Consider the following 144179-nt stretch of genomic DNA (forward strand, 5'->3'; position numbering starts at 1 on the left):
TATTTTTATTACCAAGAAAATTGCCTTTATTTGGGAGTGTTTGCCTCCATTTTGCATCTTGGAATTAGAGGGAGGAAATTGAAATCCTCATGTGAAGTAAATACATTCCTTTTTTCTTTCTTGAAATCTTTTATTTGTTTTTTTGCTTGAAATTAAACATGGATAACATGTAGAAAATTACTTCTAAAAGGAAAATGGCCACTATGAACTTACATGGGTTATTTTATATGCAAATATTAGGCAAAAAAAGATTCACAATATTCTTCTCAAAATATGTGTATACTGAACACTCCACTTACTAGTCCCTCTGGACATAAAGATAAAAGATATGTAAGCTCTAAATTAAAGACCAAAATGAAACCCTCTCTAAATAAAATGCTAATTTCAACCAGAAAATAAAGCATTCACTGCTCTACGGTTGCCTATGTGTGTATTGGTGTCCACATAAATGGGAGCCGGAGGCACATAGAGGAGAGAGAGCGAGAGTTTGAATGCTCAACGGATATCAGATGCTTTGCCCCATTATCTCAAGATCGTAATTGCAGTTTTCAGTCGGCTAGACGCTTTTCTTCATCTTCCTCTCTCTCTCCCTCAATCACTCTCTGGATTTCTTGTAAGTCATAAACAGCCCCAGGGCCTTTAGACTTACAGAGTCACACTTGAATCCTCAAACAGTCACTAGGTATTTATGCTTCAACTACAACAATCCTTGCATTTAAAATAACAAAGAGCTGGAGGTTGAAAACATTTGCATATTGTGAACAACGTTGGCCATTTTCAAGAGCATTTAAAGGACGGAAAACCAAATTATGTGTTTCATAGCAGTCATTTAAGGTCAATATCAAAAGACAGCTCTAATGGTCTTCAGAATTAGTCTCTTATATTTGTGTGGTTATCTCCTGTTTGTACAGTTATCTCTTTTCCTGGTATAAACTGTGAGGAGCAGAAGCAATAGGTTTAATCTATCGTCTCCAAGGTGATGAGTGACTAAGTGCCTTTCAGAGCTGCACCGCATCCTTCACTCTCTCTTTCTTTCTTTCTCTCTCATATATAAAAAAGTCTAGTAAACACAAGCGCTCACACAGAGAATAAAGCTCACAGAACAGCCAAACAAGGAACAATGCTGCTGGCACATATTAATACTGTAGGTCATTACTAAGAGTCTGTCACAGAATGAGTTGTCAAAGCCGTGGGTCTTACACAAACACCAAGTCTCTTTTTCCGCAATCCCATGATGCACTACAGTGCACTAGCTCTAAAGTCTGTTTTGTGTTTTTATCCTTCACGTTATCGCATTACAATTTCACAGCTGTTTATCACGCTAAAGATCTGTGAAGGGAAATTATGCACAATTTATGTACACATCACTTCCTCACTGAAGATGAGAGCGTTTGGTGGACGTTACATCATAATCGCTCCACTACGAGTGAGGGAGCTACAGTAAAGCATCACATGTGAGATAACAAGTTTTCATGTCATCGTGATGCAACAAAAGGATCGTTAATATATAAAAAATGCTCTGTCACACACTGATAGTTCAGCAAAAATGCTGTTTTGAGATGTATGGCAAACGATGGCAAAAGTACACACATCCTTTACTCAAGTAGAAGTATACGTACTCATGTTTAAAGGGATTCTGGTAAAAGTACTGACTACACTTTTGTACTCAAGGAAAAGTACGGCCTGAAATATGTACTTAAGTAAAAAGTATTTATTACTACACTATACCTGTTTTAGTTTCACAGTAACTACACTGCACATCATGTATACAAAATAACTTTCTCATTTGTTTGTAAAATTTTGTGTTTTGAATTTTTAGCAGCAAAGTAGCTAAGCAACATTACTGCAATATTGTACAACAACACTGCTCAAAAAGTTGTTATGTGTATCATACCTGGACACAACACTTTAATAACTGGCTTTAAGCTTTAAGAACTTTAGGAAAGCTGTTAAGAACAAGAGCTGTCATTTTCATGCATATATTTTAAAAGAGTGGTTCTCAACTGGTTTGGGCATGGGACCCACATTTTTACATGGTCATCAAGCCGTGACCCAAAATTTTTGGAACTATAATATAGTTTTAGGAATTATAATTCATTTGTATTTATTTGTTAACATTCAAAAGTACTGAGATAAATCCTAAGAAAATCACCAAGACTTACAAATAAACAATATTTTATTGCTGTCATTTAAAGAAATATATGAAATTAAAGAAATATTACAAAGTAAAAGCGACAAATACTTTAAACAGTGGTTAAGGTTAAAAAAAAAAAGTTCAGTTACATTAACTAAACTAAACTGTTAATAAAACATTAACACTGATCCTGGTTAACAGAACAAACAAGCAAATTAAAGCTCTTCTGCTATTGTGTGGGCTTTCTTGGGCTTTGCTACACGGTGAGCACAGTAAGATGCGCAGAATGCCTGTACTTGTTTTGAAAATGAAGATGTTAGCCACTCTTGTGATGCCCTCAGCTATTGGAGTCGTCTTTGAAAACAGTCTGCAGGTTTGTCCTTGCAAATGGGATGTTTGGTTTCTAAATGTCATTTTAATTTAGAAGGTTTCATGCTCTCTTGTGAGAGCACCTCACTACATATGACAATATTTTTTTTTGCATTGTGCTAAAGCTGCTTCGTTTTCTTCAAACAGCAACAATCATGCAGCTGATATCATTTGTTTATTTGTTTTTAGTGTATATTTTAGATAAAAGCTATTAATGCTGTAACACATTTTTGCGTCATCATTTTTCTCATGATAAATTCCTAATCCTTTGCATTATATTTTTATTCATAAATGACCTAGTATAGTTTTGATGTTCTAAAATAATTCTCTAACAACAATCTATCTAACACATTTAAATGAAGACTAAAGTGTATATAATACACAGTTGAAGACAGAATTACTAGCCCCCCTGAATTATTCACCCCTCGTTTATTTTATCACCGATTCCAAGACAGGACTGTTTGTTAAATGTTTGCAGCATATTTTTTTAAGTGAAGTTTATTTATAAACTAATTTCGAGAGGATCACGTGCTTATGATTGCTTGCAGCCAGCCCTGCATTCTTCAATTTATGATTCGCCAATCAGACGATTTCTAAGCCACTATACATACAGTACCCTCAGTTCCATATAACAGCCATCTTCGTTTTGAAGAATCCTGGTTTGATGATCTTATGAGCTAAGCGCTCTCTCCCGGGACAAGGGAGAGGGATATGAGGGATATGAAAAATTCCCAGACTACACCAGCTACAACAGCAGCATGGCTTCACACATAAGTATATGCACAAATTTGTATTTTTTGTCATATTACGATTTTTTACAACAAACAAGCACATTTTAATAAACTCATAACGGCGTTCATGTTTTGTCGTCATGCTTAAAAAAAAATGCCAAATAACACCCCTTAAATTTCTATACTCCATAATAATAACTCCTGTATAGTAGCCCCACAACATTCTGTCACTCAATGACACTGGAATCCCCTGTCAGAAATGTCTAGTGGCTGCGAATGACCTTTTTACAGAGTCTGGTATGATGTTAACGTTGTTTTCGTGTGTTCACATAGATGAATTTTGCCACATTATATCGTTATGATAACATGATATATGCCTTCAGTGATTTCCTGAAGACAAATGCCAAAAAATAATGCAACTGGAATGTCTACAGCAGTCGTGATCAATGCCATATGCTGTGCAACGTGTGCAGGTGTTGTAGTGCTGTTCTATTTCTTAGAGGTAAATTTTAAAGCCCTTCACCTTCACACTCTGTTTCAGCAGCCAAGGGGAAAGGGTAGGGGTACAAAAATAAAATTGGGATTTGGCCTTACAGTCTTCTGGGGAACTGTGAGCGATGTATTTTCCATGAAATTATGAAAATTGATGATCTTGTCAAGTTTTAAAATGGTTGCAAAAGCAGTTTCTAAATTAATTTAAGTCCCATATTACATTTTTAGTACTCTGGAGGCAAACAATAATGATTGCGCGAGGAACAAAAAGCTAAATCTGGAATTCAGCCCAATATGTGAACAATTTATTTTGATCGGCTCTTGTTATGATATCAAGTTCTAATTCATAAAACTCAGATGGTTGCATTTTCCAAAAAGTGTTGTACGTTGAGAGTAATGATTTTTAAGATATGCACAAAAAACAATGATAATTTTGGAAAGTGCAGCCATGAATGATTTGATTACCAATCAAAATGAGTCAGCTTAGATATTTCGAATTTTAAAAGGGCTAGTTACTCATATGAAAATGTTCTATTTGCTATTAAATTATTCATCTCCAAGCCTTCCGAGATATAAGACTTTTTTATTTTGTTTGTTTTGTTTTGTTTTGTTTTGTTTTTTGGCTGTGGTCCTTGTTGTTTCATGAAATGCAAGTCAACGGCTACTGACACTTTTATGAAATGAATCAAATAACTGGTTTAAGAAACTGAACAATATTAGGGCAAAAAATCATACAGATATGAAAAGACATATTCATTCCATCATTTATTCATTAATTTTACTTCAGCTTAGTCCCCTTATTCAACTGGGGTCACCACAGCGGAATGACCCGCCAACTGTTCCAGCATATGTTTTATGCAAAGGATGCCCTTCCAGCCTCAATCCAGTACTGGGAAACACCCATACATTCTAACATTTTCACACACACACACTCATACACTACGGCCAATTTAATTTATCTAATTCATCTACACCGCATGTCTTTGGACTATAAGGGAAACCGGAGCACCCGGAGGAAACCCACGCAAACACGTGATAACATGTAAATATTAACATGATAACATGCTAAACGCAAACTGCCCCAGCTGGGACTCGACCCAGAGACCTTGCTGCGAGGAGACAGTGCCACATCTGACATATCATACAGTACAGGCCAACTTCATAATAGCAACAGGACACATTCAAATGAGACATATGCTAAAAATCTCTGCCAACCTGAGCTTGTCAATTCAAAGGTGTGGTGCAGTTTTATCCAAGTGGTCCATTTCTGTTCCTTTCTAATCATGATTTCTGCCTCTATGTAAGTTTCCCTGCTGTGTGACAAATTAAATGTACATACAGTTCTTTACTTATTATGAGGTATATGAGGTGAAGGAATGTCACACTGCAAAACCTTAGACACAATCACTCACAAAAAGAAAAAAACATGTCAACTGCCCAGTTGATGAATTAAACACTCATTTTAGAGCACCATACGCAATCTTATGAATTATGCAGCAAATATAATTCTCCATGATACATTAAATAAAGCTGCACAACTGATAAAAGACAGATATTCTGCAACTATAGAATGAAAATAATTAAAAAAGAAATAAATCACATTGCTGTGATTACAATGAATTATGTTTGTGTAAATGTAGTCTGTGTATTTAAAAGTACCACAATCATTATTTATAATACAGTGTAAAGAAACAAAGGGGAGGGATCGTGGAAACATAGTTTTATCGTAATAGAGAACAGCTGGCAATGCATCTGTTGTGGAGTGGTACCAGTTCGGTACAAGCGCCCTGCTGTGCTCACATGGAACCACACCAGTAACAAACACACTTCCATACCTGCACGAGCTGGAGTCAGACTCCACGTTATTATTGTTCTCCTCGTCTCCAGGGCCAGAGGCGTCTGGTGCCCGCGTGTACTGCTGCTTTTGCGGCTGCTGCTGCTGCTGCGGTTGCTGCGGCTGCTGCTGGAGCGGCTCCAGGCTCTCACTGGAGCGCGAGTGAACCGGGAATACCCAAGGCGCCGGCGGGGAGCTCCTGCACTCCTGCTGGCTCATAGACCGAGGACACGCGGTGCCACTGATCACCACCGCCGCCGCTGAGTGTCCGCTGTTTGGACCCGAATCTCCAAACTTTCGACTGTTGTTAATGTTGGAGGATAAGTTGCCGTTACTCGAGCTGGCACCGGCGGCGGCGTTGGAGCTACTGCAGCCGCCGAGGGAGGGCTGATCACCGCCGGATGAGGCGCCTCCGTTCCCCCGGCTGCTGTTGCCGCTACCACCGCTGTTGCTGAAGAGATCTCCCGAAGGCTGGTTACCGGGGGAAGGTGGGGATGTTGGGTGGCCGAACCATCGCCAGCGGATGCGCAGGATCTGTTTCACGTCAAAGTCTTTCCTGGAATTCGACATTCCCGAGACTCCAGTAACGGGAGACGCGGGGATGGAACGACGAGCCTCGTGATCCGTGATTGTCTTGGTAACGGAGCACGCGAGCACTGCTGGAGAAGATCACGGAGGCGACGAGTAGAGTGAGAATGAGTGCGGATGGGAAGAGGGAATCACACCTCTCTCTCTCTCTCTCTCTCTCTCTCTCTCTCTCTCTCTCTCTCTCTCTCTCGCACACAAGTCAAACGTAGCCTAATAGCCTATGTGCGGTACTAATGACCCAATATGTACAAGAAAGAAAAAAAATATTCAAATTAACATCCGCCAGCCAAATGTCAAACCAGTAAGGCGTTATTTCGTTGATAGGATCATTACACGGTGATGAAAAATTCTTGTAAATTGTGAGTGCCTCTAAGATGTTAATATAAATATAATGACATTTTAACTAACTTAGATTATTACAAAACACATTTCTGTTTAAGAAAGGAAAGGAATGTAAACAATAAACAAGGTCCTAATGTATTTCCTGTTTTACATTTTTAAATATTGATAGCTTCCAAAAATCCAAAAAGGTCCACATATTGATAAATAATGTTATGATAACTGTTTTAACATGTAGATATTATTAAATTTCCTTTTGTTACAGTTATGAAATAGTACGGTAAGAAGCAGGAAATGTTCATGGGCCAATGATATTACCACATTGAAATGGTCTATAAGCAAGTGTTTTATTTTTATTAAGTCACAGGGTCTTTCCAAACTTGCAGTCTTTGCACTTGACCACTTACTGTAAAGTAGCCTACATGATATCTAGATGACGTTTTTGCACTGTTTGGTCCAAGTAGGTGTAAAGAGTAGGTGTGAAGAATCCAAAATAGCATTCCTACATATTTATGTAAAAAAAATAAGCAATAAGCAAAAAATGCAAAAGTACTATTTTAAAAGGTATCACCAGAGACGGCGCAAACTTGATTTGGGGGCCCTAAGCAATTCCAGGTATGGGGCCCCAGCATTTTTGTTTTTCTTTTTATATATTTAAAGGTTTTTTTATTTATTTATTTTTTTATATATTTAAAGGAAACTTGTTCTTGCAAATTTAAAACTAAAAGCAACAAATTCACAAATAAAAAAACAAGTTCACAAACTATGTTCAGCAGGGGTGTCCAAACTCTGTCCTGGAGGGCCAGTGTCCTGCAGATTTTAGCTCCAACTTTTAGTCTCAACACACCTGCACAGATGTTACTAGAAAGTCTTATTAAAAGCTTGATTAGCTAGCACAGGTGTGTCTGATAGGGGTTGGAACTAAACTTTGCAGGACCCCAGCCCTCCAGGACAGAGTTTGGGTACCCCAATGTACAGTTAATTGGCCATTTTTTGAGATTAGATTTTAATAGTAATAATAATAATAACAACACTTAAACAAATTTAATTCAATTTTGATTCAATCCATCAAACTAATCTTTTCACAATTTTTCATATGAATTGGCTAATTGCTGTTTGTGAATCAATTGCTGTTTGAGTCTCTAGAAATCTCCAGTAACACCTTAAAACATTTGCTGGTCGCTTTTTTTTAATTTTTAGGGGGTCTGAAAAGTCGCTAAGTTGGTTACACTGAATGAAAGTGTGTTGATTGAAGAGCTCACACCATTAACGAGGGATGTTACATTATTCATGGGGGCCCCCAGTTTTGAAAAGAAGCAATAACATTAAAATCTTAACAGTTATAGACAGATTTTACAAAATATGATAGAAAATGTATAAAAGAGCGCACTTTAGGTTACTATAGGTTTCTTGGCATTGGTGGGGCCCCCCTAATACCTTAGGGCCCTAAGCGGCTGCTTACCTCCCTTTTTGGTAAAGTTCGCCCCTGACCAGAGTGACAGCTTTTGTACATTTGTTTCAGCCATGCTCTTTATAGAATGTAATTTAATAAAAACATCAACAGCGCTTCAGTGGAGATCGTGGAGAGTAACAAATCCCACCTGGTGGAGAACCTCATCTAGTCCCTCAACACCGGCTCCATGCCAAAAAAGGCCCAGAAAGCATCTCTACTTTCTGAGAAAGGCACAGCTTCAACCACACATCCTTACAACCTTCTACAGAGGAACCATCAAGAGCATCCTGAGCAGCTGCATCACTGCCTGGTTTGGGAACTGCACCGTATCAGATCGCAAGACACTACAGCGGATAGTGAGGACGGCTAAGAAGATTGTCGGAGTCACTTTCCTGTCTGATGGACATTTACAGCACACATTGCATCAGAAAAAGCCATCAGCATTGTGGCTGACCACACACACCCCTCACACACTCTCTTCACTCTGCTGTAATCTGGAAAGAGATACAGAAGCATTCAGGCTCTCACAGTTTCTTTTCACAAGCTATCAGACTTCTAAACATGAAGAAACTGGACTGATACACACACACACACACACAATTTACTGACAAGAACAATATTTGCACAACTGCTATTTTTACATTACATCTCAAATGACAAATGTTTACATGTGGAGTACTTATATCTAATCCAATATTTGCACAACATCTGTAGTTTACTGGTGGGCGTTACTGTTTCTTGTCCTGTCTTATTTGCACTAATTTCTTATTCTTATTTTTATTTTTGGGTCATTATCACCAGAGGTGTAAAGTAACTAATTACAAATACTCAAATTACAGGAATTGTAATTTACTAAGCACTTTTAAAAATGTTCACTTTTACTCTCACTTGATTACATTTTTAGTGCTGTATCTGTACTTTTACTCCACTACTTTCCTTCAATCTGCAGTCACTACTTTATTATTTCTTGTCTATTAGAAAAATCAGTCCTGTAATTCCTGTCTAATTAAATCACACATAGAAGGTAAATCACATCATAATGAACAGACTCAAGACATGGGAGATTTATAAATGCAGCAAACTGTTTGGAAGTATCAAAAGTGTCCAAAAAGATGCCCTAAATCTTTACACGCATTGACCCCGAGATCGTTTAGATGCATGTCACTGATGAGAAGATGACAGATGTTTGCTGTAAAATTATTTTATTTTATTCTTCTACATTTTTATAGTTGTGCACAGTCCTGTGTTATATTGTCAATTCATGTTGTTTGATGTAGCACCTTGGTCCTGGAGGAACATTGTTTCGTTTCACTGTCTAAATCATATATTGTTGAAATGACAATAAAGCCAACTTGACTTGACTTATAAAATTAAACAATGTCTGCATCGTGTATATATTTATAAAAAGACATCAGAGGAAATTAATATTTATATCTACATTAACCATTACGTATAGTCACCGCTCACACCCACACAGTACTTCTAAGGTAATCCAATGAAACACTCCAGCATTGCACATCCGCAAAGATTCCAGCAACACTGCTCCACCAGCATCGCCCCTAGAGTCTCAAGGTAACCTTTATTTTCAACCCACTTAAAAAATTAAAACCATGACAAATACACCACCTTGCCATTACAGCCCACACACACACCTCTCACATTTAGCCTGTTGATTTCTTGACCTTTTCCACTTAGTACTCACTTAGTCAATGGAAATACAAACCAGACAACTGCTCTACAAAATCAATACAGCACATTAAAGCTCAATACCCTTTGCACACACATTTGTCAATACCACAACTGCACACTTTCACAGGAAATGGGCAAGCTAAGCAAAAAGATGTTGACGAGGAGGGTGGGGGGTAATGGCAGAAAAATGTGACAGAAATTAATGTGAGTAAAGGAATTAATGAAGTATGAAAGAGATAAAGAGAAGATTAAAAGATCTTCATTGCGTTTCATTTATACACAGTTATGCAAAACTATGTCCATCTGCCATGCAAAAACAAACATCTGTACTACTCGCCTTGCTGTCTGAAAAGAAAAAGAAAGTAAACAGAAGAGGGAAGGAGGAGTTTTGATTCTATAGCTTTAGTATTTCCCTGTTTTAATTTCATTTCTGTATAAGAGTGAATGTGATGCCAACCATCCATGGCGATGTGCAGACTGAGACAGAAAGGGCAAATCGTTCACAGAAACATCAGCAGAGAGTTTGGTCTCGATTCTGCCCATGCAAACCACAACAGAGAGCTGGAATTTCTGCCGGCTTTTGTAACATTATTCACAGATGTTGGCTCTAAAGGCACATCAAATAAACACAGCCAGACCCACGTGCCTTGAGTGCCCCAGACAAGCAGCACAACGTCAGTATGCCAGCCGAGTGGAGACCGGGATTCTTTCTTTTTATCATTATGTCCCAGAAAATCACTGGTTTAGAGCTGAATCATGTTCATCAAGTCAACCAAATACAAACCACATAATGCAAAAGAGGCTGATTTTAGAGCATCTTACCCATAATGTTTCCCAAATATAGCTTAAGCCTGAAATAAGCGCTTTCCCTGAAAGATCTGCATGATAGAAAAACATCCTTTAAAAATAAAAAGAATGAGTCTTGTCCTCATGCTGTTCTAAATGTGTGTGGAATTCTTTCGAAGGAATATTTCTGCTGCCCTCATCTTCATAAAGCATGGCCACACAAGTTCCTAAAAGAACAAAACAGCTCTACTGACCTTATTTTTCATTTAAGAGTGGGAGCAACCATTGCAACCTAATTGTGTCGAGACATCCAGTCTCATTCTATTCCATTCGTTATTAGCTGTACAAAAAACATGGTATGCCGCTTAGTTACAAACATTTATTCCTTATCATATTGTTTTAATTTTCATTTTAACTTCATGACGGTGGATCATTCCGACCCCTGATATAAAAGGGAATAAGATGATGGTGTGAGGAAAGGAGTGAGTAGTCATGAAAACGCTGGTTTGCTGAGCAAGTAGTTTGTCGAGCTTACTTCAGCATTGCAACATAAGGTGAATAAATATGATTTAATGTCATACCAAATGGTGTGTGACAAGGTGGGGTGCGTTTCATGCAGTTTGTGACCCCCTCCAAGTCTTTAAAAACTCCAAAAAAACTTTGCATTTGACCATACAGGTGCGGATACATCTGTACCAGCTTTGCTCCTTAACTCTTCAGTGTATTGATGTGGATAGTGTTGTTGATTTGGATGTTCTCCTGTCTGTTTTTTTTTTTTTTTTTTTTTTTTTTTACAAATTATGGTCTGACCCCCTGTGAATGAGAAACAAATCAGGGGGAAAATTGCATGTCAAAGGAGAAAAGGTATAAACGGAGGTTGGAACCAGTTGCAAATAATGATTAAATAATTCTTAGTGTTTAAAGCTTTATGGGTAAGAAGTAATATTTTAAAATCAATATGGAACTTAACAGACAGACAGTGTAAGGAGGATAAAATTGGGGTGATTTGACCGTATTTTCTAGACCTGGTAAGAACTCTGGCAGCTGCATATTGCAGTAGCTGAAGTTTATTAATAGAGGAGACTGGGCAGCCAGCAAACAGAGCATTACAGTAATCCAGTCTAGAAGTCATAAAAGCATGGACTAGCTTTTCTGCATCTGAGGTGGATGGCAAACTTTGTAACTTAGCAATATTTCTGAGATGTAAGAAAGGCAGTTTTTGTGATTGATCTATTATTTTGGGTGTTTTTTAATTTGTTTGGGTGGGTTTTGGATGGCTTATAGGCTTAAAAAGTTGGCTGTATCTGGCAACACCAGTTGAATTATTACATCTCTGTTGCAAATTATATATAAAGCAACATTACAAACACAATTCACACCATGCGACTTTTAGTCAGAGGTGACTTGTTTTCCAAAAAGTATGATATACAGAACACTTTTGTGTGGGAAACAAAAAGCATTCTGAATATTATTCAAACGACTTCAGTTGTGTTTCATAAAAGAAAGTCAAAGGTGTTTACAGTAACATGATAGCACGAAAAATAATGTCAGGATTTTGAGTTTTGGGTGAACTGTCACTTTAAAGAAACACATTTGTGGCAGTTGTGTACGTGGGAGGAGATTAATACAAGGAGGAATTTAATGCTGTCCCAGAGTGCTTTGTTCCCTGACAGCACCGCTGCGCTTCTGTCAGCTGGAACGGAGACTGCGGTGAATAAAAACACAGGTCTCAGGTCAGTAGTCATACTAGCTTCAAAGGAAGAGTCAATGGCGACCCTGTGATGGTCAAAGCTTTATTTCATACTGATTCAGGTCTGGAAAAAGCAAGCCTGACAGGAGTGTTAACCTCTGTATGCGTGATCATAAATACACACACACATACACACACACTCACGTATACAGACATACTGTTGTCAGTGAGTTTTATGGCTAGTGCTGCTGCATGAAACATTATTGAATGATGGGAAGGATGATTAAGCAATTTATTCTTTTATGGCCACTACTTATTTTCTCAAGGTTAATCCAATCCCTCTCTCCTTCTTTCCCTCTCCTTCTTTCCACCCCTTAATTTCATCTTTCATCTTTCCTGCATGTAAATCAAAACTGGGCAGCAAATATATCACAGGAACGGATGCTTGGAGGAGATTCTGGGCAGACTAATTCAGCTATCGCATGACTCAGCATTTCTTGGGGTATAAAAGGAGGTACACATGCAATACCCACAGGTGAGATGTGTGGAGTAAACAAAACAAACAAATGTTTAAGAAAAAGCATTTAAATGTCAAATAAATTGTCATGAAAATTGGCATATAAATGTCCAGTAGTGGATGTGTATCGATGTTATACTGTACATAGTTTTTAACATTTTAGTAAATATCCAATAATAATAATGGATTTTGCAGATCATATCTACTAAGAATGATGCTACCACATGAAAATGCATTTCATGTTGCAGATATAGACAGGGGTTCAGTATCAGCCAATCAGCTTGTGCCATATAATGATATGGTTGCTTCCATATTGCATGCAAAATCAGCTAGAGAGTTTCATAAAAGAATTGCATACATATACAGTATACAGAGCCCAAAATATAGCTTTTTTTATACATATGTCTGTCGAAAGCACTGCCTATCAAAGTATCTTTCTATTGATGTACGTAACGTATGCATGGCGCAAAAACTTTTAATACCTCTTCTGGCCTATAAGGGTTTGACTATGCACAGTCTCTCAAGTCTCCCTGGTACTTAATCTATTTGCAATCATATAAATAGGCATCCACTGTCACTATATCTTGTCACAAATCTGCTCTTCTCATGGCATGGTTGTTATAAATTATTTGATGCAACAAAATGCAGATGCTTTTTTTTTTTAGTGTGGGGCAATGTTTTTATTATTGTGATTAATCACATTATTTTTCTGCAATTAATTCATATACACAAAATTCAACATTCAATTTAATAATAATAAATTAATTTTAAATAAATTTTAAAAAATAATTAAATTTAAAATAATTTATTGCATCATTTGTTCCTTCATTCATTTTCCTTCAGCTTAGCCTCTGATTTACCACAGCGGAATGAACCACCAACTATTCCAGAATATGTTTTATGCAGCGAATGCCCTTCCAGTAGCAACCCAGTGCTGGAAAACACCCATATACTCTCATATTTACACTCACACACACTCATACATTACTGTCAATTTAGTTCATTCAATTCATCAAGCGTATGTCTTTGGTCTTTGGGGAGGTAACCCATGAGAACATGGGGAGAACATGCAAACTCCACATAGAAATGTCATTTGGCCCAGCCGTGACTCGACTAGAGACCTTCTTGCTGTAAGGCGACAGCACTAACCACTGAGCTACCATGCCGCGCTAATTTATTGCATATTTTTATGTATTTAAAAAGTTTGACACTTTTAATTAAGCTGTTTTATATAGCATTATCCCCTTTGCTAAAGAAAAATAAAATACTTATGACTGCAACTGATAATTATTGCGATAATGAATTATCTTTACAAAGTGTGTATGGTTACAAAAATCGTATGGGGTAATTTTCATGCTCATGATAATGCTGCACATGGAATTACCTTATATAACAACATGGTTTTACTCCAAACTCACTTCATAACTTCAGTCAAGTGTTTGAATGAAATCCTTCTCTGAGATGATTCAATGGTTTTGTGTGTATTAGTCACTCCGAATCAACAAAAATAGCTAAAACTGCAGTTGGTGATTGTCTTTAGAAACTATTTATGTTATTCTGGTTGAAAGTCTGGCGGTTCATTCCGCTGTGGGGAACCCTGATTAATAAAGTGTCTAAGCCGAAGAGAAAATGAATGAATGGATGGTTAAAAGTCTCTTCACATCCTGATAGCAATTATTAAATGAATTGATCCAAATGTATTTATACATATTAGCTGCGTCCGAAATTCCATACTTGCTAAAAACAGTATGTAAGCCGAGTAACAGTATGGTAGAAATACCTGAACCACCTACAGTACTACTTCCAGCGATATTCTGAAGAGTACATCTGATGCACGCAACACTATCCCATGATGCAACACGATAGAACTCATGAATGTGAGTAAGCAACACAACTAATGCGGGTAGGTCAAGTGATCATGACAAAATGGCAGATGTAATTAGTTCCATTCTACTCACATTCATACTGTATAGAGCGTACTTTTCTAATGGTTGAAAAGTAAATTCAAATGTAGTGCCTACTAAGTAGTAGGCAATTTCAGACACTTGTAATGTTCTGTGGAAGGTGTAGGTCAAAGTAAAGTTCATCCAATCAAAACGTTCAGACCAAAAAATGATGGGCTGTCCTGATGTCCCTGCCTATCGAAATATGTAAATGCATACGTCTAAGTGTCCTGTTTGGGTAGAAAGGATTATGTCATAAGCACGTTCGCGGACGCAGTTCAGTTCAGCAAACATCAACATCCTGCCTTCTTTTTTAATTTAGGTTAGGTTTTGTATTTTAATTACTAATTGTACTATAGAGTTTTCTCTCTGGTGAATATTACATGATGTATTGTAGTGATGTTGTTAGGAGATGTGTCTTTGGATGGCGATTTGCAGGGTGGGTGTTATTATCACCAGGGGTCTGTTCTTCGTACATAGATTACTCAATTAGCTAGATTTGGTTATTGACGATTTGACACGATCCAGGATTGTTTTGTTCTCCAAAACTCATCGGAGAGTTGTTGTCATAGCAACAGTTATGGTAGCTGGGAGCAGGTTTATTTCATATAAACAGGATTAGATCAGGGGCCTCATGTATCAACGCTGCGTACGCACAAAAACTTTGCGTACGCCAAGTTTCACGCTCAGAATCGCTCACGTTTGGATTTACTAACAATAAACTGAACGTGGGAATGTGCGCAGGTTCACGGCAGCTTTCTGGCAGGCGTACGCACATTTTTTGTGCGTGTCTGTTTTATTTCCATTGGCGACTCCTAGAGGCAGTTGTGTTAAATTCTTCTCTACAAAGTGTCTGAGCCTTGCAATGGCAGCTGTATGAGACGGGTTCATATAGTAGGTATGTAAGATTTCCATACCATACAGTTGACCAGCTAAACATTAAAGCACAATTTGCAGCGGTCGCCTGTTTTCCCAATGTAATCTGAGCAATCTACTGCACACACATTGCTATAAAGACACTATCTAAAGATGAATTTGCATGCGTGAATCAGAAACATTTCCATTCAATAAATGTGCAAATAAAATATGATGCACAAACTTATTGATGATTCCTACTTGTCTTTCTCGTGATAAATAGTGGGCAAAATCTGATATGTAGCGGGGAAAAAAAGAAGAAAGAATTCATTAGACGCTGGATTCGAGCCGAGTTTATGCTAGAACGTGTCAGTACATGATCACATGCTTCTTATGAGGTGCGCCACTGAGACTGCTAAGGGTACTGCAACATTTTACAGATATAAACCACACTATTTCTTTTTTAAATGCACTCAGTGCGATGTTCAGACCCAACTGTGTTAACCGTACCAGCTAAACTCTCCCACTCTATTTTTTTCTTTTGTTGTTAATTCCGGAGAACAAACTTGCAAATAACACTGCTTTTCTCCGGTCTACCTCCGAAAGCAGCACCTCCAATTCACATTCTGTTCAAAGTTTCTCTTTTTGTTTGATTTTGCCATTGCTTTTTCGTTGGGTTTCATAGTCATTAGCATATTCATACTGGGGAGGAGGCAGGGAGGGGTTTTGCGCTCGTGCATGTTGCGCTCAGTTTCACGTTCATTCGGATGCACAAAAGAATATGCGTGAGATTCGGCGTACGCAGTGTTTCATACATCTGAATTTTTTTCTGCGTACGCACATTTACAGCTTTGTGCGTACGCAACAAGTGTGCCGCAAGCCTGCGTTTGAGTGAAGGTCTCGGCCGTTAGATCGCCCCCTGGGGGCTGGCTGCAGTACAAGTCATAAAGCCCACCTCCTCCGTGTTAATGAAGGAGACTTGAGCCCAAACAAAAAAAATTATTACACTTGCAATAAAATGTCCCGAAAGATGGTTCTGGTGGATTAAGGCACTGGTTATTGTGCTGAAATAGGTGCAGATCTTCATTTTTGTAAACAGTTTGTTTTTAGCAGTAATTTAATGCTGGGCGTGTCATCGTGATTGACAGCTGTGATTGACAGTTTCTCAAAGGAGACCGTCTGAGCTTCGGCAGGAGACTGAAGTGTTATTATTCAATTTCTGTGTTATTTTATCATGACAAAATGAGTTCAGCAGTAAACTACAGTTCCCCTTCGGTTGGGGAACTTCAGTGCCATAAGTGGATGAAATCCACGATGGGAGGATTCGGATCAGAAGCCGCTTGTCTGAAAGAGTATTGAACGGGCCAATGAATGAAATTAATTGGCAGCGTAAGCCTGCGCAGGTGCGCTGCATATGCAATTATCTCAGCATATAAGCACACCTGATGCCAGCAGACGCTATCCTTTTCGCTTCAGAGACTTTCTGATCGAGTCGATGAGGGTTCCTCCTGCTGTGACCAGCGATTCTGAGCGAACGAGAGCATTCTCCCGGTCCAGAGTGTGTACACGCAGCGGCAGACGGTCGAGCTGGGTTTCTCCCTTGCCTGGCGTTCTTTGGGTCCGGTCCTCCAGAGCGGTGCGTATAAAGTTGCAAACTTCACAGAAAGAGCAACACAGTCGTGCAGCACGTCCTTTTCAGGACGGCGCTCCGACTGTGCGTTTCTGGATGCGGTGGTTTCCTGTCCTCGGATGATGGGCGCGGGCACTGCGTTACATGTCTGGGGGTCCAGCATGTTAATGCGCTGCTCGCGGGCAGTTCATGTCGTCATTGCGATGCCATGACTGTTGCGCAAGATCGCGGTTAGCCTTTGCAAAAGGGCGAACCACCCCAGTTGTCCCCTGCTCTGCAGCGGGCACTCGGGCAGATCTGAGGGTTTCAGCGAGAGATAATCCGTCGCCCACGTGCCCGCGGACCTCCCGCTCCTCTAAGCGCTCCATCCAAGCTTCGGGCGGGGGAAGCGATCCGTCTAACAGATGGTAGCCCTTACGCCCGATGACACCGGAGACGAGACGTCCACCGCGGCATCGGAGGGTGGGCTTTCATTGTCCGATGATGATCCAGACCCGCTCGCCCCCTTCGGGCTGGTGAGCGCTGTCACTACGGATCCTGAAACGGACATGTTAGCCGTGCTTTCCCGGGCTGCTTCGGCCGTGGGTTGGAGATGGTTTATCCCCCAGCTCCGCGGCCGGACCGACTAGAGGGGCGTTCCCTTCTTCCCGGAGGTGCACAGTAGGCTCACGCGGTCTTGAAAAGCACTTTTTTCTGCTCGTGCTGCGTGTCCCTCCACCCTCACCACTCTTGACGGTGGAACAGCCAGGGGGTATGTGGCGATTCCTCAGGTTGAGTGCGCGATGGCGGTCAATCCGCGCGGCGCCTCTTCTTGGCGGGGTCCGCCTCGTCTCCCATCCAAAGCATGTAAGTTATCTGCCTCCCTCAGAGCTAGAGCTTACATAGCTGCGGGCCAGGCTGCTTCCGCCTTGCATGCGATAGCCACCTACCAGCGCTACCAAGCGCAGGCTCTGGCCGAGCTGCACGAGGGTGGGTCCAACCCAGGCTTACGAGCTTCGCACCGCCGCCGACTTAGCTCTTCGGACTACTGAGTCCGCTGCGTGTGCGTTGGGGAGGACGATGTCCACATTAGTGGTCCAGGAGCGCCACCCCTGGCTGATATGCAAAGTACGCTTTCTTGACTTCCCCATATCCCCAGCCAGGTTCGGCGACACTGTCTGTGAATTCATCCAGGAATTCAAGGCGGTGAGAGAGCAGTTGGTGGGTGATGTCTTATCGGCGGTCCGTAGCCCGCTCCGCCCGCCGTGCCATTCATACCCGCTCCTCGCCGAAGGCGCCCGCCTACGAGAGCTGCTCCGCCCCCGCACACGCCTCCGGCGAAGCGAGCGCGTCGGGCACCTCGGAAGCAGGCAGCCCCCCTGCCCAGAACGGTCTCCTTTCTCCCACCCCTCGAGCCCCCCCTCCGGAGCTCGGGTACGGAGTGAGAGCAAATATCTCACCTCTGCACATGTACCCCACTGCTGGTACGTCAGCGATTGTAGCGATGAGTCCATTAGCGAGAGCTCTGCCTGCCTGGTTAGCGTGGGCCAGCTCTTCGCGGTGGCTCATACGCACAATCAGACTCGGCTATGCGATTCAGTTCGTGAAACGGCCCCCCAAGTCTCGGGTGTGTATTCACCAGGGTCAGCCCCCTGTCCGCCCCTGTCTTGCGAGAGATTGCTGTCCTCGTGGCGAAGGATGCAATCGAGCCGATCCCTCCAGCCGAGATGGAGAGCGGGTTTTTACAGCCCTCACTTCATCGTGCCAAAAAGAGTGGTGGGTCACGGCCAATCCTAGATCTGCGCGTTTTGAACCGCTGTCTGCACAAACTGCCGTTCAGAACGCTCACGCAGAAGCGCATCCTCCGGTGCGTTCGTCCTCTGGGTTGGTCTGCAGCATTAGACCTGATGGACGCGTATTTTCATGTCTCCACTCTTCCTTGCCACCGTCAGTTCTGCGGTTTGCGTTTGAAGGTCGAGCTTGGCAATACAAAGCCCTACCCTTCGCGCTCTCTCTGTCTCCGCGGGTCCTCACCAAGCCCACCTGTTGGGGTTTCAGGTCAACCGAGAAAAGAGCAAACTCGCCCCCGTGCAGAGGATCTCTTCTCTCGGGCTGGAGCTGGACTCAGTCACCATGGCAGCGCCCCTCTCCGGAGAGCGCGCTCAGCTGATGCTGTACTGTCTGAGAGAGCTCGACAGTAAAATAGTGGTCCCACTGAAATTATTTCAGAGGCTCCTGGGGCATATGGCATCTGCAGCCGCTTCATGCCGCTCGGATTACTCTATATGAGACCACATCAGCACTGGCTTCATGATCGAGTCCCCAGATGCGCATGGCACGCGCGCGCGCGCGCACACCGAGTCTCTGTTACTGCGCTGTGTCGCCGCGCCCTCAGCCCCGGGAGCGACCCCTCGTTTCTACAGGCCTGGGTGTCTCTGTCTCCGCGGTGTGTGTGTTTTCCCCAGTGAGCCTGCTCGCGCAGTTACTGTGCAAGGTCAGGGAGGACGAGGAACAGGTTCTGCTAGTTGCGCCCCTTGGCCCAACCGGACCTGGATATCAGAGCTCTCACTCCTCGCGACGGCCCTCCCCTGGCGGATCCCTTTGAGAGAGGACCTACCCTCTCAGGGACAGGGCCTCCACGTGTGGTCCTTAGACGCGAGGAAGACTTAGGTAACCTACCGACTGCGGTGGTTAATACCATCACTCAGGCTAGAGCCCCCTCCACGAGGCGCGCCTACGCCCTGAAGTGGAGTCTATTCACTGAATGGTGCGTCTCTCGCAGAGAAGACCCCCGAAACTGCCAGATTAGTGTTGTGCTCTCTTTCCTTCAAGAGAAGTTGGACAGCAGGCTGTCGCCCTCCACTCTCAAGGTTTACGTGGCCGCCATCTCCGCTTATCATAGCGCGGTAGCTGGCGGCACCGTGGGAAAGCATAACCTCGTCATCCAGTTCCTTAGGGGTGCTAGGCGAATTATCCATCTCGCCCCCCTCTCTTGCCCTCTTGGGATCTCGCCCTCGTTCTCACGAGTTTGCGATCCGATCCCTTTGAGCCACTCGAATCAGTATCTCTAAGATTTCTGTCCTTGAAGACAGCTCTGCTGGTTGCGTTGGCCTCCATCAAGAGGGTCGGGGACCTGGAGGCATTTTCGGTCAGTGACTTGTGCCTGGAATTCGGGCCGGATTACTCTCACGTCATCCTGAGACCCCGCCCCGGTTATGTGCCCAAGGTTCCTACCACCCCCTTTAGAGATCAGGTAGTGAACCTGCAAGCGCTGCCCCCGGAGGAGGCAGACCCAGCCCTTTATTTACTTTGTCCAGTTCATGCTCTGCGCATTTATGTGGACCGTACTCAGAATTTTAGATCATCTGAGCAGCTCTTTGTCTGTTATGGCGGTCGGCAGCAGGGAAGTGCCGTATCGAAACAAAGATTATCCCACTGGATTGTGGATGCCATTTCACTCGCTTTTCGAGTCGAGGTCAGCCGCAGAGCGTTGCATCCTCTTGGGTGCGTGCACGCGGCGCCTCTCTAACAGACATCTGTAGAGCTGTGGGCTGGGCGACACCCAACACATTTGCAAGGTTTTACAATCTGCGAGTGGAGCCGGTTTTCTCAAGGGTATTAGGTAACCCTTGGTGATTGAGGAAACAACTCGGTAGGGTGTTGAAACACGCTTGCTGCGCCATTCTCCCTAACACGGAGGTACGTGCGCCTTTTTATCTGTCAGTAAAGTTCCCCGTCAGGTGAGCCCTGCAGATTCCTCCGTGGCCCCCAGCACTGACTCAGCGGAGGAGTCACTTGCTGGCCCACTACGTTGTAGGTCTGCCCGCTGGTCAGCCCGCGTTTTGGGTATAGGTGCCTGCTATGTGTGATCCCCACTAGGCGATCCAATATGCTTATTCCGCCACGGTTAAGTCCCCCCCCCTGGGTGGACCCGTGTCTTCCCTATCCGCTAACCACTCTTTGCTATGCGTACTCCCCCTTTTTAGGGCTAGTCCATATGTAATTTCCACCATCTATCCCCCCCTTGGGTAACGGATGGCCTCCGCAGCGTCCTCCCTATCGGGACTGCACGCTTCCCAACGTACTGTCGTATTTCCTAGAATTATCTAGATGCTCACGACTCCCAAAAAATATATCTAAATCTGTAAAACTTCTGTTGAAGTAGGATAAATTAGGGCCAGGGACACGTTGGAGGACCGCGCCTCCCATGATGTGGGTGCGTCACGCTTGCTTGACTATCTCCTCATCGGGGGCGTTGGTAAGGTGCAGTCATTATGGCGCTTTCCATACTTCTCTCATCGTGGATTTCATCCACTTATGGCACTGAAGTTCCCCAACCGAAGGGGAACGTTCGAGGTTACAGAAGTAACCCTTCGTTCCCCGAGGAGGGGAACGGAAGTGCCATACTCCGTCGCCATAATGACTGTCCCTTAGCTGTTTGAAAGTCTCTTCAGCTTAAAAAGGATAGCGTCTGCTGGCATCAGGTGTGCTTATATGCTGAGATAATTGCATATGCAGCGCACCTGCGCAGGCTTACGCTGCCAATTTATTTCATTCATTGGCCCGTTCAATACTCTTTCAGACAAGCGGCTTCTGATCGGAATCCTCCCATCGTGGATTTCATCCACTTATGGCACTGAAGTTCCCCTCCTCGGGGAACGAAGGGTTACTTCTGTAACCTCGAACGTTTCTGACATACATGATCCTGGTGGAACACTGTTTATTCGCTAAGGTTAGGGCTTTTTTCGGGCTTATTAGTTTGCTGATACACGCCTAGCCACCCAGATGGCAAAATACACTCGGACCAGTTCGGCTAGATTCTCGCCTGCCGGAGACTTACCCCTCAGAGCTCAGACTGACCTCAGACTGACTACCTCAGCTGGACCTTCTCCGGATGCCTGGACTCACTGCCCAATTCCAGCCCGAGTCAATCGAGCCAGATGCGGCGGCCGAGCGAGCCGGCGCTGCCGCATGCGAGCCGGAATCAGCCCGCAACGCCGCGAGTAGGTTATGCGCTGCAGCCCGGAGCTGGCGCAATTGAATATAAAAAACCCTCATATTTGTTAACGTTATTACATCCATTTGTGTTGATATGACAGCAAACGCATGCTGAGCAGTTGGGGGGGCGTAGTTGATTTTACATAAAGCGTTTGGTTGGAAGCTCGACTCCGCTCATTTTCGCGGCTCCTCCTCTGGCTCCATCAGACAGTCCTTCTGCGCATGTCAAGGCTCCAATTTCAGCAGTCTTTTGTGACAGTTTGTGCCCGTCAAGCAGGCGTTTTGCCCTCAAGGCGTTCAATGGGAAAAGGGGCTGTCGCGTCGTCCATATTTTTTACAGTCATTGGTACGCAATGTTTTAGTAAGATTTCCACGCAAGTCTTCGTACATGAGGCCCCTGGTCAGTTCAAGCAAAGATAATACTGAAAGTATGTACCAAATTCTGCTATTGTCTTACAGTAGTAGTTGGAAAATAAATGTATTATATATATATATATATATATATATATATATATATATATATATATATATAATGTTTGTGTGTGTGTGTGTGTGTGTGCGTGTGTGTGTGTGTGTGTGTGTGTGTGTGTGTAAAGTTAAAAAAATATAAAATATATATTAATAAAACTTTTGCAACCATAAAAGTACAAAGACTGCCACTTGGTGGTTCAAATAAAAAGTTTATTGATATGAACGCGTACAATTGCTTTAATACAACTTGTGTATGATAATAGACATGCACAATATGCAACTTTTTAAAAAGTAATACATTTAGGCCTATGCAGTCATGAACATGTTTTGACAGCAAATGTGATGGTGATTTAATGCTTTACAAAAGTTGCAAACGCCTTTACCAATAACAAAATGCTTTTGTGATGCAAAATGAATTTAAACATGCAGTTATTCCTTACGCTGATTAAAAAACCAGCTACTAGGCTATACTAGCCTACTATGGCTACTATAATAAATAAATCCTGCTGTAGCTGTAAAACTAAATAAAATGCTAAATACTCTTAATACATGAAAGAGTAAAGCCTGCAGCCCACAACAAAGGTGGAATGTTCTTGCGTATCATGATTAACAAACTGTTTTCAAAAAATGTTATAGAATTTTGCTCACTTGGATAATTGAATATTAATCAGATGATGTCATTACGCTGCTTTGCCGTCAGCCAATTGTTGCATTGCTGATCATGATTTCGAGGATTGATAGATCTGTCCTTCACAACACATGCAGCAATCTCAGATCAGTTCATCCAGACATTTTAATCTGACTCACGAACTTGTTTGAAAAACCAAATTAGCCAGAGATCAGTTATCAAGATTAAAAGATCCAGGATCTGCCAAATAATCTTAGATAATAAGCGAGGTACAAAGAACAGACCCCAGCAATCGAGCGGCTGCAGATCGCTGGAAAACACGCAGATCGTAACGTACTATAAATCTGCCATTACATGGACTACAAAGTCCAGTCATGCACCGCTCACATGCACCTGTTCTGAGTTCAAGTGATTATACACACAAACACACAGTTGAAGCTCATTCATTCATTCATTACCCTGACTATAAAGAAAGCACTCACACATACGTCTATGCTGAGTCTTATAATACTAAATTATGAACATCACAATGTGTTTTCCTTGCCTTGCCGGTTTTGACCCTTGCTTTGTTTTGTTTGTTTTACTGTTTATTCTTATATGCTGTCTGCCTTCTGACCAATTGCCTGTTATTTGACTACACTTCTCTGTATGTACCTGATTGCCCCTGTGTTGACCATTGCTTGCCCGACCATCTCTGTTTACAGTTTTTTAGGATTGCTTACACACTAAAATTAAAAGTAGTACACTATTAGCAAAACCTTAAACACAAGTATCAAAACATCAGCCCATATTTTGATACATTACACACTAAAATCTATCATGAAGTCACTTCATTGCAATACCAAAGCACGGACTGTCAAATTACTGCACCGTCCAACCAATTGGTTCAACACAGTCATCAGGTGTGCAAACACTTGTTTGATTTGTTGTAGACACAACAATCAGGTGTTTAAGCACTATAAAATGCCCGTTTCAATAAAAACCATCAGGTCTCAATTTTAACATTGTCACACACCATAAAAAAATAAATAAAACATTTACATGAAGCAAATTTATGGAGTGCCTTTAGAGCACAATTTCTAAAGGGTGAAAATACTGTGGCATGATTTTGCAGAGGTATGTATTCACTTTAGCAGTGTGATCTTGCATACGGTCTCATAATCTTTTACTGTACTGTAATACTAGATCTACACTGAACTACACAATTTTGCCTGACACTGTTCTTCAGGTAGTTTTACGAATGGATGGAGAGGAGATCCAGCATGAGTTCATTTACGTAGATGATGGTGTGTTCAACCTGACGAGAACACAGAGTAGAAGAAATCATTGGCCACAGTGCTATAGTCAATGTCCCAGGGCAACGTGGGGGAAATATACAGTAACACGTGCAGACAAATGTCATTACAAAGAATGGGGTCCTCCACTGCCATGCCCATATGGGCCCTTACTGTATAACACAGCACATATACTTACATTCTTGGACCAATTGCACAACATAACTGCAGCAAATCAAATTGGTCATACCCAGTACATTGTTGTCTGGGACAATGTGTCTTTCCACCGTTCTGCTCTGGTTCAGAACTGGTTTTAGCAACATCCACATTTTACCGTCCTATATCTTCCACCATACTCTCCATTCCTCAACCCTATAGAAGAGTTTTTCTCGGCATAGTGGTGGAAAGTATATGATCTTCATCTCCGAGCTGAGGTACCCCTCATCCAAGCCATGAAGGAGGCCTGTGACCAAATGGAGGTAGCAGCAATACATGATTCTACATTCAAGACACTTCTTTCCAAGGTGTCTTGCTAAGGACAACATTGCAATTGATAATTCTCATGCCAGATCCAGCTAGGCGAAGAGACAATGTCTAACTTACAATTCAATACGTAAAGTGACATGTTACAGTACTTTGAATCTTCATGCCAACATGTTGAACATCTTGAGGAATAAATGAGTTTCTTCAGTGCTCAGCATTGTTCTTGAGTAGTGTTTGGTGAATTTACTTTATATTTGTACTTTGTTGATGGTAGCCTACTCTAATCATAGGGAAGTAGAAGTGCTAAAAGAGTTTTAGGTTTATCACAGCAGTGTGTAACTCGTGCAAACAGTGTATAGTAAATGTGAAAATGTGTTTTTCTTATGGTAAAAAAAGTGTGGTTTTTAAATAGAAGTCTATAGTTTTTATAAGAGTGTTTAATTATGCAAAGGATCTGTAGTGTTTTGCTAATTGGGTGTGTGGTTGTGCAAATTGTGTGTACTGTTTTGAAAACACGGGCCCTGTTTTGAAAATCGTGCTTAAGCAATCCAAAAAAAACTGTAATAAACCTGCGTATGGATCCGCACTTCCTTTGTCAGCCTCCACTTCACATTACAGAGGGACATATACAGCGATATCAGGCCAACGTTAGCATTTTCCAAGATCTCCTATTGCACCTTTAAATCTGCTTTATTCAGCAAATGCTATGAGTATTTAGCCTGATCTCGAGGAAGCGAGGAAACGACGAGGAAACGACGAGGAAACGTATTTTACGTTTTGTCAGTTTAGTAGCTTTTTCATATGAATTCATACAAGTTCAGTCATTCGAAAACGTACGATTTTTAAAAGAAGGCACCTTAAATTTCATCGCCATTGGGGGTTAAGTAAATCATACTAAATTGTTCGAATTTGATTGTAAAAATTCATATGAATTAGCCACTAAATCAAAAAGTTACGAATTGACAAGAGTAGCTTTTTCTCAGTCATGCTTACAATCAATCGCTAGTGCATTTACTATTTTGATGATGAAATTCATGTTATGCTGACCCTCGTGAAGGCATTAAAAGTTAAACAAACTGTACTTTGGACATTAGACTACAAACTTGAGTGTGTAGAACAGACAGCAGGATTGGGTTGTGCTGCAGAGACCTCATTTACTTTCTTTCATCACACACAGAGTAAAACCACTGTAATGGCATCTCTTTCATCAGGTCGTGCTATCATACACATTTCCACACTTCATTTCGGCTACATCCATCATTGAAAACACACACACAAACAACATCTACTTACACTCACATACCATGTAATCTCATCCCTGAAACCCAAAGCTGAACCGGGCTCAGAGGTTAGATGTCTCATTGCTTTGATTCATGTCTGCAATAGTTGTGGGAGGAAATATGCTTCATTCCTTAAGAGAAAAAAAACATGATGCACATTTCCCTGAAACTATGGATATTTATAGTCAACTGTATACACACATACAGTATATAGTGTCATTTCAATATGTGCTCATTTCTGCTTTTCAGAGAGCCGCATATACACATGCAAACATCTTACTATTCAGAGTGTGTTTCTTTCCAAATAGCATTCTTCCTGCTCTGGTGCATTCATATTTCCTCTACTGCCATTGGATGAAATTATAGGACAGATCCAGACGCACACACATGCGCACGCAGGCACACTATTCACTCCAAACTCATCAGCCAAAATATCACAGAGCCCATTTTCCACACAGCAATGACATTTTCATCCTCTGCTCATCCGTCCTTTTACTGATTCTCATATCGCTCTCCCTTAAGCTGAACAGGACGCAGGGCAGAAACTGAATGCAGATAGAGGTGATACAGGGGCGAGCCAGCAGGGTGTAGATGTCAGAGGAGATGGACGGAGGAATGGATTTAAAAAGAGAGGAAAAATTTCCTCCTGAAATATAGCGTTGCAGGCTTGTGGTTAGGAGAATGAACACATCTGGGCGGCAGACCACCTCCAGAAACAATCCCTCCTTTTTTTAATATCCTGTACTGAGGAAAACCCTCAGGATGTCTGTTAGAGCTCAGGCAGGGATGTACATTTATAAAGACCCAAAGATTCAGCTTTACAATTCACTAACAAACTGTGAATTAACAATTGCAACTGTGCTTGTCGTTTTTAATAATACTGTAAATTTTACAGTGGTTTGTACTGTCTGGTATGTTTTATGTGAAAAAAAAAACATGAAATTGCGGTGTTTTTAAATTTGTGCTATTGAAATCCCTTGTTTTATTGGGGGCGGGGGTTAAGTGTACATGGAAAGGTTATTCAGATATGCTTTAACATGGTAATGTCATTGTTTTTTGCAAATATATCATGAAATTAATATGGAATTCTACATCAGTGCCTTATATGAACATAATATAAAACCTTGTTTTTTGGGCAAGTACAAGAGTAATACCATGTCTTAATAAATTTGGGTGTACTAGTATTAAATAATTATTGTTAGTTATTTTGTTATGTAAGCTCCAGATTTGGCTTAAGTATTGACTAATCTAATGTATATGCACAAATATAATATTGTATAGCTTCCTATTAAAATATGAATTTAAAAGATAGATTTGTGAGGGCTGTACTTATATATGCTGAGCACTGTACATGTTTTATCATAAAATCATAATACACTATTAAAAGATAGCTGTAAGTTAACATTATTCATGTTTTTTTTTATGCTTTTGAATTGCACTGTGAGAACCTGATCTATTCTTCAACAACTTTTGATGACAAAAAGTCTAAAAAAGTTATTTTAACTGACGTTTGTAATAGTCAATTTTATTAGTGGTATTGGAAATGACAGTATAAAAAGCTGATGATAGCAGCAAGTACCTTTTCTGTTATTTTACAGACTTATTTCTATATTTATTGTTTATTAATGACTTTTATTAAGTATAAAAGTAGACAAAAGGAGAGATCAAGGTGCCTAATAACCATAAATAAAAAGAAAACACCCATGAATTACACAAAAAAACTGTTAAATAACAGATATTATTTTGTATTATTTAAATTCTAAAAATAAATAATACTATGACATCACAATGTATACATGAGAATATCATATTTTGGAAAGATTTTTGAAAGTGGTCTAGAACAAAGATGGTTCATGATACTGTAGGTTCTTTACATGTATCATTTTATTTAGAATAACTGTATCATCCTGAATATCTTTTTTTTTTTTGCTAAAATGATTTGTGTTGAAGTATAAGTTTTTAATATTTATAAGCATACTCACAAAAACACATCAAATTTAATTAACGTTCTCTGACTTTTTTTCTTCTAACACTATAAAGGGCTCACTTACTGTCTCTTTCCCCCCTACTTTACTGTACTGTAAGCCGTAACTTTAAACTCAATTGCACATTTCAGATCCAGTTATATCTTACAACCTCATCATCCACAGAGAGAAAATGACACTTAATTACACCACATTACACACGTACTGTAAAAATGAACCTACATCGTAGAGAACTGTGATGGTGATTTTTCACTGGAACTTGTTCTTCATTGCATTTATCTGTTCCTGTTTCTGTTTACTTGTTAGAGTACTGTCATTTTCACATTTTACTGTTACAAACATAAAAATGTAGGTATCTGATTTGTACTGTCTAGTATGTTTCATGTTCAATATCATATTAATTAGGGGCGATGCAGTGGCGCAATAGGTAGTGCTGTCGCCTCACAGCAAGAAGGTCATTGGTTCAAGCCTCTGCTGGGTCAGTTGGCGTTTCTGCGTGGAGTTTGCATGTTCTCCCTGCGTTCGCGTGGGTTTCCTCCGGGTGCTCCGGTTTCCCCCACAGTCCAAAGACATACGGTCCAGGTGAATTGGGCAAGCTAAATTGTCCATAGTGTATGAGTGTGTATGGATGTTTCCCAGAGATGGATTGCAGCTGGAAGGGCATGCACTGGGTAAAAAATGTGCTGGATAAGTTGGCGGTTCATTCCGCTGTGGCGACCCCGGATTAAGAGACTAAGCTGAAAAGAAAATGAATGAATGAATTATATTAATTATATAAATCACCAACACAAATATTATCTATGGAAGGGTATAATTATTCTATTTACCACAGTAAATAAATAAATAAATGGTTATTTATTCATTAATTTTGGCTTAGTCCCTTTATTAATCAGGAATCGCCACAGCGGAATGAACTGCCAGCATATGTTTAACATAGCAGATGACCTTCCAGCCGCAACCCATCACTGTGAAACACCCATACACACTCGCATTCACACACATACACTACAGCCAATTTAGCTTTTTCAATTCACCTATACCACATGTCTGGACTGTGGGGGAAACCAGACTAAATAAATAAATAAATACATACATAAAAAGATACATAAATAAATAAACAAATAAAAGAGTTATAAAACAAATAAATAAATAAAAGGCTTATAAAATAAATAAATAAACAAATAAAGAGTTAGATAAACAATAAATAAATAAAAGGTTTATATAAATAAATAAATACATACATAAATAAATAAAGAGTTAAACAATAAATACATAAATAAAAGGGTTATATAAATAAATAAATAAAGAGTTAGATAGACAATAAATAAATAAAAAGGTTGGGAAATTAAATAAAAGATTAATATAAATAGATAAACACATCAATAAATAAATAAGGAGTAAGACAATAAATAAATAAATAAATAAATAAATAAATAAATAAATAAATAAATAAATAAATAAATAAATAAAAGGGTTATATATATAAATAAATAAATAAATCAGGGCTTGGCAGTGGTTACAAACTGAGATTTATTTGAAATACATAAAACATTTTATGTTTAAAATGTCATTTATAATCATTTGCATGAATTGTAGCTGAATACAATTCAAAAAGTTCAGTTTGAAACACGGGAAAATAATAATCCCTCTAAAAAATTGACTTCTATACTATCATTTGTAACACCTTGCTGTTATTCGTATTAGTATTCTACCTCAAAATGAATACAATGTGCAGTATATACGATAATGCACAAATGTTACCATAGTAACATGATGATATGTGGGCATATATACAAACCAAGATATTGCTGCATTACATGTATCACAGAAATTGCATGCTGTTTTTACCATTTAGTATGGTATTTTATCTTGTAATAAATCTTGATATACTGTATAGAAATAAAGAAATATATATCAAAGTTAAAATAAATATCAAAGTAATTTCATATGTAATCAATTGGTTTAGTCAGAATTGCCACAGCCCGCTCTGTGAACTGTTTAAAAGTACAAGTGTGTGTGTTTGCTAAAGGCATATGTTTCCTAGGACACCAATTTGTCCTCGATGAGCCTCGTAATATTTCATAGCTCAAGTTTTATGATATTGAAAAACGATACACACAGCAGCAGAGGCGAACAGACACAAACACTGACACCCTAGAGATAAGTCCAGGAGATCAGGAGATCTCGACACCGTTTGCTTTCCATCAAAGAGGGGATAAACTGAAATGTCCTAAAATGAAATGAATCCACAAGCTTGAAGCCTCTAGACCTAAAGACCCCAGGGTATCTTCAAGAGATCGTAAAACGCATCCTGGATGGCTGAATCCAGGCCTTTGTTTCTCTTAAACATAAACAAATATAATAAATATTCCATGGTCAGTCTTGAGTCGAGCTCTTCTCACACACACTTGTCGTTTACGAGCCTCTCGCAAGCTTGTCGTATAAGAATCCTAAATAGTGCTGCAGAAGTAAAAAACAGATCATTCAGGTTTTCACGAGGGAAAAACACGTGAACATACAGGAGAGAGAGGAGTGTGTGTGTACACCTGGGGTCTGACCTGCATACACACACATGAGGCGCTATAATGCTGAACACAACTGATGGGTGAGAGAGAAAGAAAGTGCATGTGTGTGTGTGTGTCATATACCTGCTGATTTGGAGGTTCAATTCCTCTAGCTCTTTCAACTCACTGTGTTTTCTTCTATTAATCTTTATTATTTGCATCTGTTTACTTAAACAATGCTCTTTTATTCGCACTCGTCATGGCTGAAAAACATTTAATTCCATTATTTTCCCTCCTTTAGGCACTGTATGTCTGCACTATCATTGAAAACATTGGGATGTCTCTTCTGCATGCAGTTTTTTAATCAAAATCATATAAAAAATTATATTGGGAAACAGTGCTTAATTTGAAAAAATATGAGGTCCCGGAACAGATCTGGGTTACGGATCCGGCATGTTACCAGAGGAAGGAGAGGTGTCATAGACGAAATTGTAGAATGGCCGGGAGGGGGTTGGGGGCTGTATGGGTTGTGTTGGAGGGGGGCAGGTTGAATCAGTAAAATGAGGTTCCATCACAAATTAAGCCCTGTTGTGAAATATTATTTCAATTGAAAATAACTGTGTACATCTAATTTATGATTGAATTCTTTGTTCAGCATTCAGCATATTGTATATTATTACTGGTGTTTAGTGATCTATAATACTTATTATTATTAATGCAATAATACATTTTTTTTATCAAAATTGTGATACATTTTGCTTGAAAATTCTTTAATGAATAAAATGTTCGAAATAACAACATTTAATTTGACTTCCTTATTAATATGTCACTTTTAATCACTTTAATAGGACAATCATTTCGTATTATTATTAACTCAGGCAGCACGGTGGCTCAGTGGTTAGCAGTGTCGCCTCACAGCAAGAAGGTCACTAGTTCGAGTCCCTAGGCCAGTTACCATTTCTGTGTGGAGTTTGCATGTTCTCCCTGTGTTAATGTGGGTTTCCCTCAGGTGCTTCGGTTTCCCCCACAGTCCAAAGAGATGCAGTATAGGTGAATTGGATGAACTCAGTTGATTGTAGTGTATGAGTGTGTGTGAATGAGAGTGAATGGGTGTTTCTCAGTGCTGGGTTGTGGCTGGAAGAGCATCCGTTGCATAAAACATATGTTGGAACAGTTGGCGGTTCATTTTGCTGTGGCGACCCCTGATAATCAGGAACTAAGCCAAAGGAACAGGAATGAATGAATATTAACAACTAAAATATATTTATTACTAGTATTAATAATACTGTTTCTAAACTGAAACTAATATCCTGAAATTGTTAAACATTAAGTCTAGTCTAGACTCCTGAATTATAGAGACTGATCACCAGCTCTGTTCACACTCTACTGTATGATGACTGAAGAGGTGCTTTTTCACAAAGATTACTGACCATAGTTGTGCTCTTTCATCCTTGACTGCTCTGGAAGGAAAATAAATTGTACAATGTTGGCCTATCCGTCACACTGGATTTTGTTTCTTGCAAGTGAGTTGTAATTATTTTCAATATAAATATTTATATAGCGCTGTTTTCTCAAAATATTGAATTTAAACAGTAACTTGCCGTTTTAAATTTAAATACACTCTTTTTGTGCTGCACGGTGGCACAGTGGGGAGGACGTTTGCCTCACAGCAAAAAGGTCGGTGTGGAGTTTGCAAAAAACTGTGTGGAGTTTGCATGTTCTCCCTGTGTTCGTGTGGGTTTCCTCCAGGTGTTCAACTCTTTTTATATAGTAGTTATATATTAATCTTAATCTTAAAACGTTGTTTTATACACATTTATTTAGATTTTACTGTTCAATTTTGTTTAACTTGTTTAAAACTATTCAATTTTGACAAAAAAAATCAGAATTCTGATAACAAAACATGCAATTGAACTAACTTTCATCATCCCTAAAATTTGATTATGTTTATCTTATAATGTCCATAAAAATACTGAAGCAAAGGAATGAAGAACTTTCAGTGCTACTGCATATTTTAACCATCTAGGTGCAAAGTCTAAAGCACAAGGCGCAAAGTATTAAGGGTGTGTCTGAATCCACTTTTGCTATTTAAAGGACGGAAAAATAAAGTTTGCGCCCCGGTAGATGGTCTAACAGGGTTGTGCTTTTCTTCATAAGTAATGGGTGTGTTTTGAGTATAACGCGATTAAACCAATCAAAGTCTCATCTCTTATTCCCTTTAAAAGTCAGTTGCATCGTGCCATAGCACACTAGCTATTTACATGGCAGACTGAATGCTTCATTAGCAAGAAAACAGTTAAACAGACCATCTGCAGCAAGGATAAATAATAAGCCTCCTCCATTCAGCCTCTTTACTTTCTCTTTCTCTTCACTTTTACTCTTTACGTTGTTTGCACTCCACTGAAGACATCCATCGGCCTACATACTTAACTTTGTTTGTTAAGCCCAAATATTTGTTTCAAAACTATTTCTAAATTCAGTTCTAATTTCCACAAACGAATAAATGAACCATAATAACGACGTATGGTTAAAAAACTAAGATATATCCAAACACATCCTGTTCTTACCCCCCATTTGATGATGCATACAACTCCAAAACATGACAGGTGGACAAATCTAAAAAAATTTTAATAAAACAAATATAAATATGCATATAATAAATAATACTGCAGATAATAATAATAACATTATACAAAAGAAAATTGTCATGAACAAACAGAAAAAAGCCGCTTGGAAGTAGGGGTTTTATATTATGTAGAAAATATTAATTTTTTGGTAACATTTTAATCCTTAGATTTCATATGTAAAGATATTTGTGTATTGCTGTAGATCCTGTGTGTATTAAGCAATGTGTAAGCGTTCAGACCTGCATAGGTGCACAACTTTCGTGCTCTGCGGTGCACTTTAGATTAGCTTTTAGTTGGTCAATGGCGCAGTCTATTTCAGTTCATTAAAATATCAACATGCCAACAATGCACCTTAACACACCTACTTTATAGCCCATTGTAACCCATGAGTCCGCGGAGTGGCACAAATTAATTAGCTATTTAAACTACATGGCACAAAACATGAATATTAGGGTTGCACTAGTCTGAAAATAGCAACAAATTGTGCCAAACACATCTTGCGCCTTATTGCGCCGGGTGTAAAGGCATAAAGTAGGACTGCACATGCCTCTCTCTTTAGAGAAAAAATAAATTAATGAATCAATTTGTGTAAAAGTGTGCAGAAAAAGGCTGCCTGGCAACATAGTGTCACAGTGTCATCTAAAACATGAGACAAGGTCTTCATATGCTCACCGTGTGCGTGTATGCGCATATATTCATTTTCTGTTCCCTCTCCATATGTTCACATGCAAAATACAGTGACAGCGTCAAACGCAAACACTCAGAGGTCAGAATTATTTGGTATAAGGTCAACTAACCTGACAGTACAAGCATAACCTGACAGACAAACTTGTGTAATTCCTACTCAATTACATGATTAGCTGACAAACATTTACTGGCAAACTAGGGAGGAAGCAGAAAGGAGTGGCAAACATCAACTGTAAACCAAAAACTCTAAGTTTTCGAGAGTGTGTGTGTGTGCGCGTGGATGAGCAGACCGAGCCTTAGACCATCTGTGAGTCGGAGAAGCCAATTTTCCGCCCCTGGACCTTCAAAACCAGCGCTGAGCGAAAGCGCTGCCAAGAAGCCAAAGATTTTAATGCCAAGAAAATCCCTTTCCTCTTTCAGTCTGCCGTTCAGCCTCCATCTGCGCTGACAGGGGCTTGTGTGTTTAGACAGCTCCCTGCCATCTTTCATCATCTGTCCCTTGTCTGCGTTTCAGTCTACAATCCGCTGAGAAGTGGCGATTAACAAATTAACACACAAACCACAATATGATGACTCACAATGCCGTAATTACTGGATTTAGTATATGTAAGCATAACAGGGTTGAATAGGAGACAAGGAGCTCATAGCGTTTTTGGATGTGGTGCTGGAAAACGTCATTATATGTATGAATATAGTGACATCCATGACATCCATTTTGACTGAACATATGCTTTCGGTTTATTTGCGTTTTTTTTGTTCCTTATTTATTTGGACAACGGTGGAGGATTTGAAATAAGAGCACCGCAGCATAATGTGTCAAAACTCATACATCAACCATTAATCTTTTTGTTGATCCGCCATCTGTTTTATGATGATTTGCCATGCGTTATGTTAATTTATAGAGAAGTTGAAGGTGAATGATGTTGGGTGTTAAACAAGCAACGCTCAGTTTTTTATTAATTTATTTATTTTTTATAATGATTTTATAATAAATTTTAATTTTATAATAAATAAAAAAAAATTAAGTTTTTAATTTTTGTCAACTCTCGTTATTTCCTATATATGGCTTTTGTGCTTTTATAGAGTGGGAGTTAGTAAACATATTCAAGAGCGTGCACAGATGGGGAGCATTTTGATCGATGTAGTGGGCCGCTCTGGCCCAAAATGCCAGGGCCGATTTTTTTTGTCCCAGTCCAGCCCTGCAATGAGTACAGTTGTTTGTATTTAATGAATACTTTATTATTATTATTATTATTATTATTATTTTTCATATCTGTAACACTTGAATTTTGGCATTTTTTTGCAGTCCACTTAGAATCCAACATGGAAATCAATGTTTTCTTATTGGCATTGATTGTTTTGAAATTCGAATGGCTTTAACATGCCTATGTTTTACTTTCTGTAATAAATATGTCTGTTGAACCAGGATCTTGATGGTTTATTGTGGGTTTGTTGTTTACATGAAGAAATCTGTGTCACAAGTTAAACAAAAATTCTAATAATGAATTATATTTTGCATTTAAATAGTATTTGTCGAATAGCTAAAATTACAAGTTTCAGTCTTTTAAATGCGATTAATCGCGATAATTCTTTTTTTGAAAAGTGCGATTAATTTGTTAATTTTTTTAATCAATTGACAGCACTAATATATATATATATATATATATATATATATATATATATATATATATATATATATAAATATATATATATTTCCCAAATGATGTTTAACACAGCAAGGAATTTTAACAGTATTTCCTATAATATTTTTTCTTCTAGGCTTATTTGTTTTTTTTTTGTTTTTTTACCTTGAATAAAAGCATGTTTAAATATTTTGAAACCCCTTTTAAGGTCAATATTATTAGCCCCCTTAAGCAATAAATATTTTGATTGTCTGCAGAAGAAACTACTGTTATACAATGACTTGCCAAATTACCCTAATTAAGCCTTCGAATTGCACTTTAATCTAAATGCTTGTATTTTGAAAAATATCTAGTAAAATATTATCTAATGTCATCATAGCAAAGATAAAAGAAATCAGTAATTACAAATGAGATATCAAAACTATTATGTTCAGAAATTAGTTGGAAAAAAAAACTTCTTTCCATTACACAGACATTAGGGAGGAAAAGTGTTGCTAATACTGAGGAGGGCTAATAATTCTGATTTCAACTGTATATATTTGTACAGATATGACTGTTATTTTCCACCCTGCAAAGTAAAGAGAAATAAATACAATAGAACAAAAATATGAAGCAAACTGTGCTTTAAGCATCTTTACCGTAAGAAAAACACTTTTAGCAGTCCTTCAGTCAAGAGCAGTAAGGGATTTTATCTTTGTTAGATTACTAATGATAAAACAGGCGGCAGCAGGATTATCGCGCGCTGTCACTTTAATGGTTTCTTTCTCACGTGTCTTTTGATTCTCAACTCATTTGTTTATTGCACAAATGAGGGTTAATATGAATAATCACTAAACACCGCGTTTTGACACCTATTTGACCATTAAAGTGCTCACGTTAAGAAGATTTTAAATGTGTGCACTCTGCTCATCTCAGTGCGAATGAGACTTCTGACTGTGACTTCTGACTGTGAACCATACACACACATAAGCACGCGGTCTTTCGTGCTTTTAAGAGCAACAAATATGTACAACTGGAAAGGGGGCGGCATATGATGCAATAATCTTTTATCTCGATTAATGGTTTTTCATAATCGTTAAAAGCCAAAATCGAATTTGAAATCGGATTTTTGATTAATTGCACAGCCCTAGGGCCAGGTATAGATTTTAGGACATGAGAAGACATTGAACATGCACCAATTGCCAAGACAAACTTTTCTTATCATTGAAATAATAAAGGCAAGAAAAGAGGACAAGAAAAGGGAATCTAAACAACTGCTAAAGAACATAAACTATATTTTTCAAAGAATATGCACTAAACAAGGCCACAGTTCATTAAAAAATACAAATCAATTCTTAGTTTGTAGTTTGTGCAACAATAATGATGGGTTATGTACCTAACAAGGAGGAAATCCATAAAAAAGATTTCATAAAAAAAGCCACACAGTCTCGGGTTGCCCAGTGAAACACAATGCAAAGAGAATCTATTGAGCGACTGTCTGCTGTATTGAACCACCGTTTTGATGACTGAACAAATGCAGAGGGCCAAACACACCAACATTCCTTCACAAAGGTCACCTTAAAGCCTGCTGAATTGATCAGAGAGAGTGTGAGAGAGAGAGAGAATGAATCTGACTCCAGAGGATGAGGTACATCCAATGCTGCAGTGACCTACTGAATAAAACCACTCAGGCAAATGATGTGCGCATGAGGTGAAAACTGCATCCAAACATCTTTCAATTTCAGAGATGGGAGCTCAGGTTTGGGGACCAATGCTTGTAATCTCAAAAAGCTACACTGAAAAAATTGGATGAAGTCAGATTACTCTAAATTGCACTGCATTTCGTTGCATTGTACTTGTACATGTGTAATGACAATAAAGTTGAATCTAATCTAATCTAATCTAAAAATCTTTGCCTCAAAACATACGAGTAAACTAAATTGTTTTTTATTTAATTTTTACATCTTTATTTTGTACTACAACTACGTTTGTGGCAGCACACAGGTTTCTTTCATCAACAATCCATAGCAGTAGCTAGCAAAATCATGTGTTAATGTTACTATCGAAGGCTCACTGGAAATACATGCTTCAGCCTACATTTGTGAAACCGCAAAACATATTTGGTTTTGTTTCCACATGGATGATATTTGCAGTGATATATTGATCAAAGAAGGATTATATTTGTGCAGTTATTTGCATCATAATCAATACCACAAAACACTTTAATAATGTCTGTGATCTGTAAACAAACTTATACTAAATACAAAGAAGTCTTGTAGTATGATTTTCTTTAAAAAATCTCAATGGTTGTATTCGGTAGAAATGGATATTAAATTTGATGATGGCTCACAGTTGTCTTTTTTATTAGAATATGCAAAAAAAAGTACACAAATTGGGATCATACAAATACAAAGTAAATGAAACATCAAAAAAAACAAAAACAACAACAATATAGTCAGGTACTGGTAGGTGCGTGTGTGTGTGCGTTCGTGCATGTGTGCAAGCGTTCATGCATGGGCATGTTAAGGTAACTTGGTGGACAGGCCAGAGTACATACATAAGGGACAATAACATTTAATAAATGAAGCAAGTATCATAGATATAAATAAAACAGACAAAAAGAAACCAGACAGTAGTAAGGAGTAACAACAAAGCTTGTAATGTATAACAGTAATAATGACAGTAACAAGAAAGAAAGGACAACAGTAATAATAACTGACAACAACACTAATAATAAATCACAAGTATTACACCAGCTACTACTACAGAAAGTTACTAATATTACAACTACTGCTGCTACTACAGCCACAACCACGACTAATACTACAATGTTTACTACAACTGATACTACTGCAACAATGACTACTACTATACTACTACATCGTCTACTACAACTGATACTACAATAACAATGTCAACTACTACTACAGCAATTACTGCTACTACAACATCTCCATCGACAACATCTACTACTTCTGATATTACTAGGCCAACAACGACTACTACTGCTACTACTACTACACCTTTACTACTTCTGATACCACTATACCAATGACATCTACTACTACAGGAACTACTACAACTACTACTTCAATAAGTAGTCACAGTTGTCTAATGTTGATGAATTTAAATATCTGTGTCTTTGGCTCGATACTGAACTGTCCTTTAAACTCCATATTGATTTTATAATTAAAAAGTCGTATTGGGATTTAGGTTCATTTTATCATTGCATTGTTTTTCATTTAAAGTAAGAAAAAATTTATTTCTCAATTATTTTCCCTATTATTGATTATGCTGATATTATTAAAACAATACATCTGATATTAAATTTACAACCTTTAAATACTGTCTTCAACTCTCTATATAGGTTTATTTAAAGATGTCCGTATAGAACCCATCATTGCACTAATTTGATTTGCTTCAGCCTAAGTTTCGCAGACAATTTCATTTCTTTTTAAATGTGTTTATTTTAGTTTCCCATCGTATTTAAAGCATTTTTTTGTTCAATTTACCTCCTCATGTTCTCTTCGACATATGCAAAATAATTATTTTTTGCTCCAAGAATTAAAACAGAAAGTGGCCATAGGTCCTTTCAATACAAAGCTCCTTTTGACTGGAACAATCTTCCTTCTTCTTTTAGATCAACTAAGATATTTATTCTTTTCAGGACTCATTTATCTTCATTTTTGCAAAAGATTTGTAAGTGTTATTAATTTTGGCTTCTATTTAAATGCTTATTATTAATTTGTATATCAAATTGTAATTTTGATTATGTTTTTGTTTTCTTAGGCTTTAGACTGTGGGAAGTGTGCTGCTAGTTTGTTTGTTTGTTTGTTACTTTGTTTTTGTTAAGCTGTATGTTTGTTATGATGTGACGTGATGTACTCTGTTTAATTTATGTGCTTCTTAGGGATCCCCTTGAAAAAGAGATGGTTCATTTCAAGGAGCTATTCCATTTAATAATAAATTCAAATTCAAATATTTACCTCACCTGTCCATTTCCATATGAGCAACTTTTATAGTCTGGTCAGTTTGTTGAGTAGCTCACTTTGAATCTGGTGAATCATGTTTCCACAAAAGAGATAAAAGGAAAGGTAAAATCAAGGTAAAACTCTGTGCCTGCAGAGCATTTTTCGCGTACTTTTCCTATCGAAAACACTATTGGTTGGGTTTAGGAAAGAGTTTAGCTTAGTGGTTTACTATGCGATATGTTTGACAAGTCTGCCTTCTTATAAACGTGTAGCCTACAAGATAGACATATAGCAGCAAAGTACTGTTGTTTACTTGGCCGTCTAAAAGCACGAGTGGTTTCACTTTCTTTAGAGAGCTTGAGTGCACTTGCCATGCATCTATATTTGAAAAATGAACTTGAGCTCATAATAATAATGGGCTCCTGACAACCTTTCAAAAATAGACAAACATGAGAGTGAAGTGTTCTTTCAGCAACCCAAAACATGAGCAAACTTCCATGCTTAATTATTACAATCGCCTTTTGGACTATTATGAACTCGGAATGATGGAATTACTGTTTAACAAGATGTTAAAGTTACCTGTGTCGAAGAATAAAGATTAGGGGTCTGTATTTGTTTTGTATCGTTTATGAACCCAAATAAGGCCTAAATGTGTTTTGGGTATTTTCTTATTTGTAATTGGTAACATTTCAGAGATTGTAAGTCTCTGTATGTGTTCATAAATGTTTTATTAATTTTTTATTTTATTTAAATCGCAGACGTTACAGTAGGATATTTTGCATTATCATTGATCAGCAGCTATAATCCAATCCTGTTCATAGAAAGGCTAGTAATTATCATTTATTTATACGGAAGTATTTATGTATATAAAGCATTTATTTAGTAAAAAGTGCTTCTCATACGACACGTAAACTTCAAGCGAGAATGACTTCGACTGCAACTTTGTGTCGAACACCACGTCTATCAAAAGGGTGGTACCATTTGGCAGTGGAGACAAAAGCCTGATAAAGGTGACCCATAACGAACTGTACGATACTGTAGCACCCAGTGTAAATGAAGCATAAGTAATGCACTTCAAATTCATAAAAATGTAGCGCCCTCTTGTGGATTTATCATCTTAAACGTGCAACAAAACGTAACCAGAGCAACGAATTCTACATGTAGCAGAAATGTAGGCTGAGCCACGAAATTTACTTTGATACGTGTATATTAATTTATCATTTTTTTATAGGGTTGCACGATCTTGGAAAAAAATGATTTTGCAATATTTATTTTTAATTTTTGCAATATGTATTGTGATATAAATGACTTTAACATCCCTATTTGGAAAGAATTCATTAATTTAGTTTTATTGGGATTTTTTTTCAGGAGTCTTAATAATTCAATTCAGCTACAGAAATTAAATATTAAAATGTAAAATAGCACTGTAGAGTTTTCATCATATTAATAATTTTATAAATTTAACCTTTATTAAAGTTACAAACTCTAAAATGTATTGTGCCTGAATACTGTAAACTGATATTCTTACACAATTCTTACAGGCCTTAAAAACACATGCGATGATTTTAACTCTATTGTGGTTATACTGTACTTTGAAATTGTGCTCCCTGGAAAACTACTTCAACTCAACATTGTAGATCCTGTGATGTCACCATTGCGTATGCACACATTGCAATATCAATGTTGAAATGATGTATCGTGCAGCCCTAATTTTTAATACATGAATATAGTAATGAATTCTGCAAAATTATTCTGAAAGTGTTTTATCAGCTCTTCCTCAGCCAAACCATAGAATTAACTGTTCACCACAATGATTACCTTACATATTCATACATAAAATCTCTGTAAAACAGAAATTACAGCACAACATTGGACAGTAATTAATGTCTCCCTGTTCATTTCGTGCAAAAACACACAGAATAACACTTATCTGTTTTAGATACACTTATCAATATCTGTTTTCCACATACAGCCTTACACAACACATACTGGGAACTGGAAATCTGTTCAGTCAATTAAAGTTCACCTTAATACAATTAAATATTTAGTTCTTGTAACTTGTTTCTGTTATGTACAATGATTTTTTTTTTATATTTGAGTGAAATTAAATCAATATGTAGTAGTATGAATATGCAAACACAAAGTATAAACTTGTGTACAGCAAGGGCTGAAATGGGCAGCTTGATGCGAACAATGACAAATATATTAAGTATCGTTTTGTATGTAACATGGTGCAGAGCGGAGCCCGCTGGGAATGATTAGTCATGAGCTGTCTTGGAGGAAAACATGAGCCATAATGGCTGCACATCTGTCCAGTGTTAACAGCAGGCGTACTGGGGGAATGGATCAGCAGGAAACTAGTAGAGCAGGGCTGCTAGTTTGAGTTATGAGATTACTCTGACACACTGGCCTGGAGTTTCATCTTTTCTTTGGCTAAAATACATCTTTCCTTGTATTGCCAGAAAGCTTATGCATGCAGTGTGAACACCGTAAGCTGTTAATAGATGATAAATACACATCGCTTTAAGTGCTACGTCTGAGAGGTTAAGAAAAGCATCACTCTTTTAAAGTGTTTGTGTGTGTGTGTGTGTGTGTGTGTGTGTGTGTGTGTGTGTGTGTGTGTGTGTGTGTGTGTGTGTGTGTGTGTGTGTGTGTGTGTGTGTTTATTGGAATACATTAATTCTTTTATTTAGCAATAATTTATTAAAGTGATTAAAAGTAACACACTGCAAAAAAATGATTTTCTTACTTAGATCTTTTGTCTTGTTTCTAGTGCAAATATCTAAATATTCATAAATTAAGAAGCATTTTCTGGACAAGCTTAAAATATTATGGTGTTTTAAGAAATAATATGCCAAAATTAAGTTTTTCACTCAAAACAAGAAATTTTGATTGTTTTAAAGAAAAACTAATTTCATTCATTTTTGGCATTTCTTAAAACAAGACAATAGTTTCTTGCTTGTCTAGAAAATGCTTCTTGATTAAAGAATATTTAGATATTTGGATCAGAAAGAAATCTAAGAAGCTGCATTTTTGGCAGTGCACTAAAAAGATGTGCAAGTCATGTATTTAAAATTTCAAGATACAAATTAAAAAATTTTAAGTATTTTTTTAAATAAATTCTTTTGTTTAGCGATATATATATATAAATATATATATAAATATATATATATATATATATATATTAGGGATGTAACGGTATCAGAATTTCACGGTACGGTAATACCTCGGTATGAATGTCACGGTACGGTATTTATTGAATCATTTACAGGAAAAAACAAAACTTATGAAAATACTCCAAAAAAGTGCCAAAAGTGGCAATGACATACAAATTAGCCATCTATCTGTAAGCTTTGAAACAGGAACTTCAATTTTAATAACAAAAAAATATTAAACCATGTAAAAAAATTTAGTTTCAATTTAGTAGTGTTGAAAACTCATCACATTCAACATTTAATCACTCACTCACTTAGATAGAGATGGGTTTAAAGGAAAATTATCATATAAATATAATCTGGTAAAAGCTGGTATCTCTGGGTATTTACAATGTCCCCTGCAACAGAAAAAAACCCTCTCATTTGGGACTGAGGTTTCTGGGACAAAAGAGATATGACTTGGCCCAGGTTGACAGCAGTGGGTAACGTTGTGCATTGTCTTTCCCCCACTTGAGAGGACAAACCATGAGTGAGATAGAGATCTCATGTCTGCATCAATCTGAACAGTGTGCTGTGTTTCTGCAGTCCCCATGACTGATTATTAGTCGTATTCCCCAACTTGCAGGCACGTGCACACACAGGGCTCAACCTGTGCAGTGCACATGCCCTTTTTAGTCTTGGATAGAAAGTTCCCTTCCAAAATGATCAAAAGTGCCCCTGCGACGCGACACACCCTCCGTCCCGCTTTACAGTACGCGCGAGACAACACAGCTGATCAGAACGCGCGCGACAACACAGCTGATAAGAACTCGCGCGACAACACAGCTGATCAGAACGCGCGCGACAACACAGCTGATCAGAACGCGCGCGACAACACCGCTATTCAGTACGCGCGCGGCGACAACACCCGCTTTAGGGTTTTCCAGCTCTTTTTCATCCCTGCTTCTAGCAGCACACTCCATTTCCGCATTACTGGATCTGTAGCGACAACAGACCGCAAGGGATTATGGCCAAGCCTGGGCTGATGGGAATTGTAGTTTTCGCTACCTCCCGTTCGCTTCATTCGCCTGAGCAAATTTTCTCAGAAGATCTATAGTTTTACCGAGTCATGCAACTACGGTAATATCGAAAAAAAATTAATATTGCGGTATGACGGTATTTACAATACCGTTACATCCCTAATATATATATATATATATATATATATATATATATATATATATATATATATATATATATATTTCTTGCTCAACATTTATAACATTTATAACCAGTGTTATAAAAAGTTTCTTTAGAAAGTATTGAATTACTTCCCAAAAAAGTAACTACTTGCGTTACTTAGTTACTTGTTATAGTAAGCAATTCATTACGTTACTTTTGCTTTTTCTAACCTGGCTGAGGCTTGATCTCTTTCAGAACTTGCAGAGTTTTATTTCTTCTTTTTTTAATACAGGAGTTGACAGCACTGTATAATCTTCTTTTACCATTAAAAAACACATAAAAAATGAATGCAGGACAATATTCTCTTCAGGAAACTGACCTTAGATCTAAACATGCCATATTTACAGATTAATGAAAGTTTAAAGCAATGCGTTTGCTACTTCTGTCCTTTTTATCTAATTAAAAAGTAAAATCAGTCTCAGTTCAGATAATCCTCTTTTCCTTTTCTTCAATGCGTTCAAAATAATGAGAAATAATAATCCCAGAAATGTGAGGCTCTGCTATCTTGGTTTCTTTCTGTTCCTGCATTCTCTCATTGTGTACGGGATTCAATGTGACTATGTTCATTTTAATTCAGCAATTTGTTGTTACTTTTTTAAATAACTCAAATATTATTACTGAAAACATAATATTATGTAACTTGCATTACTTGTAATGCGTTACCGCAACACTGTTTATAACATTTATAATTATGAATTATTATAATTATGCATTATTATTATTATTATTAAAAGTAGGATTATTATATTGAATTAAGTAATAGCTGGCGATGTGGTGGCAGAGTGGGTAGCACGTTCACTTCACAGCAAAAAGGTCGCTGGTTCGAGCCTCAGTTGGGGCAGTTGGCATTTCTAAGTTTGCCTGTTCTCCCCGTGTTCACGTGGGTTTCCAAAGACATGTGTATAGGTGAATTGAGTATGCTAAAAAAATGACCATAGAGTATGTGTGTGTGCGTGAATGTGTGTGTGGATGTTTCCCAGTAATGGGTTGCGGCTGGAAGGGCATCCGCTGCGTAAAAAATATGCTGGATGAGTTGGCGGTTCATTCTGCTGTGGCAACCCCAGATTAATAAAGGAACTAAGCCGAAAAGAAAATGAATGAAGTAAAAGCTGCAGAAATTTCAAAATTGCCCACACAGGAATAAATTATATTTTAAAATGTATTCAAATCTAATAGCTTGTTTAAATGACAATATTTCACAATATTATTGTATTTTAGATCAAATATAACTCTTTTAAAAAACATTCAACAACCCTTTGAACATTTATCTAAACTTTTTACGAAGAATTAAGGACAACAAATTCTGCTCAAAACATAAAGAAAGATAAAACTGCATTGTGGGTGATGATCAAACACTTCTAAATTCTTTATTTGATATTAATTACACTAATCGGCTACATTTTTTATTCATGTCTCATGAATCTGTGTGTTTGCTGCTGTGTGTTTCTACAAACGCATTTTTACAATGATGTAATAATTCAGCAGTCCATCCTTGATATAGAACTTCCAACTCTGAACTCACTTCAATCTATAATTCATCTGATATGACTTATTAATGTCTCTTTTCACAGAAAGACACAGTGAAAAATCAACAAATCCCAAGGAGCTCAGAGGGCGGATAGAAGAACAGCTCTTTAAATACACATAGATTAGATTAATCAACATACCCTATGGCTAAAAGCACATGGACATCCAAAAACTCCGTCCATGTGTTTGACATTTAGTTTTCAAACCGCTGGCATTAATAGAAAAATTCTTCCTTTTCCTATGAAAGCTTCCACTCTTCTGGGAAGGCTTTCCACAATGTTGGATCAAGACAGCAGGGATTTTCTCCCAGTCAGACACAAGAGCATCAGTGAAGTCAGGCACTGATGTTGGGTGATGTGCCTTGGCTCACAATCTGCGTTCCAATTCATCCCAAAGGTGTTCGGTGAGCTCTACATCTGGGCTTTGTGTGGAATAGTCAAAATTCTTTAAGAAATTCTGGTCTGCATGGACCACACGTTGTCTACAATTTTCCTGCCGGAGCAGAAAAGAGCCTCTTTCCAAACTGCTGCCACATGGTTGAGATCAGAGAATATCAATAGAACAGAATGTTATATTAATACTACAAATAGTCAGTTTGGCTGAATAAGCTTTGGATTTTCTGTCATGGTCTATTTTTTTTTCCAGTCAACGAAATAACGAAAGGCTTGGTATGTTCATGTGACAACAATATCAGAAAGATATCTGTGAAAATTTGGTTTTTCAATCTTGCTGCTGCAGCAAAAATGGTTGTTGTAAACTGTAAAAATGCCACATTAAAAATCTGTAACCTGGTTAATAGTATGTTTCCTTAATATAAAACACTGTAAATTTACTTACAATCTCTGCATGCCACTTCTTCCTGTGGTTCTTTTTTTGAAAAATCCATTATTCTATGTCCATTATTCTATGCACATTACAGTGCTTTCTATGGCGGCCATGAGAGCTTAATGTGCTTCACTTTAAGAAAACCTGTGAGATTACAAAAAACACCAACAAATTGAGAAAGGTTCACCCGTTTGACAGCACGTTATGAGCTCCAAATCCTCACAAAGCATACACGTAAAAATACAAAACGTGCTGCATTTTTTAACAGCACAAACAGTTTACAAAAACACGCTGCATTTTCTTACAACACTTGCAGAAACAATGGAAATGTTTCCAGGGGGCACAGAAATGTGACGTACGCCGCTATGCCATAACAATGTCTGCATGCCAATTCGCATCCCTAAACATATTTTTTAGTGAAGGAAAAGAATATACTTTTGAGTGTATATCATACTTCTTCTTCGCTAACAGATCGTTATGCTTCTTAGTTATGAGCCCTGTCAATCATCACCCATCATCCACATTTCTGTCCTATTTAATGTCCTTCGTTATTGGAGAAGCAGCAGCAGCAGGTCAATCTCCTATTCGCAAGTCTTTTATGCAGAGAAATCTCTTCAGGTCTTTGAATAATTCTGCATTCAGACGTTACTGTCCAAACACGTCTTTATACGAGTTCAGTATTGTTGTTGCAGATTAAATATAATACAAAAAACACTATTTCCTATTGTCCAGTGGGCTAGATATTAATCAACAGTCATTTCATAAATTTTGTATATGACGATTGGTTTCATGTGTCCATCATGTTTGTAGTTTATTTACACTTTTCACCTGTGCTTGTAGTTCTAATCGAATTCACATCCAATGCACAATGTACTGTGGACAATATCAGCGGTTACACTTAATTTTTTTTACCGGAAATAGTAAACCATTCGGAAACCTTTAGCATACTCTTTTCAACATACTGTGATGTGGGAAATATTCTATTGTGACCGAAATCGCAGATTTCCAAACTATATGGAATGCTAAAATCAGTATGTGAGTCGATTAGTATGTCCAAGTTCTTAGAATTCGAAAAACAGTATGTGAGAAGTTGTAGGTGATCTTAGATGGTGAATTTTTTGTTTGTTTTTTTTACATCTTTTAAAATAACCCTAAGACTCTAAAATAACCATCTAACCTAACCCGTCTTTTGTATTTTATTAGCCTAAATAAGCATAACCTCAATAGCTGGGTCTGTCATCCATCTTTCCATTGTGTTAAAATCCACGCCTACACTATCGAGCGTGTATGAACTGTGATTACTTTTATATTGCTGATTAGCTGTTGGGCATTTCACTCTCTCACTGAAGGCAGTTGACCAATCGCAACAGACTGTCATTGGTCCAATCAGCGCAGATTAGCTTCGCGCTAAGGAGGGGTTTGGGAACAAATGAATCACTGGACGATTCATACAGGAGTCGCTAGGATAATTAGGTAAAAATAAATGCAGATTATAAGACCATGAAAGTGTTTTTTGACCTTGCATGCATATTAAACTGTTGTTGGAGACCCTTACAACCAAAATATGACCCTATTTCATGTATAATATGGGCTCTTTAAAAAGCTCTGTAGACCAGGACTCGATGTATAATTGTCTTATTTGTTCTGAAGCAAAATTTGGTTTGGTTCAATTCAAACTTGGTTCATTGTCAAAGTACCACTGAGTGACACATGCATCTATTTTACATGACAACAGTCATGTTCTGTTGAAATTGAGCAGAAATAAGATATAGTATATAAATTATATATAGATCAGAATCAGTTATGCATGTCAAAAAAAGTGAGTAAGCAAACTTTGACAAATTCATATAGTGGCTCACTTCCACATTTGGTGCGACTGAGTTCACTTTATTATAGTGAACCTAACCAGAGTTTTATGAACTGTACACCAGACCTCCCCTTTCAGGCAGACTTGGGTACGGTTCATATAGGTGTACACCTGATTTTAGTACATGAGACAGTGTTAACATTACCTAAAGAAACCAGACATCAAACAAACCCATATGCACATCAAAAGAACTAAAAGTAAAATAGCCAAAATAAAATAAGACAAAATAAAATAACGTGTGGGACTTTTAATCATTAGGTTGTTGTCTGCTAAATGCTGTAGTTTCTTGGGATTAGGTTGCAGAGGAGCAATTCCGTGCAAACGTCAACCTTGCCGAAGAAAAAAATAAGTTTTCACCAAAATAGCAAAACCCTTTTTTTGAAAACCCGTTTTGTATTTTAAAGTACTGTAAAAAAACACAAAATGTATCTGTCAATGTTTTCAATTATATTTGATTTACCAAAGTTACACAAGTGCCAATTTCATATTTGTGACATTCATGATAGTGAGATGTTGCATCCATAACAAAGTTTTTTTCCTCATAAATGCAAAAATTTATAATAAAATAAAATCAATGATTTTCTTTTTTATTTTAATTGTTTATTTTGGGTTGTGCAGTTTAATTCACAGAATTTCTACATATCAAGTATGTTGTAGACCTTAAACTCGCATATTTTTGGTCACATTCATGACGCATGTTTATCTACCTAATTTAAAAAATAAAACAAAACTTACAAATTAATATTTTTATAATTCCATTACTCTGTGGTTAGTTGTTTTGGAAAACAGACAGCTGTTTCAATATAATGTTAAAATTTACTTTCTATGTAAATTTATGTTTTGAGATTTTACTGCAAATGTCACATCCACACTACTGGAATTGCTCAGATGGGAAAAACAAACAAACATTGTTTTATTTAAAATAATGAGGCCAGATTATTGTTATTATTTTTATGTGCGAATGAATAATAATAATAATAATAATAATAATAATAATCACTACAAAATTCCACAAATAAAAATCAGTAAATGACTTCATCACCATGCAAACATGCATGAACTACTTTGTTGTTAAGTATTTAACATAGATCAAAGTAACAGGAGAAACATTACTGCTTGAAAGGCTGTAAAAAGAAATCAACCTAATAAAAACAAGGGCATGCTGCATATCTCCATTCGCTGTTTTTCTGCGGCTTTATTTTCAATCACTGGACACAATCTCACAATCTCACTCATCTCCTCTCCTGCTTGAATCAATCCACCTAAACTGCAACATCTGCAAACAGATTAACTGCACTTTTTATGGATAAATACCCAACATGTTGTGCTCCATGATCATCTCTACATCTCTACATGTAACAATGAAATATTTTCAAGGAATCCAAAGCTTAAACAGAATAACATAAGATGTGCCTAGTCTTGTAGGGATTTGTATGGATTACACAAAACATATTAAACTTTTGTTTTTCGACATAAATATTTCTGTTTAATTCAAAAACAGCTCGCTATTCAAGCGCTTGGCGTTTCATAAACGATGTGTGTAACTTAGTTGTCCTCAGGAATTATGATACTTCGCCTGATATCTAAACACCTGCGCGAGGCTGTAATTTACACAAAAACCTAACAACATATTTACCAATAACCCACATTCATCACCAAAGCAAAACCTCGTCGTTTCCTTTTGGTACATCAACATCCAAAATCCAGCTCTGTGTGCACTTCCTTTAACCGAAGAGCAACCAGGAAATAACTCGCGCACATAACACAACTTTTAATTCAGGAAAACTGGTCTTTTTTCTATCAAAACTATCAGCACGCAGGCCAGCTTAAACCCCGTGCTTTCCTGCTGAATGGGTCCGCGTTTATGGGCTGATTCATTTCCCTTTTACCGCATAACTATCCGCGAACTTGTAGCAGCACATACCACAGGGCTACAGCTGTCAGCCAAAATAACCGCACATCACAGCGCGTGAAATGAGCTCTCTTACCTGACGGGTTAACAGCTGTCGCTATCACTTATTTCGGATGGAAATTGCACATTTAGTCGTTGAACAGAGGCGAGCTCTTTAAACTGAGATAATAATCGCGTGATTCACTTTTCAGTAGAAAGGCGTGGAGTCAGTGTAGAGCACTCAAGCCTCGAGCTTTACAAAATAGTTTTTATCATTCTTAAAATATGACCAAACATCCGAACTCCCACGTTAACTCGTGGATTTTCGCGTCACATATGACATTATCTAAAGGGAAGCTGCTTTAGTTTTGTATTGTTGTATTGTTGTCATTTTGAATACATGCCACTATTAAACCTGCATGTTATTGTATAAAGACCAAGATTAACGTAGTGAGGGTCTCAGAAAGTCATCACTGTTCATTATTCAACAGACACACACCAATAATCAATATTCCTGCTTTTGTTACCCTTTTGAGGGGTGAAAGGTAGTGTCTCCATCTAGTGGGTGGTTGCACAGATGAGCAGCTTAGACGTCAAGGTCATCATTACTATTTATTTTTTATTAACAGCAACAATATAATTTGTTTTTTCAAATCAACAAAATCGGCAGAGGGAAATTTTTCATCCTTGGATGTATTTTATCTATAGGTTTATCGTATAGGTCACAAGAGCTAAATTCAGAAACAAAATGCTGTATATTTAGTTAAAATATATTATTTTGCTTGTAAAAAATGCAAATCCATAAAGATGCAAACAGAAAGCATAATTTTCAAAAAAATAAATGTTTAAAAAAAATGGCTTTTTAATGCAGTATACAATTTTTTTGTCTCAAATTGGTTCATATTTGCTTAAAATCCATATGTAAGGTCTTTTAAGCAAGTGTTTCTCAACCACATTCCTGGAGGACCACCAACACTGCATGTTTTGGATGTCTTCTTTGTCACACCCATTACAGCTCTCTTAGTCTCTGCTAATGAGTTGGTGATCTGAATCAGGTGTGTTTGGTTAAGGAGATCTGGAAAATGTGCAGAGCTGGTGGTCCTCTAAGAGCATGTTGAGAAATGCTGTTTTAAACCCTGATCACTCCAAGAGAAAGCATGATAAATGTAATTAAATCATTTTAAATTATTTGTTTTAAAATAAAAAGGGCCTCTTTATATTATATTTCTTTAGTCTTTAAATTTAGCATCTTCTTATTTGATGGAGTACATTGATTAAAATGAAGATATGTATAGTGTTACAAAATGTACTTCAAAGAAATGCTGTTCTTTTGAACTTATTATTTATTGTGGAGACTTTCAAGTTGCAGTTTGCAGAAAAATATTTCTATCATGACAACTCTGTAGAGATTGTGTGTAATATGCAACAGCTCCAAACTCCTTACTGCATATTCAAGTGCATCCAGACAGCAAATTTTGCTGTGAAGGAGGAAGAAATATACAGAAAACTATGATGCTGTCTTGACCCAAAAAAATATCAAAATAATTGTTCTCATCTCATGCAACAAGTAGAGGTGCTAAAGTCGAAATGCTGCATCATGAGAGGAAAATAGGAGCTGTGGTTTCTCACTGATATGCTGCAAAATTCTTCTTCAGCCTTTGATTATTTAACATGACAAATGACATATATGAAATATTGAATTTAGATACATTATTACATACTGACATCACAACAAGGATATAAGCTTATTTATTTAAAAAAGTTTTGTAAATGCTGTTTATTTGCATGCCAGGTTATTGGTATGCATGTGAACCGGAAAAATAATGTTTTTTACAATAAGCTCATTTTTTTGTGAACTATCAGACTATTGGTGTGCATGTAAACATTATGACTTAATAACCAAGACTGCACTATACAAAAAAAATGCCCATATTACTGGTTTTCCATATTTTTCATATTTTTTATGTTTTCAACATTTATTTATGCTTTTGAATTTCATTATAGGACATTTATCTTTCTTCCAAAAACATTAATATTGATATTTATTAACAACTTTTATAGTTTAAAGTGATATATTGTTTGGGTCGATGTTGTTTATTACGGAACAAAAACCTTGTAATAAACTGCCAGTAAATGATCTGTTATTTTACAAACTTATTTCTCTATATATTATGTCTTATACATTATATTATTTAAATATTCTATTTGAAACTACTAAAATGTCAAAAGTCACTTTGTTTAAGTTGAATTTTCAACATCAAGTCATCAGAGGTGACGCGGTGGCGCAGTAGGTAGTGCTGTCGCACCACAGCAAGAAGGTTGCTTGTTAGAGCCTCGGCTGGGTTAGTTGGCATTTCTGTGTGGAGTTTGCATGTTCTCCCACGTTCGCGTGGGTTTCCTCTGGGTTCACCGGTTTCCCCTACAGTCCAAAGACATGTGGTACAGGTGAATTGGGTAGGCTAAATTGTCCGTAGAGTATGAGTGTGAAGGAGTGTGAATAAATGTTTCCCAGTGATGGGTTGCGGCTGGAATGGCATCCAGTGGATAGAAAAAAAACTTGCTTGATAAGTTGGTGGGTCATTCCGCTGTGGCGACCCCAGATTAATAAAAGGACTAAGCCGAAAAGAAAATTAATGAATGAAAAGTCATCAGAACTGAGATGAGGGTCCCATAATGCAATTCACAACCAAAATACTGTACACAGCAGATCTCACAACGCGACCTGCAATTAAAGGGTTACAAATTTAGCATTAGCTCTACTGTAAAAGATCTGGGTGTTATATTAGACAGCAACTTAACTTTTGAAAAATTATATCTCCCATGTCAAAAAAAACACCTTCATTCATCTGAGAAATATCGCATGTGAGAATAGTATTACGAAGTATGCTATCCATCTCAGATGCAGAAAAGCTAGTCCATGCTTTTATGACTTCTAGGCTGGATAACTGTAATGCTCTGTCCGCTGATTGCCCAGCATCCTCTGTTAAATAACTTTAGCTAGTACAAAATGCAGCTGCCAGAGTTCTTACCAGGTCTAGAAAATATGATCATATTACCCCAATTTTGTCCTCCTTACACTGGCTGCCTGTTAAGTTCCGTATTGATGATTCAATATTGCTTCTTACATATAAAGTTTTAAATAATCTAATCTAACTAATCTATCTAATCTAATCCTGTTTATCTAAACAACCTTCTGTCTCGCTACAATCCAACCCGCTACTTAAGATCTCAAAACTCAGGGCTTCTGGTAGTACCTAGAATAGCAAAGTCTACTAAAGGAGGTTGAGTTTTCTCATTAATGGCTCCTAAACTCGGGAAAAGCCTTCCTGATATCGTTCGAGGCTCAGACACACTTTCTCAGTTCAAAACTAGATTAAAGACCTATCTTTTTAGTAAAGCATACACACAATGCATCACACAACAATATGAGTGGGCTTGACAACCATGTTTTAATGCACCAGACATTTTATTAGAAACACTCATATGCTTTATATGTTGTTTCTGTGCTTGTTTATATAACTGCTATTTTAATTTACAACACTCCGTTTTGGCATCTCGTTTAAATACACAATAAACAGCAGCTAATTATTTTCTATATTCTCTATTTCCACCTGGGGATACTCATCCCTAGACCCCTAGAGATTATGCAGCCCTTTGATGCGATCCAAGACCTGTGAAGAAATGATGCCAAGGTATCCATAAACCTGGACCAGGCCGGGTCCTGAGCTGATGCTGTGGTGTTCATGGAGGAGTGGAGAGCATGAGACTGATTCCTGAAAGACCACAGGGACAGGCGAGTCTTCACACTGATCCTGTGGGCCAGCCTGATCACATGCTGGTGACCTACTCAAACGATGGACCTCCAGCATTCTTCAGCCTCCGACGCCTAGACTGCAGCTCCACTCAGAGTTTGGCCAGAAGAAAAATGGTCGTGCCCAACAGAGCCCAACTGAAATCTGGACCTTAGTTGAACTTATATGTTAAGCGGATTTGACACAATCTACATTGTAAAAGCACTATAGAAATAACATGAATTAAGTTAAATAAACAGAAAACACTTGTGAATCACACAATATAGAAACTGATCATTAACAGATATTTTTTTACTATGTGAGTACATGACAGAACTAGTCTGCTGAAAATTACTTTGTAAAATGTATATAAAATGTAAAATGCAACTGATCTGTGATAAAAAAAAAAAACTTTTTACAAAATATTTTAAAAAATTAAGGGCAAGTGTACAGTAGTGTTTTCCTCATATTTTGGTGTGAGTTGTTTAAGTAGCTCCTGCTGCAGACAGCTCAGCTCTGAGGGTCTGAAGGCAGCAGTTGTCCACTAAAATCAGCTCACTGGATGATGCTGATAAGGCGTCCGGTGCTGAGAGCTCTCCTAATCCCAGTGTGAGTTCTGATGAGAAGCTTCTGCCCTGCCATGATAACTGGATGCTCCTGTCCATGATCAAACCTGTTTGCTTTGCAGGAATGTCCTAAAGGCTGTATTTCACTCACAGCCCTACACACTGACTCTGCTAAAAGTTTATGTATGTGCGTTCCAGGGGGAAAATTTTGATTTTGCTTTAGTAAACTAGTAGGGGGGGAAATGCAAGTATCAATCAACAGACTGATGTAAAATTGTGTATTATTAGTCAATACAGGTATGTTGACCTGTTTTTAATCGTAATAAATATGTAATAGATGGCTAGAACCACACAGAATATGTGCACGCAGAATAATAGATTTCTAGCCTATCATTGAGTCTATTTATTTACTTGTGTAAATGTGTGTAAATTTATAATTATTCAGTTTTAAAATTAACTACAGTAATATTATTGACTAATATGAAAAGATTCATGATTAATTTACAATAAAGTTTGTAAAGTAATATTTTCTGTCTTTTAGTAGAGATATTCTATGAGAGACTTGCTTTGTTTACCAAATAAAGTGGATCTAATTGGATTTGCATTGTAAACAATAAATAAATAAAATTACTAGTTAAAATAATTATTAGTTAAAAAGGTATTTTTTATTTCATATATTAAGGTTTTAGTTATGATACTCCCAAAATCATTCCGCATAAATCCACAGATCTTTAACACAATTCTGCGCAGAAATAGCAAAAAATGTCTGCAGATTCCGTCTGGCGCTACGAATGTTTTTTCTCCAGTTGTTTAAATATGCATGTACTTAAAGAGATAGTTCACCCCAAAACTAAAAAATGATGTCATCATTTAATCATTAGCCCCTTTCACACAGTGATACCGGAAAATATCCGGAAAATTTACGGAACGACTTTACCGGTATGTTCAAAAAAGCGCTGTTCACACAGGCGAGGACGTTACGGAAATTTTCCGGAAAAGAGCATTCACACATCCATTCCAAAATACCGGTAAATTCTGACATCATTCACCACAAATGAGCTTTAAACGGCTGCGCTTGTATTGGTAAACATTTGACTAAATTACAAACTCTGTGGATGATCAATATTGTGAACAACTTTCACTGGATCATATTCGCATGTCGAGATGTTCATAATATGTGCGTGTGCTGCCGCTCACAGGCTGTTTCATGGGCACAGGCAAAGCTTGAAGGTAAACAAACAACGGCTTATCATAAGCATCTTATCGATGATTATTTGCACAGTTGGCATTAAGGAGAACATATAAACGTTATCTGACTAACTTCTAGCAGCTAAATGCGTCTGGAAAAATATTCAAAGGCTTTTATTCTCATAAACCGCGCGGACGTAAATGCGTCTGACTGTTGTGATTGGCTAAAGCAGAAGTCTTACGTCAGCACGTTCTAGACGTGCACGCGCTTATTCCGGAAATATTCCTTCTGCGTTCACACAGCGCAGCATTCCGGCAAATTGCCGGTAATGTTACAACTTCTCTTTCCGGAAAATAGCCAGAACGAATTTACCGGTATTTTCAAAAAGGACCTGTTCACACATACAACCTTTCCGGAAAATTGCCGGTAATTTTCCGGAAAGGTCTGTATGTGTGAAAGGGGCTAATCACTTGTCACAGACCTATTTAAGTTTCTTTCTTCTGTTGAACACAGTGAAAGATGCTTATTTTGAAAAATGCTGCAAATCTGTAACCATTGGTTTCCATAGTATTTGTTTTTCCTACTGTGGAAGTCAGTGCTTACAGGTTTCCAACAATGTCAGGTTTCTAAATATCTTGTGTTCAACAGACAACAGATGAATAAATAGTGAAAACATTTTCATTTTGGGTGAACTATCCCTTTAATATGTAATATTTATTTAAGTGGATGAAATATTATAAATATGAGCAATATCACACGAGTAGTAGTGCGATATGGCTCTTTATATCGGCACTGGTGGGAGGCGTGCGTTGACACGAGGCTGCAGGCCGAGTGCCTTAGTACCCCTACCAGTGCCGATATACAGCCATATCACACTGTTACAAGTGTGATATTGCGTTTATACAACAGTTTGACAGCATAATTGTGTATATAAAAACAAAATCAAACATGGAGAGTCTCAAAAACTCTTTTGTATGAGGAACTATACATAAGCTGACAGTTAAACAGTTGAGCGTGCATCTTTTAAACTTTAGATCTGTAGTGTCTGCTTTTTGCTGGCTGTATGTGGGCTGAGTAATACACAAAGGGTAAAGAGGCTGAAGGAGTTCTGATATTGCAGAATATTGCACGGCTATCAGCCAATCAGATTTGAGAACCAGACAGAACTGTATGTATATATATATATATATATATATATATATATATATATATATATATATATATATATATATATATATATATATATATATATATATATATATAATCTAAATTTAAATATGAGAACATTAATATAATCATTTGGACCAACTTATTGTAATGTATTATAATTAGCAAGTTTATTTTATTAATAAATAACTAGAAACATTTTTTTAAATTGATAGTTCATCCAAAACTATCATTATTTACTCACCCTTCACTTGTCATAAACTTGTCATAAACATAAACTTCACTTGTTTGAGTTAAATTATTTTGGAAAATGTTGGAATTCTGTAAACATTGACTTCCATAGTACTTGTTATTCCTATTATGGAAGTCAATAATTACTACGTTCTAACATTATTCTAAATATCTTATTTTAAGTTCAACTGAAAAATCAAAATCCTAAAGGTTTAGAACCAAAAGTGGGTGACTAAATAGTGAATAAATTTTCATTTTTGGATGAACTAATCCTTCAACAGAAGGGACTAGTAGCATTTGGTAGATGGCTTTTTTTTTAATGGCCAAAGACTGGGGTTGAGTTATTGAAGTCATTCCACAGCAGGGAGCAGTTAAGGTAAACGTCTGAGCCTTTTTGGTACAGCACCACATCACACCATTTACTTGTGGTACACAAGCTTGTGGGGGGTGTATAATTCTACAATACTGAATTTGGGTGTATGTTTACAGCGCCTTGTTTTCATAATTGATTGTTCTTGGCTTTCATTGAAGGAGTCATGGCTAAAGAACCAAGCCGAGAATTCGAGAAAAAGTGTTGAGATGCACAAAATGATAAGCAGTTCTCTCTAGACAGGGTGAATTTGAAGATGATGGTGCTTCATCCAGCAAGCAAACCCTATCAAGCGGAATTAATGTGAGCAGGTCAGATCATCAGGATGGATTGGGAGGTATACTCTCTAAAATAAAGTTACAAGAGCCGTCACTGGGGCAGTACCTTTTTAAAAGATATATATATATTTGTTCCTAAAGAGTCCATATTGTTACCTGATGGGGAGGATGTTTTAGACAAACAAAACTCTGAGACACACTAATATTGTCTAAGCTGATAACGTCAAATCATTTGAGTCAATGCCATTCAAGCAAATGCATGAACTAATTCTCTCTTTACTCTTTCAGTTTTCAAGATTACACAAAACAGGAAGAAAGGCAGGAAGTGGTGTGTTTCAAATGCTTCATCTATCATTTCAATCATGCGTTCGTCACGAAGGAGAGATGCTAAAAGTCTGTAAGACATTACACACTTAGCAAGACACACTTAGCATTATTTGGAACCAACAGTTAATTCGGAAGAGCCAAACGGTAGGATGTCGTTTGTAAGATTGTGTGGAATATTCAGTGTACGGTCAACAAGTTCAGATGTTCGGCAACCTCATGGTGAAGTTGCATCATAATGTCCTTTACCATGACGAGATCAGGTGCCTTCAAACTAAGCATCCTTTTGTTCATCACATTCCTCCTGTGCCTCCCAGAGTTATTCCCAAGTAAGTAAAAACAGCTAAGTACAATGGTTTCTGAGGAATTAAGGATAGTAGTGTGGGTTTGTCTGAGCATGTGCATTTCAGAAAGAATGTTTAGATGTTAGCATAAGTAAAACATCTGGGTTTTCTGTGTCTTCAAGAGACACATTAGAGATTTTAGTGCATCATTATATATCTGTTTAGACTTTTGAACTTTAAAATAGGCTAAAACAGTTGTCTGTACTGTCAAATGTGACTACATCATTGTGGTCTGGACATGGTATGAGGTGTAAAAACCACTGAGGTGTGTGTAGGGCACGTCTATGGATCAGTGAGTATTCTTAAAATACATAACATTGTGTGTTTGAAAAGAATGCCGAAAATGTGTACCTTCACAAATACCTCACGATAGCTTGTGATAATAGAGAGGTAGCCTTAAAGGGATAGTTCACCCAAAAATTAAAATGTCCTCATCATTTACTGAATCAAGAGGTTCTATACTTTACATTTCTTTCTACTTCTGAATACAAAATAAGATATTCTGAATAATGTTGGAAAAAGCAGTCATTGAACCATATAGTTGGAACAAAAAATACTATTAAAGTCAACCTTTATCAGCCATAAACCTTAGGTATAATTTATAATAATAATAAAAAAAACACTATGGTGGTTTATTAGGTTACAGCTTTTAAACAGGAAATGCCACTCAAAAGTTGCACTAATAGTAACAGAAAATGGGTGTTTAAGGCAACAGGAAGTGCAGCTTTTCAAAATATACGCACATGTATGATAAAGATATCACATAAATTAACCTATTGTAATTTTGAACTATAATTATTGTAACATTAAAACCTGTTCTGTCTGTGTTTGTGGAGCTTTTAGTGATATGTTATTGTTATGTCTGTAAGCAAGCCAATACGGATATTGGATGAAAAATAGGTCAATGGAATATCTTTTTTTTTTTTTAATTAATTTTTTAATAATACATTTACAAAATCACTTTGATATTTATTAGAGATCAAGAAGGTAAAACTATCAGGATAATTTAATATGCATTTCCCAAAAGCTCAAAAAATATTTTAGCAACCTTTTCTTTACAATGTTATTGGAAAAAAAAAAATAGACAAATATAGATGGGCTGGTACAAAAAAGACTCTATCAGTCAACAGGCAAGTACAAAAAAGACTCAATCAGTCAACAGGCAAGTATCATAACATATTAAACAATAATTTTTTTATTGACTAGGGCAGTGGTTCTCAAAATAGGGTTTGCAAGACAAATGGGGGGTGGGGGGGGGGGTATAGAATTGCAGTGTTTTATCCATAACCTGCAGAAGATAAAAAATTGCATTTAACAGTTATAAAAAACAACATGCAAATAAAAAGCCAGTCTTTCAATTATTTTTCCACTTGATTGCAACCCCTTGGGTTATTACGCAGATTAACGACACAGCAATTGTGTTAGTTGCAGCAGATTGTTTTGACGGCACAATGTTAAGCTTTAACACCTTTATGCAACTCACACACATTCAAAATAAAGGCTAAGACTGAACAGACAATCAACAAGTGGCAGTCACCAAAATTAAACCAAGAAAAGTCTTGTGCTGTAAATATTGTGCTCACCATTCTCATTATGTGAGGTTAATATTAAATTTAACAAATGAATAATGAATATAAAAAAATTATATGGTTTTTAGACTGTTGCACTTTTCTTTCTTTTTTTTTTGTCAAAAAGCTCATTTAGATCCTACAAGTGATGTTTGTATGTTTTTTACTACATATGAGGATAGTGGAGTCTTTACCACCTCTGAGGATAGTAATCGTGAGTCACTGGAACTGTTATTTTGAGGGTCGCAAGTTAAAAAGTTTAAGAACTCCTGAACTAGTGGTTCTCTTCAAGTTTAGGACCCTCTATCAAATGGCAGAGATTCTTTCTTCATTCAATTTAACAATAAAATATGGTGAAACATGCAGCAGTTTGAAAGTCTACTCATCTATTCTTATGTAAATAAATAAAAATGCCAAGAATAATGATTATGTTAATAGCTTAACTACATTTATCAATGGATGGATGGATGGATGGATGGATAGGTATTGTACGTCTGGCAACACTGAAGTGCAGTGAAAAAAAGAAGAGAAAATGTGAAATGAAAGTTTGAAATGAAAAAATAATATATATATTTATATTCAAAATATGTTTCAGAGTCATTAAAAATAGATATTAATTTTATAAAGTCATATAAAAAAACACAAATACAAAGCTACATGGCTAGACACAAAATGCAGGCACTATACATCATTTCAAACCTAAAATAAGAAACATTATCTTTTATTTTCTCGCTAAGTGTTGAAGTAATGTAATTTCGTTCTGCATTACATCTATCATCACTGTTATGCTGATGACACCCAGATCTACATTAGCACCGTTCCTAATCTCACTTCGGCTACGTCAGTTCTATCAGCCTGTTTACCGGAAATCAAAGCATGGGTGAAGCAGAACTTTCTTAAATTGAACAGTTCTAAAACTGAGATTTTACTCTTTGGCAATCCCACCGTTAACAGGTATAGTGGTTTTAAGCTCTCGATTAATGACATTCAATTATCCCCCTCTCTCCAGGTCCGAAACCTCGCAATAGTATCTGGATGCAGCCATTATGATGCAAGCTGAGATTGCATCACTCAGCGACACAATGTGTGATGTCACTGTGTAGGTAGGGTTAGGGGTGGGGTTAGGTGAGCGCAATAAAAAGCATTGGATGCAGCTTAGATTGCACTGCATCAGGTCTGCATCCAGACCCCTCTCCAACCTCGGGGTACTATTTTATGCTCAGCTCAGTTTTGACTTAACTAAAACAGCCTTTTTCCATCTCCGTAATATTGCACGCATTATACCATTTCTGTCACGGCCAGATGCTGAGAGGCTTACCCTCATAACATCCCATCTTGATTTTTGTAATTTGCTTTTTGGGGGGTTACCTGCAAATTCTCTTAAAAGGTTCCAGTATATTAAAAATTCTGCCGCACGTGTTCTGACTTATACATCCTTCCTCTCTCCATTACATCACACCTTTTCTCCAGCAACTACATTGGCTACCGGTTAGGTCACATATTGATTTTAAGACTCTCTTAACTGATAAAGCAGTCCATAGGCTAGCTCCTGATTACATATGTGATCTTGCAACACTTTCTACTCTTGCTCACAGTTTTCGCTATGCTTCAGGTCTTACCCTGTTCCAGCCACGCTGCAGATTTAATACTATGAGTGTTAGGGCTTTTTCATACTGTGCGCCAAAATTATGGAATGCAATACCCATTACCATTAGTAATGCTGTGTCTCTGGATTGTTTTAAGAAGCTTCTTAGGACTCACCTCTTTAGCAGTGTTTTTAATGTGTGATCTATTGTTACCTTACTTATTGTGATACTTTCCTACTTATTGTTTTTACTTTTTTATTGTTTTTTGTTGTTGTTTTTTGCCTTGTAGCATTTTGAGCTTAAGAAAAGAGCATTACAAATGAAATGCATTATTATTATTATCTACTGTGATGTTTTGAATAAAATACCGGAAACTGAACTAGACATCATTTTGTTTTTCCTCAGACATATCTCAAATTGAGTTCCTCTGTGAGCCTTTCGACTTTTGCACGTCTGAAAGCAATGCACAGCTGTGTGGTCTTTCTGACCCTGCATGTGCCACAGAAACTATAAACACCAGCGGTCCACACAGACAGGACGGCTGGTATGCCTGTGAATCTCAAATGGATCTGAAGCTTCTCCAAAACAACACTTCACAGTCAGGTGGGACGCTTATTTTATTATATATTTCATGTGTGAAATTTACTGCTGCTTTTTATTTTTTTTATTGTCCACAACAGTAACCATTAACAATGGCTGTATGATTCACAGGAGAGCATGTGATGGCCGTTCTGACCATGAAAGCAGCCAATCTCTCAGTGTGGAACTACAGTGTGTTTGCTTTTCTCAACAACACTGATCTATACACTGAAGCCCACGATGAGCAGACCCTCTTCTACTGCAATCTTCTACCAGACAACAGCAAATGTCCAGGTCTGAGCATTTCAAGACAAGAAAACCGCAGTTTTTCTCATCGAAGCACAAATAGAGTTGGAGTCAAAATTATTAGCCCTCCTTTTCCAAATATTTCCCAATTGATGTTTACCAGAGCAAGGAATTTTTCACAGTAATTCCTATAATATTTTTTCTTCTGAAAATAAGACCTATTTGTTTTTGTATTTTGTCAAGAATTAAAGCAGTTTTAATAAAATAAAAAATTTTAAGGTCAATATTATTAGCCCCCTTAAGCAAGATTGTTTTAGATTGTCTAAAGAACAAACCATTGTTGTACATTAACTCTAATTACCCTAACTTCTCAAATTGTCCTAGTTAAGCCTTTAAAGAAGAAATGAAGCACTCAGTCAAGTTTACATTACTTTGTACATTGGATTCCACTTTAATGAAAATATATTAAACAAACTCAATTAATGTAACTATTTAGAGAAAAACGGCATGTTTTGACAATATGAGCGAAGCAAAGCGTGTCAAATGATCGGTAATACAAAAGGGGGAAAAAATGATTACATATAGGCGACGCAGTGGCTATAGTGTGTGTGTGTGTGTGTGTGTGTGTGTGTGTGTGTGTGCGTGTGTGTGTGAATGTGTTTGGATGTTTCCCAGAGATGGGTTGCAGCTGGAAGGGCATCCGCTGCATAAAACATATGCTGGATAGGTTGGTGGTTCATTCCACTGTGGCAACCCCAGAATAATAAAGTGACTAAGTCAAAAAAGAAAATGAATGAATGATTAAATAAATATATATTTTTATATTAGACACATATCTGATGCTTGTTTTTGCAACAGCTCCATGCCCACAACTTCACACATTCAGTTAATTAGGCTTTACGGTCTCTGTGTTTAGTCCTCTACTTCCACTGTATCTGTTCAGTTGAGGGAACGGAACCAACCCTGTGATGTCAGACACAGCATTATTCCTGGATGGCGGTCCCCTAGCTATAAAACCTATAGTAAAACTTGCCGTTTTTTTCTAAATGGTTACATTAATCGAGTTTGTTTATCGCATTTTCATTAAAGAGGAATCCAATGTACATAATAATGTAAACTTGACCGAGTGCTTCATTTCCCCTTTAAATGTCACTTTAAGCTGAATCTTTGTATCTTGAAAAATACCAAGTTAAATATTATTTACTGTCATCAAAGCAAATATAGAAGACATCAGTTATTATAAATGAGGTATTAAAATGATTATGTACAGAAATGTGGTGAAAAAATCCAATAAACAGAAATTAATTCAGGAGGGCTATTATTTTGACCTCAATAAAACCAGTTACTTCTTCACTTGAAACAACTTCACTGTCTTTTGAATTAACAGTGTTAAAGGATGAGGTAAAGTGCCAAGCAACCAGCAGAAGTTTCCTGTTTTACTATCATGAGCACAACATAACTGCAAGCCCTGCTGAATTACCAAATACGCAAGCAAAAAGAGGTGAGAAACTGTCAAAAACTGAAAAAAAGGGCGGGAAACTGTCAGAAAACGTCCGCTTATGCATTTCTACACACAAGACAAATGACAATGAGCCAATGAGGGATAGTTCACTGAAAAAAATTAATTTACTCATTCTTCACTTGATCAAAACCTTTTCGAGTTTCTTTCTTCTGTTGAACACTAAAGGAGATATTTTGAAAAATGTTGGTTGCTTCTGAGACCCACTGACTTCTAGTGTCATTTTTTTCCTGCTATGAAAGTCAATGGTTACAGGATTTCAGCATTCTTCAAAATATCTTATTTTGTGTTCAACAGTGGAAAGAACCTCATAATGGTTTAAAACTACAGTAAATGTTGAGGTCATTTACATTTTTGGGTGAACTATCCCTTTAAGGATACAATAATTACCAACATACCTTTTGTTAGTTTTTAAAATTATTGTTGGGTTTGTAAGCAAAAGCGAAGACATTTTTTGCTTTTTATATGGAATGAAGCACAAATAAGAACTGAGTCAAGGACAAATAGAGCGCCGCTTGTGTTTTTACACCACAATATGTGTCCCATGAGCGCTATGTAGTTTTATAGGTCAATAAGGCAGTGTTTGTATTCTTCTAGCAGTGTTGCACTTTCAAAACAACTACTTGATTTTTTGGTTTCAGGGCAGAAGTTCAGATGGCAGATAAGCAAGGAACAGGAGAGTTGATTGATTGATTGATTGATTGATTGATTGATTGATTGATTGATTGATTGATTGATTGATTGATTGATTGATTGATTGATTGATTGATTGATTGATTGAAAATATTTACTCATTTATTTATTCAACTATGCATTATGCTTTTAAAGATATCCAAAATATATTGGTAATATGTATTTTTACGTTTTAATAATTTTTATATTTAACTCAAGAGTTTTTGAATATGTGTATATATTATAAGCCCAATTAGATTTGATTTTAGCTATAAACCACTGTTGTCCTATGACCAGGGCCAGACGGAATCTGCGGATGTTTTTTGCTATTTCTGCTGAGAATTTTGGTAAAAATCTGTGGATTTCTGTGGAATTATTTTGGGAGTCTGATAACTAAAACCTTAATATGTGAAATGTAGTAATACCTTTTTAACTTTTATTTAATGTTTAAATTGCAAATCTAATTAGATTCACTTTATTTGGTAAACAAAGCAAGTCTCTAATAATACATCTACTAAAAGACAGAAAATATTACTTTACAAACTGCATTGTACAAAAATCAGATGAACATTTTCACATTAGTCAATAATATTACTGTACTTAATTTAAAAACTGAACAAAAATTAATTTACACACAAGTAAATAAACAGAATTAATGATTGGCTAAAAATCTGTGGAATTTCGCACGCGCAAATTCCGTGTGAGCCTACCCATGACTTGCCTAATTAACCTAACTTGCCTAGTTAAACTAATTAACCAAGTTAAGCCTTTAAATTGCACTTTAAGATGAACACTAGTATTAAATATTATGTGCTGTCATCATGGCCAGCACGACAAAATAAATTTGATAGAAGTTATGCTTAAAAATGTTTAGAGAAAATCATCTCTCAAATAAACAGCACTTGGGAAATTAATGAAATCTAAACAAAATTTCACAAGAGGGCTGATTATTTTATATATAATTTAAATTAAGTGAATTAATTGCTAATATTAATGTTATTAATAATTATTAATATGTTTACAATGTTAACCAATGCCACAGAAGAACCATTTTAAAGTTAAAATAATTCAAAGAATAAGAATAATCCAATGAATATTTTTCCACCATAACCTTGAAAAAGTTCCCTGAATGTTAAGTGCTCTTCATGCAACCATTAATGCCGCTAAAGCACCTTTTTTAAAAGCGGCATATACAATATGAAACTAATCTATTTTTCCAAATTTACAATACTTTTCAAATCTTTTTTGCTAAATATGCAGCACAGAGTGAATCCCTCTCTCAGCCCGGTCTATCTACCTATCTCATAAATTCCCTCTGAAGGGAAGCTCAGGCTGTCTTTTATGTTGTCTATTGATTCGGGCATGGCAGGAGACAGCAGGACTCCATAATTCAACCTAACTTTTGATAAATATATCATAGCAATACATCAAGCCAGTCTACTCAATGTTTGACTGATCCAAAACCACAAATCCTCTCAGACGGCACGCAGCCAGACTCTCACAAGGTCATCTGAGTTCAATGTAAAATCAACCTGGCAAGACTTCTAAGACCAGAGAAGAGTGTAAACTAGGAACTTCTGAAGTTTAAACATTGTGTTATTTCACGTTGTTGTTCATGCTTTAGACATGGTGTGTGTGTGTTACTATACTTTTGCTCTGGTAAAGTTTCTGTAGCTACTATAGCTCACTTGGCTTGTTCTTAGAGTGCTGATGTTTGATTTTTTCCCCCAGTGTGGTTGGCTTTGGTGCTGACTGTGGTTGTGGTAACTATTCTGAGTGTGGGCTTCCTGATCATCAAGAGCTGCCATCTTTATCATAGTAAGTATCGCTTGTACAAGATAAACAAGTCATGCCCAAAAGCCAACTTGCTGTATAAAATCCATTAAAAAAAAAACAATAAAAAAACAATGTGCATTTAAGAAGTGTGCCTCACACAGATGAGTGGGTTTTACAAACCACCTGTAGAAACACTCTTCACTCTACAGTATATACACCAGACACTTCCCTTAAACTTCTTACTCAAGCACTTAATTCTCTGATCGTGTGTATTGTCTCTTCATTTTGAATCACTGAATGCCTTCTCAAGAAAGGCATCTGCTAAATGACTAAGGCCGCATTTACACCGCACTGTTCAATTGACTCAATTCCGATTTTTTTCTCCCATGTGGCACAGATCAGATATGGCCCATGTACGTGTAAGCAGTAAGAAATCACATGGATTCCAATTTACTCAAATCAGATTCAGGCCTTGTCCATATGTGGAAATTTATGCGATATGAATTGGATCTGTGTCCTCGTGTCTGCAGTGTAAGCAGGTACAAGGGATTTTTACCTGTCAATGCGATTCGCGCATCATTAAAAACCATAGCGAATGATGTCAACTCTGACGCTTTCATTTCAGAACAGAATTTAGCATAGTTCCAAACCTTAAATCTCATCCACGAGGACTTAAACAGCTTTTATATTGTCATATTGCACAGGTATTAAAGCATGTTAACGAAAGCGAGAGAGCGCAATTTCCGCCACGTAACCAATATGCACTAATATAAAATTAGTGCATACATCACGTGCATAATTCACGCCATGGACATTACATTAAGATGCCTAAAGGTTTAAAAAAAGCCAATATATCAAAAGAAGATGGACAAATAAGTGGACAAAGATGGACAAATAATACTTTTCCGTCATAAACTATACTAATACAGCTTGTCAAAAGCTGCTAACAGATTACATACAGGAATAGAGAAAAGAGCACTCTTTAATTACCAGATGTTAGTCAGCGCCCGCTCTTTTTTTTCCTAGTCATTGCGCCTTTGCCATGTGTAAATGCAGACGATCGGATACGAGTAACTTTTAAAAGGTGATGTGAAAAGGTCATCAAAAAAATCAAAAACAGTCACAAATTCAGAATTGACCATCAAGATCTGCAGTGTAAATGCAGCCTTAATGTAAAATATCCACCTTTTTCTACACTACACACACTGTATTTTACTTCCAATTTGGGAATTGAATTGTCCATTCAAAAGAACTGAAACAATTGACTTCAAATACTAAGGCTGAGGTTCTAGGATTTTCATACTGTACATAGTGAAAACTGAGTGAGATGTAAGTTTGGGTTTGTTCTGTATTTTTTTATCCATCCTGGTAATAGCGTTATTTTTGGCTACAAGCTACATTTTTCAGGAGCTTGTCAGTAGCTTACTTGAAAAGATGAAATGACAGTACTTATGAAATGTAGCTTTTCCAGTAGCTACAGTAGCTACTTTTTCCAGCAAGTAGATACCCTTATTTCATGCAGCTGCCATTTTAAAAAATGAAAGTGAGGGCGTACTCAAACTATGCTACCCGAACAGTGCCCAGGCCTGTTTTCCAGATCATTTGAGAAGTGTGAGTGCTCTGAATCGGGCTCAGGCATGGTTTACTTGACCGGCCCTGCCCAGTTGGAGAAGGTGTGCCAGAGCGTGGTTCACTTGGGCTTTTGCGCGGTACACTAGTAGTGTGAGTGCAAAATGCGCCTGGGCCCGAAACTGAAGACGAGACGTGACTTTTAAGGGACTGTTTTATTTGGATTTATAAGTCATTCTTACTGTTCAATCAGACTGTCGTAAACCCTCACTGCATGACAGCTGCACCCTCAGCAAACCTCCTAATTCTTGATGCACGCAGACTTTTTTTATTGTTTATGAGCGTCAAAAGTGGCAGATCTGTTCAGCAAAATATTTGACTGCGTGTCACTGCATCCCAAACGACTAAAGCAATATGACTAATGGAATCTCCTCTGTGTTGATCGAGAGCGCTTACTAAACAGTGCATCATCGTTGACGTAAGCATGCCCAAGCCCGACTGTAATATGAGTGCGGGCCATCAGGGGAGACGTGAGGGGGGACAAGCGTGCTTTGGCCCAGTTTAAGGCAACTATACATAGTGTAAGTACGCCCTGAGGCTGCGGTGGGAAGAAACCTAGAAGTAGAGGACCAGCAATGTAAACATTGTAACAACATGCTTAACAAACCTTTAGCTTTCCAAACTCCAGTCTGAGATGTTTGACAACTAATCAAACATTAAGCTTTGACATTATAATTATATTGTTTTAAGTGTTATTTACTTTATATTTACTTTAAAAATACATTTGTGATTTCGTAATATAACTCTTTGTGAAAAAGTAGTTTCAATGTAACTAGCTACATTCAGGAAGCAACTTGTAGCTAGCTATTCTTTTTTTAGAAGTGTAATTTGACAATAGTTTCCTGTATACTTGCAGATGAATAGCTAATAGCTTATCAAACCACAGTTTCAGAGTAACCCCAACACTGAACTCTTTTAGGTTCATTTTTGTTCCTCCAGATTACTTTCACTCTGTATTTCCCACACTATAAAAAGCAATTGGTTACCTTATTTTTTTTAAAGTGAGTAAATCCATTGTCTTAAAAGCAAAAAGGAGCATAAACCTATTGACTTTTTGTACATAGTTTGTTTACTGAATAATTTGAATGATGTGTGAAAATCTGTCTCATTTCGGTCTTCTTCTTCAAGGAAAATCCAAAATGGTGAGATTTTTGCCTCTTTCAGCCGGTAGACGTCCGCTCAAAAAGCCGAGCAAGCAAAAACAGAATTGTGAGTGACACTAACAACCTAGTATTATATAGTCACAAGATGTTCCAGTGATTGTGCTAATGAATTGTCTGTTTTCTTTTTCAGCGATGAGAAACGTCCCTGATGTGTCCATTGCAATAAGCAGCATTAATGGTAATCAAGTGTTTATGTCTTGAGATTGTTGGACAAATGTGTTATTTTTGAAGCAACCATTCTTCATTAGTGTAAAGAAATAACTTACAAAAATGACTATGCCAATACTGAAAGGTAACACGTCTTATGTATGATATACAGTATACATATGACTATATTTAATATTGAATTAAATAAGCCTATATTTTTGTAAAACAGCAAATATTCTGGTTGGGTTTAGGTCGGTGGTTCACCAGGTGATACGTTACAAGCAGGACATGTATCTGAAACATTAAAAATAATGTTTTTTTCAGATCTGCAAAAATGTACACGGCGCCCTGTAGTGGATTTTTCATCTGAAAAGTGCAACAAAATGTAGCCAGAGCATGTATTTCATGCTTCGGAAATATTTAAACCAGCTGTAAATTGACAGAAATTTCCTGTAGTTACTTGCTGATGAGTAGCGTATAGGTTATCAAACTACTTTTTTAGAGTAACAACACTGAAATCTTTTAGGTTCACTTTTGTTCCTCCAGATTAATTTCTCTCTGTATTTATAACAGAAATATAGATATAATTGAAATTATTGCTTAAGCCTACATTTTTGTGAAACAGCAAAACTGCTGGTTGGGTTTAGGTCAGTGGTTCACTAAGTGATACGTGTACAAGAAGGACATGTATCTGAAACATGTTACAAAAAATTTTTTTTTTCAGATTTACAAAAATGTAGACAGCGCCCTCTTGTGGATTTTTCATCTAAAACTTACAACAAAACATACCCAGAGCAATATATTTCAGGTTTCAGAAATATGTAAACTAACTGTGGCGCGTATTTCCAATGAGGTTTGGATGCAAATGCAATTTTAAGAATAGTTTTTATAATAATCTTGACAGGCATCTTTAGAACAAGAATAATTTGATGAAATATTAAAAGACATGCATTTAAGTATCGCGGTGCAACCCTAATATACTAAATCATTTTAAAGCTTTGTACTTTTTCACAATTGTTTTGTTTAATTATTTATTCATTTAAATTTCAATGCCTTCAATGTTCAAGAAAGGATGTTAAATAAGTGGCCTTGACTTTTTTTAAAACTATATATTTGGACATTACCAAAAACCAGGGCTTTTGTATACATCTTTAGCTTCTTTTATGATGATGCATTGTATGTGTTCAGACAGAGAGGTAAACAAATGACCTGTTTTATCATACTCAAGGGTTTTTTAACCCAGACCCCTCACATTATATCTGTACATTGTTTTTCACAGATAATCTGCTCAAGGTAGCTGACCACATGTACAAAAGAAGTAAGTGTTTGAATATTTATTATTATGCAGAGTGATGTATATAATGAGAAATTACTTTGGTGCAATTTATAGGTAATTGTCGCTCACTGTTCACCCAAAAATGAAAATTCACTGTAAATTTACTTACCCACAGGCAGACTTTTTAGCTGGAACTGTGGTACATGGTGATCCAAGTCAACAACTATCTGCACTCTGAGGGTTAAAAAACACAAAGTACAGACAAAACAAAGTTAATACTGTGGCTCCAGATGATCAGGCTTGCCAGGTTTCTTCAGCAAATCAAGACCAATGGCCAATCAAAACTAGCCCAATAGTATAAAAACTCAAAATATGCTACCCCATTTGTAAAATACACATTGTACATCACCATATGCATTATACACTAAATAACTATGTCATTATCAATGAAGATCATGTTATCATAAAAAATCATCTTACCTTACAATTGTCTGCACAACTTGCATCGTGTCTCTCGTGTCACTGATGTGGGCTCTCCAATTAAAGACATAATGGATGCAGCCGAATGCAGAACAACTCCTGCAAAACTATACCAATGATTGAACCTCAAAATTAGGTGCCAGTGTCCTGCATAGTTTACCTGCAACTTCCTTCAACACACCTCTCTGGACATTTCTAATATACCTAGAAAGAGCTTGATTAGCTAGTTCAGGTGTGTTTAATTGGGGTTGTAACAAAATTATGCAGGACACCGGCCCTTTAGGACCGGCGAGTTTGGACACCCCGATTTAAGATATTCCTAGTTCAATTGTAAATTGACTTTCTTTCTAGATGACATATGCTTTTTTTGCTATTATTTAACAACAATCCTTATAAGTCAAAAACAAACAAAAACAGCAATTAACACGGTCTCTGACACACACAAAAGTGTGAACTCACCCACGTTAATCATCCTAGCAGCGTTTGTATCATTGGTAGAATATATAGTTAAGTATAAAAATGGTATAGTAAAATATTTCAGCACAACCATAAAAAAATAAATGATGTTATATGTTAAACCTTTAACTCACAAAATAAGAAACCAACCCATGACAAGTGATTAAAAGTAGCCCAATTCTATGGGAAAACTGTGGACTTGGCAACCCAGCTGATGACATGTTGAGGTCTTATGAAACAAATCAATCTGTTTGTGCAATAAAACATGTAAAATGCCCCATAAGATGTTATAAACATGTATCACTTCCTTATGTGGCACAAACCCCTTTAAGACCTACTAGAAAATGGCAAGCTATAAAAAAAAGCCATACAAAAGCTGTTACGACCCCCTTGTTTGAGTCGCAACATAAAAGAGCTCAGACAACAAAAGAATATATTTTGCAACTTATTTATTATATATAAAACTAATAGAACAACAAATCAAGGAACAAACAAATTTCTAGGGATAAACAAAGAAGAAAACTAACTTTAATTATATAAATCATGCCAAATTAAACTATAAGGTTAAAGAATTATAGAGATTGTCTTGACAAGAGGACGGCCAAGTAGCCACACCATCCTCCAGAAACCGTCACATCACTCTCATTTATATGATTTAAACCAATCGGTGGGTAAGCAGGCACCCAATCAGGATCTGGCTTCTAAAATACACACATCGATCAAAAATGTGTGTGCCACATTCAGCCTTACATACCAATTTAAGGAAGAACCAGAATCCTACTGCTAAAATTAATGATGTGTGTATATGTGATTTGTGTTATAATGACCTCTTATGTTTTAGGTTTGTCACCCATCTATGAGATTACAGGTATGAGATGTTTTGCTTGATATAGTTTGGGATTTAGTTCTGCCCTACCTGCATGTTTATGTGTATTTATATTGTATAAAACTAGATGGATATCGAATGTCACTAGTTTGTCACCCTATTTGGTCCCACTTTATACTTAGTGGCCTAAACTAACAACTATGTAGTTGCATTAAAAATGAATATAATGTACTTCCTGTGTTCATATGTTGCTGAACATTCTGGTGCTCCTAATGTTGAATACAGCTAGGGTTAGGGACAGGTTTGGTGGTATGGAGAGGTTTGAGGAAATGTTAGGTTGTAAGGGATGCTCAACAATGTAATTAAAGATGTACTTACAAGCAGGTATTTAATCAATCTCAAGTACAATGTAAAACATGTATTTACACAATAAATACATTGTAACAAATGATTACATTTCAGTGTAAGCACATATTAGTTAAGGCTACTTATTATAAATTGGGATCCACTATTTACTTAAGTTTAATCTATGTTGTGTTAATGTGCTTTTCTATTATCTTTTTTTCTCTTCTCTTTTTCTTAAATTGCAAGTTTTGAAAATATTGAATTTCATAAAGTCATGCCAATAAAGCAATTTTTAATTGAGGATGAATAGATGATAGAAGGAGAGACGGACAGAAAGAATAAGAGACAGAGGGGTGTATGGATGGATGGATGGGTGGGTGGATGGATAAACAGGTAGAAAGCAAGATAGATGGTATGAAAGACCAACACAATCTCACGGTAATTCGTAACTTTTTCATTTAGTGGCTAATTCGTATGAATTCGTACGATCTAATTCGTACAATTTAGTACGATTTGCTTATCCCCCAATGACGGTTGGGGTTAGGGGTGGGGTCAGGTGCCACGCCTCCTTTTTAAAATCGTACCATTTCGTACGACTGAACTCGTATGAATTCGTACGAAATAGCCACTAAACTGGCAAAACGTAAAATACTTACGTTTTCTCGTGAGATCAGGCTGGAAAGACAGAGGGGTGTATGGATGGATGATTAGAATAAAACACGGACAGAAGGATGGATGAATGGAATTCAAAAGACAGACAGAGAGACAGACAGATTAATTGTTGGATGGATGGATGGAATGAAAGACGGATGGATGGATGGATGGATGGATGGATGGATGGATGGATGGATGGATGGATGGATGGATGGATGGATGGATGGATGGAATTAAAAAGACGGACAGACAGACAGACAGATAATAATTGCTTGATGAATGGATGGACAAACAGGCAGATAGCAAGACAGATGGATGGATGAATGGATAGAGGAATAGAATAAAAGACAGACAGACACATAAATACATACAGTGCATAGCATCAACTTGAAGAAATTACTTGGGGGTGTATGGATGGATGATTAGAATAAAACACGGACAGAAGGATGGATGAATGGAATTCAAAAGACAGACAGACAGACAGATTAATTGTTGGATGGATGGATGAAATGAAAGACGGATGGATGGATGGATGGATGAATGGATGGATGGATGGATGGATGGATGGATGGATGGATGGAATTAAAAAGACGGACAGACAGACAGACAGATAATAATTGCTTGATGAATGGATGGACAAACAGGCAGATAGCAAGACAGATGGATGGATGAATGGATAGAGGAATAGAATAAAAGACAGACAGACACATAAATACATACAGTGCATAGCATCAACTTGAAGAAATTACTTGAACTTGCTACAACTATAATTAAGAGTCTATTTCAGCTTTATTAATAAAACCTTTCCAAACGTACATAAATCTGACTTGAACAATTTATTTAATTTCAGAGGATGAAGAAGGGCAAAATGAAAATCTGGAACAAGAGCAATGTAATGTCTCTGTGCCACTGGAAGGTAAATATTTTACAGTGTGCACTTCATGAAAATAATGCATATGTAAAGCTTTCCTCTGTATTATTTTGACGATTTATTACTTTGAATAAAAATAACTCAACGGCCAAAGAGCCTCAAGCATTCCATGTGTTTGGGATATTAAACAGCATTTATACACTTTAAATTCATGGTAAGCGGAAACACAACAAAGCAGATTAATACTTGAAAAAGATGTCCACACCGATTTCCTCACCCATCAGCTGATGTAACAAAATCTGATGTCTGATGTTGATACAGTCTTTAGTATTTTGCTGTCACAACTAGTTCCTATCCAGTATAGCCTGACACAGTCTTTGAATTGCATAATGTCTCATTCGGTCACATTGATGATGACACGAGCTGATGATGGGTAGATCTTTGATGCCAGTATGTTGCTTGCGGCAGAATAAATTACGCTGCAGATGGCCGCATGGTGAGACTGATGTTGCCATGGTTATAGAATTCTACAAGATACATTTTTAATAAATACTGTCATTTCTACAGAGATTAAACAATTACATCTGGCAGCACAAGACCACTGTCAACCTTCAAGTAAGTGATCATGTGTCCAGTTTGTCATTAATGAACTATAAGCTGATAAATAGCTAAAGCAATGGTCTCAAACTCAATTCCTAGAGGGCCGCAGCTATGCATTCTCAATTCCAAGAATACAGAGAACAGACTTGCGTTCTTGTGAAGACTGGCGCTGCCAGGTCACCTCAGAAGAACAAACTTGGGAGAAATGAGATGCTGCGTTCTACTAGATGGTCACATGATGAATTTTTAATGGAAAATTACTTAAACATTACTGCATTCATACAATTTTTTGTTTTCCCCCCTTTTCAATATAAACATGCACAAAAACCTTACAAATATAGTTTACACAAAACAAATAAAACACATTTTAATACCAATTTCAGCAAATAAACGCCCTTAAAGAGCCCCTATCATGGGTTACACATTGCATGGAAATGACCTTCCATGCATTGTGTAACAGCTCTAGTGTCGTGGCTGGGCACCGATGTGTGTACCCTGATAGAAACCTATGTTTAGAATTCTAAAATGTATGGCGCTGCATGCCATGTTGCTGAGCCGCGCATCTGGTGTGCGAGCCCTTTAAGGCTTAAATATGAAAGTGCACCATGTTTAAAACTATTGATTCATCTATAAAAGAGTCGACTCAAAGTGGGTCAACAGAATGTAAAACGTCTTTAGCCGTGTCAGCATGACGTCGATACGGAACTGAAGCCCTGCCCATTTGGTGCACGTGGAGAGCGAGGAAAATTACGCCTGACCCCGCCCACAAACAGTGTAGAAGGAAAAGGAGGAAGACACTATAGCAGATATATATATATATATATATACAGTTGAAGTCAGAATTATTAGCCCCCCTGACATATTAGCGCCCCTGTTTATTTCCCCAATTTCTGTTTAATGAAGGGAAGATTGTTTATTTCTAAGCATAATAGTTTTAGAAACCTATTTCTAATAACTGATTTATTTTATCTTTGTCATGATGACAGTAAAAAACATTTTAGTTGATATTTTTCAAGACACTTCTGTACAGCTTAAAGTGACATTTAAAGGCTTAACTAGGTTAATAAAGTGAACAAGGCAGGTTAGAGTAATTAGGCAAGTTATTGTATAACGATGGTTTGTTCTGTAGACTATCAGAAAAAAAATTTGCTTAAAGGGGCTAATAATTTTGTCTCAAAATTGGTTTTTAAAAAATTAAAAACTGCTTTTATTTTAGCCAAAATAAAACAAATAAGAAGAAAAAAATTATCCAGAAGAAAAAATATTATCAGACATACTGTGAAAAATTCCTTCTTCTGTTAAACATCATTTGGGAAATATTAAAAAAAGGGAAAAAAAAATCAAAAGGGGGCTAATAATTTTATTTTATAATTATAATTTTATCCATAATGCAAATGGCATTAACATATGACTAATCAACATTATACTACTAGCAATCATGTTGCTATTCTTACAACTTAAAAGATAACAGCTGACCTGGCTAGCTAGCTAACCCATTGCAATATTGCACATTCCACTATTGCACATTTGGCAACACATACATTTGATCGATTTACAGAAAACTAATTTGATAAAAAACTTTTTTGAAATATGTCTTTTATATCATCATAACTTATGGGAGGTGATGTCTCAGATCTTTTTGCGGATCGGACATGAGTCGATCCTTTGTTTTATTGACGTTTTTATTTGCATTCAGCAACTACTCACAATAAACACCAGTCTGTCAAAAATTGCTTCACAGATAAACACTACACCTCTTGCGACTTAACCAAAGCACGTCATTGGCTAAACTAAGGTCTTCTCTTTCCACAAAAAAAAAAAAAAAAGTAGAATGTTGGTCTTAAAACGCATTCTCAAAATCTGGTGGTATTTTGCAGTTCTATTAAGAGTTGCATGCTGAATGTACTGTTATAGGCTGGAAAGCAAATGTTGTCCGGGCATCATAAAATAAATGAATAAAAATACTACTTTCGTCCCACGTTACTTTTGTCTCCGCTCTTCTCTAAATGTTAATTTTTGGGTGAACTGTCATTCATGTCATTTAACAACATTTTTCTTTCTCTAGACTACCTGCATCATCGAAGCAACTTTTCCTGCTCCAGTCATGAAGAAGATGCTTAAAGCCTTTAAAGTCATGAGAAGCAGCAGAAGCACTTTATTATTATTTTTAAAAAGTGATTTATTTCTTACACAACAAAGGCAACTGCAGTATTACAGTCAAATATCCACCTCGGAGGTAACCACAGTGAACAAGCAAGTGCTTAAAAATGTACCTGTCAAGCTGAAGCAAGGCAAGATTGACATCTTTTCAAATGTCTTCCCTGTTCATATCAGACACTGCAGACCAAGAAAAGATCCAATGTAAATAATGCATCAATGTACGCTTTATGTAAGCTGTCTAACATCCTGGTCAAAGTCAGCAAGAGAAGTCTCAGGACCAAGTTTACTTCATGTTTTTAACCAGTTATACAGTACAAGTGAATATCATTATCTGAAGAAAACCTCAGGGATGATTTAACAACCAACAGATATTAGATAGTTTAAAAAAGAAACCTGTAAAATTTAAACAAAACATATAAACCAAAACATTCTCACCTGTTAAAGGGATATAAATAATCAGTGATGACATTTCAAGATGGCCGACTTGGTGAAATGTTTGAAGCTGTCGAATGTGGCATCTATATATAGATACCTATATGGCGGTGTGAAGAAAGGTGGCAAATGCTGGCAAATAATATGGGGACTTATTATGCAAAAAAACTATTTTATAATGAGTTTAAACATGGTTGTGTGGCAGCAGTATGTGAATAAAGCTATGTTATATATAATATATTAACTAATTAATACAATTATGTAAAATCACGCTTCTTAAAAACAATACGTAGAAACACCTTGATTGACATTCTCCCTTTGTACATCCCATGGAACTGGGAAAGCCCCGCCCATAGATTATCTCTTTCTCATTAGCATAGACAGTCTTAACTGAGAAGCAGCAATTACAGTTCTGAACGTTGTGCTTTTGAAAATAGGACTGGGTCACAATAGCCCCTTTCACAGATACCAGTAAATATGCGTAAAATTACCGAAACAACTTTACCGGAAAATTGAAAAAAGCGCTGTTCACACAGGCAATAATGTTCTGGAATTTTTCCAGAAAAGGCTATTCACACATCTATTCCAAATAACTGGTAAATTCTGATATCATTAACCAGAAATTAGCTCTAAATGGCTGCGATTGTATTCATAAACATAGAAGGGGTCGGGCTTTTGTTGATGGTTTCACTTTTATTTAAACTTTAGCATTCATGCAACTAGGCAGAAGCGCGGACTGCAGCTCAATGTTTACACGTTTGATGACATTACAAATTCTGTGGATGGATAAGTTTTGTGAACAACTTTGAGAAAAACATAGGGAGAAATCATGTCAAGATGTACATAATATGTGTGCTGGCGCTCAATGGAGCACTACTTCACCAAAAAGCATAGAATCACCAAGAGGCAACACTCTAGTGCAATTCGGGAAACAGCCACTAGATACCGCTAGTTTTAGGCAGCAGCCATTTTGGAATGAAAACTCCAATAGAACAACAGCATATTATAAGTCTGAAAAATAAACTGTTAAAAGTGCTGATGATTGTGAAAGTATGTGTCATATTGTTGTCTTTCAAGGTTGTATCTCAGATTTAATGCGCTTTTTAAATAAATAAATAAAAAACAAAGCAGCTGCTTGCCATCAAAACAGAAATAAGACCCAATGGATGGCCAATCGCTTTCACTCCAAAATGGCGGAACCGCGGGGCTGTTGCTGGGCGCTGCTGTTGCAATGGAATGTTCTATTAAGTGTCGCCTCTTGTTGATTCTAAGCTCTTTGACTTTACTAGCACACGCGTCAAACAACTGAAGCAGAGCTTGACAGGAAACAAACAGAGGTTTATCATAAGCATTTTATCAATATTTTTACACAGTTGGCATTAAGAAGGAACACACAAACGTTACCTGACTAACATCTAGTGGCTGAAAGTGTCTGGAAAAATATTAAAAGACTTTTATTTTCAAAAACAGCACAGATGTGAATGCCTGAATGTTCTGATTGGCTGGAGTAAATGTCTGATTTCCAGTAATTTTCCGGAAAGGTCTGTATGCGTAAAAGGGGCTATTCTTAACTGAATTTAAAGTGAAAGTCACCAAAAGGCACAATTTGGATCAAAGCCTAATTAAGGGAGAATTTTAAAGAGTTATAAAAAAAGATATGTGTGGTATTATGAGCTGAAACTTTATAAACACTGTTTTGACACTAGACACATATTTTACATCTTGTATAAAGGGACATAATAGGTCTCTTTCAATGCTTTTGGCAACCGACATTTTGCCAGAACTCCTCAATCGTGTGATCATAATGACTCTTGATCAAACTATCTCCAAACTTTACTTAATGGATGTTTCATGATTATAGCTGAAACATGGCCACCACAAACGTCACTAAAAATGTTCAGACAAAGTGGCAGCTATGACAATTTAAGCAATTTATTTATTTATTGTTTTTTGCTTTCTAATATTTTTATTGCAACCAAATCAATATATATACATATCCAAAGGGACCGTCCTCCATTATAGTTTTTCTTCTGAAGCCATGTTGTGATTTTCTGAGAGATCTTGAGAAATCAATAGGCAAGTGCTTGTTCTGGCCAAATTGTCGTATATGGAGTGTAATATAAAACAAAAGTGGGAGAAGCTGTTTTTAATAAGTTAACATTTTAAAAAGCAATTATGTAACATTTCTGACAAATTTACTGTTAATACAGATGTTTCTTTCTTGTGTCTGACAAGTTTTCCAACAGACACATATAAACTTAGAAACTAAATCCCTTCTGAAAATCCCTTAAAGCTTCTTAAAAGAGTTTCCCACTTTAAATTCTAACGTGTAGTGGCAATCAGGCATGCTCAACTTCACATTCAAATTCACTTTTTCCAACAGGACTTGAAGGAACTAAAATCTTTAAATTTTGTGAAATATGGTTACACCACTTTCCGTTCATTTCAGTGTGCTGTTCAATTTTTAAATGAAACTGCTTTATTGAGCATATCTATTGTCCATAACATTAGCAGAATGATTGTTTTTCTGGTTGTAACTTCAAATTTTCCAATTTCTAATACCGGTTTTTTTCTATTGTGTTAGAAGCTAAGAAAAGTTTACCTAAAAATTTAAATATGCAGTTACTTTATGAACACGTTTGTAAACGCTGTGGATTAAAAATGTAACAACGCTGTAAATAATTAATAGTGCATCATAACACCTTTTTATTTTTTATACCATTAAGCTCTTGTAAACATTGACTTGCATTTAATGAAACAACAAGGATCACGGTATAAGCAACACATGTAAATCTTCCTTAATGTTCTGCTGAACCAAATTAATCTTGTAAGGCCTTGCCATTTCAAATGAACAGTTTTTTAGGTGAACTCTCCCTTACAAGACTTTAAATCACACTATGGTGTTATGTTGCCCTATTTGCTCAATGAAATGAGAGAGAGCATTTCTACAACTAGGCTGAAAACATTAAGCATGCTGCATGGTTCTCTAATATCCATTAAACTACCAATACGGCTGCACTAATGTGATTTCCTAATTTTATAACACCAGTTTAAAGCTCTTGTGGCTATTAAAAATGCTATTTATTTTTTTCCTAAAAGCACTTTCCATCTTCCAGCTTTGATATTGACTTCATCTTAAAACATACCATCGTCTTTGCCTTTTCAGTATTCAGTGAACAAAATGGAATGTTCTGAGACGTGTAGTAAATCATTTTGTCATAACATACTGAAAAAAAACCACTTAGAATATTTCAGTCTCTAGTTTCATATCATTTATATTACAGTTTATGTTCATGGTTCATGTCATTAAAAATAAAGACTGGTAAATGTACATGAGTGATTGATTAATTTATGTGAATAACAGTTCAAACCTGCTCTGGTTTTACAACACTTGATTAATAATCTTCCTTTTTGGTAGAGTAACGGATATAAACGAATGTAGTATCACGATAAATGATACATAAGCAGCTTCCTAAATAAGTTAGGAGTTTCAATTGTATTTTCTTAATTATCTCGTTGTAAGAGTCTATATATAGACTAGAATTGCACTTTTTTTGGCATCAGCTCTCATATTGAAGCAACATACAGTACCTAAATACGGACAAACACAGACAGACACACACACAAGGACAGAATAAAGGGCACTATTCTGCAGATGCTGGTTGTGGGTCTGGCTTGACTGCAGTTCTGCTGGTCTGGATGTGCGAGATCTGAAGAACTGGCAGCAGCAGCTGAAAGGCATTGTGGATGTAGGTAGTGCTGTTAGAACCCTGGGGAACAAGACACACAGCAGAGTGATGAAGGGTCGACATTATCCTAACTACAGTCATTATAATCATCACCATCAAATCCCCTGTAGTCAAACGAGGAGCATTTGTTGAGCAGAGCTGTGCCTCACATCAGACAAGCTGATGATCAGACATGTTTTTTAAGAATATTCTGAGATTGCATCTTCTTTTCGGAGCATTTGTTCCCTCTGAATAGTTTCAGATCATTTATTAATGTGTTGTGTGATTTGTCATTTTAATTAGTGTTGATTGTGTTCAGTACTTTGGGCAATGCCGTGTTGATGTGCTATATAAATAAACGACTAATTAAATTATGCCTAAAATCACATTCAGTTTTACCTCCAGCATCACACTGTCCACTAGAGGATTTACTTCTTCTGCTTTTCTTTGACTCTGTGGAGAGAAAAAAGAAGAAGAATGTTAATTATAAACTTTAGATCAAAAACCTTACTTTTTATATACATTTATTAAAGAAAACTAAGAATAAAAACATTTCTGGACAATCCTTCTAGAACAATCTACTAGTGTTTTCACATTTACTGCGGCAACGTAATGTTAGTTGCTAATTTCAATGCATGTTGCACTGCATGTTGACCATTGTGTACAAGTAGCCCAGTGTTTTGTTTTGTTGGTTCTTGTCTTTTCTTGTATTTATGCTCATCTCACCTGCATGGTTGCTTTTCAATATTAACGAATATTAAAATAACTAAATCCTTTTATTTCATTTGTGTGTTTTTTTATTTAGTTCAGCAGATATTAACCTCTTTGTGTGTTATGTATTATTGCATTGCGTTCCTTCCATACGGATCACTAAACCAGAGAACATTTGTTTTCAAAATGAGTTGGCTCGTTTAAAAATGTAAGGCAAATGTCTGTTTGTAAGCTCCTGAATTCACACATTTGCCATGCTGACAGAAGGCACAGAAAGAGAAAGCACTCTGTGTCTGTTTTATTAACTTTACAAAAATATATTTTGTTTGTTATAATTATGAATATACACAAATAAAACTGAAAATTTACAGATTTCAAATATGTGTTTGTCTTATTAGTACAACCAAAAAATGGTGAATGGACTCCAGAGGCTTAAACTATCAATTGATCATTTTTTAACTGTGTTTGTTAGCAATAATGATGAAACACTGACCAATGTTTTATGTAACGCATATGAATAAACCTGAGCATAACTTGTAAAAAAAAGTTGAGTGTATGTGTTGGAATTGCAAATGCATGCAATACTACAATAAGTTTAAAAACACACACAAACGCAATAGTCATGTTCCTATTGTTGTAAAACATTGTTAAATCAAATCCATCTTTTGTTATCTGTTGTTAATTTTGTCATAGTAGAAACATGTTCACAAAATAAATATTGCTATAGAGTGCAGCACACATCCATGTTCTAGTAACCCTTTGATTAGCTGGTTCATGTGTTTTTCATTTGGTTTTAAATGGAACCCTGCTGTCCTCAATGAAGTGGTTTGATCACCACCATAATCTATCTCTGTGATAGGTGGTTAGAGGAGAAGAGCTCAAAATTAAGACAAAGTGATATCATGTTTAAAAAAGTCAGAGGCTGAGCTATTTAGTCTTTACATTTAGTTTTAGACAAAAACTAAGGTTTGTTTTCTATGCAATATCATCCACCGATGAATGGGAGAACATTTATAACTTGGTCATCATTTATCCTTCTTCACTTGTCATAAAAAATCTTTGAGTTTCTTTCTTTTGCTGGACACAAAAAAATATATTCTGAAAAATGCTGAAAACCTGCAACCATTAACTTCCATGGCATTTGTTTTTCTATGGAAGTCAATGGTTACAGGTTTCAACATTTTACCAAATATCTTATTTTGTATTCAGTAGAAAAAAAGAAATTCAAAAAGCTTTGAAACCAAGTAAATAGTGTGTACATCTTCAGTTTGGGGTGAACTATGCCTTTAAAATCACATAAACACATTAAGAAAGTAAACAAGGCAAGTTTTTGAATAAAATTAAGCTCAGGTAGACTCACCCCTACTGCCAGTAATGTATCTGAGAACTTTCGGGCCAGGCATCTGACCTCCTTACACATGGCACTGGTTAGCCTGAGCATAAAAAACAGTCAATAAACAGAGAATGATTTGAATTCCCTAATGCAGTCTAATAATATCTTATGAAAATGGATGAGGAACTCACCTGACCAGAATGCTGGCCTGTTGGCAGGCTGGCTTCTCCAGCTCTTGTCCATGTAAAATCAGCTCAGCCACCTTATGCAGCTGCTCTATACTGCGAGCAGTCACTTCTGCAAGGCTGCCTACTGATGACAGATACACCTTCTACAAACAAACAAACAAAGTTGTATACATTTAATGCATTTTCTTTGCAAGACATTAATACTTTTTCAGCAAGGATGCAATCACTTGATCAAAACTGACAGTAAAGATGTTTATCTGTGAAATACTATTAATAAATGCAATTTAATATTCAATAGTCACAGCCATGTCACCCTGCAGCCCAAGACGCTAAGCTAAGCAGGGCTGAGCCTGGTCAGTACCTGGATGGGAGACCACTAGGGAACACTAGGTTGCTGTTGGAAGTGGTGTTAGTGAGGCCAGCAGGGGGCGCTCAACCTGTGGTCTGTGTGAGTCCTAATGCCCCAGTAAAAGTGAAGGGGACACTACACTGTCAGTGGGCGCCGTCTTTCGGATGAGATGTTAAACCGAGGTCCTGACTCTCTGTGGTCATTAAAAATCCCATGGCACTTCTCGTGAAAGAGCAGGGGTGTAACCCTGGTGTCCTGGCTAAAGTTCCTCTATCGGCCCTTAGGACCATGGCCTCCCAATCATCCCCTTCCACCGAATTGGCTCTATCACTGTCTCTCCACTCCACCAACAGCTGGTGTGTGGTAAGCGCACTGGCGCCGTTGTCCTGTGGCAGCCGTCGCATCATCCAAGTGGATGCTGCACACTGGTGGTGGTGTGGAGAGACCCCCCCTCATGACTGTGAAGCGGTTTGGGTGTATGGCCATACACAATAAATGCGCTATATAAATACACATTATATTACATTACATTACATTACATTACATTACATTACATTCTACTTATCGAACAATCCTCGAAAAAAAAATCTAATTCCAGTTATTATAGTTCAACCAAAAATCCTTTACTCCACTTGTTCCAAGCCTGTTTGAGCTTTTTTCTTCATCTGTCCAATAAAAAGGAAGATATATTAAATCAGGGGTCTCAAACTCGCGGCCCGCGGGCCATTTGCGGCCCTCAGTGCAATATTTTGTGGCCCACGCCGACCGCTGTACTCTGACAGAATCAGCGGAGCTGGGAGAGAGAGTGCTCCTCGCTCCGCTGATTCTATCCGTACACAGCGCGCTTGTCACTCAATGCGCGTTGTCGCGCGCGTTCTGATCATCTGTGTTGTCGCGCGCGTACTCAAGAGCGGTGTTATCGCGCGCCTACTGAAGGGCGGGACCGAGGGTGTGTCGCGTCGCGGGGGCACTTTTGATCATTTTGGAAGGGCACTTTCTATGCAAGACTAAAAAGGGCATGTGCTCTGCACAGGTTGAGCCCTATGTGTGCACGTGCCTGCCCTGCATCTTATATGTATTGATATTATAGGTAGATACAGACTGGTACAGACTGGAGTGGGGTGGGGGTGTTTTATTTATACATATATACGCCTTTTTTTAGGTGAGGGAATGGAAGTTTTGAGTGAGTTCCCCCACTTTTTTCCCTAGGACTTCAATAAGTCAAAGTACAGGTCTAGACTTAATGATGATCATCTTCAAGCCATACTGAGGGTCTCAACTGCTTCCGCTCTAAAGCCAAATGTGGTTCAGATTTGTGAGAAGAAGCGCTGTCAAGTCTCTGGCAGCAAGAAGTAGGCTAAAGATGCCATGTTCAGAAGAACTGTTCATAATCTTCACTCAATGTTGAATTAATGTTCAGGACACTTCATGTTCAGAAGAAATAATTAAAACTGTTAATAATGACATTTGAGGACTTTTTTTTGTGAAATCCCTTATGCGGCCCAGCCTCACCCAGACTTTGCCTCCTGTGGCCCCCAGGTAAATTGAGTTTGAGACCCCTGTATTAAATAATTCTGTGAAGCAGCCATTGACTTCTGTTGTATTTTTGATGGAAGTCAATTGCTGCTTTCTTCCAACATTTTTCAGAGTTTTGTGTCAAACAAATAACTTTCATAAAGGTTCACAACCACTTGAGTGTGAGTAAATGGTAAAGACATTTGCTTATTAAGCAGCATTTCCATCAAATATGTCAAAGAGAATAAAAAAAGTCACTTCCAAAGCATTTTTTTTCAAATATTCCAAAATGCGCATAAAATAGATCGATGGAAACATACTGTAGCTAGTGTGTCTATACACCTACTGACACCTATTTAGTCTGCAAAGACCAAATACATTGACACATATTCATTAATACGCTAAAACTATTTTCATTCTTGTCATGATATACAGTGCTCCGGATATACGAGTACACCTCCCCAAATCTCTCATTTAAAATAATATTTCTGTATGATGCTTTGCAATATTATTTTTGTGCATATACATTAGTTAGTGCTGAAGCCAAATCTGGAGCTTATCTAACAAAATAACTTACAATAACGGTTCAAAAATTAGTAGCCCAAATGTATATATTTATCACCTGACCTGATATATAATTTATAAAATATTAAATACAATTTTTAAAAATCAAGAGAATCAAAAAAATTATACTATTTTGTTGAAATGTAGTTTGAATTTTTTTGCAATATTTTGCATGAATTTAAATGCATCTTTCCATTCCTAAAGATGTTCTGTGACTAAAATATTTTTTAATAAATATACCCGTTTAATAAATCTATTTTGTTCAAATTCACAGATATAGAGTACTCATATTCACTGAGAAATGGATAAAAATATTTATTTTCAAAATGAGGTGTACTCATATTTGCTGAGCACTCTAAATATATAACACAACAACACATCTCACCTCAACAGCATCTGTTTTTACATCCTTTGCATTACTTTCCTCATTGTCTCCCACTTCAACTTTCTCTTTCTTTTCATCTGTTGGTCCCTCCTTTTCTGGAGCAGGGCAAGCTTCATCCGTTACACTCTTGACAGCTTCCTGAGACTTCTCCACTTCTTGCACCCAGTCATGAGCTTTAATACGGGCCTGCAGGGCACATGGTATGATTTGAGTTGTAGCTTGTGAATAACATGTGTGTCTGTGTGTTAGAAAGGTAGAGAAAGTACACATTTGCATTAACAGTGGATATACATGAATGTGTTTGAAAGTGTGACCATACTTTGTTCAGCTTGTCTGGAGTTGCGGCAACATGGAGCTCAAAGAGTAGTTCGGTAAGAACACTGACAAACTCCTCTCCATCAGCAGCTGAAACACACAGATCACATGAATTTTATGGCCAAGAGCAAAAATGGGGAGGACTGAAATATTTATAACGTTCTGACTGAGTCGCTTGTCATATCAGATCAATGTTTGTTCATTGAAATTCGCCAATATTGGGCTTGTAGCACAGTGATTCAAAGCAGAATTACAGACTATATTATCATTTCACAGGCTTAATAATTATAGTCGAAGCCAAAATTATTTGCCCTTCTGTTATTTTTTCTTTTAAAAATATTTCCCAATAGTTGTTTAACAGAGAGAATTTTAAACATAATACTTTTAATAACTAATTTATAATAACTTTTTTGCCATCATGACAGGGCAAAATATTTTTCTGCTTCTTTTGCAAGATGCTATTATTCAGCTTAAAGTGTAATTTAAAGACTTAAGTTTTTCTGTTAACAAGGAAAGTAAAGATAATTAGGTGATTTATTAGATAACAGTGGCTTGTTCTGTAGACAATTAAAAAAAAACATTTGTTAAGGGGGCTAATAATACTGACATAATAATATTAACATTTAATACCTTTAAACATTTTCAGAAAATGCAAAACCTGCTTTTATTTCAGCCATGCTAAAAGAAAGAAAACTTTTTTCTAGAAAAAATATTATAGGAAATACTGTGAAATGTTTCTTTGTCTGTTAAACATCACTTGGGAAATATTTGGAAAACAAAATGGAATATTATCACAAATATTATCACAGGAGGGATAATGATAACATTGACTTCAACTATATGTAGATTATATAACTGCTCATTTTAAAGGAATAATTCACCCAAAAAGGAACAGTTTTTTAGGGCTACACGATTTGGAGAAAATTGCAAAATTCAAAATTTTGATTTGCGATTTACTATAATTTCATAAAAGAGCGACAGGTCTGATGTGACGACCAAGAATAATCACAAAGTATGCTACACTTTGCTTCTGTTTATTTAAAACCTTTTTTTTTTTCAATAAAGTTATCAGTTGTCATGACAAATTAAGAAAATAATTACAATTTAATGATTTAAAATCAAATAAATAAATTGTATATAACATCTTATCATATATAAAACCTTTACATTCAGATTGTTACGTTTTTCATATTCCATCCACAATTTTAGATTTTAATCCACAGCACAAGAATTCTTGAATTAAAATATAGTATTTGTAAAAACATATTTATATTTATGTTCACGTGAGTATTTTCCGGTTTCCAAATACATGCGCTATAGGTGAATTGAAAAAGCTAAATTGGCAGCAGCTAAATTGGCAGCAGTGTAAATGTGTGTGAATGCAAGAGTGTATAGGTGTTTCCCAGTGTTGGGTTGTGGCTGGAAGGGCATCTGCTGCATAAAACAATTGCTGGATAAGTTGGCAGGTCATTCCACTGTGGCGACCTCAGATTAATAAAAGGTCTAAGCCGAAAAGAAAATGAATGAAGTTATATTTATGTATTATTTGTAATAAAATGTTGTCCTTTAATACGGCAGTCAGATAAATGATCTGTAACTTTAATTTGACCTGCTCAAAGAAAACACTCTTTGAATGCATCAAACAAAACTCAAGTGCATGCACAGAACAACATGAGTATTTATAGCAATGTATAGCAAATGAAAATATAGTCCCGCTTGCTTTTTGAACAATGCCGAACGAGTTTTTAAATACCTGCAATCAGTCATTGTGTTAAGGCACACAACAGAAAGGGCTGCGACTGGTTAGGGCGGCTCGGGGGTTGTTCACCAATGAGTGACATGGATACAGATAAACGGCCACAGTTGGCTAATTTTACAGTCAACATATTGGCTCATTTATTAATTATAATATACAAGATGTTTCTGTTACTTTTAAAGACAATATTTTTGTTTATTATGCATCTCATTCCTTCACTCATTCATTCTTCATTTTCTTTTCGGCTTAGTCCCTTTATTAATCCGGGGTCACCACAGCGGAATGAACCACCAACTTATCCAGCACATGTTTCATGCAGCGGATGCCCTTCCAGCCGCAACTCATCTCTGGGAAACATCCATACACACTCATTCACATTCATACACTATGGACAATTTAGCCTAGCCTTTAAGTAAGGTTAGTTGGATCGTTTTAATTACTCGTGCTCGCCTCCCTTGCCATAGCATTAATCAAAATATTTACAGCTTTTGTAATTTAAAAAATCGCACCTTTTCAAATCGCAAATTCAAAAAACAAAAAATAAGTTTCAAATCGATTAATCGTGTAGGCTTTTTTCTTCACCATTTACTCACACTCAAGTGGTTCTGGTCTTTTAAAAATGTATTTCTATTTATTTCTTCTACTCAGAACAAAACAAGACATTCTGAAGAATATTGAAAGAAGCAGTCATTGAGATCCAAAACAGAACTAAAAAATGCTATGAAAATCAACTGCTGTTTTAATGTTTATATTTAATGTGCAAATAATTACATATTTTATTTTGGGTGAACTATCCCTTTGACTAAGATTAGTTTTTAAATACAATAACTGAATGTGATGTTGTTATATGATTAATACAAAATCATTCAGGAATTTTAATACAGATTAATCAAGCACAGGATCTTGATTGTGTGCAGGATTTGATCACATCAAAATGTGATTTGGCCTTGACTCGTGTTTTGGCTTTTGAAGACTCACAGAGAGGGGTGGAACACTGAATTTGTGAATAAAGATCACCGTTTTCCCCTGAGGCGGCCTCAGGTTCCTCCTCCTCACGACTGATGAAGATCTCTTTAATCGCAATCAGATCCTTCTTCAGAACTTCTAAATCCTCCTCTTCCAAAGAGCATAAGAATTCCTGCACCTGAAATGAAAACAGTAACACAATAAAAGGAAATAAGGCCTTTCATGGCTAACTTATTAGATATGCTGTATTTATTTGATACAAACTATAGTAAAGAGTAAAACTGAAGACATTTATTGCAATGCAAATCACAAAACCCTTTTAAATGTGGATTTGCTGCTTATTTGTTTACGATTGCTGTTTATATCTATTATATTAAGATTCTCTGATATATATTATGCTCATAAGAGCAACATATAATAGAAATAACAATGTTAAAAATCTTTTCTGATACCTATGGCCAGTTTAATGCATACTAAAATATAAATTTCCGACAAAAAACGAATGGTAGTGCATGCTAATGTAACTTTATGTTAGCGATATCACTCTGCTGTTTCATTCTTTACACTTAACACATTTATCTAAACTCAGATTACTATTTTACATCCATTTAATTCATTAGTTTGATGAGTTGCTACTGTAATTGTGGAATACCTGATCAGTCAGCTGACAGCTAATGCAAAATAAACCTCTTTATGTAGAAACAATCAACTTAACAAGGGTTTATTTTACTGGATAATGAGCAAAAATACAAGGAAAAAAATATTGGCTAGAGATTAATTTCTGATGACAATACTGCATTTTTTTTGCTTGTTTCTTGGTGGTAAAAGATATTATGGGTGGGTGAATGTTGGTGGTGTGTAATACCTACCCTCCCTTCACTCTCAATGGAGAGTATCTCCAGCGCCTCGAGATGAGACAAGCCTTGGTAATCATCAAACAAGATTCCATAGTGTGCGGTTGGTTCTGTGACCATCTGACTGCTCAGTCTCGCTCTCTCCTTCTCCTTCGCTTCTTTTAACATCTGCAGACAACACAGCAAAAGCACATAGATCAGACACAGTAAGTGCCAGTCTTATCAACATATGCTAAATTATGGCAGGACTTTCCCACAAAACCACAATTTATGCAAGTATCTTAAAGCAGTCGGCTGTCTGCAGATTAACATAATGCATTTGCATGATTATAGTTACAATATAACATGATCTTTGTGGGTTAAAGAAACACTTCACTGTTTGGGAAATCTCATTTTGCAAGTCCCTTAGAGCAGTGGTTCTCAAAGTAGGGGTCGGAACCCCCCGAGGGGTCGCGGGGCAATGAAGGGGGGTCGCCTGGTGATTTCCAAAAATCTATTTATTTTTATTAAACCATAAGAATTAACATATTTTATCCATAACTATACTGAAAATAAAAATAGTCATTTATAGTTATTAATAGTCTATATTAATAGTCATTTATAGTCATTTATAGTCATTTATAGTCATTTATAGTCATTATATACTATATAGTTACTATAGTAGCTTATACTGTAGTTATTAGTTCTATTGGATTGCGACCCCTGGGTTAATTACATTATATTAAAGGCAGCAATAGCGTCAGATGCATTTTGATTTTATAACATCAGGTTATACTTTCTGGCATATTAAAAGCCCTGACACACGTTAAAAAATTGAATTGGTGTGTCTGCGTCATTGCATGCAAGGTTTCTGTATTTATAACCACCTGAGAGGATATTGGGGGTCGCGAGTCACTGGCATTGTTATTTTGGGGGTCGCGGGCTGAAAAGTTTGGGAACCCCTGCCTTAGAGTTATACAGATGAATTTAAATATTGTTGTTATCATTGTGCCTTTCCTTGATTATTACGCTGAACTGAGAGTATAGTTCCAAGCAATATCAACCAAGAAAATAGTGACTTTTAATTTTCCGTCGATATGATACATTATGTAAATACAGAGGGGTCAAGCTTAATTATTGAAACTTTTAATAAGCAAGATGCTAATGGTCTAATCCAGTTGAATGATTTATGCTAAGCTATGCTAAAAGTACTCCCGCCATACCCGGAGATCGGATGAATAGATTCACAATAGTCAAACTCAAGGTCAAACTTGTAAAAAAGGGCCTATTTTAAAATAAGTATGAAAAAGTCATTTGAGTGTTCCTTTAATGATTAATTAGCATTAGCCTGGTGTTTCACATGACATGTAATCATGGTGTAAAATGTTATTTGATCATTTGCTGAGCATCTAACCTGAGACAGAGAGACAGTTCTTTGCATTAGTATCTTAGTCTTTTTAAAGCCTGGATCACTCTCTGCTAAGACATTCATGGTCTTCTTTCCAATGAACTCCAAAGCATCAAGACCTCCAGTTATTACTGACTTTCCCTAAAAAAAGCAAGAAGGATGAATTAGTATGAACATAAATATGATGGTGGATATGACAGATTAATATATCTTGAGTGAATGAAGTTGAGAGTTTGATGTTGTTGCCTTTCAGTGATGGTAATGCTGTATGTAATACTGTATGTGTGCAGGCTCACAGTGTTGTGAACAGCGCTGCTGATGGTTGACAGTACTCCTCTGTGCGTCTCCTCTGCATGAGCGTGTTCTGCTTGCTCTGTCCCAGAATGCTCATGGGCCTCCTCTGCCTCCTCACATGTTGAGCTCTGACGTATCCGCAACGCCACACCTGCCTTCTCTTTCACAGAGCTAAACCCTTGACCTAAAGACAACAAAAAGAAAATTCATTATTTAATGTTTTGTTTGCTTTGCAAGGCATAATGCACACAAAAGAGTGTCAAATTACCTAAATTACAGTCCCAATTGTTTTGTTTTGTACAAAGAAAGAAAGAAAGAAAGAAAGAAAGAAAGAAAGAAAGAAAGAAAGAAAGAAAGAAAGAAAGAAAGAAAGAAAGAAAGAAAGAAAGAAAGAAAGAAAGAAAGAAAGAAAGAAAGATCTGTGGTGACCCACAGAATTCTTTGGTCACTTACCCACAGTTGATGTGGCAGTGGTCAGAAGTGTCTTCCCCCAGGATCCCCAACTACTCCAGCCTTTAGGTTTAGACTCATCTGAGGCCTAATAACATATATCCAGGTAAGACACGGTATTTGAATTAAGAGTTTTGTATAATGCTGCAAAATATTACTATGACTGCTTAAATACCTCTGTTCCCTGAGCATCTACTTGAGTAACATCTGGGTCCAAACTCACAGACTCCACACATTCAGCCACCTGACCCTCTGGTTTGTCTTCTAGCAGCTGTTCTTGCTTCTCTTTAACATCTTTGGCTGTACTGTGCTCTTCTGCAGCCATACTGCTTGAGTCAGAGGCTTGTGTGTCTAGTGACAGTTGTGATAAGGAGGGGACTTCATCTGTATTGACTGCAGGTACGGGGGCAGTTTCATCAGCAGGGGGAGATTTTAGAGCAAGGTCTTCCACAGTCTCGTCTTGCGACATGGTGCTCTGAGGAAAGCAGATAAACAAACAGTGTAAAAAAAAAAAAAAAAAAGAGCATGTAAGCAGCTGATGATGATTGACAGAAAACCGACTGACTAAGGGTTGCAAAATACTTGGATATTTAGGATTTCTGCAGATTTTATTAAAGCTAATTCAAAGTATATATTTAAAGCCCACATTAACTTGAAGAAGCTGAGAGTTTTAATTCAGTATGTTGATGTATTTTCAACTAAAACTGAATGTTTGGTAGGGGGTGTGGCTTTCTATTTGCACACCATTCTTTCATAGCAAACTAATGGTAAAAAGGGCATGGTTACAAATATTGCTTTGAAAACTGCCAAACTGATGTCAACAAAGAAGGATGGCCACTCCAAAGTAATAATTGTAAAAATAAAATGAATCCCTAAGATTAGGCGGAATAATCAATAAATTACTCAATAAATTAATCAATATAAATACAGTTGTTTGTTGCAGCTCTACTTCAAATGCAAATGGTCAAATTTTGAATAAAGATTGCCGAAAAAAGAATAATTTTCATTAACTTGCAATATTTGCAAAACTTGTGGATTAACTTGCACATAATTAATTAATTATCTAAAGCAGGGGTGCCCAAACTTTTTCTTGAGTAGAGCCAAAACCAAACTGACTGAGGCTATTGTGTGCAGAAGGTAAATATAGTTGCCACGGATAATTTTCTCATTTTTTAAATAATATTTTAAAAATGACTAGAAAACATTGCTTTATATTAAGTAATACATAATTTTAAAATTTTATAAAGAACTTATTACATTAAAAACAATCTCATTTATAACAGAATTACAAAATGTTTTGCCTTGAATTCCTTGCTGATGTTATCTGCAAAGTCATCTGTCGAGTGACAGTATTTACATTTTGAAAAAATCTGATTCATTTACAACATTTAAATGAAACATTTATTTTCAGTTTGCTTTTTTGTAGCTCAGCAATAAAACAAAGAAAAAAGGTTACGTCAAACTAGAAATGACAATCTCTGTGTGAAATGCGTTCACCCCAACCCAGTCCATCATTCTCACTGTCTTTTCAGATGGGATGGTGGACCGACTCAAAGGTTACAATGGCCAACTTTGGCCCGAAGGCCCTACTTTGGGCATCTCCGATCTAAAGAATAACATTGTGCACCAGCAAAATAAACAGGGACTTTAAAATAATGTAAAGAGGATTTTGATTGAAGGAAGATGAATTGTATTAGAAACCCTTCCAAGTTTGAAAATACAACTTTATATGGATGCCTGTTACTTATTAATTCATTTAAAACACATCTGAGTGTTTGAAAAAACTCTTCTACCATAATAATAACTTTTACTTTTCCTTCTTTGTCGTGTTTTCCAGCACTAAAGGTTTCATTACATTAATAAAGGTTGTTTCTTTGAAACTGATGAAAATGAAGTGTTTATTATAAAGCAATACTACACATATTTACCAGTGAGCAGTAAAAAAAATCTACTTAGTTCAAATGGAAAAGTAATTTTTATACACCTGTGTGAGACATTTGTTCTCATTATGGCTTCAACTCTCTTCATTTTGTTCAATTTCTCCGAAAATTAAACTTAATTTTCTCATTTGCACCTCATGTACTTGTATCTGATTTAGGGATTTTCAGACATTTATACTAAAAACAGAAATATGGTCAAATATATTCATTTTTGTAGTTAATGCAGCAAATAAAACCCTCAGTTCAATGAATTAGATTTTCTGCTCTTGCTTAAACTGTGGAAAGTGTGAATTAAGACTTGCAGAAACCCTTATAATGACAGATTATAAGAAAAAACACACAAGCACAATAAAAAGAAAAATTATTATGTACTTGTAAAAGAATCGTATAAATGATGCTCAGGGGCCTATTTCTCAAACATGCAGATATCTGTATAAATTAGCTTGTAGTGCATACAGAATACACTGGGTGTTAATGCATTCAAAGGGATAGTTGACCCAAAAATTAAAATTCTATCATTGTTTCACCCTTCACTTGTTGAAAACATGACTAATTTTCCAAAAGATAAATATTTTCTTAAATATGTTCACAGAATAAAAAACTTTTAAAGGTTTAAAATTACTTGAGAGAGGGTATAATAAGGTAAATTAAATTATGGGTTGCTAACATCATGTCTATAATCATTTCAAGCTTATCCTAAAAGTATTAAAAGCCATTTCTAGGATGTTTCTGTATAACCGATGTTCAGAATAATTGTTTTAAACCTTTTGTTCACATCATCAGTGTATCTAATTGGATCGTAATTGATTCTTGGGGAATTTGTTTTGTTGTTGTTTGCTTCCAAATTATGCCAGGAATTCCATTAGAATTCCTTTGGGATTATGAGATGGAATTCTTATTTCAAAAAGAAAGATCGTATTGTGTGGCCTCCATGAACTTTATGACCACCATGCATATGAATACATGATTGTAACGACTGTACCATCATCAGTTGCATCACTATACTGTCATTTACAAATCCTCTCCCGGGACCTCATAGGATAGTGAGGTGTCTATTAGAAATACACTTCAGAATGTCTGCAGATCACCCTGGTCATTCCTCTTATGAAGTATGGTATGAACTCTAACACTCATCACATACTGCTTTCGCCAGCAAATGCAGCCAGTGTTAATATGAACACACACATACAGTACAGTACATAATTATGTAAACTTATAATTTGTTTGTTTTATGTTTAGGGTTTTATGGTTGTGAAATGTGACCCTGAACTACAAGATCAGTTTTGCATAAATATATTTTTGGCAGGAATTAAAAATACATTTTATGGGCTAGGGCTACACCATATTAGAAACATCTGACATTGCAATATTTTGTTTTTCTGCAAAATATATTGCGATATACTGTATCTGTCTATAGCATTCCAGCAAACGATTAAATAGCACTTTTGTTCACACTTTATTTTAAGGTTCAATGAGTGCAGACTTTTGCTATAATAAACTCCCAATTTGATCCTTATAAATAGTTATTAAAGTAGTTTAGGTATTGTATAGGATTGGGGATGTAGAATAAGATCATACAGAATATGTAGTTTAAAAGTACTAATAAGCAGCCAATATCTCAATAACATGCATGCAAGCAACTAATTAATAGTAAGAATTGGTCCAAAGTTTTAGCAGAAGTATTCATTTTGATTGATCGGGATAATTCTGTAGGGCAGTGAAACATGTATTAAATTTAATGAATAAACAGAGGTAAAAATGGTTTTATATTCGCACATTCGTTCATTTAGCAGTCTCTATATTGTTTACTATGTTACGTTGAATATTCGATCGGAATTACCATGCAAGTATGACTTCTAAACAACATTAACACTATCTAATTCATTGTAAACAATGTTGTGCTTTGATAGTCATTTGCTGCTAATATGATTTCCCTATTTAGAATTTGCAAAGAATACTTTTCTGTAATTATATTATTAAAGAGTATGTCTAAATATATGAATATAAAACCAACTTTACCTCTATTGAACAAATTACAAGCAAGGATAAATGCAACAAAGCAAAGATACAAGTGAAATAAACAATGCATGCTTTATGGTTTTGTATATGTAAATGAAAAAATTAAACTACAAAGTCAACTCAACATTGCATGTCTATGCAATGTGACTACTGCAGATGCACACATTGCGATATCGAGACTAAAACAATGTCATACAGCCCTAGTATGGGTCAAAATGATCGATTTTTCTTTTATGCAAAAAATCATCTGAATAGTAAGTAAAGATCATGCTTCATTAAGATAATTCGTAAACTTCCAACTGTGAATAAATCAAAACTCAATTTTTAAAAGAGCCATGTGCATTGTCATTAATTTAGAAAACTTTAAAGGCAATTTTTGTTGTAAATCTGCTAAATATTATCCCATCCCAATGTAAACTTCAATTAAAAAACACTAAAATAAAACACTGATGACTGGTTTTGTTGTCTAGGGTCACAATTTAGGATTTGGTTTTACAAACTATCATTGCACGTACGACTTATTATTAATGTACAGTGTATTACACATGGAATTATGACTAATGAATTGAATGCAATGTACAGTATGTGTACTTGTGTGGGTGTGTGTGGAAAGAAAAGCATTCACACATAGGCCTACAGCTGGAGCCGCGCTGTCCCTGAATGGTGCCACACTGTCAAGCGCCTTTGTTTAAAGCGGATTGCGGCGCCATCTAGTGGTTATTTTCCACACGTAGAAACCTCATTCAAACTTTAGTTTGTAAACAATGGTTCAGTAAAGTAAAATACACCATGTATAAATTTAAGCAGATTACAAACAACAGGTTATAAATCTTACCGTTTCTATGCAGTAACATAAATGCAGTGTAATGACTTCTCAAGTTCTGTATTTCCATAAAAAAAACTAAACGCCCATGTTTATACAAATCGTTAATTCGTTAATATAGATATATCTCTCGTTTTAGTGCACACTATTTATTTAAACATTGTAAACATATATAAACATACGTTTCAAGCACTTTACAAGCGACGGTTAAGGCGAATTTGACTCAAATAATACAATTATATCCAAATACATGGCAACAACCGCGACAAGTTCTCCGTAAAGACAGTCTTAATGCTAAAGTGCAAAACAAACGCATGTAAAACCAACATATATATATATATTAATTGTTGTGTAAATAAAGTAAATTGATGGGATCATCCCTTCTTACCAGTTGTGCTGACAGACAGTCGCGCTCCCGCTACCCTTTCCGCTCGAGCTCGCGCCACGTCGGCAGCGGGGTCGCGTGCGGCGGTGGCCGGTGACGTCAGCTGAACTTTTGGCACTCAGGAGACAAGAAGATAAATACTGAACAAAATACAGTCGCATTTCGTGTATGTACTACAGTAAAGTGCTACACACAACTGCACGTGGGGCTAAAACCCTTCTTTGAGAGAGACAGTGAGGTATTTGTAAGGTTGAAGTCGGCTTTTAAGGTGGCGTTGAAGTTTAGAGTTGGTTTTCAAAGAGGGAAATCTGATAACGTGAAGAATGAGATAACTGTCACATTTTAAAAGAAAGTTTTCACATCCCTGTCAAACTACTTGTATTTCATTGTTAATCGTTTGATACTGAGTAAATATTTGATATTGGTCCGTCGGTGGTCTGCCTTAACTTTCGTCATGTCTTTTACCCGGTCATCTTACATGGTCGGCTCGTTGGTCTAGGGGTATGATTCTCGCTTAGGGTGCGAGAGGTCCCGGGTTCAAATCCCGGACGAGCCCTTCTTTTCTCTACTAAAAAGTAGTACGGCTGTTTCAATATTTAGAAAACAGTAAAATCCAAAAAAGTTAAGGTAACTCAAACAATTTGAGAAAACTGATTGCAACAAACCATTTAAGTTCAAAAACTAATCCTAATGAGTACTGTGAACTTAATCCATCTGAGTACACAAAGCAATTTGAACACTGTAAAACCCAATAGTTTAAGGCAACTCAAACAGTTTGAGGAAACTGATTGCAACAAACCATCTGAGTTGAAAAACTAATATATACGAGTACTGTGAACTGACTCCATTTAAGTTGAAATAATGAGGTATTTAATTAACTCATTACCTTCAACACTGAATTCAAAACTCTTTTTAAATGAGTAGAATTAACTTTCAGTGACGTTTGAGTTAACCACACTCATTTCATTTGATAAAAAGTTGATTACACTCATTTCATTTAATAAGTTGACTGTTGGGTTTTACAGTGTAGAAAAAAATAATAACAATGAGGATCAAAGAAAAAAAATACAATTTAGAGATGTTTTAAGTTCAAATTCAGAAGAGACATGAGATACTATGAACTCACAGTTCAGAGTAAAAAAGTCTGAATTTTGAGTCATTTTGCATTTATTGCTATATCAGACTATTTCTTATAATTGCAGGTTCATAGGGTTTCTCACAATTTTTGCAATTTAGACCTATTTTCTCAGAATTTTTAAATTTGTCTTTATCACAATGGATCCTTTTCACACGTTTACGGTTATCATAATCTTAAATTGTTGAAAGTTTTTAACATTTTGATTTAAAAAAAAACACATTTATACCACATTTATAACACATTATATCAACTCTGCAAAAATTGCATCAAATCTCTTCTGGTTGCCATTATCAGTCTCACTATTTTTAAATTTATTTTCCTAAAGTCTTGATAACACCATCGTGAAGTTTTTCTTTTATTTTTTAAGCAAATGGAATTGTAAAAAAAATATTTTCTGTACTCTCCCATTCATGCGCTCAAAGTTTACCCAACTATGATGACCTCCGCTACTGAGAAACCCAGAAATGTAAAAAGGAACCAGAGGTTAAATATCTGATTTGTTTCTCCATTTTTTTTTTCAAAATTTAATTTCTTATTTTTTCTTCTTCTTCTTCTTCTTATTATTATTATTATTATTATTATTATTATTATTATTATTATTTGTTTATTTGTTTATTTATTTTTTTTTTTTTTACAATTTTATATTTCAAATTTAATTTTTCCCCTCAGAACTCCAGTTATCAGAATTGGCAATACTCCCAATTACAGAAAAGTCGAAATTCTGGATTTATATCTAACAGTTCTGCCTATTTTCCTGCAATTAAGTTTATATTTTGTCATTCTGCCATTGTCAAAACAAGCAATTCTGAGAAAAACATGTCTGATTGCTTTTAATGCTGAATTAAACATTAAAACACAATGACAACACATTTATACAAAATATTCACCATAAAAAGTTTATTGAGTGATACATATTTAAATCTATATAATACAAAAAATGTCTGAACAATTTAAAATTCACAGTTTATATAATGACACAAGCATACTATTCCCTTTGAACTGTGAAAATACATGTACATTTATAGAAAAGACAAAGGATTCACATCTTTATCAAAATGTTTAATTTTTAGGGATTGAAGTTAAACCAGAATCAAGCTCTCTATAAATTGCCCATTCAGTCATATTATTCCACTAAAATATATATATATATTAATATTTCCATTATCCTATCTGATTAGTTTCTTTCTTTTATTAAATACAGCTTTGCTGTGTTTTATACATTAGACCAAAAAACAACAGCTTCATGCCTTTTCTCTTTATTTCTTTCTCTAACTCATCGCAAATGTTTCTTTAAGGACTTTTTCCTTTCTTATTTAAACTCGCCCTTGTTCTTTTCCTCCTTTGAAATATTCTTTAAAATTGTCCTTCACATGAGAAGAGCACAACAGAAAACTGGTCTATTACAAACAACTAGAAGAAAGAGAAAAAATATGGAGATATCGCCCAAAAGCTTCAAGCTACTCATGGCCCCTTTTTTAAATCTATTTTAAAGTGCACTGTTTCCATTTACACATTGCCCTTTAACAAACATTTGTTCACATAAAAATTATTTGCAAGACAGAAAAACAAGAGTACACTTGTCCCTGTATGTCTCCACGATCATTAAGCAAATCTCCCTCACAAACATAGTATTAGCAGTAGAGACGACGCTACCCATAACCTAGATGAACTCACTGCAATAAAATAATGCCCCTTATTGAATGGTTCACATTTTTCTGCACCTAAAAACCCCTCAATGAAATAACGATTAACCCTTTTGAGCCTCAGACACTGATAAAACAATATAACATTTAGGATAATATGAATATTCATGATTACAGAAGTTATTCAAATATGAATAATGGTGAGATTAAAATAAAATGAAACTTTCTATAAGTCCTTGCAACTAACATGTACTGTATGTGTTTTAATACCCGCCTATTAACATTTAAGACACCATTTTGACCTCTCACAAAAAAATTTTATAATGTATTTGGGGGTAAAATCATTACCATAATTGTATTACTAAATAGTAAATTGTGCATGTGTGTAGTTGCAAGAACTTACACAGTACATAGTACTTACGGTAGTAAACTACGGTGTTAATTAATGTTTACAATTAATTAAACATACCACTGTTTAACCATTTCTGTAATAGGTCAGGTGCTCGAAAGCTACTTTTGGAACAAAAAACTTAGTTTTTATGTTTAGTTTTTTCAGTCACAACTCAACTCTTAAGAGTCAAAGTATAACGACTGACCGACCCAATCAAACAATCTTCACAAAAAAATAAAAAAAATTGTATATATATATATATATATATATATATATATATATATATATATATACATGAGGATGCATAAGACAATCAGCTTTGGTCTTTACACTGAAACATGAAACACATGCTGAATACATATACAGGATCTGTGTATACTCATTACATTTTTATTAATAATATAAAGGAAAAAAATTCACATTGTGCAGGTTTGACCCGAGCTGCTTTCTAAAACAATATTACATCTGTGAAACTGTTGTGTATGTGTGTATTTGTGACTGACATACTGCTTGTGTATTTTTGCTTGTTTTTTTTTTTTTTTTTGTAGTAAATGGGCCCTCTGACCTGCAGTGGGCAACACAGAACGGCAGAAAGACGTTTATGGAGAGAAAAGGTGCTTATTGTTTTGAATATGGATGGCATTTAATTTAGTTTGGTTTACATACAAGGGTCATATCCAAAGCACTATCCATATTTGATACCCACAGTAATGTCCATTTGGATAGTAAAATCCATCATATGATCCATCATTTCCACTTTTCTTCCTAAATGAATAGTGTCCTGAACAGGAAAGGAAAAGGATACACAAAAACATCCACTGAGGGTAAAAGTCCTGCTGAGCAACTGCTGCGATTTCTGCTCTATTCATGTGTTGCAGTTTTGAGTTCAGACAAGAAGATGGCGCTTCTTGTGGAGGGCGAGGTGATCGGAGCGAGAGAAGGTACGGTCACAGTCTGGGCAGTGGAATGGCTTTACACCTGTGTGTTTCCGATAGTGGCGGGTCAGCTCATCTGAGCGGGCGAACTTCCATGTACAGCCTTCCCACATGCACTTATAGGGCTTCTCTCCTAATAGGAAATACATAAAGATGATATAGTCATTTATTCACCCATATTAATCATTTTAAAGTAAATCTGCACTTTCAGATATTGATAATGATTGAACTGAATTTTATTTGACAGATTTATAAATTATTTAAATAATTTTAAAATAAAACCATAGAGTATAAAAACACAATAAAGCCCTGGGCTTGTTTCCATTGGGGTTCTAGATAATGTAGATGGATAATTAAGATAGATAAAATGGAATTTTTTTTTTTTTTTTTTTTTTAGAAAAGTAGTTAATATTACTATTTCAATATTAATATTTCAATATTTTAAACTGAATTTTATTCGACAGATTTAAGCAAACTGTTTCAAAACATTTCGAAATAAAAAAACAATAAAGCCCTGATGGGCACAATGCTTCTATTGTGGTCCTTAATCAATTTTAAGATGGATAAAATAAAAAAGGAATTTTAGAAAATTAGTCCATCAGTGTTTTGTTAAAGTGTTATAAGCCATGAACCAAACAAATTAGATATATTTGATTTGAAGTAAAGAACGCTATGAAAATCAGACAAAAAGACAAAAGTAAAAACGACTGTAGACTCAATGATGAAGCAACATTGAAGGAATATAAAACTATTGTGTGGTGTTTGTATCTATACACTATATTTCAGGTTTATAGTAAAACATGCAAATATATTTTCACACTGAAGTGTTTTGAGAGCGTAAAAATTTTAAATCATATAATTATAGGCTTAACAAAATCACATTATTTTGATTAAATACCTTCCATTGTACTATTATTTTTGGTTTAATGTATTTCTTAAAAAGAAATGTAAGATTTACACTTTAAGATGTTTTAATTACAGATGAACAAGAATTTTTTTAACAAAACAAGTCAAAGGACAAGATAAAATTTGGAGATACAATAAAACTATTTAAAAATCTAGAAACTGAGGGCTCAAAAAATATATTCATAGAACATAATCTCTACTTAACATTCCAATGAGATTTGTCATAAAAAAAAAATCGATAATACTCATGCAACATACAGTAAGAAAGTTTTTGTAATGTCTAAATTACTTTTAGTAAGTTGTTACCTATTCAAAATCCAAATTATTCTTTAGTGAAATCCTAATAAAGAATGTCACCATTTCAATAATAATATTTCAATATTTTAAACTGATACCACTATATATAGTCTGGCTTTTTTGTTGTTTTTGTACAAAATCACATTTTATAATATTTTAACTTTTAATAATGTGATGTAATTACTTATGTGCAAAAGATGGGAAGTAACTAAGTACAAATACTTTGTTAATGTACTTAAGTAGATTTTTCTGGTATCAGTACTTTTGCTTATTTTTCTGACAACTTTTTATTTCTACTACCTACATTTTTACAGATTTTTATTTTTTTTTTGTTTATTTTTTTATTTATTAATTTTATTTTTATTTTATTTTATTTTTTTGTGGTGCAGTCTATAAGATTTGCTGTCATTGTGTAATTTTAACTCCTTTTTTATTCAATAGTTTTTGGGGTTTTTTTTGTCATTGTGTGCCTGCGTGCTACAGTGCAGGGCTTTTTTAACCTACACGCTCTAAGTAGGCTTGTTTATTAAGCTTACCATGGGGACGGCAAGAATGGCAAACTTTGATGAGAGAGAGGGAATCTGTGATGTAAACATGACTGATGTTATGTTTATACCAGGTAATAAGACGCATTTTGGTCGATCGGATCACAGGTAAATGAGACGCACAAAATATTTAAATGGTATCTTTGTCCAAAGCCCATTTTTTAACACTGAAATGATGTCTCTCTTACATGTCATCTATGTACATCTTAGATGTCATATTTAACCTTTAAATCTTTGATTTAAATAGTAACAACATAAGAGCTAAAGTCTATATTGTTGTCGATAATGTACAGGGAAAGCCACTTTAAAAAATTAGAAATGTAAGTTGTTTTGTATAGATGTATACATGATGTGCAGTGTGGTTACCACTGTGAAACTAAAAAAGGTATAGTAATGAATACTTTATACTTAAGTACTTATTTCAGGCCATACCTATTTACATGTACTAGAGTACAAAAGTGTAATCAGTACTTTAACTTTTACGAGAGTCGTTTTTAACTTGATTAACTGTACTTCCACTTGAGTAAAGGATGTGTGTACTTTTGCTATCTCTGCTTATGTGTCTCTGTTTGTGCACAAATATATGTGCATGTTTTTACCTGTATGTGTGCGTCTATGGGCTTTCAGATGAGAGCTTTTGGTGTAGACTTTATTGCAGCCATTAAAGTCACATCGATGAATTCTGCGTTTCTTCAACAGATCTGGAGATTCTACCTTTGGAGATTGTGTATTTCCCCTGCTAAAGAGACAAAAAGAAAAAATATATATATTTATTATTAGTTTCCGTCACTGCTTTTTAAGTGCACCTTTTATTTTAACCACCAGGGGTCAGAATCTTAATACACAGTTGATCACAATCGACAAATGAAACCCAGACAGTCCCCTTGTGTAGTGCGTGTATTTAGAAGTTAGCATCACATAAACCAGACAATAAACCAGCGCAAAAAAAATCCCCTTCATTTACTCAACAGAAACACCTCTTACTGTATATCGCTGCCTAGATACACCCTGTAATTAAACATATCTTGCTTCACTTTTCTTTTATCTCACCATACACCTTACACTCCCTGTCCATTTAAGCTACAGACATTCATATTTGTCTATAGAATGCCACTTATTATCCCACTTTTTGAAATGTATGCTCCTAAAAGTAGCTGTTTTTTGGCCACCACACCCAATATAAAATTATCACATTACCTTCCTCCTCCCTTCCTCTCACCATCAAGTGCACTCTCCACCCTTCCACATAATTTTTTTCATCACTTTTTTTCCTTTTTGTCACACATTATGTCCATAACCAATGACACCACACCCAATAGACAACACACATATAAATCCAGTGTGAAAAAAGTGCGCTCAAGAACGGTTGCACTTACAATCAGAATACTAAAAACAAAACTCCACACACAGCATTCAAAAACTACACGCTTGTGCTCAGATATGTTCCCACCCCATGAGGGTTTGAAGAGTACATGGAGACACACTGTCTGTGAAGTGCATGCTGGGGGATTTTTATCAGACCCACAGTGAGAAACATCAGATAAACAATACGCGCTACACCAAACATGCATGCATGCATACATACTTTCAAAATCGAAAAAGAACTGAAGACCAAACCCATTTCAAACACAATTCCAATTGCAGAGGTCAAGTAGATTTTACTTGTATTGAAACATACAGGAGAAATTATTTGATGTGGCAGTTAGGATTGTTAGGAATCGTTGGATTGATGGAGGGATGGACAGACAGAAAGATAGACGGACTACAGACGGACAGATGGATGGACAGAATGAAAGACAAAAAAAGATTTTGATGGATGGAAGGATAAATGAATGGATGGAATGAAAGGATGAATATATGTGTGGAAGGATAGACAGATAAAAAGATAGATAGACATACAGACAGAGAGACAGACGAGAAATAGATAAAAAGATTGACAGAGAGACGGAAGGACAGACAGACGGATAGATGGATGGAGAGAATAAGAGACAAAAGACGATGGATGGATGGATATAATGAATGAAAGATGAATAGATGTGTGGTAGGATAGATAGATAGATAGATAGATAGATAGATAGATAGATAGATAGATAGATAGATAGATAGATAGATAGATAGATAGATAGATAGATAGATAGATAGATAGATAGATAGATAGATAGATATGGATGGCTGGATGGATGGATGGATGGATGGATGGATGGATGGATGGATAGATAGATAGATAGATAGATAGATAGATAGATAGATAGATAGATAGATAGATAGATAGATAGATAGATAGATAGATAGATAGATGATGGATGGATGGATGGATGGATGGATGGAATGAAATACAAACGGACAGAAGTAAGCATTGAAGGATGGATGGATGGAATGAAAGACAAAAAGACTGGATGATGTAGAATAAATGTAGATAGAATGAAATAGGGAGAAATACATGTGTGGAAGGACAGACGGACGGATGGATGGATGGATGGATAGAATGAAATACAAATGGACAGATGGATGGAATAAAGGATAGAATGAAGGATAGATGGATGGATGGATAACAAGATATAATGTATGAAAGATAAATAGATGTGTGGAAGGACTAACAAATAGACAGACAGACAGACAGACAGACAGACAGACAGACAGACAGACAGACAGATAGATAGATAGATAGATAGATAGATAGATAGATAGATAGATAGATAGATAGATAGATAGATAGATAGATAGATAGAATGAAACAGACATGTTTAGACATGTTCTAGATAGCAGGATAAATGTATGTATGTATGGATAAAATAAAAGATGAGGTGAATAGATGGATAGGTAGATAGAATGAATGAATGAAGGATGAATTGATGTGTATAAGGATAGACGGATGGATGAATAGATAGATAGATGGATAAATGCATTCATAGAACAACTGAAAGACAGCAGCATTTGTGTAATAACAGTCTTCCATAAGGCATCACACAGTTTGTTTTTACAAGCAGATGTACAGTATTGCATGTCAAAAACCTGCTACAAAACAAGTTGTAACCTGCCTTACAGTCAGACACATACTGTACGCACACTCTAATTTAACCTACTTTTTATTTGTAGGATAACAAATGCAGAGTGAACAGAATGAATGATAGCATGTCTGTGTGTACATGCATGCATGTGTATGTGTGAGATCACTCACTCATTATAAGTCGGTAAGGCAGTGATGACCGATTTCTCTTGGCTGTGGTTGTCCTGAGTATGTTCAGGGTGCGGCTCAGATTTGATTGGTTTGAGAAGCTCATGGTGGTCCGAAGAATTCTCTGACTTTATTACAGAGACTGAAGACAAGAGACAAATGTATCAAACATGCAGAAGCGTAAGGATATATTACTGTATTATTGCATCTGTCAGCCATCAAAACTCATGAGTGAAAGCGTTTGTCAGTGTGTGTTGTTTGCTTAAGGATCAGATGTGAATGTGTCTGTGTGTGTGTGTGTGTGTGTGTGATCCAGAATGTGATCTGGCTTACAGTGTTTGTGGTTGGCCGGGTCCTCAGGTGTGACGGGTGAGATTATGATGGATGGAGACAGGTGCAGGGAGGGAGGATACAGCACAGATAACGGCATAGGAATTACTGGAATCATGCCAGGACTCGATACGAAGGGTGTCAGAACCTGCGTCACCTGTAAACAAAAGAGAGAAAAACTGATAAGAAATGTTGCTGCTGTACGAGTCTACATTTTAGATAAGCCACAAAAAGGTTGATAAGTTTTTTTATAGAACCAATAGCAATGATGAAAACTGATGAATAAAAACTATTTCTAAATTCAGTTTTAATTTCCAGTAAATTAATAAATGAACAATAACAGCAAAGAGTGGTCAATATCCAAAAAATGTCCTATGCCCCATTTATTCCAAAACCCGACAGGTGGACAAATCTAAGCTTGTTTTTTTATTAAAACAAATATAAACATGCACATAATAAATAATAATAATAATAATAATAACATAATACAAAAGCAAATTATCATAAATAAACAGAAAAAAGTCCACCGAGATAAAAAAAAGGCATGGGGGTCGTGGTTTTTATATTTATGTAGAAAATAATGATTTTTAAAATATTTTAATCCTTAAATATTTTTACATATGAAAAAATGTGTGTATCATTGTACGTCTGTGTATATTAGAGCAATGTGTATGCGTTTAAGGGGCACAATTAACGCGCTCTGCGCTGGACTTTAGACCTGCTTTCAGCTGGTCAATTGCTCAGTGACAGTCTATTTTAGTTCTTCAAAATAGCAAAATGCATTGTGTGGAACCCTGTATTTTTTACATGTGGTACAGAATTGAACAAGACACTTGATCCTTCTTCTACAAAGAGACTTGTTGTCTCCTATCTAGCAAAAAAATGCATTTTGCTCAACTGGAACCAACAAAGGCCCCCAACATTTGAACTGTTCATACAACTATTGAATAAAACAATGATCTAATACATACTACTTAAGAAACAAAGGGGATGTCTTTCAAAAAAATATAGATGCCTCTATTGAACCTCTGACTCTCTGACCACCTTAGATGTATTTTCATAATAAGTGTGCCTTTACTCAATCACAGCAGAACTTTATGAGTTTATTATGATTTTTGTATTCTGTTTGTATTTATTTATTTACTTATTTACTTATTTATTTAATTATTTTATGACTTTTGCTGCTATACTTGTGTCTACTGGTATCATTGTCTTTGTCTTTTTTTGGTATGTTCATTAAAACCAATAAACAAATAATTAATAAAAAAAAAACCTACTATGCTAAAAATTTTTCTCTTTTTAAAATATTAACATTTCACAGGAGAACTAATAAATTTGCTTTCACGTGTCTATGGATCACTGTAAAAATGCTGGGATTCACCCAATTTCTTCCTGTTGTCCTAAAACAAATCAAATAAGTTAATGTAATCGTTTTTACAAATTTAACTGGATTGAACATAAAACAATTAAGTTGTCCCCAAAAACATTCAGAGTTATGTTGTTTCAACTCATTTTAAAGTTTGAACAAGTAGCAAAAGTCACTTTTAAGTGAAGATGCTGTTATTATTATCATTCTAATTAAATAATGTATATTTTGTTGTTGTTCTTACAGCAGGAATGGGAAGGGTGAGCGACGGGCTCAGCTGTCTGTTCTGAGAACAGCGAGAGGCAGGACTGTGTGCCTCATAGGGCGATGGAGGACTGGCTCTGGGTGATGATGATGCCAGAGAGGATGAAGGCGATGAACCAGAAGATTTGTTGCCGATGGATAAATCAACAGGTTCGATCTGGGCTTGATGGACGTCCTGGGACTGACGGTGTGAGTAGGGCAGCTGATAGCTGGGGTGGTAGTGAGAAGGGTACAGGTGTGCTCCACTGACCACAGCAGGTGGCAAAACCATTCCAAACGTCTCATGCGATTTAATCAGTGTAGAGTAGGGCTGGTATAATGACTGCAAGAGAGAACAACATTAACCACGCTGTGAACTCGCTAGCTTATTTACACATTCACATGCACATAATTACACAAGCGCTCATATAAAGCAGCTGCACTGAGTAGCAGTTGAGTCTGGGGACTATAAATCGACAAAAAAAAAGAGTAACTTTGAATGACTGAATGAGAGCCAAATTCAACTTCCCACCCCATATAAACTCCTAACCTAATAAGAAAGGAATGCATGTCCATCTGCAGTTAGAGGAAGAGATAAATTGGGAAAGAGAGCAAGAAGGAGATGAGTTTTAGAGATTTTTTTTGTAATATCCTAATAATATACTCCAAAATTAGTCTCCATAAAGTCTTGTGTTGTTTGGCAGAAATGGAGGACTGTAGATGGAAACTGCAGTTGAGCAAACACAGTGCTGACCCAAGAAGAACAGGGTACTCAGATGGCCATGCGCCATGAAGCCCATTGTGTGCTAGCTGGTAAGGTAGGTTTGTTATTGGAAACGGAAAGTGAAGCATTGTTTTCTTTAAAATCACATAAACCGGATGCAAAAAAAAAAAAAAAGAAAGAAAAACACATACTGTACAAGAAGCAGGAAGGTGGAGGAAAATCAGATTAGCCTAAAGCAAATTCTCTTGAGTAATACACTTGGGGTAGAAACAATCACTGAGAGATTGCTAAATTTCACTGATAATTACAGACGATGGTTAACGTTACCAATAATTGCCGGTTCCATATGAAATTAAATCTTTTATTTGATTTTTTTATTAAACAGTGGTTAACTGAACATATTGTTACACTGAAAATATACTTATAATTACACATTTTTGGAAATTAATGAATATTTAATGAATATTGTATTACTGAACATTAATTGCATGTATTAAAGGCTACAATTAACAACAATTAACAATATATATATGGGGGAAATAAGTATTGAACATGTTATGTTTTTTCCTGGGAATAATATTTCTAAAGGAGCTGTTGACATGGTCTTAAACCAAGTTTTGATAAAAACCCAAACAATCCAAACATAAAAATAGAACAAAACAAATAAATTTGGAAATATTTGCTATGCATAATAACAATGGAATGACACAAGGAGAAAGTACTGAATTACTGAATTTAATGATGTATTTAATACTTTTTATAAAATACTTTTTTGATGATGGCAGTTTAAAGATGCCTCTCATATGGAGAATGGAGTCACATGAACCGCTCAGGCAGGCCCGGATTGGCTAATCGGGAGGACCGGGAGAATTTCCGGTGGGTCGGTCCGTTTTTTGGCCGCGAGGGCCGGTCTCCCTAGCTCCAGAATCTGTTGCTCTCAGCAGTCACACTTTTTAAAAGTAATTTATTTATTTACTTGACCACAGCCTTCTTATTCATTATTTTACCGCAGTTCTGCTCTATTTATCTATTTTTTCGTAGCCTCGTGAGCAAGATGGAGCCTACAGGTTAATGATGATATAACCAGATAAGTCATCTTTCACGGTACAGCTGTTGTGGTACAGTGGTTAGCACGTTAAGTTACAACGCTGCCATCCCGGGTTCGGTCCTCGTCAGAGAAACATTTTTTTTTTCATTTTTATTGTTAAGACATATAATGCTGTAAGGGTTGTTGAATATTTTAAGTTCTAAAACAGCTGTTTTCTCAAAAAAGACGTAATAGTGTAATTAGAAACTCAATTGGAAATGACCTTATTTTAATATAGTCAGTGGTGAACTGAGGTGGGCCGGTCTAAGGCTTGAAACTCCAGGGCTGAAAAAGAGTCCCACTCCGGCCCTGCGCTCAGGTGTGATTTTTTTATTCACAGACATCAACAGACTGTAAAAATCTTGATCGTTCTGTGGTTTCATCTATCAAATCTGATTTTTGTTTTGAATTTTTTATTCGATTCAAGTCATGTGATTGGTTGGGCCATTCTACAGCTTGATTTTCTTTCTCTGAAACCATTTCCTTGGCTGTGTTTTGAATCATTGTCTTGCTACAATGCCCACCCGGCATGGTTTCATCTTCATCATCCTGATAATGTTGGACTGAAGCATCTACTATTAATTTACAATAGCAAAGGGCAGAGGGTTTTTGAAGAACTAACTTCTAAGAACATAGATTTCTATACCTCCCTTTCTTCATGTGTTCAATACTTTTTCCCAGTGTCATTTCAATTTATTACACATTTGAGAAAGTTATTTTTATAAGAAAATCACAGAGCTAAACGTTTGTACAAAGAAATCGCACAAAGAAAGAGTTTAAAAACTCAGCACAATCCCATCAGATCTTCAATACAAGCACATACTCTTGCAAACACAAAACAAACAAATATGCTGTGCTGTTTGAAGGTGTGTTGTTTGTGTGTGACATTGCCGGTGCTATAGGTGCTAATCAACTGTAGTCCATTCAAAGTAAAGTGACCCAGGACATGCTTTCATTGATATTCAGTGGAGTGCATGAACAGGAATGAAACGTTTGACACTGTATATATCAATAAGCACTATTTTTACACTTCGTATGATCAATAAGTCATGACAACATGTTGTTATGTTAATAAACCTGGTTTCAACTTAATAGTTCAGTTGTACAAGCTGTTTTAGGTCAGTTTTAAAGTAAGTTCATTGTATATAAAGAGCAAAACTAGAAGACTGCCAGAGTTTTCTTGTAAAGCACACTCCAATAATCTTCAAAACCTATTTTGTGTGTGTGAGTGTGTGTGGAATCGTTTCTTAACAGTCAATTGATATAGAAACTTTACCTCAAAAACAGTACTCACCATGTCTGGTTTTGGATCACACGTGAGCATGGCTGCTTCAAGTGGAATTCTGTAAAATAAAGTAGTTTAATCAGTTAGTGATATTAAAAAAAATACAGTCCCGCATCTGAGGTGAGCCATCAGGAAGTCATTCTTCATTCCAGGCACACAGAAGAAGGGAAGCATGAGAGAGGTGCTGAAACGCTAATCACTTCAAGTACAGGGGAAGTCAGAGCGCTCGGGGCTAAGAGCTGTTTTTGTGTGTGCTTCAACATAAGACTGCAACATTATTACAAGGCTTTTTCCCACCTGACCCACTTACTGTATACCCAGTGTGGTCTTGCAGAACAGAGAGGCCACATGTTACTATTTCATCTCCAGATAATCATCCGTTTCAGAATTGTACCACCTTTTAGGGAGTTTCTTCTTCAAGCTCTAGGGCTTTGATGTCCTGGTTGTTGTTTTTTTAATGCTTTATTTATAGGATATTTTTTTATTAAATTTGCACAAAACAAAAAACAAATATACAAGGAAACATCCCCAACACTAATTTCCCTTTTGTGGCTTTAACAGAAGAGACACAGCTAACAGTCCCTGGTTGTTTTTTAATTTTAATTTCACACTTGTGTTATGTGACATTACAACTGACTTAATCTTTTATATTTAACTCTTGAGTCCACTCAGAAATGCCAACCGGCCCAGCCGGGACTCGAACCAGCGACAATCTTGCTGTGAGGCGACAGTGCTAACCACTGAGCCACCATGTCACCCCAGAGTTTTGATCTTTTGATCTCACTCTTGTTCCAGACCCTGATTTTCAGTGTTAAAATATGAAAATGAATAATTAAAAATGTATTATTACCTTTAAATGCACAGTACTGTTTTAATGTTTGAAATGTTGTTGTTTTAAAATACAGCTGAAGGCAATATTATTAGTTATATTATATTTAATAACATTATAATGTCACAGGAGGGTTAATAACGTCTTTAATTGTAAGTCGCATTTGATCAGCAGTCAGTAAACTAAAAATATTACAGTTTAAAATGACTTACTGTCTGTTTATATAGTTTTTCTTGTGATGTTTTTTCCTTTTAGTCTTCAGGGTCGCAAAAGTATTGACACGTATTCATATTTCTTTGCATTAAAAAACATTTGTGACATTATAGATGTCTTGATAGTAATTAAAGATGTGAAGTTCTCTTTAAAAAAAAACTTATGGCCACAAAATTGACCGATAGTGTACATAAATAAAAATTTACTTTATATTTATATATATATATAAATATAAATTTTATTTGTGATAACATTTTTTTTAAATATTAATTAAATAAATATTTATGCATACTACTCATATCAATCCAGATTTATCCAAAGTTTAATCCAACTTTTATGAAATTTGTCTTATATATTACATTAATTTCCAGCTAATTGCAAATATATTAAAATGTCATTTACATTTGCTATTTGACACACTACATACAGTAATTTCAGCTTTTACCATCAACAGTAACTATTGAAATTAGAAAATCATCAATAATTACTGTTAAACCTTAAGTTTTTTAAGAGTGTTAATCTTGTATTTGAGTTATTTTTATATCCTATATATATTCGAAATATATAGGGCCAAAAGTCTTTACAAAGAAAGGCCAGAAAAAAAGAGCTTAATAACTCTTCAGCAGCACAATCTCACCATATCTTCATCATAATCACGTACTCTTGCAAGCACAAAACCAACAAATGCATTGTCCTGTTTGAACGTGTGTTGTGTGTGTGTGTGTGTGTGTGTGTGTGTGTGTGTGTGTGTGTGTGTGTGTGTGAGACTGCCGATGCTATAGGTGCTAATCAGCTGTAGTCCATTTAAAGTAAAGAAACCCTGGACATGCTTTCATTGGTATTCAGTGGAGTGCATGAACAGGAACGGGATGTGGAACACTTCATCAGTGAGCCATGAGACTAATTTAATGATATATGAGGGCTTTTACAGTCCAAAGTCTGGGAGAAAGAGAGAGAAGTCTGCATGTAAAGTCTCTTTTTACAATCATTAACCCAGGGCGGTGCTGTTAACACACACAGACACACAACAGTCTATAAAGTGCACTGAGTACTGATACACTCCCATAGACGAACATTCAGACACAGATATATAAACAGGACTATATCGCAAAAGACAATGCCACACACACATACACACACAGAGGCTTGTGAAACACTCCCATTGGCCCCAGGGTCAGGTGTGGGTTAACAAAACAACATACTAGAGCGTACACACAAATGCAGACAAACTCATCCAAACCTGAAACCAACAGTATAGAGTTCCGTACAGCTAATAAAACATAAAACAAGTCACAACATATAAGTTAAACGCCATTCAAGTTCGGTTCGGTTTTGAAATGCTTTACAGACAGGATGGTTATGTAACTAGACACTGAAATTGTTCAGCTGTTAATTAAAGCGTTGGCATGATTTATTCACTGTCACATTAAGCCTGTTTGGGGGTTTTATTTCAAAAACACAAAATGAGAGGATTAGGAGAATGTACAGGCTGCTCATTTTTATTCAGTGAATTGCTATATAGTCAAAATATGATTTAAAAAAGTATTATAGTTTCCTTTTTATAAAAACTAAACTGCACATATGTAACCTTACAGAGGACAAGTCGTTTAAAAATTGCAAATTCACTCTTTTCGGCTTAGTCTCTTTATTAATCAGGGGCCGCCACAGTGGAATGAACTGCAAAAATTGAAAATTGATCTTAATAATTTTTATAGAAAAAAGGAAAGTTTTGATACGATTTAGTAAGATTTTTTTAAGGAAAATTTGTATCTAAACTAAATTTATTTGAACAAATATACACTGTAAAACCTAAAAAGTTAGGGTAACTCAAACCATTTGAGAAAACTGATTGCAACAAACCATTTAAGTAAAAAAAAACAATCCTAATGAGTACTGCAAACTTATTTAATTTGAGTGCATGAAGCAATTTGAGCACAGTAAAACCCAATAAATGAAGAGAACTCAAGCCAACTGAGTACTGTAAAACCCAATAAGTTAATGCAACTCAAATCGTTTGAGGAAATCTCTTGCTACAAACCATTGAGTTAAAAACTAATCTATACAAATACTGTGAACTTACTCCATTTAGGTAATGAGGTATTTAATTAACTCTTTACCTTCAACACTGAGTTCAAAACTTTTTAAATGAGTTGATTTAACTTTCAGTACATTTTAAGTTACTTACACTCATTTCATTTGATAAATTTGAATGTTGGGTTTTACAATGTACAATAAATATATAAAACTGTGATATTGTATTATAAGTATTATATATATATATATATATATATATATATATATATATATATATATATATATATATATATATATATATATATATATATATATATGTATATATATATATATATATATATATATATATATATATATATATATATATATATATATATATATATATATATATATATATATATATATATCAATCATTTATTCATTTTACATAGGCTTTAGTACCACCTTCAGTGTCACATATGAATATGCAGGGTTCCAAAATTCATTCATTCATGTTGTTCCAACACAAATCGATTTAGGTCACTTATCAAAATTTATGTGGTTTGAACATAAAACAATTAAGTTTTTCAAATAAAGTCTCAAGAATTGTGTTGTTTTAACTCTGAAGTAGTTTGGACAAGCAACAAAAAGTCTTTTTTGAGTGTGGTTGCCCCTCAAGAAACATTATTAATATAATCAAAGTTTTAAAAAACAGTTGTGTAATGGTTTTATAAAACAGTAGCAATGTTGTGGATTAATTGATTAAACTATATTAATGTAAAAGAAAAATCTTTATGACAACTTTAAAATTTTGGCAAAGATAAATATTAATTAAATAACTTTTTTTTAAAGTATCTTTGTGTATTGTTATTTTAGAGTCTACTTATCAAAGCACAGCTTTTCTTTTTAGCTTGTCTGCAGAAGTATCAAAGTCTGCTAAGCCCCTACATAGGAAATCTTATTCAAACAAACAATCCTTTTTTAAATAACAGACAGACATTTTTATCCATCGGCTGCTGCACTAAAACAGACCCCACTAAAGAAACATACTGTAATAACCATTTTGAGTTTTTCAGTATGGACTGTTTTTCTCCAAGCGGTGGAGAAGCTCTTTAAGAATATATGATAAAGTGTGGCAGAGCGAAGTGTTCACAACTGTCCTCCGGGCTTGGCAGAGTTCAAGTGAACCTGTTACATTAATCATGAAGCCATTCACTGCCAACAGCAACAAAATACACACACACACACACACACACACACACACAGATAAACTCGCACAACCCTTAATTAAACTTAACAGTCTCATAAAATAAGGTGGCTGGTACATTCTCTACTAGATGCAGTTATCGGAGTGCCAACTAGCGCAAGAATTCATGACACATCAATTATCAATAAATATCATTCTCCACTTCCAATTAAATTAAAAGTTTATATACCTAATTTTATTATAATTACGCCCTTTGTAAGTTAATAACTCAATCTGCTATGCCCTCCTCATGTCATATCAGATGACATGACTTAGTTGAACTTCCAGGGATTTGATAACATGTTTTAAATATGCATACTGTGGTTTGTGACAAAAAAAAATCATACCACCCCCAATTTCTGCACAAAAAGCGCAAGTTGTAAATGCATTGTTATTATTATTTTCCAAGAAAAAGAGGGCTTTCAGTTTAACCCAATTGAATGTAAAGGTAATGAGTAGGTTGACTGAAAGCAGATATTTCGAGAATTTTAAAGATCTTTTTGAATCAGACGTACAGACACAAATTCATCTTCATGTCTATATACTAAGCAGCTTAACATAGAAGAATTTCTAGTCTTCAGTTCAGTGTAATGTAAATGTGTAATATTAATGTAACAGTAAGGTCCACTGTAATATAAGTATCTGTAGGGTTTGATGACATCACTAAAGTTCCTCTGATATGCAGTTTTGAATATTAATGAACAGTTTCAAAGATCAAAGTGAACAACAAATATGACAACGTTGTTCATACATTCATTTTCCTTCGGCTTAGTCCCTTTATTCATCAGGGGTCACCACAGTGAAATGACCCACCAACTTATCCAGCATACGTTTTACACAGCGGATGCCCTTCCAGCTGCAACCTAGTGTTGGGAAACATCCTTACACACTTATTTACACACATAAACTACGGCCAATTTAGTTGATTCAATTCACCTATAGCGCATGCCAGGAGCAAACCCAAGCCAACACTGGCCATTCCTAACCCACTATAAAGAGCCAGGGTTTCTCACTACAGTCATCTTCGATTTGAAGAATCCTCCCTTCCACCCCTACCTCTTCACCTTTCCCTCCATAGGACAGCACGGTGGCCCAGTGGTTAGCACTGTTGCATCACAGCATGAATGCCACCGGTTCTAGCCCTTTAACAGGCCAGTGGTCATTTCTGTGCATAGTTTGCATGTTCTTCCTGTGCTCACGTAGGTTTTCCCAAGGTCCTCCGATTTCCTCCCACATTCCAAAAACATGCACAACAATTGAATCGATAAATCTAAATTCAGCACTACAGTCAAACTCTCATCCTGCAGCATATCTCTTCATAGCATTCATTTTAGTCATCAGCTCTTATCAAGGGGGAAGTTGTCGAGATCTACCTGAGCTCAAGGCTCTCCTCTCGCCCTGCAAACGGGAGGGAGCCCAGGGCTCCAGGACCTTTTAAGCTCAGGGCTCTCTCCCGGGACAGCATGCCAAACTTGCTTATAATCGATCATCAGCTAAGTTTGAACTCCTGAACTTGTTTTTATAATGTGTTTTTGTTGCTGCACTTTAATAATAAAATCAACACCATTGATCATTACTATCCTAGAGTGTGCATAACTATCTGACCAATCAAAGCAGAGTAGAAGTCAGTATGGACACAAATTCGCCACCTGTCATTTGATCACATTTCCTAAATATTTGCAAACTCTATCAATTATCAGATTAAGACATAATTGCACAAGTGAGTATCTCTATGGTGAGCAAGAAGTACTGTAAAAAAACGGTATGCAAATGCTACTTTGTTTATGGTTTGTATGTTTGCAGCACTAGTTATAGTTTCCATTTGCGTAATGACAATACAGATACCGCTACCTTAATGTGGAGAGATACATTCTCTCATGCAAATGCCGAGCGTACAGTATGTTGTCGTTTCTGTCTTCTATGATCTGTTTGATGTGTTCGCGCAGCTTTTTGATTAAGACAAGATTTGAGTTAGACAAGATTTAGACAAGACTTTTATTTTAAGACAGGCTTTAAATATACAAAGCTTTTGAAAATCTTTGAGCTGTTTTTTTTTATCACCTCTTGTAAGAGACCTCAATAATCAGGGCACTTTTATCTTTTTTCTTGAATGCCGTGATTTGTGTTTTAAAGTAGCGTGAATAAGTAGTTAAGACTGTTCAATGAACATTTCTGTTCCGATGTGTGATATACACACGTATATGTGTGATACTTATAAATTACACTTCGCTCAACTCTGCAAGTAGACAAATCCATTAAGGCACACACACATACACACATGAGACATAGAGAAAACCACAGAACGGCAACGTTACGCTCTAATGCAGTTTCCTAGCAGAGAGCAGTGGTCCAGCTTGCTGACATGGAGAAAACTGCAAGACCAAAATTACAAAGTGCAGAATCTAATAGCGAACCCCAAACCAAACTAAACAGAGCTGGCTCAAAGCACACAACCCGTCAAAGGCTCTCAGATAACACTTTTTTTCTGCCAGGTGTCTGAGAATGCACAAGATCTGAGATTGAAAGAGAGGATCGTAATGTGGAAAACCATATCTTTTAATCGCACTAAAACCGAAGACTAAATTTAGCAAGAAGGCCACAAGGAGACTGTTATTGTTCCCATAGTGAGAAGTACATAGAGAGGAGCTCTGCTATAAGGGGGCCATAGTTTCCGTTCTGGACCTTCCTCAAACTAAAGAGACTTTGGGAAAGACAGAGAGAAAGAGAACGAGAGAAAGGCAAAGCAGTTTAACAATGGAATGCGGCTCCGAAAACGATCCTCTTTTGTAGTGGATTGTTTGTGTGTGTATTGCGATAACATCAGAGTATTGATCCAAGGAAAGAGGGCTGTAAGTGGGTGGAGGGTCTAGGCTTGTGTATGAGTGTGTGTGTGTGAGTGTGTGTGTATTCACTCCCCCCTCGACAGCCTCCCCTCGAATGCTGAAAACAGGAAAAGAGGCTCCATGTGCCAGATGGAATGTCTGACGCAAACCTCAGCCTTGAAACAAAGCTCAGAATACAACAGCCTTACTGACCCTGAGACTTGGACTATCAGTTTTATTGTATTCGATTTTCACGCCTAACATGCAACATCAGCTATGCTTATACTGTATAAACAGTACACATAATCATCATACAGTTCAACATGCAGAGGCAGGACATCCAGTTGAATGAAGCCAAACGTCTCAATTGGGATTTAAGTCAATATGAGTTATATTAGATTGCCTCTAATATTTTAAGAATGAGTGTTCAACAACAGATAATGCATGGCATCTTAATTTGAATGCATTTTAAACGTAAAAGCGACCACATACAACATATTTAAAGATGAGTAGTTCATCACTACCAACTTGAACGAATCAAAATATGAATCAAACTGTCATGATATTTCTAGGATAGTCTGAATGTACATTAACTAACGCACTGGCAAATATGTTTTAATGCAATACTGCTTGTTAATAATTAAACATATTAACATATTCTCACCGTCTCCTAACACAGAAATGTGGCAACAATGTAATGTAAAAAACCCAGCTGAGCCAAAGGCAACATCAGCATGATCCATGTTGTGATTACTAAGTGGATTTAATGTCCCTGAAAATTACATTTGCATATGCTCTGGCGCTGATCATTAACGAACCGAGAGACTGTAAACCATATGAGACTCTAAATGATGTCAATTACTTGTGCTGATACAAGATTAAAGTTAAAGTCCAGCCAAGAGCAAAGAATTAGTACACAACAGTGCCGGTACCAGTATAAAATCTGATGTACAGTATATATCGAGAGAGAAAGTGTCAAAAAGCAATATTAACACAACTTACACTTATCAAAACAATCCTACGCATGTTACTGACATGACTCTCAGTGTTTTTAAGGACTTCAAAAAATACAATAAAAGTGGAATTTACAGTAACAGTAATTCACGCTTTAACTGACTTTTACTGTCTTCCTAGTAATTTGTAGTAAAACGTCTAGGATTGAAAACAAAACTGAAAATAGATATGAATCTTCACTGTGTCAAAATCATCATAATTTATACATCATATGACAATATTGCACTTTTAGAGCATTTTGTGAAATTTTGCAGTACAGGTCAAGTAAAGTTACCCCAAGAAAATGTATCAATATTAAACATATTTTAAATGTTAATAAACATAAAACGGTTATTGAATACCATGACTATTTTATGTTGAAGCTATTCAATAGTGATTTTTTTGTTATAAAATGTTTGTGTATGTAGGTTATTCACTGTATAAACCAGTCTAAATACGTACCTGTTAAACTGTAGGTAGGCTGTAATGTACATTTTACTTTTACAAACATACTTTGTGCTATGAAGTTATGTATTGATATAATTAATAAAAATGTACACATTTTTTTATCTAAAGCAGGAACGTTTGTTTTTCGTTGTTTCTAAATCAAATGATTAAAAGTGAATGTATATGATAAACTTACTTGGCAGTAAATATTCCTCAAGTCAAAATTGCGCCGTTATAAAGGAGCGCGGACGAAAGCAACAGGCTGAATCACGAGAGCGCGATACAAATCCAAATGACACACTTGCATTTAGACAGACGCCGAAAAACTTCCCCGAGAGTTACGAAACAAACTTTTTTGTCCAAGTGTTTAAAGTGGCCTGGGTGAATTGAGCGTCTATCACATGATGAGGGCCGGGCGGGACAGCGGGCGTGTGCTCGCGGGAGGTGAGGGTGGGGCGCACTCACAGGCGCGCTCATGGCTCCAGATACGCGCAACCGGAGACAGAAGAGAAGAGAACGGACGGTGTGTGTGTGTGTGTGTGTGTGTGTGTGTGTGTGTTTCTGCCTCTCCCTCTCCGCCCTTTCCTTCCTTCTCTGTTTGTGTCTCTCTATCTCTCCCTCTTTCCCTTCCTGACAAGACACGCCTCACAGACTTTCAAAGATCTGACGAGCGCGGATAAAGGTCGCCTGGTTCTGCAACAATGGGAGAAGACAAATGGCTTGCATAATCTACAAATTATGCATGTATTGTATTGTTAACTGTTTGATCAGTTGGTGAAAGGTGAAAAACTATGTTGGGGGCATGTTATAGAGAATTTGTTTTCTAATTTCTTCTTTTAAACATACGGAGTAGAATTACTAAGTCCTACTTTACGTGTGCAATATTGTTAGTATGTTATTTAATAAAAGCCTTTTGCGTTTTGTTTTACCGAATATAAATATAATTTTGTTATGACCAAATGTCTGTAAGAAAGTATAAGTATACGCAGTGTTGGAGTAGGCTTAACGCACTACAATAACGCGAGTTATGTAGGTAATAATAATACCAAAGTATCAAAGTAACGAGTAATAATAACGAGTTACTTATAATGTGTTCCTTTTTAGTTTAATTAATTCACTTTAATAAAGAAATATCTGAATTAATATTAACAGTTACGTTGAATAATGCACTTAAGAGAATTTGCTGATTATTTTAAACACATTAAATAAAAAGAAATTAGAATTGTCTCGATGGACAGGGATTTTAGGTTACTACTAAGACAAAAAGTTAGTTTATACGTCTTGTCTAGCTCTTGGGTCAGGAATTTCTTAGAAGACCATGTGTATGTTAAACAGCACGTTGTTAATTGCAGACCCTGCAAGTTCTGAAAGTGATAAAATCTCCACATATGCTAAAGATAAGAAAAAGTGACACAAAACTATCTCAAAATTAACGCATTACTTATCATAAAAAAGTAACGTTAACACCAGTTACTTTCTTGGGGAATAACTAAATATTGTAATGCATTACTGTCAAAAGTAAAGCAAATATAGGACTGTATTGAATTACATCATTGCACATTTTGTATAATCGTATACTTTCTTACAGACATTTGGTCAATGACAAAAATATATATAATTCTAAAATGCACAGAAAAAACTAAAGAGAAATAGTACTTATAAACACATAATTCACGCTTGTGTTTTTTAATCTTGTTTTGTTTTATTGAATTGCATTTATTTGAATCTATATAAAAAATAAAATAGAATATATATGTAAAGGAATATGCAAATAAGTTAACACAATAAAATTGTACACTAAACCTGTCACGCAAAGGTGTGTACTGTATGTATAGCCTGGTTGCTAAAGTTATTGTACACTGGAGTTGCGCCAAGTCATCAGCAACAATAACATATCGCATACCCAATGACGACAGTGCGCATAAACCCAACCTGTGTCTATTTACACAGAATAATCAAGCAAACTTTTCAGATTTACCAGACCTTCTCTAGAATTGCACTCGGCCACAACACTTCTGTTTCGTGCACACATACAAAACTGTGAATTTACTTTCCTTTGGCAGTTAGGGGTGTGGGAGTGGAACTGGCCAAACTCCAGAAACACATGTTTGTTTGTATACGTGTGTGTGTGTGTTAATTATTGCACAAATGCTGCTTGCTTTCAGCTAGACTACACATGCGCTTTTAAAGGCAGAGTTCATATACTAATGATTTGGGTGAGTTACTCATCATTTACTCACCCTTTGCTTGTTCTAAATTCTAAATTCTAAAAAATAAAAATTTTCATAGAATGTTGAAAACTTTTATTGACATCCATATGAAAAGAAAAAATACAATGAAAATCAACATTCTTCACAATATCTTATTTTTGTTCAACACAAGAAACTCATAAGGGATTGGAAGAAGCCGAGGGTGAGGAGATCATGATTACATTTTTGTGGATAAGCTATCACTTTAAATTGAACGATTATGACAGATTTACACCTTCAAAGTGTGGGTGTGTGTGGGTGGGTGTGTGTGTGTGTGTGTGTGTGACAGCTTGCCTCTTGATGATTTATTAGTAAAACAATAGCAGATAGTGTCATATTGTTGTTTTTTTTTTAAATGCACAACAGAAAACGCCTTGGCAAAAATATTTTCAGGTATGTCGAGCTTATTGGTTTTGGTGAGTTATTAATAAAAGCTAGAATCCAGAAGTGTGTTTTCATCATCTTTATGGCATCTAAGTAAAATGTTTATATTTTTAAATGAGTTAGTGATTAACTCTACAACTTCCGTGAGCCCAAAATAGACTGCGAAAATATTTTTAGAAGGAAAAAGGATGATGTCACTATAGACTCATTTCTTCCAGCCAATGAGAATGTGTGATGTCACGGAGCATTTATCTAATCATTCAAGGCTTTGTGAACAACAAAACTGGCTTTCAACACGTTCCAACACGCAGTTCAAATAATATTCAATGATGAGTTGTTGTTTCTTTTACAAACAAATTTTAGAAATGACTAACATCTGTCGTTTCACACTGGACTTTTTAATGATATATTTGATAAAATGATAAATATAAATTATTAATCTTTTGTGTTCTTCAGATATTCAAATCCTACTTACAAAGCTATACACATAAAACATACTTAAAGACACACACGTGTCACTCACATACCTGAAAGCAAACATATATTATTTTTACAGTTAAATATACACACAGAGGAATGTTCTCTTGAAAGTGTACAAAAGCCTCAAGGCAGACATGAACTTAAAGAAGGTTAACGGAAGAAAATGATGAGGCCAGAAGAAAAAACAGTCAAGTGTAAACAGCAAAAAACAAATAGGAACTAGAATACTACTTACTTATTATGATTATTACTGTTTTTCACTTATAAGCCATGCTTTTTTTTGTCATTTTTAAGTCAGAAAGGCACTTTTCACTACAAAAAAAAAAAAAAAAAAAAAATATATATATATATATATATATATATATATATATATATATATATATATATATATATATATATATATATATATACATACACACACACACACACACACACACACACACACACACACACACAATTGAAGTCAGAGTTATTAGCCCCCCTTTGATTTTTTTTTCTTTTTTAAATATTTCCCAAATGATGTATAACAGAGGAAAGAAATTTTATCAGTATGTCTAATAATATTTTTTTTTCTTCTGGAGAAAGTCCTATTTGTTTTATTTGGGCTAGAATAAAAGCAGATTTTAATTTTTGAAAAAAACATTTTAAGGTCAAAATTATTAGCCACTTTAAGCTATATATTTTTCCAATAGTCTACAGAAAAAACCATTGCTATGAAATAACTTGCATAATTACCCTAACCTGTCTAGTTAACCTAATTAACCAAGTTAAGCCTTTAAATGTCACTTTCAGGTGTATAGAAGTGTCTTGAAGAATATATAGTAAAATTTTATTTACTGTCATCTTGGAAAGAGAAAATAAATTTGTTATTAGAAATGAGTTATTAAAACTATTATATTTAGAAATGTCAATATATATATATATATATATATATATATATATATATATATATATATATATATATATATATATATATATATATATATATATATAACATGGATAATTTGTTTACAATACAATTAATATTCAAAAACACACTAATGCTTAATACCAACAATGTCAAGTTTCAAACAAGGAGTCAAACGAAGCAGACTAGATCTGTATTTCAAAACAATAGGCATAAAGTATTAGGTGTGTTTTTAATGTTTTTTTTTTTTTCAGTTTTTATAAATGGTTATACACATGCTGTATGAATATGTGGGTCACCCCATTTAAAACAAAAAGTTTCCTTACATTACATTCAGATATTATACAGCTGATTTACATAATATTACACACTCTCGTATTGAAAAATACTGATTACGTCTGAATTGAAAAGATTGCTGGTTGTCAAAAATGTATATATATATGTATCTAAAACACTGAATCATTTTTTGTTATTTAATGCAAAAAAACAGCTCCAAATGACAAATTTTTGAGTTCAAATTTGGAAGTAATTTACTGAATAAATGATAAATTATTTGACAAACAAAACTTCATCAAAAAGGCACTTTATGCATGATTTAAAAAACAAAATTTATTCTAGATAACTATAGTAGACATTACATTAACAAATACTGTGTGTGTGTGTGTGTGTGTGTGTGTGTGTGTGTGTGTGTGTGCGTGCGTGCCAAGCGTGTGTGCCTGTGTGTGTGGATTGTTAAAAAAAATTAACTCATTTTCATTGAATTTTAATTGACACTAAAAAATGCTAACTGTTACAGTAACAATGTATCAAAATTTTAGACATTTCTATTTTATAATATTTTTAAAATAAAACAAAAACAACTAAACAAATTATGAACATTTTAAATAAAAAATTGTTTTTAAAAAATAAAAATTAGTTTAAATTGACATTTAAATAGCTAAGAGTGAAAGTAAAGGTTGACAAAAATTGTTCACTTGTTCACTCAGTTATATTAAAACTAAGTGAAGTTTCACAAACTAATTACAGATGAGCATGTGATATGAGTGATCGCAGCTGGTCTGTCATCTGTAATTAGCAATAATCCAATCAGATTGATCCAAGCCTACAATAAATAGACCAATTTCACTACTGCCTTATCTTCATTTTGGAAGAATCCCACCTTCCACCCCATCTCCTCCTCTTCCACCTCTTATTAGGGGGAGCTCTCGAGACCTGATCTCAGACCTCCTTATATGCTCATTGACCAGGCGGGAGCCCTGGGCTCAATTATCTCCGATCTCTCCCGGGACAGCATGCCAAACATGCTAATAGCGTCAAGCAATATCCAAGTGTGAACTTCTGAATTTTTTTTTAAAGATGTATATTTTTGTGCAGTATGATGTTCATTCATTCATTTTCCCTGTTTTTTCGTAATTTAAAGTTGCATTTTAACATTGATCATTTATAGATTTATAGCACTGTTATGACACAAATTAAGTGACAAAAATAATTATGTCAATAAAACCTTTTAAATGTCAACCAATGCATCCCCTAAACAGTGCAAAAGCAAACACGGTCTGGGTGGAAAGATCTCAGACAGAGGTAAATGACACAGTTAAAAAGGTAAATAATGTGATTTGCATGTAGCATACAAGGCCTCCACCCTTCTACAATGACTAGACAGAGATTCCACAGTAACACAAGCTTTATTAAAATGATGAATTGCACACATTATTGTCACCTAATAGGGCTGGGTGGCAAAGCACTGCCCTCAGGAGAGAACAACCACACTGTCTAGAGTTTGTTTACAATCCCTGACATGTAACTTCAGCTTGCTTCAGTATCTCATTAGATCGCCAGGTGTGGGAATTCATGGGGATCATTAACAATATCAGTCATACCAATAGAAATAAATACAACATGCTTACCATTTGATAAAGTAAACATAAACACCTATCAATTTTGAGGTCTTTTGACATGTTTTTCAGTCTATACTATACTTACTTAGGCAAGTTATTAGGCAAGTTATTGTATTATGATGGTTTGTTCTGTAGACTATAGAAAACAATATAGCTTAAAGAGGCTAATAATTTTGTCCTTAAAATGGCTATAAAAATTAAAAACTGCTTTAATTCTAGCTGAAATAAAACAAATAAGACTTTCTCCAGAAGAAAAAATATTATCAGAAATACTGTGAAAATGTCCTTGCTCTGTTAAACATCATTTGGGAAATATAAAAAAAAAAAAAAAAGAACAAAAATTTCAGAAGGGGGGCTAAATATTCTGACTTCAACTATATATTATGAAGATTTTTTACAGAGGAATAGAGCAACATGTTCATATAAAATTTCCCTGATTGTATACATTATTTTCTATAAAAGTTGACAAATGTTATTTATTTTTTATCTGTTCGCAAAAACACAGACAATTCTTTTTTTTTAACATTATGTTTATTGGGTTCAAGTTAAACGAAGTACAGGATAATCAAAATAGATCTTTCATCCCCACAGATACTGCCCTATACATGCCTCAAACCTGCAACCTGTAGTGCCACAAATAAACCATGAACAAAATCAAACAAGAAAACTAATTAGAAAATGAAGCTACCCCAGCATTTGACAAACAAATCTTTTTTTCAAACGAAACACTATTCTTTCCAAAGGCAGATAATTCTTTAACCCACATGGAAGTAGAAGGTGTTTAGAAACCTTCCATCTCTAAGTTAAACATTTTATGGCTGCTGGTAGGTTTAGTCTGACAAATCTCAGATTAATGGTTTGTTGATCTAGTTATGTCTCCTAAAAGGGTAAATCTACTCTCTAGGCACATTTGTATCTACAATTATAGCTACAACCTCTCAGACCTATTTCCAGTATTCTTCTGAATCAGGGCAAAATGAGCTGAAACAACACAATTCTGGGAATTTCTTTGGCCAATTTGTTTGTTTTATGTTCAGTAAACTTAAATTTGCAAACCATGAAGTTAACTTAAGTGTATTGTGTTGGACCAACATGAAGGAATTGTGTTGCTCCAACTACTTGGTTATAGGGATTTGTAGTTCCCATCATGCTTTGCGTGGGAGTTGTGAGATCAGTCTCAATCAACTGTATATGTAACTCACGGGATATGCTTAAAAGCACCTCTTTTAGCTCATTTAAGATAACTTCAAATAAAACTATGAGACTTTGAAAGGTTCAGTACAACACATAAGACACACATGATATTATTAGTTTAAGTTAAATAAAAATACAAATCTATTTAAACTTTTATTTAAGAATATTTTTATTTGTATTTATTTTTTATTTGTTTATTTTTTATCTCTTTATTTGGACCAACTCAGTTGCATTTAATTGTGTAAACAGTTTTTTTTTTTAGTTGGTGCTAAACAAATTTACTGGATGGAAATCCTGCCCTCAATTCAATTGAGCTCATCTTATGAGTTATTATTTTGAGTGTAAGAGGTTTTAAAGACGTGCAATCTAGCTGGAGTATGGGAAACTCTTTGTATCACATTAAATTGGATGAGTTTATGATGACTATTGATAAAAAATCTGAGCTCTCATATATTAAATACACAATTCTTTAAAAAAAACTAAAGAAGGTTATTAGTGACACATTTTTTTAAAAAATAGTTTTTGACTTTCCATCATGACAGGACATATTATTTGACTTGGTATTTTTATTTTGACTTTTGGTATATTAGTAATCAGCTTAATGCCTTACTAGGTTAGTTAGGCAAGTCATTTGGACAACAGTGATTTGATCTGTAGCTAATCGAAGATACATTTTAAGGGGGCTAATAATATTGACCTAAAAATATTTTTTAAAAATGCAAAGTTTCCTTTATTCCAATAATAAAAACTTCTCCAGAAGACAAAAATAGTACAGAAAATACTGAGAAAACATACTGAAATCAACTAAACTGAAATTCAACTCTTAAAACCGGACTTTGACAATCTTCATTGTGAAAGTGTTATAGAAAGACATCACTTGGAAAATATTTGCAAAATAATGCAAAATTTTACAGGAGAAACAAGTAATTTTGCCTGTACTGACTGCTTGATTGGTTTCGCAAGCATCATTTGTTCCCTCTCGTTCTTCAAGTTTTCTGTTTGCTCTACTGAACTCGACCTTCTGAACTTCTGTTCCTTATTGGACAGATGAAACTTGTCTCCGTCACATGCAGGTATGTACACACGCGAGGTTAAACAGGCACTTCTGACAGGCAGAGCTCTGGGAATGACAATTGATATTTATTCGTTTCAAAGAGTTCACACAGACAGCTCCTATTTCATGTATATTGCTGCACGTGGCCACAACCTGACCAAACCCTTCCCTCAAGCTTAGTTTACCCTTTAAACCGTTATTGAAGACATTTATGATAGAGTCTGGCTCACACCCAAAACCATTTCTGATGAACAAGAGCTTCCTGGGAAGAGGAGCGTGGAGGTGTCCATCCACCTCAAGTCAATTACTGCGGTACACATCAGCTCTCATGAATAAGTTCGCTACACTGAAATGGATTCGTCATTAACTGTGCAGAGATGACAGTGCCTGAGTCACTCCTTTAAAGTATCATGTGTCTATCACCTAAAATCTTTTTGTTACTTATAATAAAATTAACTTTAATTGAAATAAAGTAAGGTATCTTTCTGAAGCTGTTTGGATAGAACTGTGTCATAGCGTGTCCACAGTCATATTGGGGTGACATAAACACTAAGGGCCCTATCATACACCCGGCGCAATGTGGCGCAAGACGCAGCGCAATAGTCTATTGGTAATTTCAGCTTGGCGCAAGAGTCGTTTTGAGGCGTTGCGCTATGCTGTTTAAATAGCAAATGCATTAGCGCTCATATGTGCGCTCATAGGCGTTCTGGTCTAAAAAGGAAGGCGTTCTCAGGCGCACCGCTGGCATGTTGCTATTTTGAGAAACTATAATAGATTTTTCATTAGACCAAAACAAACCCGGTCTAAACTCCAGCGCAGAGTTGCGCCTCGCTTACACACTGCTTAATACGCACAAGAGAGCAATAGGCAAATATCTTTACATATGAAAAAAATTAAATATTAAGGATATATATATATATATATATATATATATATATATATATATATATATATATATATATATATATATATATATATAGGATATAATAAGAATAGATATAGGATATAAATATAAAGGATTAAAATATTACAAAACATATTATTTTCTAGTCTACATAAATATAAAAAATCACTGCTTTTAAGTCTTCTTCATCTCGGGAGGCTTTTTCAGTTCATTCATATCAATTTGCTTTTGTATAATGTTATTATTATTAGCAGTATTATTTATTATATCCATATTTATATTTGTTTTATTAAAAACAAGCTTAGATTTGCCCACCTGTCAGGTTTTAGACCATATGGGGCATGGCAGGTGTATTTGGAAATAACTCAATATTTTGACCACACTTGGTCATTAATGTTCATTTATTCGTTTGCTAGAAATTAGAACTGAATTTAGAAATAGTTTTGAAACAAATATTTGCGCTTAACAAACGAAATTAATTATTTATAGGATAATTGATGTCTGTGCGTAAAGGTTTCCCTATCCAAGAGCGAAAGTGAAAGTAGATCCATTATCTCTCATTCTCACGCAGTAGATGCTCTGTTTAACAGTTTTCTGTTAAAAAACTGTCAACTGTTTGCTTGTGAAATGCTCATTTTTTCCACTTAGACTTACTTTGCGTCCTGTAAATAGCGTATGCGCTCTTGGCGTGACGCAGCTGGCTCTTAAAGGGAATGGGAGATGAGACTCTAATTGGTTTATTCTCAAACACACCTATAACTCATTCAGAAAATAAACTCAACCCTTTTAGACCATGCGCCACGGAGCAAGGCAGGTTTTCGCGTCCGTAAATTAGCAAAAATGCGTTCTGACAGGCCCTGAAAGCGTTTGCGCCCTACGTTTTGCGCTCTACGCATGTACCGTCAAATTAGAGCCCTAAGTCTCTTATTTAAAATTTCCTGATGTAAATTAGAATCCAAATCTCTCTCATTTTGAGGCCCACCACAACGTGACGTACGATTACAGTTTCCCCACCCACCGGATTGATTGACAGCCACATATTAACATGTCTCCATAGTAACACATATCATACCAACAAGACAGGATGTGCACAAAGCAACTGGTATTAAAAGATCTGTTGAGCTCACTGTGATGATCAAATTTGATCAAGAATGAGTTTTACAAGTTTAAAATGTTTTTAAAACCATGCATGTTTGTAATAAAGTAAAGACGGTAAAATCGCTGTAGTTTGTCTCCACAGCTGCTTGTCTACAATTAAAAAAGAAGACGTTTCAATCCCAGTGTGGATGTTAAATCAGGTTTATTTTGTTGATGAACGTAACAAATATTTATACAGCAGTAAATATTAACATGTATCCTTTCACTTTTGCCGTGCAAAAGCAGGGCAAAGTTAAATGCTTGTTGTGTGCATGTGTGTGTGTGCGAGAAAGGCTTGAATGAACTCCACAACAAATACATCAAATAATCATTGGGAAAGTTCTTACTGTAGTATTTCTCACAAACATTAAGTAAGATCTGCTTCATGTCTGTCACTGTGCTGTTTATCTGATGCAGCAGGAGAAAGAGACACGGAGCGATCTCTGTGGCTCTGACCAGGATTTGGGAGCATTGGATGGGGTAAACTAGCTTATTTACATTAAAAGCACAGGCAAAAACAGCTACATATTGGTCTTGGCAGTAAATTTCAATATTCTGAGAGGTATAATAAATAATCTGATGGTGTTTTGAGCTGAAACTTTACTAACATTCAGAAGACACAAAAGACTTATCTTAAATCTATCTTGAAAAAGGGGTAAAATAAGTGCCGTTTAAATATTTTTACAAATTTTTCACTGAACAAAAAACAATTAAGTTGTCCCCAAAAAAAAAACTGAAAGAATTTTGTTGTTTCAACCCATTTTAAGTAAATAGTTTGAACAAGCAGCAAAAGTTATTTTTTAAGAGAAGAAGTGTGTGATTTTTTTTCTAAAGTGAAATATTAAAGGAGTTTTTGCTACAATATTGGTTCTTGGTGATTCATAAAATAGTAGACAACGACATGCAATGCTGTGAGAGTAAAAAAAAAAAAACACATATGGCAACAGTGATTTTTGCTTCTTGTAACTACTTATTTAAAATTAGTTGAATCAAAATGATTTTATGTTCAGTCCACTTAAATTTACAAGGTAATTTATTTAATTTGTGTTGGGACAACATCAAGGAATTGTGTGAAATCAAGCATTTTTTTCAGCATAAGACGTATGACTCATTTCAGAATTGAAGACACATTTTTCATTCAGTTTCCTTAAACTGCAAGGATATACAACAAATGTTAACATTTAGAATAAACTGAAATGATTATTAATATCTAATAATGCGAAAGACTTAAATGATAGAGGTAACATTTGATGTTTCTAACTGTTGTTTCACTTATCATTAAACACTTTGTTTTACACATCGTTAACTGAGTTAACACAGAGTTGACATTTTCCACCATTTTGTGCTTTAGCTCAGGATGCTAACCTCAAACCAGACACCACATGGCATGTCTTAATTTTATGATCTTTTTTTTTTTTTTAAAGGTGAATAAGAAATTCATTCCATGGTTTCTGCAGGTTTCATCAAGTCAAATTTTAGACTTTTTGAAGACCCCTTTAAAACCATTATGAATGACATTTTGGTAGTTTTGGATTTTTTTTCTGTACGAGGATAAAGAATGAGCCTCCTCCATTCAGCGTCTTTCCTTTCTCTTTACTTTATTTTTACTCTTTACTCCTTAACTTTTTGGTGGAGTAAGGAGACGGTGTTGAACGCATTTTACTGAAGACATCCATTAGCCTACATATTTCATTTTGTTTGTTAAGTACAAAGATTTGTTTCAAAACTATTTCCAAATTCAGTTTTAATTTTCAGCAAACCAATAAATGAACAATAATAATAAAATGTGGTCAAAAAACTGAGTTAAATCCAAACACACTTCATTCCTAGTCTATAGTGGCACATACACTTTTAGTTGGTCAATGGTGCAGCCTATGTTAGTTTTCCAAAACAGTAATGCACCAACAATGCGCCTTAACACTCCTCCTTTTTAGACCAGCACACCCATGAGTCCACAAAGTGGCACAAATAGTCTCTTTAGACTCTTTATTACTGACGTAATTGACGCAATGATTCTTGTTATTAAAGAAATTGTGAATAATCCAGAAAATTTTATGCAAATACTTAACTGGTTGAGTAAACACACAAGAAAAGATGGACAGAATTATTTCATGTTCAGTCAAGAGGCAGAGATGGCCAAAAATGAGTATAGTGGGAGTCTTTAAGTCTTATCCCTAAACACCACAAACCATGTTTCATGAGTGTTTGGTGTTTCACATGTGATTTTAATGTGAAGCTCGTGTGTTTTTCTTACTTGTCTGTTTGTTCAGATGTCTCAACAACTTGAGATGATTTAATGCAATTCATTAACACCCAAAGATGTTCTTGGGTGGTGCAAAGTTTATATATAAATATTTATTTTCCACAATGAATAAGCACACACACTGTAAACAAAATTCTTGCTGCCTTCATTTTTTAAGTAGAATCAAATGACATTTTCTGGCCATCTCAACTTTCATCAATCAAACTAACAAAAATATAAAGTTAAACTTTGCATATCTTTGCTAACCTGATTAACATATTCAAATAAGTTAAAGTTATGACAAAAATGTTTGTAGTAGTGACTTTTTGTCGTCATCTTTTTTACAGTGTTTAATAGAATATCTGACAACATTTTTAAAATTAGTTTGGGCTTTTATTTGGAATATTATTTAGATTGTGTGTGTGTGTGTGTGTGTGTGTGTGTGTGTGTGTGTGTGTGTGTGTGTGTGTGTGTGTGTGTGTGTGTGTGTGTTATACTTTCAAAGAGAGTAGCAAAGTAAATTCCAAACCACGATTCAGCTCAGCAAGGTATGACATTATTGTGTTTTTGAATATTCATATAGCATATCTGTCTATGTTTAGAGTACTGACTCTCTATAGAATGTTTTTTGTACTTTCGTGTTTTTTTATTTTAAATATTATAAATAGAGCAATTACAAATTAAAAGAAAAACACAAACAAAAACAACATTTGTGTTTTTAAGCTATTTGGTTTATTAAAGCAGGACGTTGCACAAGCAGCTTTATAGCCTGAAGGATTGTTCATAATGTCAATAAATGTCATTCATGTGTCATTCTGCGCAATGATGTGTACTGTATATGCATATACACTATAATTATTGTACTACTTGACTCATCTTCCCCCGAACAATATCCAAACATGGCAGTCTTTTCTATTATTTTTAAAGAATTGTAATATTTTGGGTTATATGTATAAAAGCAAACAGAAAAAAATAATTCTGTACAGAAACATGAAGTCAAATTGTGTAATGAGTTATAATCACACTGGTGATATTGAAATAAAAAAAGGAGAGAAAAAAAGGTGGGACTTCCAGTGAAAGTTACAGATGGTTCTGTGTGGTTGAAACATTATCTTCATTAGCAAGTCATTATGGTTTCACCATTTATTTACTTCTACCTCATCAAACACATGTACCCAGTAAGTGTTTTCAATGGAACAGAGTTAAAGGTTGTTTGTAGACTTTTATAGATTGATTACAGACTTTCATCAATCATAACATGTCTTCAGGCATATTGAACAATGCCGATTCATTCATCTAATTTATAAAAAAAAAAAAAAAGTGTTCTTCTAGTTGTGGTATAATGTAAAAAAAAAATCATATTTTACAATAAATAAAATGGCTAGAACTGTTTTTATATATATGTTACATTTTTGTAGTTACCAGCATACCGAATACAATAAATTAGGCCAGTGGTCCTCAAACGTTTTTCATCAAGTACCACCTCAGAAAATAATTGTCTCTCCAAGTACCACCATAATGATCATTATTGAAATACAGTAGCGTAGTAAGCCCCGTAAAGCAGCTACAGTTATGCACAATTCAAAACGTGGCAGATTAATTCCTATTATTAAGAATATTTATTATTGTCAACCACTTTAAACACAAATAGTCTGAAAGTTAACACTGTACTGTGCTTATGTAAAAAAAAAAACTAAAAACGTCAACATTTAAATTAAAATGTGCTTAAGATAAAAAGAAAAGTGCTGTACTTAAATGTAAAGTATTAACATATAGTAGCCAATTCATCAACATCTTAAAATGTTGTCTGGACCTCAGAAATATAGGTTATATGTAATATATTGAATATTAATATCTGCCATATTCATAAATAAATAATTTTTGATAAATTTTGAAATATATGTAGCATGTACATCTTACATATTTGATTCCTCCGCGTACCACTAGAAGGAAGCCCGCGTACCACAGTTTGAGAACCACTGAATTAGGCAATAAACAAATAAAAAATATAGGTATAAAAGTAACCATGACTATTTATATTAAATTATAACTAAGAGACACATACTAAAATCAAAGTAATTTCAGTTTAGTATTATCATTGTTCAATAAAGTAAAATTTTTTATTAGCACACAGCCTTGGTATTAAAGGCAATAATGTACTGTATATAATATTCTGTTACTTTCACATTAAACGTTTTGCTTCATGAGATCTGGATTTTGTCAGGAGGCAGAGGTGTTCATTTTTCGCTTAGTCTGTTTGTTAGCTCTTAAAGAGCTGGCAATTTAGGAATTTATTCAGTCAGTCATTCTTTTTCTTTTCAGCTTAGTCCCTTCATTAATCTGGGGTTGCCACAGCGGAATGAACCGCCATCTTATCCAGCGGATGCCCTTTCAGCCGCAACCCATCACTGGGAAACATCCATACACACTCATACACTACGGACAATTTAGCCTACCCAATTCACCTGTACCGCATGTCTTTGGACTTGTAGGGGAAACCGGAGGAAACCCAAGAACATGCAAACTCCACACAGAAACTATTTAGCTATGCAAGTGTCTGTGGTCCTTCACTGACTTGGTAGGTGCAGAGAATAGTGTCAAGCAGCCGTGTGTGTATAGACTAGGCCTATCCTGTCGCAAAATGCGGTGAAAATCCTACACGAGTAATAGTTTGATTAAGCTGTTTACATGTCTGTACTGAAAGCCACGTCTTCATTCGGTTTCTGTTTAGTTCGATTAAGGCAGGGGCGGACTAGCCATCTGGCAGATTGGGCAGTTTGCCACTGGGCCGACGTACTTTTTGGGCCGGGCTGATCATCTTCTTATGATCTGATCGGCTCATAAAACACTTAGCAATCTGTCGTTTTTTTCTGCGTAATTAATTAATGATGCTGTGAAATGTGAGTAAGATGTGGAGGTGTAGTAAGATGTTTCTTTTTCTGACAAACCAGCCCATGTGACAATCTGCAGCCCATTGGTTCTTTTCTTTATTGACATTGGGCTGACCCAATCACACACTTCCATTTTGGGCTCTGTGTAAGCGTGCAAAGTCAGTGTGTATTTGTCAAAATAGTCGAGAGTCACACTGTTTCTCACCCCACGCTCGTGTACGGAGAGCAGAAGCAGTGAGCAGGCATTTGCCTTTTGCGTCTGCAGCGTGCAGCAGATCCGCAACTGTTGCACAGACCAATATATTCCTGTCTATCTAGTTACCTATCTATCTGTATAAATATAATATTTTTACTTTTCATCTGCACCAAGACCCGTGACAACTTCCTCCTATGCAGTTTCCTTAACCAGCAAGACTTTATTTACAAATGATATACATCATAAAGAATGTCTGCTTCTCAAGCTCTATGAGGAGTGGCATTCGTGTGTTTTAAGATGCACTCGCTCAGAAGACAATCGCATGAGATATCATGCCATTTTGTTTTTGATTATCAGCATGATGTAGGCTTATAGTTACAATAATATTTATACAATATAGTTATAATGAAATTTATACATGACCAAACTAGTGTGCAACTTAAGCAAAACTAATAGTATATTTTTTATTTAGTTTTTTGTTTGGGCCCAAACAAATATTTGTTGCATTTTTAAATTGTTTCAAGTTCTGTTGATTGACTATATACAGACTTTAATCTATATTTGATGTTTCATTGTTGAGTTAAACATTTGTTAAGGGTCTCTGACACATTGCTTTTATTATGTATCTTTACACACAATTACTTGTACTTCAGACACAATGACTACAACATGTAACTGATGCACCAGCCCCCTGAACCAACTCTGCCAAACTACAAGCACAATTCATGCATTACACTCAAATTGCAGGTTTAAAACACACCTTTTTTTGAAACACTACGCACAAAAATTTAGAAATCAGAGCTCATCTGGTTCATAACTGGTTCACTGGCCACCCATGTTTTTAAGTCGTTTATCCCTCTCCATATTCTCCATTTCTCAATCCTATTGAGGATTTTTTTTCTGCCTGGGGATGGAAAGTGTATAACCAAAATCCACACTTTTTTACTGTAACTATTATGTAGATACTTTTGTTGATGGTATATGTAGACCACATTATGTGCAACTTTGTGTACACTGTGGAAAAATACAGTACAATATATTTGGTACCGTGTATTTGTGTGTTTTGTTTAAAACAATATTCTGAAATATTTTACAATGCACTTCTGTAGGCCTATACTGTCGATAGTAAGTGTAACACTGAGCAAAAAAAAAAAAAAACTTACAGTAAGGCATTATGATGAATGGAGAAGAAGTGGTCATCTTGTTTTACATTAAGCACATCAGTGATCAACTGGTTCTTATAAATGTCTAGTCATGATGGTTTGTGTGTGTTATTTAAAAACAAAATACCATTTTGAGAAGAAATCACATTGTTTTGAATGTAAAGTTTCATTTTGCAAGAGAATTGAAAGGTTTTGCCCAATGTGTGTGTTTGTTTTTTGATTTGTGTGCAGAGTTCTGACAATATGAGGCATTCTTTCAGAAAATGTGTGTAAACTTTAATTGGGATAAATTGGGAAAAACTGTAATTTAGGCTCCCTCAAAACACACAGGCACACATAAGATGGACTTCTAGTGTGGATTATAATTTTATCATAATAATAAATAATTTTTTTAAGTTTTTAATTTGTCAACTCTCATTATTTCCTGTAAATGGCTTTTGTTTTTATAGAATGGGAGCTGGTAAACATATTCAAGGGCGTGCACAGATGGGAATTGAATGTAGTAGGCTGCTCTGTCCCAAAATGCCAGGGCTGATTTCTTTTGTTCTAGTCCAGCCCTAGATTAAGGTTATCAAAAATCACTGTTTACATGGTAGACTCTTAATCAGAGTATTGTCTTAATCATATTAAAATCATATAATTGGGTGTCCATGTAAACACACTCATTGTATAAAAATCTATAGAAAACCCCATATTATTATTGCATTAAATCCGTAAAAGCTTTTAAAAAATACTACAATGCAATCATTTCTGATGCATTCTTCTTAATTGCGTTGATGATTGTGAAACCCTCTGTTTAAACACGCTTCAGTCCCTGACGGGCAAAGTATCATGTGGAAAGTCATTCCTGAGCTGTGATTGGAAACCAATCTCTAAGAACAGATATTGCACAAGCACATACATTGACATCGGTGCGAACTGTATCTTCATTGTATGCACTGTATGCGTTCATCTAAAAAGTACTCATCACTGTCTCCAGGCTAGCACAAACATTTAATTAAGTCATACATTCTATACACACAGCAAAGAATAACAAGAAACAGTTATGTATCATCGGGTTGCCATAGTCAGTCAAGAAAACACAGCAAAAACAAAAGAGGAGTGTGTGAGGAAAGAAGTGGGGTGACTTAAAGGGATAGTTCACCCAAAAATGAAAATTATGTCATTGTTTTCTCATCTTCCACTTGTTCCAAACTAGTACGAGTTTCTTTTACTGCTGAACACAAAGATCATATCACTTTTGTTTCTACTTAAATCAATCAATGGCAGTTTTTTTGTCCAATATTTTTCAGAATATCTTGTTTTTTTATCCAACAGAAGATAAAACTTGTCAAACGTTTAGACTTTTTTTTTTTTTAAAGATGACTACAACAATAACGCTACAGTTCTTATAATCATTCTCAATAGATAACAATAACAGACTTTAGATTATGGCTGTTATGATGCTATAATGATAAAATACATATTAATTAAATTTAACTTGCACAAAAAAAATGCTGGGTTTCACGCAATTCCTTCATGTTGTCTCAACACAAATCGATTCAATTAAATTATTTGTTTTAACAAATTAATGTGGATTCAACGTAAAACAATTAGGTTGGCCCAAAAACAGCCTAAAATTTGGGTTGTTTCAACTCATTTTAAATAAGTAGTTTGAACAGTCACCAAAAGTAATTTGAGTGTTTTAAAGATGCTTTAAGATACTCCATCCTCAAGGTATAGTTTCTGGGGGAGTTGATGAACTCACAGAACTGGGCGCACCTCACAAAGCATCTAGTGGACTCAGACATGGCACTGAAGTAATCTACAATGTTTTTCATCCTTCTTAAAGCACATAAAGCACAGCTACTATCTCAATTAAATCCATGTTAGCCATTTAGCAATAGAGCTAGAGTTACCAGGCAGATGGAAGCCCTGCCCATGATGCGAATACACATCTGTTGTGAAGTGAATTTGATGCGTGAAGGAAGCGAGTAAATTCAAAATGTTCATGCAACTATTTACATGCGAATATCGTGATTCATTCACATGTGCTGCATCTGCTGTGAACACAGCATCAGAGGTCTACTGTAGGTGTGCTTGTTTGGTTGCACTAGGGTTCAGAGTTTGTTTCAATCATACCAAATGTGCCAAATATCAACATCCAAACCAAACTTAACCCTGTAGAATAAAAATATGGGCACTTAAGCTTTAACATAATTCCCATTATGCACCACAGACATAAATACAAAGCATGAAGGTAGAAAAGAAGTCTCATGTTGTGCATATTAGTGTGTAAAAAAGTGTTTTGTCAGTCATTGTGTTACTAGAAACTCAAGAATGTGCACACTCTGCATTTATCAGAGTCAAGCAAACTCCTGATTTACTGATGGTTCTGTTATTCAACTCACGGCTGAGTGAGTTTCACTCAAGGCATGAAGGTTACTATGGGCACAATGTGTACTAAACATAGTAAGTGAATCAGTTAATAGAAGGAGGGCTTAGATTGGGTGTTAATAGAACCATCTAGAAAGTTCAACAATGAGTATGTTTACATGGACATCAGTAATTTAAGTACTTGCCTTAGTCTGAAGACGACAATGTTATGATTAAGGTGTTTTCATGAGTTGCTTTTTGCTTTTTCCTTTCATGATCCTGTTTTACATGTTTTAGCACATAATTCAATTAACGTCATTGCGTCATCCTGCTATTCACATTTCCTCAGGAGTTTTAATGCAATTTGGGGCATTTCATTTTTAATGTGTTGACTTTAACTGCAGTTTGGCACTTTCACTTTCATTCAGGAACATTTCATGCATGCCCCCTATGACAAGCGAGATATTAGATGAGAGTATGAACTGCTGGAAGAGTTTTGTTTTAATGGAATTTGACACTGCACGTCAAATGGGGAAAAAAAACCTCTGCATTTTGTGGTGCAGGTGTCTGTGGTCCTTTACTAATTCGATGAGTGCAGAGAATAGTGTCAAACAGGCGTGTTAAATTAATCAAAAATCGCTGATAGACTCTGAATAAGAGTATTGTCGTAATCGTATTAAAAACGGATTATTGGTGTCCATGTAAACATACTCACTGAGAGAACATGCTTTATTTTGTATGTTTGTTTATTAGCGTGGCTAACAGCGGCTCACTCAGTGGCGGATTTAGGCATGGGCAATGTGGGCGATTGCCCAGGGTGGCATCTTGCTAGGGGCGGCATGGAGACCAACCGCAACAACATCCCCCCACGCCCTTATCCCCCAAATCTCGTTTGCTTTTAATATTTTCTGCAAAAGGGCGGCATGAACACCATCTGGGTAGCACGATCGTTGCTTGCCGAGAGCAGGGGTTCCCAAACTTTTTAGCCCACAACCTTTTAAAATGACAATGTCAGTGACTCGCAACCCCCAATATCCTCTGAGGTGTTTATAAATACAGAAACCTTGCATGCAATGGCGCACACACACACCAATGGACCCAAGTCTATTTTTCGTTTCATTTTTTTAATGTATGTGAGTGCTGTAAATGGGCCACAAAGTTTAACCTGGTGTTATAAAATCAATCTGCTGCATCTGATGCTATTGCTGTATCTTTAATATAATGTAATTACTCCAGGGGTCGCAATCCAATAGAACTAGCAACTATAAGCTGCTATATAGTATATACTGTTGTAACTATAAACAACACTTTTTTTCTCTTCAGTGGGTTATGGATAAAATATGGTATGATTCTTATGGTATAATAAAACTAAATAGATTTTTGGAAATCACCAGGCGACCCCCTTCATTGTCCCACAACCCCTCAGGGGGTCCCGACTCCCACTTTGAGAACCACATGCCTAGAGCGCCAGTTAAGCTTGCATCGGTACTGGGCTCCCTCCAAATTCAGTTCAATTCAAATGAATCCAGACAGAGCTGAGAAAGCGCAAACTGCAACTCCAACTGTTTATAAAGCACTTTGTACAGTAGATAGCATGACATCTTTAGTTAACAAGAGGAAACCTGTCAGTGTTACTTTCGATTTGAATTACGCTTTAATTTCTACTGTAACGATGCTTTTCAGTGTTTATGGTCATACTCGCAGAAGTCTGACCTCAGTAGACTGAACAGAGGGAGTGAACTAGAGAAGATTTACATTTTAAGTAGGCGGGGCATTAGATACACGCCTATCTATGATGTCATCACCACTGACCAATGGTAGCTCAGTAGTGTTTATAAGCAAACGCTTTTAGATTGTTTCAGGAGTTCAAAAGAACTTATCAAAACAAACTCCAAACACACAAGGGTCTTAAAGTGACAGTACAGAGTAATCACTACAAAAAATGTACTTTCTAAAAAATAATACAACACTATTGTTTTAAGCATTAAAATGAACACAAATGTTTCTTTAAACAATAATATTAGAATGATTTCACTGAAGACTGGAGTAATGATGCTGAATATACAGCTATTATTTCAAAATCATTTGTGTTTTCAGTTTAGTATCGTGTGTGTGCAATCCTTGAGTGTTTACGTCTCTCAGGTCTTCACAGGTCTCTTTCAGCTATGACTCCACCCATGAGCTGAATTTGCATATTACAGGGGTAAATGAATGTTGTCATTCAGAAAGCTTGCATAAATACATGGCATTCGTCCAGAAGTCAAGTTATTTGTTCAGTGCTCATTTATCTTATCTATGTTATGTGCCTAAAGGCTTATTCCGCACTTCAGCTGGTGATTACAGGAGCTGCAAATTGATGTCTCAATAATAAAAGAACTAAACTTTATTTTTGAATAACAAGCCAGATATTTCAGCTAACAAAATGACCGAGAGAATGCGGTGTAAAGATCTGTTTTAGAAGGATTTTCACGGTTGTGACACGAAATATTACATTCCATCTTAAACAAAGGCCGGAGATCGTGCCAATTTCCTCTGAAGCTAAAGGTGATATCAGCTTCAGTTTGATTTCCACAGAGTTTCAGAGACGGTTATGGTTTCAGATTGTGTTGTGCTTAGTCACATCATAGTCACTCGGTATGGCTTGTTTAACAGAGAAAGCAACATTAAGGCTGCGCCAAATTTCAATTGAACAAAAGCAACACTTTGAACATCGTAAATCACAAAGGACAACCATAAATTTAAAGCGGACGTACTGGAATGCGCAAAACAAACACTTCCTCAAAATGTTTTCTATCAAAGAGGGGAAGTTTGCCATTAAAAATTACAGTTTTAATAAGTACTTTTCAGTTGTCATAATGGAAGCTGTCATTTTGAGTAATGTAATGGCAAGTAATTATGAAACGCATAATTATTGATATTGTGAAAAAACAATGTGAAATCTAATATTCAAATATAAATACTACTAATTATTATCATTATTATTCAGGCCAATAACTTGTGTAATAATTATTTATATAAAATTATATAAAATAATTAAATGTGCATAAAGCATAAACATACACTGTATAAAATATACATTTATTAACAGTTGTGATTAATATTTTTACACTTTTGAATTGCTTCATGGACACTTCATCTAATTTGATGATCAAACATGTTTAAAGTGATTATTTGTAACATATAATAGTTTAAAACAATATATTGTCTAGCCATGTAAATATTAAAAGTGGTAAACCAGCATTTTTCCTGTCATTTTACTTTATATATATGAGCAATATCACATAAGTACCAGTGCGATATGGCTGTATATCGGCACTGGTGGGAGGCGTGCATTGGCATGAGGCCGCAGGCCGAGTGCCTTGGTGCCCCTACCAGATTCTGAATATCAGTTTCTGTATTATTTAAGTCACTTAAATCATCTTTCTTCCCATATTCTGATGCTTGATTTAAACTGCAGCAGATCGTCTTGACCATGTCTACATACCTACATGCACTGAGTGTATATATATATATATATGTGAGCGATATCACATGAGTACCAGTGCGATATGGCTGTATATTGGCACTGGTGGGAGGCGTGCGTTGGCATGAGGCCGCAGGGTAAAAAAACCCTTTTGTATGAGGAACTACTTTCTTCCGGATTGAAATCATAAGCTGACAGTTAAACAGTTGAGCGTGCATCTTTTAAACTTTAGATCTGTAGTGTCTGCTTTTTGCTGGCTTTATGTGGGCGGAGTAATACACAAAGGGTAAAGAGGCTGAAGGAGTTCTGATATTGCAGAATATCGCACGGCTATCAGCCAATCAGATTTGAGAACCAGACAGAACTGTTGTATATATATTATATATATATATATATATATATATATATATATATATATATATATATATATATATATATATATATATATATATATATATATATATATATATATATATATATATATGTGTGTGTGTGTAGATATATATATATATATAAAGATATGTATGTATAGGATTTGTAAAGTATAATACTACCATCCTAAATTGTAAATATGTAACAACTTATAAAGTTGTATATAATATATTTTAAAAATATATAAATATTATAAGTACTACTTATTATAAATATATCCTTATAAAATAATAAATTTCAATCAACAAATAATCACTTTTGTGGTACGCTTTACAGAAATTGACCTGGATCAAGACCAACATGCGAAACAGCTTGTCCTGAATAGAAAGGAATCAAATTAAACTAGATTAACAGTGTCTTCTCGGTCACCACACCCTGGATTTTTGCATAAACCGGGTGTGGTGCTCGATAACGCAAGGAATATGGTGCGATTCATTTAGATCAACAAACTGAAGCGATGTGCACTAACTAGTTCTAAACACATTCCATACAACTCCCACAATCAGACATATGCCTGAGCTCGCTCTATAGCGTTTACTTACACTTTCACTATAAGCTCCGCACAAAAGGATGACTTACAGAGCCTTTCAGGGATGAACGGCCTATATGTTGAAAAGATTTATGAGGCGTTTCGAGCATTATGGATATTTAGTGGTGAAGTATTTGCATTTGAATGACATCAGGTCTTTTGTGTGTCGGTGTTGCAATAGAAAGAGCAGATGAATGTGAACATTTAGGTTTGGAAGCAGGGGATATTGCATTGCATCAGGCACAGGAGAATAGAAAAGGAGAAGGAAATCAGGAGGGGTGGGTCAACGAATGGGTCGTTTGCCACATTTTCGGATGTGACCTCAATGTCCTGAACGGCCGTTCAGTGTTTTCTGACTACAGGAGCTTGTCAGGATACGCTGAAATAAGAGCAGGGAGGTTTGGGTGTGTCTTCAACTCTGTGTGTGTGTTGGGATGCTGTCCTGGGCTGGGTTTCCTCTGTGCTTATGGAGTTTAGGCATGGCAGATTGTTTCCTGACCGACCCATCTGAGAGTGTGTGTTACTATCTGTGTTACGGTCTAAAACAAGTGTTACAAGAGACAACGTAACATAAATAAACAATGGCCAAAGTGCTCCAGCTAAATTATTTATGAACATAACATAACCAGCAAAACAATCCAAAATGACAAGAGATGGAGCCCAACAACATAATTAATAACAACCAAACAAACCTAAAGCAGGTTGGAGCTCTCCACTCCAAATAGATATCAAAAGGAAAGCATAAAGGAGAACACAACAATAAAGCCGTCAGAAACTTTAGTGGCTTGGAGGAATGAGGGATCGCGAGAATTCAGCTACCG

General features: G+C 35.9%; 4 protein-coding genes and 1 non-coding gene across 17 annotated transcripts in view; 2 read left to right on the forward strand and 3 right to left on the reverse strand.

Annotated features, from left to right (window-relative positions):
- Window positions 1-50227, reverse strand: part of klhl5 (kelch-like family member 5) — a 132124-nt gene extending 81897 nt beyond the window's left edge. For 2 of the 4 annotated variants that reach the window (XM_087235994.1, XM_087235993.1), the window contains exon 1: window positions 50143-50227. Coding sequence is in view for 2 of the 4 variants with exons in the window: in XM_087235992.1 (XP_087092118.1) it covers window positions 5562-6130 (569 nt within the window). In the remaining 2 variants the exon portion in view is untranslated. 4 annotated transcript variants of the gene reach the window in all.
- Window positions 50228-56623: 6396 nt separating this feature from the next.
- Window positions 56624-81797, forward strand: si:dkey-192k22.2. 2 transcript variants are annotated; one of them, XM_087237058.1, is made up of 14 exons: window positions 56639-56722; window positions 57599-57670; window positions 57926-58290; window positions 61865-62062; window positions 62171-62332; window positions 63672-63785; window positions 66207-66293; window positions 69009-69089; window positions 69174-69221; window positions 70470-70508; window positions 72244-72270; window positions 74078-74143; window positions 74666-74713; window positions 76764-81797. In XM_087237058.1, the coding sequence occupies exons 3-14, from the start codon at window positions 58200-58202 to the stop codon at window positions 76817-76819; spliced, it is 1017 nt and encodes a 338-aa protein (XP_087093184.1). In that variant the 5' UTR covers window positions 56639-56722; window positions 57599-57670; window positions 57926-58199; the 3' UTR covers window positions 76820-81797. The 2 variants fall into 2 exon arrangements, with proteins under 2 accessions (XP_087093185.1, XP_087093184.1); XM_087237059.1 differs by lacking the exon at window positions 74666-74713 and having other exon boundaries at window positions 56624-56722; window positions 57521-57670.
- fam114a1 (family with sequence similarity 114 member A1) lies at window positions 79968-97296 on the reverse strand. Of its 6 annotated transcripts, none has more exons than XM_087236003.1 (14): window positions 97256-97287; window positions 92261-92560; window positions 92089-92173; window positions 91638-91819; window positions 90600-91482; window positions 90467-90536; window positions 89970-90186; window positions 89152-89278; window positions 86383-86468; window positions 86064-86249; window positions 83254-83393; window positions 83090-83162; window positions 81418-81471; window positions 79968-81060 (listed from the first exon to the last, which is right to left on the reverse strand). In XM_087236003.1, exons 7-14 carry the CDS (start codon window positions 90120-90122, stop codon window positions 80935-80937), a joined length of 945 nt encoding a protein of 314 aa, XP_087092129.1. In that variant the 5' UTR covers window positions 90123-90186; window positions 90467-90536; window positions 90600-91482; window positions 91638-91819; window positions 92089-92173; window positions 92261-92560; window positions 97256-97287; the 3' UTR covers window positions 79968-80934.
- A 440-nt stretch (window positions 97297-97736) lies between these two features.
- Window positions 97737-97808, forward strand: trnap-agg (transfer RNA proline (anticodon AGG)). Its single transcript has one exon. It is a non-coding gene; the product is annotated as a tRNA-Pro (tRNA).
- A 1451-nt stretch (window positions 97809-99259) lies between these two features.
- klf3 (Kruppel like factor 3 (basic)) lies at window positions 99260-120249 on the reverse strand. Of its 4 annotated transcripts, none has more exon segments than NM_131859.4 (7): window positions 99260-101492; window positions 103707-103846; window positions 106286-106424; window positions 106616-106769; window positions 108223-108564; window positions 111327-111375; window positions 120077-120249. In NM_131859.4, coding segments are annotated over 6 exon segments (987 nt in total). In that variant the 5' UTR covers window positions 111357-111375; window positions 120077-120249; the 3' UTR covers window positions 99260-101310.
- Between the last annotated feature and the right edge of the window lie 23930 nt (window positions 120250-144179).

The sequence above is a fragment of the Danio rerio genome, chromosome 1 (assembly GCF_052040795.2).
Source record: "Danio rerio strain M-AB ecotype USA chromosome 1, GRCz13ab, whole genome shotgun sequence".
In the NCBI taxonomy this organism is placed as follows: domain Eukaryota; kingdom Metazoa; phylum Chordata; class Actinopteri; order Cypriniformes; family Danionidae; genus Danio; species Danio rerio.

Bases quoted from the DNA above. Each gene is read 5' to 3' on its own strand.
- fam114a1 (XM_087235999.1), bottom strand. From the start codon at position 92,554: ATGTCGCAAGACGAGACTGTGGAAGACCTTGCTCTAAAATCTCCCCCT. The intron at 92,174-92,260 runs GTATTTAAGCAG...ATATGTTATTAG, and splicing joins TAGATGCTCAGGGAACAGAG to GCCTCAGATGAGTCTAAACC. The intron at 86,250-86,382 runs GTATGGTCACAC...TGTGCCCTGCAG, and splicing joins CTCCAGACAAGCTGAACAAA to GCCCGTATTAAAGCTCATGA.
- klf3 (XM_087235039.1), bottom strand. From the start codon at position 111,356: ATGCTCACGTGTGATCCAAAACCAGACATG. The intron at 106,770-108,222 runs GTAAGAACAACA...TTTTGTTTACAG, and splicing joins TCACCCTTCCCATTCCTGCT to GTGACGCAGGTTCTGACACC. The intron at 106,425-106,615 runs GTAAGCCAGATC...TCTTGTCTTCAG, and splicing joins CCCGGCCAACCACAAACACT to TCTCTGTAATAAAGTCAGAG.
- si:dkey-192k22.2 (XM_087237058.1), top strand. From the start codon at position 58,200: ATGTCCTTTACCATGACGAGATCAGGTGCCTTCAAACTAAGCATCCTT. The intron at 72,271-74,077 runs GTATGAGATGTT...ATTTAATTTCAG, and splicing joins ACCCATCTATGAGATTACAG to AGGATGAAGAAGGGCAAAAT. The intron at 74,144-74,665 runs GTAAATATTTTA...TCATTTCTACAG, and splicing joins TGTCTCTGTGCCACTGGAAG to AGATTAAACAATTACATCTG.